Source organism: Delphinapterus leucas, chromosome 16 (genome assembly GCF_059928025.1).
Source record: "Delphinapterus leucas isolate spDelLeu-1000000601 "Yukka" chromosome 16, BTC_Dleu_Yukka2, whole genome shotgun sequence".
In the NCBI taxonomy this organism is placed as follows: Eukaryota; Metazoa; Chordata; class Mammalia; order Artiodactyla; family Monodontidae; genus Delphinapterus; species Delphinapterus leucas.
Window position 1 is genome coordinate 10,415,425 of NC_143144.1, and position 144,179 is coordinate 10,559,603.

At 42.0% G+C, this 144,179-nt stretch overlaps 1 protein-coding gene and 1 pseudogene across 2 annotated transcripts; both read left to right on the plus strand.

Moving 5' to 3' along the window:
- Positions 1-7,130: 7,130 nt before the first annotated feature.
- On the plus strand, positions 7,131-121,423 carry MTR (5-methyltetrahydrofolate-homocysteine methyltransferase). Of its 2 annotated transcripts, none has more exons than XM_022553110.3 (33): positions 7,131-7,624; positions 16,236-16,450; positions 22,410-22,499; positions 24,558-24,627; positions 26,388-26,480; positions 27,838-27,944; positions 36,885-36,944; positions 37,712-37,806; positions 40,924-41,024; positions 42,135-42,196; positions 43,295-43,362; positions 47,299-47,378; positions 50,404-50,516; positions 53,727-53,867; positions 55,022-55,207; positions 69,498-69,677; positions 72,207-72,323; positions 72,637-72,777; positions 78,682-78,771; positions 80,158-80,310; positions 83,531-83,638; positions 84,917-85,017; positions 93,289-93,356; positions 93,934-94,054; positions 101,866-101,947; positions 109,483-109,581; positions 110,887-110,962; positions 113,493-113,648; positions 115,159-115,355; positions 118,219-118,419; positions 119,106-119,298; positions 120,746-120,858; positions 121,312-121,423. In XM_022553110.3, exons 1-33 carry the CDS (start codon positions 7,591-7,593, stop codon positions 121,396-121,398), a joined length of 3,798 nt encoding a protein of 1,265 aa, XP_022408818.1. In that variant the 5' UTR covers positions 7,131-7,590; the 3' UTR covers positions 121,399-121,423. The 2 variants fall into 2 exon arrangements, with proteins under 2 accessions (XP_022408818.1, XP_022408819.1); XM_022553111.3 differs by having other exon boundaries at positions 16,239-16,450.
- A 3,766-nt stretch (positions 121,424-125,189) lies between these two features.
- Positions 125,190-125,558, plus strand: LOC111163920 (large ribosomal subunit protein eL34 pseudogene; annotated as a pseudogene).
- Positions 125,559-144,179: the final 18,621 nt, after the last annotated feature.

Consider the following 144,179-nt stretch of genomic DNA (forward strand, 5'->3'; position numbering starts at 1 on the left):
CATGCAAAAGAATAAATTTGGACTTTTATGTTACACCCTGCACAAAAATTAACTAAAAATGGATCAAAGACCTAAACTTAGTAGCTAAAACTCTAAAAATCTTAGAAGAAAACATGGGAAAATTTTCATCACACTGGATTTAGCAATGACTTAAATATGACACCAAAAGCACAAGTAATAAAAAAAATAGATAAACTGGACTTCAACAAAATTAAAAGCTTTTATGCATTAAAGGACACTATCAAGACAGTGAGAAGATAACCCACAGAATGGGAGAAAATATTCACAAATCATGTATCTGATAAGGGATTAATATCTAGAATACACAAATAATTTCCACAATACAACAACAAAAAATAAACAACCCAATTCAAAAGTGGGCAAAGAATTTAAGTAGATATTTTTCCAAAGAAGATATACAAATGGCCAATAAACACATGAAAAGTTGTTTAACGTCACTAATCATTAGGGAAATGCAAATCAAAACCACAATGAGATTCCATTTTACTCCTATTAGGATGGCTATTAACAATAAAATGAAAAATAACAAGTGTTGGCAAGGATACAGAGAAATTAGAACCCTTGTATATTGCTGGTAGAAACGTAAAATGCTGCAGCCACTATGGAAAACAGTCTGTTCCTCAAAAAGCTATACCAATACCACCAAAATCCACTTAATTATATGCCTTAAATAGGTGAACTGCATGATATGTGAATTATATTTCAATAAAGCTTTTAAAAACAAAAAGACAATGCAGCAATCAGCTTCGAGGGGAAAAGGTTGTGTATCAAGAATTTCATAGGCAGCCAGTTAGTTGTGCACGTAAATGAACAGTAGAAAGACATTTTACATATGGCAGAGTTTAGAACGTCTATTATCTATGTGCCCTTCAAAAAATTACTTGCAGCCAAGTAATAGCCTTTTCCTTCCTACCCATTTGTCTTAGTCCGTTTGGGCTGCTCTAACAAAATACCATGGGCTAGGTAGCTTATTAACAACAGATATTTCTCACAGTTCTGGAGGCTGAGAAGTTCAAGATCATGGTGTCAGCATGGTCAGGTGAGAACCCTGTTCTTGGTTGCAGACTTCCCTTTATATCCTCACACGGCAGAAGGGACAAGGGAGCCCTGCTGGGCCTCTCCTATAAGACCCCAAATTCCATTCCTGAGGGTTCCACCCTCATAACCTAGCCACTTCCCAAAGCCCCATCTCCTAATACCATCACATTGGGCATTAGGATTTCAACATATGAATTTGAACACAAACATTCAGCCCATAGCACCATTTTTTGTAGTCCAAACTCACCTCCTTCCATGAATCTTTCTCAGTTCTTCATATTTTGAATGAACTTTACTTCCTTTTCCCTAGTCAGTAGCTTTTCATTTGTATTTCCGTTATTCCATTTATTATGACCTGCTTTGTCTTATTCATTCATAATTTGTCTTGAAGTGTCTTTGGGGAAGGAATCTTATCTTGAACATCTTTATATTCCCCAACGCACCTGACCTGGTTCTTATCCACTTCAGGTATTTAATTGGCACTTGTTTTATTGAATTTTCTGAAGTTCTGCTGTCAATATTAATTATACATTTTGATAATCTGAACAAGGCTATAGGCTTCAGTTTCTTTGAAATTAATTTAATTCCTAATAACAAAAATTCCAAGATTGAACACACTGCAGAACTAATCCTGCAATATACCTTAATGATTGACAAATAGAATGAAAGAATAATTGGTGATTAAATATTTACTTGAAGAAAAATACATTATTTAATTTTAATGTTTTCAGGCTATAGTTCATTTCTGTGCAACATCCAAATTGATAATTTTATAATAACGTTTATATTAAGGTTCTTAATACCAACTGGCTAGCCAAGTGTAAAAGCTACCTCACATAGTTTTATAAGTACATGATACTTATACGTGGCTATTCTTTTTTTTTTTTTTTTTAACATGGCTATTCTTAATCATACACCAGGTATAGTATTTTTCCACTTTAAATGTGAAGAGCAATACCAACATGGTTGTCTGTCACCAGAGAAAGACTAGCTTTCTAAAAAGACCCAGGCAATAGTTGAATGGCTTTGAAGACTAGTGCTATCAAACCAGGACAACCTGAGGTATGCAATCTCCATTATAGATACCAGCTGCACTTTCATCTCAGGAACAGGGTTAAAGGTCCCAGCAACCAGGTGAACATTCCCAAGTTCCCTAGTCTATGCCTCCAATCCTAACCAGTACTCGGCCCCAAACCCCACATTTGCTGACAGACAGGTGTTTCTTCACCAGGATTAATACCTTTAACCAAATAACACTTGACCTGGGGATTATTTTGCTTTATTTAATGTTAACCTTAGTGAGATTTATCTTACCATTGGCTAATTAGGGAATCATATTTCCAATCTTAGAGAATGATTATAGCTTTCAAATTACATCCTGGTGAAGACAAAATAAAACAAAAAATCTCTCTTTCTGCCAGTAAAGCGTCTGCTATGAAAGCTGAGCTAGCGGTGTTCATCTAATAATGTCCAGAAAATGATGACTGCAATATTTCTCCAGTAATTTATTCTTGCAAACATTATTTCCTCACATGCCACCATGTGCCAGGTATTAAATGTTGCTGTAGCTATAGCTAGGACCAAGCCAGAAAAAGTCTGTACTAAAATAAGACTTTCTTAAACTGAATCAAAGACTTAAGTAAGCAAGGCAAAAGAGCAGGCAAGGCACCTGGCCTACCAGAGCTCAGGAAGGTCTTGTACTAACACTCTGGGGATGATGTTTGGTGACCTTTAAACATGAACCCTTTAAACATTAAAGTTTTATCTGTTCCCAAAAGCCAAGTAGGAATATCTGCCATTGAAAATGTAGTATATTTAAAATTCCATGGTTTCATGAATGAAGATAGCATTTGTTTAACTCTAACGACGTGGCAACATTTTATAAACTCGTGTTATTCTGTAAATTAAGGCCAGGGAATCAGTAACAATGGAAATTGCAAGCAATTCCATGTGTCCACTTTTCTGCAGAGAGGGCTCTTTCATCAGCTATTCAAGGGCAAGTACTGGCTTACAGATAAAGAGGAGGAATGCTGAAACCAGTTTTCCTGGGATTGAGGCCCAACTGTACCACCTCTTAGAAGTGTGACCTTGGGCAAGTTGTTTAACTTCTCTCTTCTTTGTTTTTCCTTTTTCTTCTTGATTAGTTAAGCGAAGCAGTGGGGGTGGGGAAGGAACAAAGAAATCTGTACCTGGCTGTGATCAATGAATTGTAAACTCTGTTACACTCTTGCACTCTGACCAGCCAACCTCTCTTTACTTTGGTTTTCTCATCAGTAAACAAGGATGATAACAGAAACTAGCTTATAAAGATCCTCCTCCGTGGCACTAATCTTGTTTTATAATGATATATTTGATTATCATTTGTCATACCCTCTAGGCTGCAGCACCTGGATCTGTTTTGTCTTATTATTTTAGCTTCAATGCCTGGCACATAGCATTGTCAATAAATATTTGTGAAATAAATAAATGCCCCAACAATTCATAGGATTTCAACAATTAGGTCTTTAAAAGCCAGTATAACAAGAACTCTTATCTTTTAATGAGTTTGATAATGTCCCCCAAACCACAGAATTTCTAGGTTTCAACTTGATTATCTTTTTTTTTTTTTTGCCACGCCACGCAACTTGCAGGACCTTAGTTCCCTGGTCAGGGACTGAACTCTGGCCAAGGCAGTAAAAGCACCAAGTCTTAATCACTGGACCGCCAGGGAATTCCCCAAAACTTGATTATCTTAATTGCACTTCACCTTCCAGTCTGAGCCAGAAAACAGTACTGGCTAGTTCACTTAATTCTTTTAAATCACCTGTATATTGAAATTTTAAAAGAAAACCAAAGCAAAATACTAACTGGTTTAGGTTGCTGAACTTTAGATTAGTTTAGATCGCATTGAACTTTAACCAGTTTTCTTTTTGGTTATGAGAAAATAATTCGTTCTTCATGTACTCTTTTCAATTTAAAAATTATTTCTGGGACTTCCCTGGTGGTGCAGTGGTTAAGAATCCGCCTGCCAATGCAGGGGACATGGGTTTGAGCCCTGGTCCGGGAAGATCCCACATGCTGTGGAGCAACTAAGCCCATGCACCACAACTACTGAGCCCACGCACCACAACTACTGAAGCCCGCACGCCTAGAGCCCGTGCTCCACAACAGAAGCCACCACAGTGAGAAGCCTGGGCACCGCAACGAAGAGTACCCCCGCTCACCACAGCTAGAGAGAGCCCATGCACAGGAACGAAGACCAAATGCAGCAAAAATAAATAAATATAAAAAAATAAAATAGCACCCATATTAAATGAAGTGTAGGTTAAAAAAATAAATAAATAAAAATTATTTCTGATTTCCCTCCATGTTTAGGACACAAATTTCCAGGATTCAAAGACAGAACTTTAAAAAGTGTTTGTCAGAGCACTTTTCCCCTCCTTATACCTCATTTATAAGTCAGATAGATTAGCAATTATCAATTTAGCTCTCAATTCAACATCTTAAGTACCAGATTCCTGTCTATTAAACAAAAATATTTGACTACTCTTAGGCAAAACCAAAAGAAAAAAAAATAGAAAAAAACCAAAACAAATTAAAAAGCCAACCCCCCCAGACAATAAGAACAACACCCCCCCCAGAAACCAAAAAATCCAAGTCAAAGAAGAAAAAAACAAAAAACAGAACACATTGCATTTTCTGAGAAAGTTTTAAAGTAATTCTTACAATTACCTACAGGGGAGAATCCTTCCTTGTCTCTTCCAGCTTCTGATGTTTGCTGGCAATCCTCAGCATTCCTTGGTTTTCTCGACGAAAAGTTAATTAGTCGATCTAAGAAAGAAACAGAAAATTTTATTTGAGCCAAATTTGAGGATTATAACCGGGGAAAAGCATCTCGGAAAGCTCTGAGAACTGTTCCGCCCGTTAGAAGTAAAGGCACTGTTACCTAAGTTTTTTGAGACAGAGGGCTGTACATCAAATGATCTATTATTGACAGTTTACATAATCCAGATCTGCAAGTACAAGGTGGTGGGTCATGTGACCCCTTACAAGCTCAAGAAGGAATGCTATCTTTTAGGGAGTTGTCTTGGTGCTGGGAGAATGTTGCTCTTTATGGTTGAGCAGCATCCTGCTGATGCAGAAGGTTTGGTCCATGCATAATGCAGACACAATGCACAGTGACGGGAGAGAGGAGGCCAAAGGGCAGAGAAGAATTTTTTATGTTTAAATTTTTCTTGTCTGGCCATAAACTATGAATTTTACTTCACAGTTTGTAGCTGCATCACACCAATATCTGCCTTCACTGTCACATGACTGTTTTCTTCTTGTGCATCTCTCTCCTTTTCCTATAAGGAGGCCACTCTGCTCCTGTATGATTTCATGTTAATTACATCAACCACCACCGCATATCCAAATTTATTCACATTCTAAAGTACCGGAGTTTAGGACTAACCTCAACATATCTTCCTGGGGGGACACATTTCAACCCACACGAGTATTCTTGGAACTTTTAAGTTGTGTGAATTTTTGTAGTAGGAATTCACTGCCGCTTTAGGCATCATGTATCCCTTAAATCTTGTTCCCTTTTTACAACTAAGAAAAGAGTGAATTTGGTCAGTTTTATCTGAGACAGTAAACTTCTGACGACTTGCTAACAACAGAGACTGATAATACAATACCTGGAATTTTTACTAGGATAGGGGATAGTAAATGACTAGGTGCTTTTAAGATTACTTTTCAAGAGAGACATCAACAAACTTGGAGAGAGAGGTGAAAATTTTTAAACTAGCCCTTACAATCTTAACAAGACCTTCAGCTATTCAGGGATATCCCCTCCCTCTCACACTCTTGTTTCATTCTCTCCCCACTCACTCCATTTTCCCCCCTCCAGGTATGACTGTCCTTAGTAAGGATGCTATACACATTACTATAATTTTGTAGATTTAAACAATTGAGGTACAATTACATACAGGAAAATGAGAAGGGCAAGCAAATTTGTGCTCTTTCTGAAAGTCAGTAGGCTTCATTATTTTGTCTCTATTTTATTTTATTTATTTATTTTTTGCGGTACGCGGGCCTCTCACTGTTGTGGCCTCTCCCGTTGCGGAGCACAGGCTCCGGACGCGCAGGCTCATGGGTCATGGCTCACGGACCCAGCCGCTCTGCGGCATGTGGGATCTTCCCTGACAGGGGCACGAACCCCTGTCCCCTGCATCGGCAGGCGGACTCTCAACCACTGCGCCACCAGGGAAGCCCTATTTTATTTTTTCTAGATTCATTTGCTTTTCCTCCTAGCATGCTTAGCCTTACACAGCTGTCTTTTATTTTCAAATTATCTCAAGTGCTATGTTCTACCTGGGAGTTTCTCCCAACTGGAATGGCCTTAGCTGGCACACACCTTTCCTTCAGAACTCAGCGTCTTCTTCGAAACCTTCCCTTGGGTTTCTGAGTTCCTTTGGCACAATGTATGTGATTCTTTTTATTTTTCCCTGTTCAATTACTAGTCTTAACCAGACTGAGTTCTTCCTCTTAAGACAAAGGTGGGGGGGTGTGATGTACCTTGTCTGTCTTTGCATTCCAAGTGTGTAGCCCAAAGCCTGACACATAGTGTGTGCTCAATAAAAGTTTATTGTCAGTAAGTGACAATTAACACGCATATATGTACTTCATAGTTTTCCCTGCGCGTTCACACGATCTTATTTGATCCCTACTACAACCTTATAAAATAGTAATTATCACCACCCTATCATTTCCTATTTTATAAAGTGTAGAGTGGAGATGAAGAAGTTAAGTATCTTGCCCCGCGCCAGTCAACAGTAAAGCGTGACTCGCACCTGGTTTTCCAAGACTCCCAAGTACCGGGCTCTTGGCATCATACAACATGTTGAGGTCAGCGCCAACTTCGCACCAGGATTTAAACTTGGGGAGACCCGCTGCGGCCGCACTTTCGGACGCAGGGATGAGATGCGCAAAGCCTCAGAGGGGCACCTGGGACCCTGGACTACATCTCCCAGAAACCCCTGGGGGCAAAGCCTCAGGTGAGTGGTTGAGATCTAGCAGCCCATAGAGCCGCGACGAGCTCCTACAGACCAATCACGGGCCTGAAGGGCGGGTCCTCCCACGCTGAGGGGGGATTGCGCGCAGAAACTAACAGTATTCTGAGTTTCCCCAAACCCTGAGGGGAGTCAGAGTCTCGGCCGGCGCCTCGGCCGCCACGTCGTCTTCCTCTTCGGGTCTATCCCGCGCCCTCCCGGCGACCCGGCCTCCGGTCGCGCGGGTCTAGCCGCCAGGCCCTTGCCGAGGACAGGCCAGGTGGCCGAGAAGAAAGCACGTGCTTGTGCAGTGGTCTGGGCCAGGGGTCCGCCTGTCGTCGCCGCGCCGCGCCGCGCCAGGGTCCTGAGGGGAGGCCCCTCCCTCATTGTCCCCCGGACTCCGGCCTTCTGTGAACCACTGGCCCCGCGCTGGCTGGCGTGGCTCTGGGCCGTCACGTGTGGAGGGAGGGTGCGTCTTCCCCGCCGCGTCCCCGGCCCGAGGAGGAGAGGACACCGCAGCATGTCCCCCGCGCTCCACGACCTGACGCCATCCGGTAACGCTGCGACCCGCTCTCCGCGCTTCGGTGGTTTATTGCCTCCTAATCCCTGGGGTGATTCAGTCACCACCCGGAGACACCTGGTTAGGTTTCCCCGTGGGCGGGCGGCGCCTTTGAACTTGCGGAGGAGCCCTGAGGTACCACGTTTTCTTGCTGCGTTCCTTCCCTCCACCCATTTCCCCCTTCCTCCCCAGGCAAACAAACCATCAAATCCGTAGAGCACACCCCCTACCCGCAATGCCCCCGAAACACATTCTGAACGTCAAGGTAACTACACTTTGCAGTTTGACGTAGCATATTCCTGCAGGGCCCTATGGAAGTTTTGCATGATTGAACGTTCTCATTCAGCATATGTTTACTGAGCACCTAAGCCAAAGAAGGTTCAGGCGCTGAGAGGTAAGGAAGCCCAGAGAACTATTTAAAACTGCGTTGAAGTTTTATTTTCCACTTCGGGGTTAGAGCAGTAGTTCTGCAAACTCCAGTGTGCATAGAATCACTATGTTAAAATAGATTAGCAGGTACACAGTAGGTCGGGATGTGGAGTAATAATCCTGAGTGATTTTGATGTTGGTGGCTCCGGCATCAACAATGAGGGGAAAAAAACGAACTAGTTTAGCACAAGAACAGAATATATTTTCAGCTTTAAAATGAGCTCTGGGCCTTTAATGCCATCCCTGATTATAATTTGTGGACAAATACACCCATAAAAACATGTGAGGTATGAAGTAGAAAATGAAGAAACAAGAGAATCAGTAATAAGGACGGAACAGTAGCAATGCTATGACAGATGATGCTGTTCAGCTCAGGGAGGAGCGTGAAGACTGAATTCATAACTCAGAAATTTTTCAGAGGTGAGCTAGTGACCCTTTAGATTGTAAGGTCCTGATAAATGGGACCGTTAGAATTGTTCATGAAACAAGTGGAACTATGACTGAGAAACATTTGATCACTGTTGCTATAAAGTAAGACCTGTATCTCTCACAGGGGTGTCATTTATTTATTTGAACAATATCTCTTACCGATGACTTCTGGCCTTCCCCTCCCTGTTTAATTAAAAAAGGAGGTATGTGATTTCCCTTATCCAGCAGCAGAATGCCTCTAAAGATTTAGAATAGTTTGAATACTGAGTGATCTTTGTACAGCAGATGAAAGGAAAATTGTTGAGTATTTGAATCTAGCTCAGCTCCCTGACCCCAAGGCTCACTTCTGCAGCTTCTCTCTGTGTGGGCAGCCTGTATGTTGGGGTGAGAATCAGGTTTTAACTTCCTAAAAACCCTTACTTAGTTACTTATTGGTGTCCAGTCTTAGTGAAGCTCTTTAATGAAGAACTGGGAATTCTTGAATCTCGAGGTCAGGCCTTAAGCCTAAATGTCCATGACCTCAGACCATGGTTGTACCCGCTTAGGAAAGAGGCTGGTGGGCTAGCAAATACTTCTTGTGAGAAAAGTTTAACTACAGCTTCTAAACATTTCTTCGTTTCATCCTTGCTATCTATGTTATCTGGAACTCAGTTGTTAAGTGATTAATGAAAGAATGACTAAATGAGCCAGTGAATTGATATCAGCCAGTTACCTGATTCTAATTCTTCCCTGTCTTATTAAAATCAAAGCGGAAATAGTATATTTCAGAAATGGAACATTGCACAAGCAGAGAGATGTCTACAAAGTGTAGCAAGTTGGTGCAACCTAGAAGTTAGAGATTCAAAAATGAAGTATCTTGCAAGGGACTTATAGGGCAGCAGTAAGATAGTCTTTAATATAGTAAAGTCAGGAAACTGCTGAGAATGTGTTGGGATCATTTGTTTACAATGCAGAAAATGAAAACTTCTTTTCCTTGCTCTGTGTGTTCCCCAGTTAGTGCAGTGGATATGGGAGTCCTAAATAAATCAGCTACATGGGATCATTCTATCCCCAGAGGAAATGTGTTCCTGACACTAATTTATTACCTAAAATCCTGTATATTAGGGGTTTATTTGTTTATGCCTTCATCTTGTCATTCTTCAGGATGGTTCTTAAAGGTGATAGTATCTGACTTACCTACCTCAACATCTAATTGGTGTTTTAACCAGTTAACCCATGTTTGTTTATTCTTTGGAAAACTTATTATGAATCACAGTATTATTACTGGGAAATAAAACGTTAGTGGTAGAAAAAAAATCACCCAAATAAACAAAATACATTGGCTAGGTCCTCTCAAACTGGGAAAAATACTGTGATCTCTTAGGCTCGCTAGACAAGGACTCTCTCTTCTGGACTGCATATCTATATAATACATATATATGTTAAACTTAAAAGTATTTCTGAGACACTGTTGTAACTAGTCAGTTAAATGAAGGACCTGCAAAACTTCTACTGTGAAAGATGTTAGGGAGAATCTGCTCTGTTTAGAACCTGACTAGTCAGGAGTAAAATGTACAGGATGTACAGAATGTTCTAGGGCTTCCCTGGTGGCGCACTGGTTGAGAGTCCGCCTGCCGATGCAGGGGACACGGGTTCGTGTCCCGGTCTGGGAAGATCCCACATGCCGTGGAGCGGCTGGGCCCATGAGCCATGGCTGCTGGACCTGTGCATCCGGAGCCTGTGCTCCACAACGGGAGAGGCCACAACAGTGAGAGGCCCGCATACCACAAAAAAAAAAAAAAATGTACAGAATGTTCTAGACCTAATGAACTGAATACAGATAAATACCAGAGGTTTGATTTGTTGTTTTTGTTGTTTATGGGAGAGCAGCATTTCAACAAATGCTCACCCTGCCAAGGGAAAGGAGAATTGTTAAGGTGACTTACTCTTATGAGAAGGTTCTGGAGGAGCAATGGCGATTAGAAGCCAGTGAAAGATAATCCCCTACTGGAAAGTCTTGCGGAACACATAAAGATTAGAACAGTGAACACTTATGCTAACAAATATGGGAGGAGGATCTTTTAGTTTCTCTTATGGTAAATCTTATGTTATCCCCCAAAGGATAAGTAAACATGTGGAAAATGTAGATGCATTGGATTTTTAAGGACCTCAGTTGCAGAGGAGTTTTGTGTTCAATCCTTACAATTTCCACTCATAATTTTTTTATTATGTGTTCCCTTTTGCCTCTATTTTCTGTTCACAATTCTCTTGCTCCTGTTTCACATATTTCCACGTATTTGTACATTTCCTTGTAGACTCTAGTCTGTATGTATTTTTAATTCATATAAATATAAACCTGGTAGTTAGTCATTTCTAACTTTCTCCCTCAATATTCTGTCCGTACAGTAGAGCAACACAGAGGTAGATCCGGCTACCACCCAGTAGTATTCTGCATGAGCATCCTGCACATTTGACTTTGCCATTTCCCAAGGTTGTCTGCAACTTGCCACTTCTATAAACATCCTCTGATTTGTTCTCTGTGGATCGATGGAGACTTTGTTTGGGAAATACCAGGAGTAAGATTGTTGGGTTTTCCTCATGCTTAATTTTACTGACTCCTGCTAGGCTGCTCTCCACAATGGCTGTATCTGTCTATGTTCCAAAAAGCAAGAGTTCAGATTTTCTTTGGCATTATCCAGTCTTCTAATTATTGCCCATCCATTGTGTATATATTGGTTTTGTCTTGTTTTAATTCCTGTCTCTTTGATAGTTAGTGAGTTGGAGCATCTTTCATATACTTGTTGATTATTCAATTTTTCCTTCTCTTGGTTTGCTTATTCACATCTTTTGCCCATTTTTGTATTTGATTTCTTATTGATTTGTAGGAGCTCCTGGTACATTATAGATGTTAGTCCCTTTCACTTACACCTTTTTTTTTTTTTTTTTTTTTTTCTTTTTTCTTTGGCTGTGCTGTGCTGCTTGTGGAATCTTAGTTCCCTGAGGCGGAATCTTAGTTCCTGCTTAGTTCCCTGAGCAGGAATCGAATCTGGGCCCCCAGCAGTGGAAGCGCGGAGTCCTAATCACTGGACTGCCAGGGAATTCCCAGTCCCTTTCAGTTATAGACATTGCAGAATCTTCCTCCAATTCATAATCTGTTTATTACTTTTGTCTGTGGTGACTTTCATTTAACAGAAATTCGTAGTTTTTATGTGATCAAATTCACCTTTTTTTTTTTTTAACATTATAGGTTGAGCTTTTTGAGTCTTTGGAAGTCTTTCCGTATGCTAAGTAATAAAGATATTCTATATTTTACTTTCCTTATTTTATGATATTGTTTTGTAGTATATCATAGTATTTGGTAGGCCAAATAATCTCTTCCTACTTTTTAAAAGTTAACTTAGCTCTTTCTGGACTTTTAGTCTTCCACATAAGTTACAGAGTAAGTTTATCAAGTTTCTCATAAAAATTCACATGTTTTGTCTAGAGTTTACAAAAAACCTTTGATCTCTTACATATGTGATGACTCTTAACAAGATATCACAATTTGTATGTGTGGGGATGGGGTTGTTTTATGGTAAATAGTGAACTATCTTTTTTTTTCTGGCTTTGCCATGCGGCATGCGGGATCTTAGTTCCCTGATCAGGGATCGAATCTGTGCCCCCTGCAGTGGAAGCCCAGAGTCCTAACCACTGGACGGCCAAGGAAGTCCCTATAGTGAACTGTCTTACAGATTGAAAACAATCTATATTTCTGATTTGAGAAGTGAATACAGTGGAGGCCTCATGAAAAAATGCTTAGACTTCTTATGAAAATGGGAGAAGTGAGGTGCACTCCATTGTCAGATTTGCAGTGAGTAGAGAAAAGCCAAACCAACACTGATGAGCTAGGCCAGGGTGGGAGGAGGTGGGGCATTTCTTATGTCGTTACGTTAATTTCTCCTTTCTTCTTCCTGTCTCCTTAAGCATCTGTGCAGGTGGTCAGTGGAGGAGATAGAAGGACAAAGACATGTAAATAATATGATACTGATTGACTATTTTGCTGATGCCAAAGGCATATTTCATTGTGGAAAAGACTGGGGTTTTTTTCCTAGAAGGTTTGAATACTTTTTAAATTTCAGATGCATCACTTACTCCCCCCCCCCCACCATGTCCACACCCTGTGCTCCCACAGTTGGGTGATTCAGTCACACTTAAGCTCACATGCTCTTATTTCAGGGTGGATTGCAGCTGCATTCTTTTAAGAAAAGAGGAACTCAGTTGAGCATATAGGTTAAAGTTTTTAATCTTCTCTCTTCTTATTCCCCATCTGAAAGGATCTCCATTTAAAAGTTTTCACCGAGTATTGTCTTCCCTCTGCCACATTCATGTTCATTTCCAAACCTGTAAACATGCCATCCCTGCTTCCTGCCCCAAGATGAACAGAGCTGATAGCTTCAGGCTTATGTGATGCTTTTTCATGGTCTGCTGGACACTGTAGTATATAAAGCAACCTTTAGAGTTTCAAGCCCAGCTCCACTTTTTATCAGCTGTGCAATAATAATGACATAGTAAGAGTCATTAACATTTACGGGCTGTTTATGTGAAGGATATATGCCTCATTTCATGACTTGTGTGATTTGAGAGTCCCAGCTGTTAACATCTGAAATTTGCTTTCAAGCACATTGTTTCATTCTCTTATCACACTTTCTGTGATAAAGGCGGGGCATATTTCTCCGTTTTTCAGAAACACAGTCTTATCCAAAACCCCATAGCTACTTATGAGAGTGAGGACTAAAACCCCAATCTCTTGGCTTTTTTTGTCGTTACCATTAACTTAATCATGTCAAATTCTGGGTGCTTATTAGCTGATAGGACAACCACATCATGGGGTGTCCAAATTAATGCCACACCTGAATTGCCTTTTTTGACTTTAGCTGGAAATGACTGGACCACTTCCGGATTGCCTACCAATCTTTCTATTATACATGTCTCATTAAGCCCTGCTTTTCTTCACATTCCCAGGAAGTGATGTTTTTCCTTTGGTACTTGAAGTACTACTGGTCAGATCATTGGATCTTAACTTTGTTCCTTTTTCAGGAAGAGTTTTCTTTCACCTGTCAGTTCAATAAACAGAATTAGCCAGTGAGTTGGTTTTGGAAAGGAATAGTAAACCCTGAAATAAGCATAATGTCCTTTGGGAAAGAAACCAGATATTGGCAAATTTGCCTTGCGAGTTGCTAGAGCAACCTTTCTGAAGCCTATTAGGAGTAACTCAGTCAAAATAGCTCTGTAGCCATCATTTAGCTCCTGTTTCTGTATTGAGTACCTAAGACTCTGGACAGTAAGACAGCGCTGGCTTGTAAATTTGCACCCAGTGCCAGCTTACAAATCTTCATACATTACTGGTTTGGGTTTTAGATGACCTTCTCTTCTTTCTCATCTTTCCTCACTTTTTTGCTGTCTCAATTAAGAAAAGAGTTACTGAACACTTAGGTGCCAGGTACTGTCCTTGGTATTGCTAGGGACAGCGATCAGTTGGTGTAGTCACAGTCTTTTCCTCCAAGAGGCTCAAATAGCTTAGAGCCAGCTGCATTTTATTCCAGCTTTGTTCCTCTTTTAGGGAGCACAGAAGGCCATGTTGACAGCAGAGGTGGGTGTCATTGTGATTTGTGGTGAATAACTTGTAACTTTGGTGGGCAGTAAGGGATTTTTTTTTGTGTGTGTGTGTGTGGTACGTGGGCCTCTCACTGTTGTGACCTCTCCGGTTGTGGAGCACAGGCTCCGGACGCGCAGGCTCAGTGACCATGGCTCACGGGCCCAGCTGCTCTGCGGCATGTGGGATCTTCCCGGACCAGGGCACGAACCCGTGTCCCCTGCATCGGCAGGTGGACTCTCAACCACTGTGCCACCAGGGAAGCCCGGCAGTAAGGGATTGGTGAAGGTTTTTGAGCAAGGGAAGCAGCTGGTTTAAACTTGTACTTTAGGAAGATGAATCTGGTCGTGGTGCATAGGATGGGTTGGAATGTAGGGTGACCAGGTACAGTCACCCCGGTGGTCGTAATCTCTTACCTTTGTAGGACACTTGATTTTTTACAAAGCATCTTCATATCTGATCCCATTTAACCCGTAAGACAACTCCATGAGGTAGGATGAGCAGGTATTGTTACTCTCAGTTTTCATGGATGCAAACTGAAGCTCAGAGAGGATCTGTGATGGCTGGGATGTGTAGTAAGGGCTTGAAGAAAGGGTGGCACTGGGGATGGAAGGTGGGCCCAATGTGAATGCTTTTTTGGTTTTTGGGGGTTCTTTTGGCCATGCCACTTGGCATGTGGAATCTTAGTTCCCTGACCAGGAATCAAACCCATGCCCCCTTTCTGTAGTGGAAGTGTGGAGTCTTAACCACTGGACCACCAGGGAAGTCCATGAATGGCATTTTGGATGCCAGATCTATAGGGCTTGAGATCTGAGTAGATGCTGGTCATCAGGGCGAGTGAGGAGTCAGTTGACACTGAGGTTGTCAGGTCAGGCTTCTGGGAAGGGTGGTGCCATTCACAGAAACAGGGAGATCAGACAGGAAATTTGGCAGGTTTGGATTTGGATAATAGATTGAGGGGCAGGTGGGTATTCTAGGGGGCCATCACAGGTGGACACCTTGAAATCTGGGTCTAAGATTGGAGCCAGTGTTTGAGAAATCGAAGGTCGTGGGTGCCTTTGGAGAGTAATTGTGGTAGAGAGGCAGAGGAGGAAGCCACAGTGAGAAGACAGGTTGAGCTAGAACTGCCTGGGGTTGGCGGGGGTGGGGGGGTGGGGGGCGGAGTTGGAAGGGAGGAGCAGTGGGAGGTGTGGGTGGAGCTGGTCAAGTGCTCTTCTTTAGGTGCAGAGGGAGCCGAGCTGCAAGAGGATTTTGAGGTGGAGGGGGGTGAATTTGAGGAGCTCCCCAAAGAAGACTCTTTTGTACAGGATTAGGTGAAATCACCTGTGAGTGAAAAGGATGAGAAGGATTTGGTGCCAAAAGCAAGCAGAGGTTTGGGACAGCAGGTGTGGGAAGTGTTGAGAGTGCCGAGAAAAGGTGAACCAAACAAGAGGCTCCATGTTAGGAATTTTCAGTGACTCCAAACAGCATGGTTTTGTGGCTTTCTAGTAGTTCTTGGAGACCATAAAGTAGGATTGGAAGGAGTAGGCCTTGGGGCTTTTGAGGACCGGGAATTAGGAGAAGTCAAGGGCACAGGGAGAGTTGAGAAGCTCCAGGGTGTTAAGCAGTCATCGGTCCAGAGGTGGAGCAGGGGTGAGGAAAACCCTGTGTGTAGGCTACGTGAGTTCTGGCAGTAGGTGGGAGAGACCGTCAAAGTTAACAGTCTAAATGGCAGTTTGGAATTATTGATGGCTTTCAATTATCAAGCTAAATCTCCTTATTGAGGGGACGCATGCACAGAACCAACAGAGAGCCCTAAAGATGTTCTCCAGCAGGTGGCCTGGCCTTGTTAACACTGGGCTCTTTGCTGCCTGTTTTGCTTATCTTTGAAACAGGAACAACTAGAGCCTACTTTAACCTTGGTGTGGTGCTTTACCAGTGATTCTGTGCTGTGTACAGTGTCCTATTTCATTAAGCATTGTTATTTAATGTAAACATTCTGGGGCAGCATTTTTCAAATGCCTCAAGGTTACAAGCACATGTTTTATGAGCCCTATTTACTCCCTGTTGTGAGTTAGTATAATTTAGTCTACACTCCCTCTCCACACACGTTTTCCCCCTTTCATTTTGTAAAGTCCGATTTTCACTTTCTTTAAAGCAGGAATGAAGAAGACCCTGCAGGATGAGATTGATGCCATCCTGCGGGAGAGGATTATGGTGCTTGATGGAGGGATGGGGACCATGATCCAGCGGCACAAGCTGAGTGAAGACGACTTCCGAGGACAAGAATTTAAAGATCACGCCAGGCCCCTGAAAGGCAACCATGACATTTTAAGTATAACTCAGCCTGATGTCATTTACCAAATCCATAAGGTAAAGCATCCCCAGGTTCTTATATTTTCATCCTGTCATTCCAAAAGGCCTTTGGTGTCCTGAGGGCAGACCACTGGGCCAAGTGCTCTGGGGGAGAGAGAAGAAAGGGGTGATTTGTTCAGACAGAGGTGCCTTATTCAGAAAGCAGGTTTTGGGCACCATATAAAAGTCGTATTGAGCATTCAAGATAAGGAAATGAGGAGGGCAGGTTTTCTGCCTTTGAGGCATTTCAATGACAGTGAAAAACCATAAAATCCTGGACAAATTAGGGTTTTTACCTACACTAAATTATTTAAGTCACCACAACAGCCCTGATGAAGTAAAACTGAAAGGTAGTTGTTATTCTCATTTTGTAGATTTGGAAAATGAGCACCTCAGAGTTTAAATAACTTGCCTGATGTTACAGAGGTTTACTGACTTGAAAACCCATGTTCTTTCATGCCATTTTCCTGTCTTTAAAAAAAATGACTAGCCTTTGTCAGGGAACTAAGATCCTGCAAGCTGTGTGGCATGACCAAAAAATAAATAAATTAATAAAAATGGCTAGCCAACATAAAGAAATCAGAAGCAAGTTACTGGGTATTGCTAGACTTTTAAAATTTAAAAATAAGTGTAGGACTAAATTGTTTCAAAGGTTATCATGGGAATTTCATAGGATTATGACTAGAAGAGATAATAAGGTGATTTAATCTGTTTTTCTGGTCTGCATTCAATTTGAAGGACAAACATATTTACCAGGGAAGTGAGAAAGTCTTATCTTTTGGAGAAGGGCATTGTTATAGGTGTTTCAGACTTTTTTTTAAAAAATTGAGGCATAATTGACAAAGAACATAACATTGGTTTCAGGTGTACAGTGTCATGATTTGAAATTTGTATATATTGTGAAACGGTCACCATAGTAAGTCTAGCTAACATCCGTTACCCTACACAGTTGCAATTTTTTTTCCTTGTGATGAGGATTTTTAAGATCTACTTTCTTAGCAACTTTCAAATATACAATACAGTAGTATTAAACATAGTCACCATGTTGTAGATTACATCCCCATGACTTATTTATTTTATAACTGGAAGTTTGTACCTTTTGACCCCTTCATCCATTTCCCCTCCCCTCCACCCTCCACCTCTGGCAACCACCTTCCTTCTTTTTTATAGCTCAGTTATATTCCACTGCATATACATATAACATTTCCTTTATTCAGCCATCAGTGGACACTTAGATTGTCTCCATATATTGGCAACTGTAAATAATGCTGCAGTGAACATGGGGGTGCATCTATCTTTTAGAGTTAGTGTTTTTGTTTTCTTTGGATATTACCCAGAAATAGAATTGCTGGATCATATAGTAGTTCTATTTTTAATTTTTTGAGGAACGTGCATTCTGTTTTCCATAGTGGCTGCACAGATTTACATTCCTGCCAACAGTGTGAGAGGATTCCCTTTTCTCCACATCCTTGCCAACACTTGTTATTTCTTATTTTTTTGATAATAGGCATTCTGATAGGTGAGAGGTGATATCTTGTGGTTTGTTTTTTTTTAAGATGTTGGGGGTAGGAGTTTTTATTAATTAATTAATTTATTTTTGCTGTGTTGGGTCTTCGTTTCTGTGCTAGGGCTTTCTCTAGTTGTAGCAAGCGGGGGCCACTCTTCATCACGGTGCGCGGGCCTCTCTCTATCGTGGCCTCTCTTGTTGCGGAGCACAGGCTCCAGATGTGCAGGCTCAGTGGTTGTGGCTCAAGGGCCTAGTTGCTCCGCGGCATGTGGGATCTTCCCGGACCGGGGCACGAACCCGTGTCCCCTGCATCAGCAGGCGGACTCTCAACCACTGCGCCCCCAGGGAAGCCCGATATCTTGTGGTTTTAATTTGCATTTTCCCTGATGATTATTGATGTTGAGCATCTTGTCATGTACCTGTTGGCCATCTGTATGTCTTCTTTGGAAAAATGTCTATTCAGATCTTCTGCCCATTTTTTTTTTTTGGCCATGCTGCGAGGCATGTAGAATCTTAGTTCCCTGAGCAGGGATCGAACCTGTACCCCCTGCAGTGGAAGTGTGGTGTCTTAACCACTGGACTGCCAGGAAAGTCCTGTCTTCTGCCCATTTTTGAATTGGATTGTTTGGATTTTTTTTGCTACTGTGTTGTATGAGTTCTTTGTGTATTTTGGATATCCTTATCAGACACATGATTTGCAAATATTTTCTCCCATTCAGTAGGTTGCCTTTTCATTTTGTTGATGGTTTCCTTTGCTATGCAGATGCTTTTTAGTTTGATATAGTCCCACTTATTTATTTTTTGCTTTTGTTGCCTTTCAGACTCTTCTTAAAAAAAACTCAAACGAATCAGTGATTAAATAATTCATTGAGGGTGGAAAGGATCCTTCTCTTGGGTGGTCAAGACTTTGTTCTAGATAAGATGCAGAATGGTTTTCATTTGAAGAAGAACTAGGAATGCCTTTCCTTTGGTCATAATGGAAATTGTAGTTACTGGAAGATTTTAAGTTGGTTCTTGCAGAGTTTTGGTTCTACGAGTTTTTCTGCGAGGCCTGAGACTATGTAGTCAAATTGCATTATAAAATTCCAGTATATTGTGGTTTGGGAATGCCATCATGGGTGTGAATTGCTTGGCGTGGTTACAAACATCAGTTCTTATTATGCAGTTGGTGAAATCACCACCCTCCCCCAACCCTGGACATCCAGCCCAGCCCATGACGTGTGGCTTTGTCCTTATTCAAGTGGATTATCACTAGAGTATGAGCTTCCTGAGGGCAGGAATTTGGGTCTGCTTTTCACTACTGAATCCCTACTGCCTAAAACAGTATCTTGCACATAGTAAGTCAGTAAATTTTTTTTTAAAATAAATTTTATTTATTTATTTTTGGCTGCATTGGGTCTTTGTTGCTGCACGCAGGCTTTCACTAGTTGCAGCAAGCAGGGGCTACTCTTCGTTGCGGTGAACGGGCTTCTCATTGTGGTGGCTTCTCTGGCTGTGGAGCACGGGCTCTAGGAGCGTGGGCTTCAGTAGTTGTTGGTCGGGCTCAGTAGTTGTGGCTCACAGGCTCTAGAGCGCAGGCTCCGTAGCTGTGGCACACGGACTTAGTTGCTCTGCGGATGTGGGATCTTCCCGGACCAGGGCTCAAACCTTTGTCCCCTGCATTGGCAGGCGGATTCTTAACCACTGCGCCACCAGGGAAGTCCCAGTAAATGTTTTTTGAGGGAACGAATTTTTGTCCTGTGAGTTAGATAGGCATGTAGATAGAACAGCAAGTTTCCCAAGATAGGGACATGAAGCAAAAATGACTGTAAATACCATAAGGTGTAACCTAGCTGTCCCATTCGTGGGGGAATATTGACTAGCTGGAGTTCTCTGGATGTAGAGACTGTGTCATGTTCATGGATGAGGAAGGGAAAAAGACTGGGTTATTTTCACACTTAGTTATTTCTAGTGGAGTTACTGACCATAGAGCTGATCCCCTGATACTTAATTTCAATGGAATGGCCAGGTCCTATTTGAAGTGTAAGTGTCTGACACTAAGCTTTTTTGATTGTAATGTAAGTGCCTGACATTAAGCTTTTGGTTGCAGAGGCATCGTTTCAGAGGCATCCATGTCAGTAAACACCCTGCTAGCTGTGTGACACATCTGCTAGCTAAACAGCCAGACCAGGAACCAGGCTTCCCCCAGCCATGAAATTCCCTTTTTAGAAAGCCCTGGGTAACCTCGATGAATTACCCTGCTTTTTCCTTCCTGAGCCCTAATTTCTGCTCTTAGGTTTTAAGTTCTCCAATAAAGAGTGAACCCACGAAACCCTAGGCACCCCTGCATTGACCCCAATAAAGGCAGAACCCCTGGTTTTCTCAGTCATTCCTGCCCAACCCCCACCTTCCCCCAGCTACCTCACTGTATGGCCCGGGCATGCCTGTGAGTAATAAACCTTGTTTTTTTCAAAAGTTCCCTGATGGTTGTTGCTGAGGTGAGTCTTGCAATCATAATAAGAACCAGTAGCTCCAGTGTAGCTGTGGCATTGGCTTGGTCCTGGCTCAGCACAGGCGGTAAGGGCCTATGTGAGTGCATCAGGCATTCCTAGCCCATCACTGTTGGTAGGCTGAGACCAACAGGAACCAATATTTAAAACACCTGTTGGTAGCCTGTGGCCTTGCTGTCTGTCATTAATGGCCCCCTTTAATCTTGACAGCTTTCTATTGATTCATGGGAAAACTGAGGAGAAATTAAGTAGCTTGCCCATATCACACGTGTTTTAAATTGGTGAGAATAGGCTTGGAATCTCAGGGGTGTCATATCCGGGGCTCATGAGTGGGATATTGTTCTGGGAAAGAAGGTGGAGAGAAAGGGTGAAGAGCTAGAAGAAACACCTTTTAAACTTTATATTATTTAAAAATATAAATCTACACACAATTGGAGAAAATTATAATTAGGAATTTAGAAATATTTTTTCCCTAATTATAAAGACAATATGTGTTCATTGTTACAAAAATAAAATGTCTAGCTAGATGCTATAGAAAGCATAAAGGAGAAAATTGAAACCACCTGTAATATTGATACCAAGACATAATTGCCATTCACATATTTTAATTTATATTTCAGTCTAGTTTTCTGTGTTTGGATTTTTAAAATTAAATTGGGAATATTATTGCTTCATACTATTTTATAATTTGCATTTTTTACTTAATACCATGAGCATTAAATATCCTGAGACGTGGTTTTAATAACTTCATAATAATCTATTCCACATATATATCATCATTTACTTAACCTTATTCTTAGGCATTAAGGTTGTTTTCAGTTTTTCTTGCTCTTTGTTGAAAAACTAAATTTTAATTTGTTCTTATAAAACAGAACCCATAGATAAGAATAAATTCCCTTTTAACCACTACTCCAAATTTCTATTTTTTCCCCAGAGATAACCACTTATACTAGTTGATGTATGTCTTTCCAGATCATTTGTTATGCATTTATGTATATGTATATATTACGTATGTACATGTATACTATAGATCTCTGTAGAAAACTCAGTACTATTTGTGTGTATGTATGTTTTAAACTTAATGGTGTCATGGTTCACATATCAGTCAATTTTGTTTTTCTACTCAATACTTTTGGAGATTTTCTGTGTTAGTGTATGTAGATATATGTGCACAGTTTTTTAGCTGCCACATAGCATGTAATAAAATGGATATATTATAGTTTATTTAGTCATTTCCCTAGTGATAGATAGTTGGGATGTTTGTGACTTATTATAAATGTGTGAATCTTGGTTTTCATTTCCCAGCTCTGCTGCAAACAGTGTCCATCTGCTTAGGTGGGGTTGGGCTTACTCACTATTGGAAAGTCAAGAGATTCCAGAATTTTCATCGGATTGAGGTTGAGGTGGTGTCCAAAGAGTGAAACAAGGCAGAAATGTTTCAAACAGGGAGAACCAGAGGGCACCGAGGTCCTCAGGGTTTTGTAAGGGTGCAGATGTGGCTCAGAGGGACCAGGAGCTGTGCACTGAAACAACTGTGGTCAGAATCAAGACTGCAGAGATAGTGCCCTTCTCAGCGGGGTTCTGACTTTGCTGAAGCAGAGAGCTGGCAAAGGAACAGAAGGAATGTTCCTTGGCCATCGTGTGCCAGAAGCTTGGTGTGTGATCTGGCCACCCAGTGAAGTAGGGTTATACTATTTTCAAATGAGGAAACTGAAACTCAGAGTTTAAGGAACTTGACTCAATTCATACCACAAGTGAACTTTGTCTGAATTCAAGTTCTGTGCTTATTTATTCATATCACAGGCCTTTCTATGAAATCCTTAGGTCTTTTTGCATCCCCAGCCTCTATCTATTACAGTGCCTTGCACTTAGTAAGTGGTCAAAAGATGTTTGGTGGCCTTGGTGAGGAAAAGACTAGTTTATTGTTGGGGGACAGGGATTCTAAAACTCATAGCATTGACATTACTTTCTCTCGTGGCAGGATTACTTGCTGGCTGGGGCAGATATCATTGAAACAAATACTTTTAGCAGCACTGCTATTGCCCAAGCTGACTATGGCCTCGAACACTTGGTAAGGATTTCATTTTTCCTTGTATCTAAGATATTCATGAGCGTTTGCTGCATTGGTAATTGCTAGTGAGAAACCAGTCAAAGCTGCAGAGTCAAGCTAATGCCTAGTTATCTATTATTTGTGGTCAGATGGGGAAAATGGTTAGAATCGCTTCTGCTTATACACACAACAGCCCATTCATTTTCCAGCTGGTTTCTTTATGGGCAAGTAATAATCAAATAAAAACGATACTCATTATGCAGTGACTTGAATAAAAGCATAATGATTGGCCATGTGCACAGCTCTGTGAAGCCTTTTTAAGTTGGGTGACAGATTTGGTTTCCTTTCTTAAAAAAATTGTGGAAAAATACATGTAACATAAAATTTACTATTTTAACCAATTTTAAGTGTACAGTTCAGTGTCATTAAGTACATTCACATTGTTGTGCTACCGTTACCACCATCTGTCCGTGGAACTCTTTTCACCTTGTAGAACTTAAACTCTGTACCCATTAAACAATAATTCCCAATTTTCCCTTCCACCTCAGCCCTTAGAAACCACCATTCTACTTTCTGTCTCTATGAATTTAACTCCCTTAGCTACCTTATCTGAGTGGATCATACAGTTTTTGTCCTTTTGTGACTTATCTTGTTTCACTTAGTTTAATGTCCCTAAGGTTCACTGATGTTGTAGCATGTATCAGAATATCGTACTCTTTCGAGGTTGAATAATATTCCACCGTATGGATATGCCACATTTTGTTTATTCATTCATCTGCTGAGGGACATGGGCTGATTCCACCTTTTGGCTCCTGTGAACAATGTTACTATGAGCACGGTGTACAGATAATCTGTTCTTCATCCCTGCTTTCATTTCCTTTGAGTATCTATACATAACCAGAAGTAGAGTTGCCGAATTATACACTAATTCAATGTTTAATTTTTTGCGAAACCACCATACTGTTTTCCACAGTGGCTGCATCATTTTGTATACCCACCAATAGTGTACAAGTTTCCAGTTTTTACACATCTTTGCCAGCATTTGTTTTGTTTTTGTTTTTTCCTGATAGTAGGCATCCTAGTGGGTGTGGGGTAAAGGATTTCATTTCTTTTTAGTCAACAGGATGCTTCCATATTCAAGTTTTGTAAATGGTTAATGATGAAAATATATGGTAGATGCTGAGGTCCCCATTTCTGGGTGGGAGGTCCCCATTTCTGGGTGAGATTTTTCCAGAACTTGCCTCTGTGTTCACGCATGTAGTCCTGAGTTCTCTGATACTGTTTTCCCTTATGGTGATGGGGCTTTGTGAAATCACTTGCCCTGTGGGTCGTCAAGGGAATTATTTGAGGGCAGGAGTTGGCAGACATTTCCCGTTAAGGGCCAGACAGTAAATATTTTAAGCTTTGTTGGCTAGTACTGTCTCTTTTGCAACTACTCAACGCTAGCATTATAGTGCAAAAGCAGCAACAGACAATACGTAAATGAATGGGCTTGAGTGTTTTTCGGTAAAACTTGCTGGCACTACTTGGTATGTTTCTGCATGCTTGCTTTATTTCCTAGTGAGAGGGTTCGTGGCCCTTCTCCAAATTCTCAAGAGTTTCATAATCTACAAAAACTTGAGACCCACTGATTCCCACCATTGTACGGTGTAGGAAGCCAGGACCTGGAGGAGTTCCTAAGGGAACCACCCGGGCAGGTAGTGACAGAGCTGGTTTTAGAACCCAGGTCTTCTGTCTCTGAAGCCCCTGCTTCTTCCATTACTATGCTTTTTTCTAACTCAGAATATTTCACTACATCAGCTTATTCTGACATGCCAGACGTCCAGAGATTGCCCTTTTTGCCAGCTGGCTCATGATTCTGTGGAAGACCGTAAAAGCAGTTCCCAAAGACTCTTGCCTTTCCTTTTGCCCTCAAGGCTGGGGCCGCTGGTAGGCCTTTTTGACTAAGATTTCATTCAGACCTCAAACTAATTCACTCCACCTTTCCTTACTGAATAAAACTGTGCTTTAGAAGGTCATGAATTCCTTATTTTATGGAGGGAAAGAAGGACAAACTAACATTTGCAGTTGATGTGTTAGGCCTACAGGATGAACAAGTGCTCTGCGGGAGTGGCCAGAAAAGCAGCTGAGGAGATAACTCTCCAGACAGGTAAGAAACAGTTTTTTTTTTTTTTACAAAGATGTTTCCTTTGACATCCTCAGCTATAATATATTGTCCTTACTGCCCCTTTTCCTTTCGCGACAGTTGGCCTACAGCAGCACTGCAGACACCATCACGTACTTGTTTGTAAGTTACTTCTCTGCAGTTTCATAGTCAAGCATTCAGTGTCCCTCTGAATTGACTCTGTTTCCTTGGGCCTTGGGCTCAGGGTTTACGCTGTGTTTACTCTGCTGGGTGTTTTATCCTAACTTTGTAGCTAGAACTGTGACTTCCTTGTACATTTACAGCTAAAATGATTTGTCTCCCTTTGGAAGTACGTCTTTTGGTTATTGAGGCACAGCTGTTTTGGTTACATTGGTGATCATTAAGATATTTGATCTTCTCGCTTGAAAGCTTCCCTCACCCCTGTGATTTTGCCTTATTTAGGTAAAGAGAGATTGTCTTTTGAGCGTCTTCTACTTTATACCACTAGTGTCTTTGAAGGCGCTGTGTAGCACACAAAGAGGGTGGCATGAGAATCAGTCTTACTGGGATTTGAAAAGTGCCTCCCTGAAATAACTAGCCTCCTGGCTGGCTCCATAAGAACACTTGGGCACCAGCTCAGGGGAGGCTTTGAGGGTGGGAAAGGAATGGAAGAAATACATGAAGCCCCTTAAGATTTGGAAACATGAAATTATTGCCGACAGGGAAGATGTAAAGCAAAATTGTTGGGAAGTTAGACACAGCATACTGATGAAGACTGAAGCAATTTATAGGAGCTCCATTTCTGAGAGATAATGTTGAAATCGGAAGGGCATAGACTGTTGCCCCAACAAAGTCGCAGGTCAGAGGCTATCAAACCAGCTAAAGCAGGGAAAGACAAGGACGTTTTTCTTACACCCACGTTATTGTTCAGCTTTGGGGAAGATAAAGAATATCGGGGCTTGTAAGCTGTTCAAAGGCTGGGCTATCAGCTAGTGGGTAGTTTGCTCCAGTTAGATGGTAAAGCATAACCACCTGGTTAAAACCACCAAAGGTGATGAGCACTACGGCCCTGCCCTGTGTTCCCATATGTAAGAAACACAATATCTCCTGCTCCTTTAGAAGCACCTAGACTCTAGCCTAGAGGAAAGCTTATTAAAACATTCATGAAAGAGTTTTAATGTGAGATTTGATCTGCTTCATACTTGAATTTCAGGCTTCATAATTGTTAATCGTGATTTATTATTTTCCCCCAGCAAAGGCCCTGCAGTACAGCAGTGGAGAGCATTTCAAGATCAATGCTACTGTGAAGAACTTTTGCAAAACCTATGTTCACGACCTTCAGGGTTTCTTAAGATTAGGGAGAGAGAGCATTTGTTCAAGCATAGCTATGGTGATAGAAAAGGATTGCTAACTGAAATTCTTTGAAGCCACATGTGTGAGAATTCAGAGTTTTTTGGGTTGGCTTGGCGGTAACATGTGCACATACTTTATATTTCATAATTTCCTCAGTGGGATCCAGGACAGCCTCATAATCAAACATCGGTTTGCAGTAAAATCTATGAATCTTCCACTAAGTGAGGTAAAGACTATAAATAGCCTCTTGTAGTTTAGGAGAGGTCAAGTTTTGTTGTCAAATGAATTAAGGAAAAAAGTGGGGCTTTTGCGCTTTTTGGATTTCAGAGTTACGGACAAAGGATTGTATACCTGTGTTCTAGGGGAAATCTGATAGCGTATTAACTTATGAGCTGTTTAGAGATTTCACACTTGTTTTTCTTTTCCTAAAGGAATTAAGAGGTATGTGGCAGGAGCTCTGGGTCCAACTAACAAGACACTCTCTGTGTCCCCATCTGTGGAAAGACCAGATTACAGGAACATCAGTGAGTATGAGATATAATCATTGACCTGGGGCAAGTACCTCTGTGTTTCAGTAATCTATAAATCTGTAAAATGGGGCCAATACCAGCATCTACTTACGGATTATTGTGACTTACGGGCTTACAGCAGTCCCTGGAATGTAGTAGACATTAAAATAAAAAGTGTGCTAGTATTAGTCATAGTATTAGTATTACTCATTCTGAGCCTGCTTTCAAAGGTGCATGTTGTTGTGTTTGGGCTTCTTTATGAGCTGCGGAAATGAAACCAATCAAAATAAAACTTTAAACTGAGAAGTTGAGCAAATATAGATACCAGGCCTTGGTCAGTTATAGAATAACCCACTAGACTCCCACTTTATTTATCAGAAAGCAGTCTAAGCTATATATGCATGCTAGCATTGTAAACGTTGTAAACCACCATCTGTAAGCATACTTGCATTGAGAGTGTATGAAAAGTCTAGAAATCTAGGTCAATTTCTTAAGCATCAGACTACAAAAAAACAAAAAGTATTAAATGATCAGAGCAGAATAGTAATGATGCTACGCGTGGTAATGAGTTCTGTGTAGAAGACAAGTTCAGGCAAGTGTGGATTGTAGGTTTTGGTGACAGATACCACACTTTCCACCGGGGGTTGCTCATTCTGGGCTGACGTGTGGCAGTGAGGAGCTAACGTTTCCTGTCTCTTGTGCTGAATAGGATGAAGTAGGCTTCTCTATTGAATATACGAGCATCTTTTCTTTCTTGGGTGAGACATCAAATGGGGAGAGGGGTGACCTCTCAGATGGAAGTAGACATTTCTAACAAAAATTTTATCTAGGAGTGATTAGACACTTTTGTGTTTGAGAGTGAAATTGTCCCCCAGGCAGGTTTCTTCTCTGACAGAGTTGGTGTCAGAGGGCAGGAGCAAAATCTACAGGACCACAGACTTTTACCCTAGAGTGTGTGAGAGAATGTGATGCAACCGGTGTTGTATCCAGATCAGTGTGACACATTTCTCCTGTTGTTCCTCACACTCATTCCTGAATTGATTAACACCATCCCCGGAAAGATCTATATTAAAGATCTTAAAAGTAAGAGGCAGGACTCAAGAAATCAAACACCTTTCCACCCAGCCACTCATTCTCGGCTCACACATGGGAAGTGAGCCCGTGTGCTAAGTGTTTAGGAGCATCTATGTTCAATTTGCTGGTTTAACTTGCATCACTGCCATGTTTCTTACAAAAGGTGGTGTTGCCCTTAAATTATGCATTATAAACCAGCAGTGGTCAGTTCACCTGGCACCAGGCCTGAACTCAGCGTGTCCTGGGCTTTCAGAGGATGTCCATGACTAATGTCCTGCGTGTGGTTTGTTTTTTGCAGCATTTGATGAACTCGTTGAAGCATACAAAGAGCAGGCCAAAGGGCTTCTGGATGGTGGGGTTGATATCTTACTCATTGAAACTATTTTTGATACTGCCAATGCCAAGGTGAGTTAAAGGAGAAAAAAGGGGCTGGGCTGGGCTGGGGGCTGGGGTGCATCCCCTAAAGTAGTGAGGAGACTATAATAGCCATTATTAAGGTTAAAGCAAATTCCTTGATTCCATTTTCTTTTTTTTTTTTTTTTTTTACATCTTATTGGAGTATAATTGCTTTACAATGGTGTGTTAGTTTCTGCTTTATAACAAAGTGAATCAGTTATACATATACATATGTTCCCATATCTCTTGCCTCTTGCGTCTCCCTCCCTCCCACCCACCCTCCCTTTCCCACCCCTCTAGGTGGTCACAGAGCACTGAGCTGATCTCCTTGTGCCATGCGGCTGCTTCCCACTAGCTATCTATTTTACGTTTGGTAGTGTATATATGTCCATGCCACTCTCTCACTTTGTCACAGCTTACCCTTCCCCCTCCCCATATCCTCAAGTCCATTCTCTAGTAGGTCTGTGTCTTTATTCCTGTCTTACCCCTAGGTTCTTCATGACATTTTTTTCCCTTAAATTCCATATATATGTGTTAGCATGCGGTATTTGTCTTTCTTTTTCTGACTTACTTCACTCTGTATGACAGACTCTAGGTCCATCCACCTCATTACAAATAGCTCAATTTCGTTTTGTTTTATGGCTGAGTAATATTCCATTGTATATATGTGCCACATCTTCTTTATCCATTCATCTGTTGATGGACACTTAGGTTGTTTCCATCTCCGGGCTATTGTAAATAGAGCTGCAATGAACATTTTGGTACATGACTCTTTTTTTTTTTTTTTTTTTTGCCGTACGCGGGCCTCTCACTGTTGTGGCCTCTCCCATTGCGGAGCACAGGCTCCGGACGCGCAGGCTCAGCGGCGATGGCTCACGGGCCCAGCCACTCCGCGGCATGTGGGATCTTCCCAGACCGGGGCACAAACCCGTGTCCCCTACATTGACAGGCGGACTCTCAACCACTGTGTCACCAGGGAAGCACATATGACTCTTTTTGAGTTATGGTTTTCTCAGGGTATATGCCCAGTAGTGGGATTGCTGGGTCATATGGTAGTTCTATTTGTAATTTTTAAGGAACCTCCATACTGTTCTCCATAGCAGCTGTACCAATTCACATTCCCACCAGCAGTGCAAGAGTGTTCCCTTTTCTCCACACTCTCTCCAACATTTATTGTTTCTAGATTTTTTGGTGATGGCCATTCTGACCAGTGTGAGATGATATCTCATTGCATTTCTCTAATGATTAATGATGTTGAGCATTCTTTCATGTGTTTGTTGGCAGTCTGTATATCTTCTTTGGAGAAATGTCTATTTAGGTCTTCTGCCCATTTTTGGATTGGGTTGTTTGTTTTTTTGTTACTGAGCTGCATGAGCTGCTTGTAAATTTTGGAGATTAATCCTTTGCCAGTTGCTTCATTTGAAAATATTTCCTCCCATTCTGAGGGTTGTCTTTTGGTCTTGTTTATGGTTTCCTTTGCTGTGCAAAAGCTTTGAAGTTTCATTAGGTCCCATTTGTTTATTTTTGTTTCTATTTCCATTTCTCTAGGAGGTGGGTCAAAAAGGATCTTGCTGTGATTTATGTCATAGAGTGTTCTGCCTATGTTTTCCTCTAAGAATTTGATAGTTTCTGGCCTTACATTTAGGTCTTTAATCCATTTTGAGCTTATTTTTGTGTACGGTGTTAGGGAGTGATCTAATCGCATACTTTTACATGTACCTGTCCAGTTTTCCCAGCACCACTTATTGAAGAGGCTGTCCTTTTTCCACTGTACATTCCTGCCTCCTTTATCAAAGATAAGGTGACCATATGTGCGTGGGTTTCTCTCTGGGCTTTCTATCCTGTTCCATTGATCTATATTTCTGCTTTTTGTGCCAGTACCATACTGTCTTGATTACTGTAGCTTTGTAGTATAGTCTGAAGTCAGGGAGCCTGATTCCTCCAGCTCCATTTTTTGTTCTCCAGATTGCTTTGGCTATTCGGGGTCTTTTGTGTTTCCATACAAATGGTGAAATTTTTTGTTCCAGTTCTGTGAAAAATGCCAGTGGTAGTTTGATAGGGATTGCATTGAATCTGTAGACTGCTTTGGGTAGTCGACTCATTTTCACAATGTTGATTCTTCTAATCCAAGAACATGGTATATCTCTCTATCTATTTGTATCATCTTTAATTTCTTTCATCAGTGTCTTATAATTTTCTGCATACAGGTCTCTTGTCTCCTTAGGTAGGTTTATTCCTAGATATTTTATTCTTTTTGTTGCAATGGTAAATGGGAGTGTTTTCTTGATTTCACTTTCAGATTTTTCACCATTAGTGTATAGGAATGCAAGAGATTTCTGTGCCTTAATTTTGTATCCTTTTACTTTACCAAATTCATTGATTAGCTCTAGTAGTTTTCTGGTAGCATCTTTAGGATTCTCCATGTATAGTATCATGTCATCTGCAAACAGTGACAGCTTTACTTCTCTTCCGATTTGGATTCCTTTTATTTCTTTTTCTTCTTTGATTGCTGTGGCTAAAACTTCCAAAACTATGTTGAATAAGAGTGGTGAGAGTGGGCAACCTTGTCTTGTTCCTGATCTTAGTGGAAATGCTTTCAGTTTTTCACCATTGAGGACAATGTTGGCTGTGGGTTTGTCATATATGCCCTGTATTATGTTGAGGAAAGTTCCCTCTATGCCTCCTTTCTGGAGGTTTTTTATCATAAATGGGTGTTGAAGTTTGTCGAAAGCTTTCTCTGCATCTGTTGGGATGACCATATGGTTTTTATCCTTCAATTTGTTAATATGGTGTATCACATTGATTGATTTGCGTATATTGAAGAATCCTTGCGTTCCTGTAATAAACCCCACTTGATCGTGGTGTATGATCTTTTTAATGTGCTGTTGGATTCTGTTTGCTAATACTTTGTTGAGGATTTTTACATGTATGTTCATCAGTGATATTGGCCTGTAGTTTTCTTTCCTTGTGCCATCCTTGTCTGGTTTTGGTATCAGGGTGATGGTGGCCTCGTAGAAAGAGTTTGGGAGTGTTCCTCCCTCTGCTATATTTTGGAAGAGTTTGAGAAGGATAGGTGTTAGCTCTTCTCTAAGTGTTTGATAGAATTCGCCTGTGAAGCCACCTGGTCCTGGGCTTTTGTTTGTTGGAAGATTTTTAATCACAGTTTCAATTTCAGTGCTTGTGATTGGTCTGTTCATATTTTCTATTTCTTCCTGATTCAGTCTTGGCAGGTTGTGCTTTTCTAAGAATTTGTCCATTTCTTCCAGGTTGTCCATTTTATTGGCATAGAGTTGCTTGTAGTAATCTCTCATGATCTTTTGTATTTCTGCAGTGTCATTTGTTACTTCTCCGTTTTCATTTCTAATTCTATTGATTTGAGTCTTCTCCCTTTTTTTCTTGATGAGTCTGGCTAATGGTTTATCAATTTTGTTTATCTTCTCAAAGAACGAGCTTTTAGTGTTATTGATCTTTGCTATCGTTTCCTTCATTTCTTTCTCATTTATTTCTGATCTGATCTTTATGATTTCTTTCCTTCTGCTAACTTTGGGGTTTTTTGTTGTTCTTTCTCTAATTGCTTTAGGTGCAAGGTTACGTTGTTTATTTGAGATGTTTCCTGTTTCTTAAGGTAGGATTGTATTGCTATAAACTCCCCTCTCAGAACTGCTCTTGCTGCATCCCATAGGTTTTGGGTCGTCGTGTCTCCATTGTCATTTGTTTCTAGGTATTTTTTTATTTCCTCTTTGATTTCTTCAGTGATCACTTCGTTATTAAGTAGTGTATTGTTTAGCCTCCATGTGTTTGTATTTTTTACAGATCTTTTCCTGTAATTTATATCTAGTCTCTTAGCGTTGTGGTTGGAAAAGATACTTGATACAATTTCAATTTTCTTAATTTTACCAAGGCTTGATTTGTGACCCAAGATATGACCTATCCTGGAGAATGTTCCATGAGCACTTGAGAAGAATGTGTATTCTGTTGGTTTTGGATGGAATGTCCTATAAATATCAATTAAGTCCATCTTGTTTAATGTATCATTTAAAGCTTGTGTTTCCATATTTATTTTCATTTTGGATGATCTGTCCATTGGTGAAAGTGGGGTGTTAAAGTCCCCTACTATGTTTTTTTTTTTTTTTTTTTTTTGCGTTACGCGGGCCTCTCACTGTTGTGGCCTCTCCCATCGCGGAGCACAGGCTCCGGACGCGCAGGCTTAGCGGCCATGGCTCGTGGGCCCAGCCGCTCCGCGGCATGTGGGATCTTCCCAGACCGGGGCATGAACCTGTGTCCCCTGCATCGGCAGGTGGACTTTCAACCACTGTGCCAGCAGGGAAGTCCCCAGTCTGTGTCTTTTGTTGGGAGCATTTAACCCATTTATATTTAAGGTAATTATCGATATGTATGTTCCTATTCCCATTTTGTTAATTGTTTTGGGTTTGTTATTGTAGGTCTTTTCCTTCTCTTGTGTTTCTTGCCTAGAGAAGATCCTTTAGCATTTGTTGTAAAGCTGGTTTGGTGGTGCTGAACTCTCTCAGCTTTTGCTTGTCTGTAAAGGTTTTAATTTCTCCATCAAATCTGAATGAGATCCTTGCTGGGCAGAGAATCTTGGTTGTAGGTTTTTCTCCTTCATCACTTTATATGTCCTGCCAGTCCCTTCTGGCTTGCAGAGTTTCTGCTGAAAGATCAGCTGTTAACCTTATGGGGATTCCCTTGTGTGTTATTTGTTGTTTTTCCCTTGCTGCTTTTAATATGTTTTCTTTGTATTTAATTTTTGACAGTTTGATTAATATGTGTCTTGGCGTGTTTCTCCTTGGATTTATCCTGTATGGGACTTTCTGTGCTTCCTGGAGTTGATTAACTATTTCCTTTCCCATATTAGGGAAGTTTTCAACTATAATCTCTTCAAATATTTTCTCAGCCCTTTCTTTTTCTCTTTTTCTTCTGGAACCCCTATAATTCGAATGTTGGTGCGTTTAATGTTGTCCCAGAGGTCTCTGAGGCTGTCCTCAGTTCTTTTCATTCTTTTTTCTTTATTCTGCTCTGCAGTAGTTATTTCCACTATTTTATCTTCCAGGTCACTTATCCGTTCTTCTGCCTCAATTATTCTGCTATTGATCCCATGTAGAGTATTTTTAATTTCATTTATTGTGTTGTTCATCATTGCTTGTTTCATCTTTAGTTCTTCTAGGTCCTTGTTAAATGTTTCTTGCATTTTCTCTATTCTATTTCCAAGATTTTGGATCATCTTTACTATCATTCTGAATTCTTTTTCAGGTAGACTGCCTATTTCTTCTGCATTTGTTAGGTCTGGTGGGTTTTTATCTTGCTCCTTCATCTGCTGTGTATTTTTCTGTCTTCTCATTTTGCTTATCTTACTGTGTTTGGGGTCTCCTTTTTGCAGGCTGCAGGTTCGTAGTTCCCATTGTTTTTGGTGTCTGTCCCTAGTGGCTAAAGTTGGTTCAGTGGGTTGTGTAGGCTTCCTGGTGGAGGGGACTAGTGCCTGTGTTCTGGTGGATGAGGCTGGATCTTGTCTTTCTGGTGGGCTGGTCCACGTCTAGTGGTGTGTTTTGGGGTGTCTGTGGCCTTATTATGATTTTAGGCAGCCTCTCTGCTAATGGGTGGGGTTGTGTTCCTGTCTTGCTAGTTGTTTGGCATAGGGTGTCCAGCAGTGTAGCTTGCTGATCGTTGAGTGAAGCTGGTTGTTGGTGTTGAGATGGAGATCTCTGGGAGATTTTCGCCGTTTGATATTACGTGGAGCTGTGAGGTCTCTTGTGGACCAGTGTCCTGAAGTTGGCTGTCCCACCTCAGAGGCACAGCGCTGACTCCTGGCTGCAGCACCAAGAGCCTTTCATCCACACGGCTCTGAATAAAAGGGAGAAAAAGTAGAAAGAAAGAAAGAAAGAGGATAAAAGAAAAGAAAATAAAGGTAAAATAAAATAAAGTTATTAAGATAAAAAATAATTATTAAGAAAATAATTTTTTTAAAAAGTAAAAGAAAGGGACGGATAGAACCCTAGGACAAGTGGTGAAAGCAAAGCTATACAAAATCTCACACAGACGCATACACATACACACTCTGAAAAAGAGGAAAAGGGGAAAAAATAATAAATCTTGCTCTCAAAGTCCACCTCCTCAATTTGGGATGATTCGTTGTCTATTCAGGTATTGCACAGATGCAGGGTACATCAAGTTGATGGTGGAGATTTAATCCTCTGCTCCTGAGGCTGCTGGGAGAGATTTCCCTTTCTCTTCTTTGTTCGCACAGCTCCCGGGTTTCAGCTTTGGATTTGGCCCCACCTCTGAGTGTAGGTCACCGGAGGGCGTCTGTTCTTTGCTCAGACAGGACGGGGTTAAAGGAGCCGCTGATTCGGGGGCTCGGGCTCACTCAGGCCTGGGGGAGGGGGGGCACAGATGCGGGGCGAGCCTGCGGCGGCAGAGGCTGGCGTGATGTTGCACCAGCCTGAGGCGCGGTGCGTTCTCCCGGGGAAGTTGTCCCTGGATCCTGGGACCCTGGCAGTGGTGGGCTGCATAGATTCCCCGGAAGGGAGGTGTGGAGAGTGACCTGTGCTCGCACACAGGCTTCTTGGTGGCGGCAGCAGTAGCCTTAGCATCTCATGCCTGTCTCTGGGGTCCGCACTTTTAGCCGCGGCTCATGCCCATCTCTGGAGCTCCTTTAAGCAGCGCTCTTAATCCCCTCTCCTCGCGCGCCAGGAAACAGAGAGGGAAGAAAATGTCTCTTGCCTCCTCGGCAGGTCCAGTCTTTTTCCCGGACTCCCTCCCGGCTAGCTGTGGTGCACTAGCCCCCTGCAGGCTGTGTTCACGCCGCCAACCCCAGTCCTCTCCCTGCGCTCTTATGGAAGCCCGAGCCTCAGCTCCCAGCACCGCCCGCCCCGGCGGGTGAGCAGACAAACCTCTCGGGCTGGTAAGTGCCGGTTGGCACCGATCCTTTGTGTGGAAATCTCTCTGCTTTGCCCTCCGCACCCCTGTAGCTGCACTCTCCTCCGTGGCTCCAAAGCTCCCCTCCTCCGCCACCCGCAGTCTCCGCCCGCGAAGGGGCTTCTGGTGTGTGGAAACCTTTTCTCCTTCACGGCTCCCTCCCAGTGGTGCAGGTCCCGTCCATATTTTTAATTTATTTTATTTATTTTTGCTGTGTTGGGTCTTTGTTTCTGTGCGAGGGCTTTCTCTAGTTGCGGCAGGTGGGGGCCACTCTTCATCGCAGTGCGCGGGCCTCTCACTGTCACGGCCTCTCTTGTTGCAGAGCACAGGCTCCAGACGCGCAGGCTCAGTAGTTGTGGCTCACGGGCCTAGTTGCTCCACGGCTTGTGGGATCCTCCCAGACCAGGGCTCGAACCCGTGTCCCCTGCATTAGCAGGCAGACTCTCAACCACTGCGCCACCAGGGAAACCCCCGTCCCTGTTCTTTTGTCTCTGTTTATTCTTTTTTCTTTTGCCTTACCCAGGTACGTGGGGAGTTTCTTGTCTTTTGGGAGGTCTGAGGTCTTCTGCCAGCGTTCAGTAGATGTTCTGTAGGAATTGTTCCACGTGTAGATGTATTTCTGGTGTATCTGTGGGGAGGAAGGTGATCTCCACGTCTTACTCTTCCGCCATCTTCTTCGCCAAGCCCATTTTATTCTTGAATATTTTTTAACTAAGTCCAGTAGAATGAAGGAAACTTCAAAAGGTTATGTTTATAACTTTTAAAAAATGTTTTCTTAATTATGAAAGTAAATATTTTCATATATAGCTACTATATATACATAGATGGATAGGTAATAAATATATACACATGGTTCTAAAATTCAAAAGACACAGAAATGGGAATTCCCTGGCGGTCCAGTGGTTAGGACTTGGTGCTTTCACTGCCAAGGGCCCGGGTCCCATCCCTGGTTTGGGAACTAAGATCCCGCAAGCCGTGCTGCTTGGCCAGAAAAGAAAAAAAAAGACACATAAATGTATGGAGTAAAAAGTAAATATCCTCCTGTTTCCTATTCCCTGGGTATTCGGCCGTCTTCCCCAGGGACCACTGCTCTCACTGGTGTGAGGGTCCTGACAGCGATTCCATGCAGATAAAAGTGTGCGTGACGCGTGTGCATATGTGTATGTGATTATATTCTTTGTATATGTACAAAGTTACATAAGTCTGTCGAATAAAAAGTAGATATCCTCATACATACGTTTTTGCACAGTATCTCTGAAGATAAATTTCTACAAGTGAAATTGCAAGGTTTAAAGGGTCTGGGCACGGTTAATTTTGATTTTTAGTGTCAAATTCCCTCTAAGATTGTACTCATTTATCCTCCAGTCAGCAAGCAGTGCACAGTAGTGCTGCTTTCACCACACCTCTCTGTTGAACTTTTTGATCTTTTCCAATCTGATAGCTGAAAAATACTACCTCACTATAGTTTTAATTTGTGCTGTCGGCCCTCCGTGTCGGTGAGTTCCGATGTGGAATAGCCTTGAGCATTGGAGGACCTTGGTGTCTGGTCCCGGAACTTAATAAAACATGGATGGTACAGATTGACATGGGATTTGTGCCTTTACAACCCATTCAAATTCATACTCTTTTTTGCAATGACATACACTGTTTGTTGGTTCATATACCTACCATGTATATATGAGGCTGTGGAAAGCAGAGGCTTCTTATTTATCTATTTTTAATTTTGACTGAGCAAAAGAAGAAAGAGTAGCTCTTCAGCCCTTCCTCAGAGGAAGTATTAGTTCAGGAGGGACTTTCAGTCAGCATTTGTTTTGTTGAAACATGTACAGTGTTACCCTTGGGAAAGGGGCCCTGGAGTTGTGTGTTATCAGGAGGATGTATTTCTCCTTCTCCTCCCCAGAGAACGTGATGTGTATCTTATCTGAAGAGGTCTGGGTAAGGGAGCATTCTGATCAGCTATTTAGGCTGACCTGTGTCACAGTCTCTCAGAAACAAAGGTGTCCTTTTTCTCCCTGACAGGCAGCCTTGTTTGCAGTCCACAAACTTTTTGAAGAGGAGTATGCTCCCCGGCCTATCCTTGTAAGTTCTCAAATATTTGCATGATGAATTTTGGTTTTTATTAATACTGTCATTTTGAGGGTGGGGTTTTTGTTTTCCTGCCATGGAACTATTGATAGTATCTTTTAGGAACCAGCTACTTGCTTGATTCACCTCCCTTCTTCTACCATCTCTAGATCAATAGCAGCCTTATCCGTGGCAATGTACAGAAAATGAATGTAGCGGTGGTTTGTGGAAGGCAGGCTATTCCAAAGAAGCCTGGCTGAACTGGTCCCCCGAAGCCAAAGGCTCACTCTCGTTAGGGCCCGAGGGCAGATGGACTGGTGTGCTGACCGTGAAGCATCCAACACCAGAGACAGCATGCTGCCAATTCATTAATGCAACAGGCAGGCCCCCATTGCTTGGTGAGAATAGAATAGAGTCAGACAGGGGTGTTAGATGAATCAGATGTTGAACAGCAGGAGACCAGGATAACCTGAGGTATCTGTGGGGAAGTCTTCTCCAGTGGGACTGGAGGTGTGAATCCTAAAGCTTTTTTGGACACTGCTTTTGTCTCCGTGACTTTCCCTTTTCTCTGTTTCTGTGGCTTTCCAACCCCTCCCCTGGGCACTTTGCCTTCATCTGTTCTGACCGTTAAAGAAAACAGTGCTGCCTTGGAGTTTGAGTGCCACAGTTCTCTTCCTTGTAAAAAAACAAAGAAAGTCAGCTTGCTCATTTTATTTTGTTTCTGTGACTGTATTCATAACTCAAGTCTATGCTGTTGACAGAGTTTACTTTGTTCAATTCAGATTTCAGGGACAATTGTTGATAAAAGTGGGCGGACTCTCTCTGGCCAGACCGGGGAGGCGTTTGTCATCAGCGTGTCTCATGCAGACCCACTCTGGTGAGTGATCATTCTTTTCTGACTCCATTCCTTTTGAGGGGATCTTCTGATGACTACAGACTGTGACCCAGGAGGGGATTGCTTCTCTATATTTCTGTGGTACCACTTGTATGAGATGTTGTCTTTCCTTGAAGTACATTCTGACTGCCCTGAGGACGTCAGAAGACACTGCCTAAATGGGTCGATTTGAGGGAGGGGGAGAGTTCTCATACGCCCTGGGCCCACCAGAAAGTTGCCTTTTTGTCTGTAAGTGTCCCCCTTATAGTTTAAGACTGGCTTGGCCTGCTAACAACACTTTAAATCTATTATCAGCACTTAAAAATTTTGCAAGGTGTTTTCACTCCCTGCTTGTGGAACAACCAGAAGTAGTGTAGTTTGAAATAAGGTGGGAATTCGAAAGCTCAGATATTTATCTTTAAAATTTACATGGCTTTTACGTTCTAGTTTGTAACATCTCTCTATTTTTCTGATCAAAATGGTTTAAATTCTGTACCATGAGTGAGATGGAAGCTCCAAGAGTCTATACAGTTTCCTCCTGTGCCTTTCCCGTGCACGTTCTACTCCTGCCTGGAGGCCATGCCTGCCCTGCAGGGTCACCCCGCCACGTGAGCCTTTCAGACCCATCTCTAGGGTCCTCTCTGGGGACCCTTCCCTCTCTTACCAGCCCAGGTCGATGTTCTTCTCAGAGCACTCTATTCACTGTTATTATAGCCTTGGCCATAAAAATAAGAGTCATAGATATTTATTGAGCGTTTGCTGTGTGCCAGGCTTGGTTCTAAGTGCTTTATGAGAGTTCTTTCTTTTAATTTTGGCAACAACACCTTGAGGTAGCTTCTCCTCTTCAGATCTTTTGCTTATTGTTTTAGTTGGGTGGTTTTCTTATTGTTGAGTTTGAAAAATTAAAGAAAATATTTTGGATTCTGTATATGTGTTTTGCAAATATTTGTTCCTAGTCCGTGGCTTGTCTTCTCATGCTCCTAACCATATCTTTTGCGGAGCAGAAGTTTGTAATTTTAGTGAAGTCCAGCTTATCATTTTTTTTTCTTTCTTTCTTTCATGGATCCTACTTCTGGTGTTGTATCTAAAAACTCATCTCCAAACCCATGGACACCTAGATTTTTCTCCTATGTAATCGTTATATATATATTTATATCTTTAATAGTTTTGCAACTTGCAATTAGATCTGTGATCCATTTTGCGTTAATTTTTATGAAAGATGTAAGATCTTTGTCTAGATTAATGTATTCAGATGTGAATGTCCAGTTGTTCCAGTACTGTTTGTTGAAAATACAATCCTTTCTCCATTGGATTGCCTTTGCTCGTTTGTCAAAGATTAGTTGACTGTATTTGTGTGATTCTGTTCCTGGACTCTATTCAGCACCATTGATCTGTTTGTCTGTGCTCTCTCATCAATACCAGAGATTCCTTTAGCTTCAGTGAGTGTTGAAGTCGAGTAGTACCAGTGCTTTGACTTTGTTCTTCTACAGTAGCTAATTGTATTAGCTATTCTGGGTTGTTTGCTTCATCATGTAAACTTTAGAATCAGTTTGTTGATATCCACAAAATAACTTGCTGGAATTTTTACTGGCATTTTGTAAATGTATATAAAATTGGGAAGAATTGACATCTTAACTATATTGTCTTCCTGTTGATGAACATCGGATAGATCTCCATTTATTTAGATCTGCCTTGATTTCTTTCATCAGAGTTTTGTAGTTATACACAAGTATTTCATTTATTTTGGTGCCATTGTAAATAATGTGTTTCGTATTTCAAATTTCAATTGCTCATTGCTGGTATATAGGTAAACAGTTGACTTTTGTATATGAAGCTTGTGCTTTACAACCTTGGTTCTAAGAATTTTTTAGATGATTCTTTAGAACAGATAGTCTTATCTGTGAACAAAGACAAATTTATTTCTTCCTTTCCAATCTGTATACCTTTTCTTTTCCATCTTCTCTTATTGCCTCACCTAGGACTCCCAGCATGATGTTTAGCAAGAGGTGAAAGCGGGCATCCTTGTCTTGTTCCCGATCTTGCGGGGAAAGCATCTAGTTCTGTATCATTAAGTATGATGTTAGTTATAGGTTTTTTATAGACCTTCTTTATCAAGCGGAGGAAGTTCCCCTCTATTCCTAGTTTACTAAGAGTTTTTATCAGGAATGGGAGTTGGGTATTTGTTTGTTAAATAAACTTTTTATTTTGGAATAATTTCAGATTTACAGAAAAGTTGCAAAGATAGTACAGAGAATTCCCATATGCTCTTCATCTAGTTTTTTCTAATGAGACATCTTGCATTAACTGTGGTACTTTTGTCAAAACTAAAAGTATATTACTATTAACTAACTCCTGACTTTATCCTGGTTTCAGGTTTTTCCACTAATGTCCTTTCTCTGTTCCAGGATCTAATCTAGTATATCACATTGCACTTAGAAATCATAGTAAAAGAAAAAAAGTAAAATGTGAAAAAATAAAAGATGACATAGTCCTGTCACTTCATAGTTAATTCTTGAATTCCTGAAGACTTCAGCAGCTCCCACTGAGTGTGATTTTGGAGGGGTTTTAGCAGCTCTGCTTTGATCTATTTAATTTTAGTCTGCAGTAAGTTTCATTTGCAAAACAGAGAGCCCCTTGGTTACAAATTAATTTATAAGAGGACAAATTCTAAGTGCAAGGTCACGTTGCAATTCAGTTGGAGCAAGGACTGAGTCTTGGTCTTCAAGACCCCCGAAGTGGCTTCCATGTGCCATTAATGTTCCTTCTACCTCCAAGATTTTCCTTTTTCTTTCTCTTAAGTATTGCTTTCCAGTGTTTATTAGCAGTGGTAGTTTGCAGACATTTCTGTTTCCTGGTATACCATTAACTAAACGGTGAACTTATTTAAGGAGTCACATCCGTAGGCAGCATCTAATGTTGGAGACATGGGCAGAAATATTTAGTGTTGCAGGGAACTTCAGTGAGGTGGCTTTGACTGGAGCTGAATAAACTTGCTTTGAATCAGGAGACTTACTATCTACTTGGTTTTAAATGTACTCCTTTCTTTATCATAACTTTTTATATGTATAAATATTTAGAATAGAAGAGGGTACTTCTAATACCTTCTTTTTCTTTTTCCAGCATTGGATTAAATTGTGCTCTGGGTGCAGCTGAAATGAGACCTTTTATTGAAACAATTGGAAAATGTACAACAGCCTATGTCCTCTGTTATCCCAACGCAGGTGTGTGTTTCAAGGGAGTCACACATAGGAAATGCAAATACACAAGACCTGGGTAGATAGGGTAACAGATCTGGATTAAAAGAGTTCGTTTTGCAGGTCTTAGTATATAGTTGACTTTCAATAGGAATTTTCTAAATGAAGAGTATTCGGGTCTAGACCACTGTTTCCCTCTAGACTTGAAGGAACAGTTTGGCTCAGCCTGAGAGGGTCAGAAGTGGACAGGACTTGGGGGCATGAAGCCTAGTCATAACTTATCTGGCCAGAGCTTTGGAATTGGTGCCAGTCCTTGCCATGTGGGCGTGGCCAAAGAGATGAGTGCAAAGAACGTGAGAGAGAGAGCCCTCTTCTTTGTTCCACTGTATCGACAAAAGAGCCTGTTACTTTTCTCCTTTTTAAAAGTTAGGACTTAATGGTATATAAAAATTCCTAAGATAAATGTAGACAGTTTTCAGACTATCCATTTAATATTGGTAATCCATTCTGGGTTAACCAGATTTCCTGGTGAATGTTTCTGAGCACCAGTTAACTACTTGGGGCTAAAAATCATTTTCCAGCCTTCTTTCTCCAAATATGTACATTTTAATGTGCAGTAAATTTTATTTTCCACCAGGAGTAAGATAACTGGAAGGGGATAATAAATAAAACAGGAAATTGGAAAATTAGATGCTAAAGTCTTACTTGGGAAAACTTACTTGAGAGGAGATGGGTTGTGTTTTGCTTGTTTTTAATTGCATGTCTGGTGCTCATTAGTTCAAAGCATGTGTGGTACTCTTCCAACCCCTAACCCTAGGCGTCTAGGAGACAAGAATGAATTTCCTTTACAGAAAAGGGAGGGATAGGGATAGGGAAATTCTGTCTCATGTAGTAGTGATGCTTTTCTTTCAAATAGAAAAGAAATAATGGATGTTTATTTTCCTCTGTGATTTTACTGTTGGTCTGGTATGGCGTCTCTGTACTTATTATGTTTAATGTTAAGAATTCTTACTTGTTTTTGCAAGTAATCACGATTTAATTATAAATATTTTTCTAACATTTTAACCTAAAGCCTTTACAAATACTATGTCATTTGTTAAAGTAGTTTCCAGTAATGGCTGAAATATACTTTCTTAGGTCTTCCCAATACCTTCGGTGAATATGATGAAACTCCGCACGTGATGGCCATGCACTTAAAGGTCAAGAATCCTCTTTCACTTCGTTTTTAAGAGATAGAGAAATGGAATTTTTGATTTAGAATATCTAGAAGTAGACTTTTCCCCTAAAGAAATCCCAGTGTATATATAAAAAATAAAAGCTTAAGGTGAATTAAAATGATGGAGGCAGAGGGAGGGGCTCACTGTCAGCATCCTTCTCCACAGTGGGTACTAGTGGCTATTGGGAAATTCTCAGAGAGGTCCAGCCCAAACTAACTGAAACTCGGCTCTCCTCTGCAGCCCTCCCAGGTGGTCCCCTCCACCCCGCAGACTGCTGGGTGGAGTCTATGTCTCCTAGCTCCCCACTGTCACCTCCCCCATTCTCCTTCTCTCACATACACCTCCCATCTTTGAATCCCAGGTCATGAAACCATACTACCCATGACCCCTCCTTATCACTAACCCCTGGGTCTCTTTTCCCTCATTCCTTGAATTTTTAGCTTCTGGCTTACCGACATTCTCTCCTAAACTATTTCTCACTTAATTCTTATGTTTTCAGTACCTTATGTAGATGCTCTTTTCAATACTCTGACTTCTCACTTCCTTGACTTCCTCTCTCTCGGTTATCTTGTGCTTCTTTCAAACCAGCTGTGGTTAAACTCCAGCTTTCAAACCAACTGTGGTTAAGCTCCAGACCTGCACTGTGTAATATGTGTAGCCACATGTGTAACCTCTACCACATGTGGTCATTGGAGCATTTGAAATGTGGCTGTTGTGACTGAGGAACTGAATTTTTAATTCTTTAAACATTTGAATTTAAATTTAAAAACTGAATACGTATTATTGGAAAATGCATTACTTAGCTCACATTCATTCTGCTCAGCATACGGGTAAAAAAAAAAACTTTGTTGTGATCAGATAGGCAAATATCTCATTGCATTTCATAGTATCTGAACTGGTCTCTGCTTTTAACCTTATGTCTAAGGCTTATCAAAGCTTGATATCTAGAGTTAAGTATGTTTAGCTCTCTTTTAAATGGAAAATTAGTTATTCAGGAAATGCAGAGTTTCTGTTGAATTGGTAGTGGTGAGCTTAGAATTCAGATGAACTCTCTGAAACTTTTTCTTTTCCTAAATGCAGGATTTTGCTATGGACGGCTTGGTCAATATAGTTGGTGGGTGCTGTGGTACGACACCAGATCATATCAGGTGATAATCCTTTCTAAGTATTTTACCTTTTGTTATGGGATGAATTGTGTCCCCAAAATTCATAGGTTGAAGCCCTAATCCCCAATTCCTCTGAATGTGCCTGTATTTAGAGGTAGGGCCTTTAAGGAGGTAATTAAGGTAAAATGAGGTCATATGAATGGATCCTGATCCAATGTGACTGGTGAGGACACAGGCACACACAGGAAGGGGCCATGTGAAGACCCAGGGAGAAGATAGCCAGTTACAAACCAAAGAGAGGTCTAAGAGGAAACCAGTCCTACTGACACCTTGACCTGAGACTTCTAGCCTCCAGAACTTGAAGAAATAAATTTTGCTGTTTAAACTACCTAGTCTGTGGTATTTCGTTATGGCAGCCCTAGCAAACTAAGATACTTTATATTATGAAAAATTCCAAAAATTAAAGTAGAAAAATAATAAAATGAACCCCCATGCACCTATTGCATAGTTTCCATAATTTTCAGCATTTTGCTATTCTTATTTTATTTATTCTCCAACTTTTTTTTCCCTTAGACTATTGTAAAGCAAATCCTACATATCTTTTTTTTTAATTAATTTTTGTTGGAGTATAGTTGCTTTACAATGTTGTGTTAGTTTCTGCTGTACAGCAAAGTAAATCAGCTATACGTATACATATATCCCCTCTTTTTTGGATTTCTTTCCCATTTAGGTCACCACTGAGCATTGAGTAGAGTTCCCTGTGCTATAATATGTTCACATCAGTTATCTGTTTTATACATAGTATCAATAGTGCATATATGTCAATCCCAATCTCCCAATTCATCCCACCTCCCCTTCCCCCTTGGTATCTGTACATTTGTTCTCTATGTTTGTGTCTCTATTTCTGCTTTGCAAATAAGATCATCTATACCATTTTTCTAAATTCCACATATATGCATTAATATACGATATTTGTTTTTCTCTTTCTGACTTACTTCACTCTGTATGACAGTCCCTCGGTCCATCCGTGTCTCTGCAAGTGACCCAATTTCGTTTCTTTTTATGGCTGAGTAATATTCCATTGTATATATGTACCACATCTTCTTTGTCCATTCTTCTGTTGGACATTTAGTTGCTTCCATGTCCTGACTATTGTAAATAGAGCTGCAATGAACATTGTGGTACATGACTCTTTTTGAATTATGGTTTTCTCAGGGTATATGCCTAGTAGTGGGATTGCTGGGTTTTGTGGTAACCCCATTTTTAGTTTTTTAAGGAGCTTCCATACTTTTTTCCATAGTGGCTGTATGAATTTACATTCCCACCAACAGAGTAAGAGAGTCCCCTTTTCTCCACACCCTCTCCAGCATTTGTTGTTTGTAGATTTTTTGATGATGGCCATTCTGACTGGTGTGAGGTGATACCTCATTGTAGTTTTGAAGCAAATCCTAGATATCTTAACACTCTACCTTTAAATTCCTGAATAATATTCCAGTGGTCAAAGAGGGACAGCCGATATTTCTTGTGGGCAAATACCTGCCTCCACTAGATTCTCTCATGAAAGGAAGAGACAATAAGCAACAGGCACCTTGAGGTCAACAGGAGTGTCTTCACCTCGCCTGACACAGTCACTGCTTAACCCACGTTGTAGAGTGAGGACATGAAGGAAGGGGGTGGGAGACAAGGGCATGGCGAAGGGTGTGTTTAAGTCCCTGCAGTTTCGTGGTTTATAAGAAGATTGGAAAGATTGGAATTGAGTGGAATAAAACACAGTTGAGGACTGTTTGTATTTGTTTTTTTTCCCTAGAGTGACTGATGATCATATTTTGAGCCAGTCTGCTTGCATGCCTATAATATGTTCACTGTACTGAACTGCCTAATGTTGCACTGAGTTTGTTGACTTCCATGATAGACTCTATGAAGAGTCTCTATAATTTTTTAAACATAACATCTTTTAAATAATATCTGAAAGTTATCAGTAGTTGAGGATAGCTTATCTTTGGATCTCTTTTTTTTTTTAAGATCATCTCCTCCTTTATAAAAAGAGTTGTGTTTTTTGTTTTTTAACATCTTTATTGGAATATAATTGCTTTACAATGGTATGTTAGTTTCTGCTTTATAACAAAGTGGATCAGTTATATATATATACATATGTTCCCATATCTCTTCCCTCTTGCATCTCCCTCCTTCCCACCTTCCCTATCCCACCCCTCTAGGTGGTCACAAACCACCGAACTGATCTCCCTGTGCTATGCGGCTGCTTCCTACTAACTATCTATTTTACATTTGGTAGTGTATATATGTCCATACCACTCTCTCACTTTGTCACAGCTTACCCATGCCACTCTCTCACTTTGTCACAGCTTACCCTTCCGCCTCCCCATATCCTCAAGTCCATTCTCTAGTAGGTCTGTGTCTTTATTCCCGTCTTACCCCTAGGTTCTTTTTTTTGCTGTACGCGGGCCTCTCACTGCTGTGGCCTCCCCTGTAGTGGAGCGCAGGCTCCGGACGCGCAGGCCCAGCGGCCATGGCTCACGGGCCCAGCCGCTCCACGGCATGTGGAATCCTCCCAGACCGGGGCACGAACCTGCATCCCCTGCATCGGCAGGTGGACACTCAACCACTGCGCCACCAGGGAAGCCCTCTTAGAGTCCATATATATGTGTTAAGCATACGGTATTTGTTTTTCTCTTTCTGACTTACTTCACTCTGTATGACAGACTCTAGGTCCATCCACCTCACTACAGATGATCAACATCATTAATCATTAGAGAAATGCAAATCAAAACTACAATGAGATATCATCTCACACTGGTCAGAATGGCCATCATCAAAAAATCTAGAAACAATAAATGCTGGAGAGGGTGTGGAGAAAAGGGAACACTCTTGCACTGTTGGTGGGAATGTAAATTGATACAGCCACTATGGAGAACAGTATGGAGGTTCCTTAAAAAACTACAAATAGAACTACCATACGACCCAGCAATCCCACTACTGGGCATATACCCTGAGAAAACCATAATTCAAAAAGAGTCATGTACCAAAGTGTTCATTGCAGCTCTATTTACAATAGCCAGGACATGGAAGCAACCTAAGTGTCCATCATCGGATGAATGGATAAAGAAGATGTGGCACATATATACAATGGAATATTACTCAGCCATAAAAAGAAATGAAATTGAGATATTTGTAAAAGAGTTGTTTAAAAAAAGAGTTGTTTAAAAAACAACTTTAAAAAAGTTGTTTTAAAAGAGTGTGTGTGGGTTTGTGTGTGTATGTCTATCTATCTCTGCATATATATTTGCTGCTTTTACTTTGCCATTCATATACTCATTTGGGGGGCAGTAGAGTGAGCAGTTCATTCTGGTCCTGATAAATTTAGTAGAGCAGCCAGATTTTTCCAGGCTGATCAGAAGACATATTTCATCGAAGCTGATAAGGTTCAAAAGAGTATGGATAATTAAAACAAATTTTTAGGAGTAATAATTTTGGAGTTTCAGTGATGTATTACTCTTTACCCTCCTTACCATATGTGTGCTTGAAAAAAACAGACCTAAAGGATTTAATTTCCTTCACTCCTGGCACCTCCTCTCCTATTTGCTTTCCTTCTCAACAATGAAGCCTGTTTTTCTTTTAAATTACCATGTGGATTTGATGGAGTTAAGGATATCTTCAGGTTTGGGAAGGGGTGGAGGAGATTTGCTATTAGCGTTTGTACAAACCATCACATCTGTAGGTTCACATCTGTGAGCACAGAAATTGGTACAATCAGTGCACAGCAACGGGGCAGATACAGAAATGTTAAAGATTATAGATTCATTTTCTGCATTACTGAGAAAACTGAAAAGCACAGTTGCTGCTTTACATTTGGAACTAGGTATATAATTATATTAAACAGACTTAATTTCATAGGTGGAAATTAGTTTAATTGAATTTTGTTTGGATTTAATGGATATCGTGTTTTCTCTTTTAACTCAGAGAAATTGCTGAAGCTGTGAAAAACTATAAGCCTAGAGTTCCACCTGCCACTGTTTTCGAAGGGCATATGCTACTGTCTGGTAAGTCATAAAGACATGATTTTTTATGATTTCAGAAATCGTTTGTAGATTGTTAGTATGTTTAGTCTACGTGGTAGTGATATTTCTGCCACAGAACTTGTTTATTAGGTCAAAGAAGTGTACATATTTTTCTTGGTACTTAAATGAATTCTAGTAAAGGACGCTTTGGTTTTTTTTAGGGGTGAGAGCGGGAAGATACTGACTTCAGGGAAATGTGAATGAAAGCACAGGTAGTGGCCTTGGTCAAACTTATTGTGCACTGCTTTGAAAACGTACATAGGCCACAGCCTAACACTTTTAATCATCAGATTTGCTGCTAGTTCCTAAAAAATCTAGCCCAGGCTTAAGGTTTTTTAATGATGGTAGCCTCTTCCTAGAAAATTTTGTTTGCTTCTATAACATTATTGTCATGCTCTTACGTTGGCTGTGTGTTTAGGCTTTACAAAGAGTTGTGATATTTATTATTCTGTTTTGTTCTCAACAGCCCTGTGGAGTAGGCAACTTCCGTTTTTCAGAATGAGCTCTGATATTCACAAAAGGAACATTAGTAAAATAGATTATCATGCCAACTATTAGAAAAATAACTTTAAATTTTATATTTTTCCCATAATACTTTAATGATGTATTCTTAGATAGTATCTTTAAGCAAAAAAAAAAAAAAAAAGTGTATACAGATTTTAGAGAACCTGCAAATAGCACACATATGGAATTATGCACCCTAATAATGGAGAATTTAATGTTTCTCTAAATTGATGTATTTTTGTTCCATATGTTCTCCTAAGAAAAATGAAATAAAATGACAGTGAAATAAAATAAAAGTGACAGCAAAAGTAATACCCACTTTTCTCACTCAGAACATATTGTATAGAATTACTCCCAGTGAGTGAAAATAAAGTTGTGTTAGAAATATGCCTCTTCAGGCTACCCTGTTTTTACTTTTATACTCTAGAAGGTGGGATGAGATTAGAAGAAGAGGGATTTGTGATTTATGACACACTCCCTACCCTGAAGAAGTGGCTTTTGTCAGAGAAAGGTGTGGTAGGATAGTTTCTTTCAACCTTAGATCTTAAAGCTATTAATTGACTTCAGCCAAGGACTAAGTTGAAATTGTTAGCCTTTGCCAAAATGGAAACATGAAAGAACCATTTAGTTATGATTTTTAAAGAGTTTATGTGTAAGAATGAAAGAATTCTTTCTTCTGATTTGAATTTCATGTGCTATTTCTAAATTGTTTTAAAAATCACCTTCAATCAGATTTTAAAAGAATGGCACCAAATATACTCCTTTTAATTGTTCTTTTATAAATTGCAGACTTGAGAACAATGTAAATTTTTTTTAACTTTTTAATTTATTTTTTAATTTTTGGCTGCACTGGGTCTTCGTTGCTGTACGCAGGCTTTCTCTAGTTGCAGGGAGCGAGGACTACTTTTCGTTGCAGTGCAGTGGCTTCTCTTGCTGTGGAGCACGGGCTCTAGGTGCTCGGGCTTCAGTAGTTGCAGCACGTGGACTCAGTAGTTGTGGCTCGCGGGCTCCAGAGCGCAGGCTCAGTAGTTGTGGCGCACGGGCTTAATTGCTCTGCAGCATGTGGGATCTTCCTGGACCAGGGCTTGAACCCGTGTCCCTGCATTGGCAGGCAGATTCTTAACCACTGCGCCACCAGGGAAGTCTGAGAACAATGCAGTTTTTGTGTCAGATACTTCACATTCATAATAGATCAGAAATGCTTTGTGTGAAATGCTTTTAGGGCAACACCACAGGTTCCCTTCGCCATTTAAATTCTGGCAGCCCTGCTTGTCTGCCCTGGGAACCCCAGGGTCTGACTAAGGGTCGACATGGAGGGGAGGGGCTGTGAGGATGTTACCAATGGGAAAGGAAATCACAGCCCAAACTGGAAAGTGATAGTCTTCCCAGTCGGGGAACAGAAGACCTGGAATAGTTTTGTAATTACCTATCTTCATTATTTTCCTCTCCCTCATGTCTGTTTCTTCCTCAACCAATGCTTTGGGAAAGGACTCAAAAGCCATTTCCTTTTATTAACAAGAACAGCTGGTGCTAATTTTATAAGCTTGATAACGCTTATCAGTGTTACCTAGTCTCATTTTTACAGTAACATTGTGAGGCAGATACTTCTGCTGTCTCTATTTTATAAGCTTAGAGGCTCTGCGAGAAGTGCCCCAGAGTGTTCACTGAGTCGGCTGTGCAGGGCTCAGACCCTAAGGCTGGCTTCCCGAGAGCCTGCTTGTAACCATCTAGGAAGACTTCTGCTCCTAATACTGTAGATACAATGAGTAGAACAAACCGGTTAAAGGCCTTTTCCTGTAGCGATACTGTATGCTGCATGTTGCTTTTTTACCTCAGTGTAATGTGTCCACATTAATTATCTGATATTTGCCCCTAAATCAGCCTGTAATAGTGGAGATGATATTGTCCCTTTGCAAATAAGGAAGGAGGAGCAGAAAGCCCAGGTGGCTTGCCCGGAGTCAGCCATCTCCCAGGGCTCAGCCCAGGTCCTTCCTCGTGACCCTGTTAGGCCTTGCTGGTTACTCGTTCTTGGCTTCTGGATCAAAGAGACGAGATAAAGCTCTAAACACACTGTTGGTGGGATTAAGAAGGCTTGCTCCATCAGGCTTCAAGCCGATGTCTGAATGGACAGCTGTAGGGCAGTCCTTAGATTCTAACTTCATGGTTTTTGCACCAGGCTCTTGGCTACATAAGAATATGATGGTAATTTTTCCTTGTTTCTCAGAGCTGATATGATTCAGCTCTTGAGAGAAATTTGCAATTTAAAACCCTGAAATATTTCTTCTTTTGAGAGTTCTGGTTATAAACATAGAGCCTTTTGTTGTGTTTAAATATCCCTAGGGGGGATGGCCATGACCCTTTTTCCACGTTGGGTCTCCTTAGCTAGTCAGACGGGCTGTGGCACAGAAAGTTCTTTTCTTTCTCATGAAAACATTTATTTTCTGTCTGTCTCATGTCGTTACATGCATATTCAGAAAATTTTCAAAATGCTTCTCCTTTCAAGGTCTAGAGCCCTTCAGGATCGGCCCGCACACCAACTTTGTTAATATTGGAGAGCGCTGTAACGTTGCAGGATCCAGGAAGTTTGCTAAACTCATCATGACAGGAAATTATGAAGTGAGTATCTAAATAAGACCCTCGAGGCATCTGCCAGGCTTTTGGCTAAGACAGCACGCAAGTGAAACAGCTCTGCCTTTGATAATCATTAGCAGAGCTGCTGGGAAGTGTGAGAAGAATGGTAGAGTGTGTTTGTAGCTGGCAGAGCTGGTGGGAGGATGAGGCTTCGAAAAGTCATAGCTGCCCTTGTCAATATTTTTCAAAAAAATTCATCCAGGGTATGAAGTGGGATGAGATGGGAGACACCCAGGTTCTAGCTATTTCTGTTAATTGTGAAATACATTTAAAAATTTGAGGATACTTTTCATTTTGGCTTCTCACAAATCTTTCCAAGAAAAGGGAAGGCCAAGACAATTCCTATTCATTTCCTCATGACCACATCAGACACTGACTAATGTGGTATTATTGATTCTGTTCACTGTAAAATAAGCTAAACAAACACAAAGCTTGCAAGGTAGTTTCACCATAGGATTCTTAAACTAGGTCACTGTAAGGATGAGCAAAATTTAATCCAAGTAGAGCCCGCTCTAAAAATCTGGACAAATTTTTTTTTCTTATGCAAATACAAAGTTAAAAATGGAGGAACTTGATCTGAGCTTTAATGATAGCCTTTGCAACCTTTAGGAAATAGATCTTCCAGCAACCAGTATCAAAGCAGACTTAGTTCTAATCACAAAGAAAGGGCTCATTTATCATCCTTTATGGACTTGTTAATGACTGCTCGGTGGCCTCCCTCAGAGATCTCCTCTGCAGGTAGGTCAGTAGGGCCTGGTTACCTGGTTCCTGACAGTTCCTGTCAGTCCTATTCTCTTCGTTCCCGCTGCTGCCTAGCCAGCACGTGCTGCTGCCATGGTCCTCCCCAGTTTAGAAGCTTTCACGGGGTGGCTTTTTTTGCACATGGTATAAAACCCAAACTCCTTTAGACCATCATCCACATAGACACCAAACTGCCTTCCATCCTGATCTGTCATCTGAACATTCCAGGAGGCTTGCTTCTGCCTCCAGGCCTTTGTTCCTGTTTGTTCCCTTCTGCAGTCCTGATGACCCTTCATGGTTGTTTAGGGTTCTTCAGTTGGCAGTATTTCTATTTCTGTTTTGATTCTTAAGACCATTCTGTGGTGTCCCTTTCAGCTCTCAGATTTGATACATTTGCTACTGAGAGCAGACGGCGTTTTAGGAAGAAGCAAACAAGTCGGAGTGATATCTGTCATCTTATAAGGTCTTACTATTGAATATATGCCAGTCACTGTGCTGAGCGCTATACAGCATTGCTCGTGTAATCTTTACAGACCTGTGAGTTAGGTGCTGCTATTATCCCCATTTTACAGGTGTGCGGCTGGAGGTTTGGGGGAGGTTAAACCACTCGCCTACTGTTTGACAGCAAGTGGATGAGAGACCCTAAGTCCTCCAAGCCCATACTCTTCACCGCTCTGCTGTCTTGGCTTGGAGGACATGGGAAGGAGGCCGGGAAGTAGGAGGGGGTTGGGGAGGAATGGCTCCTCACTGGATTCCAGTTCCCCATAGTTAGTGACCCCTCAAGGCTCTGTGGTTAAGGGAATGACCTGAGAGAAGGTCCAGTCCTGTCTTTGTGCCCAACTTGTACACCTTTAAACAAATCACTTCATCCCTTGGAGCCTATTTGGGAAGGTTGGACCGCTAAGCTGTGATTCTGTGGCTCTTCTGATGTAGAAAGGTCAGGCATTGGCATCTATGTTGTGTGTCTTTTGACCTCTGGTCTAACCAGGTCGCTTGCCATCCCCCCTGTGCTCCCTCCAGTTCATTTCCCAGGGGCAGCTGAAGCTGCTCCCTCTCAGGTAGCTTTCTCCACTTCAGTCCTCAGAGATCTTGCCCTTCCTGGTGTTTAGGCAGGACATTTGACTCGTACGTTGTATGGCAGTGCCCGTAGCTTTTCATGTGCTGCATCATATCCCCCCAACTAGATGAAAGCCCTTCAAGAACAGGGACTGTGACTTATACTTCTTTTTATTCTTTATGTTATTAATATTTAACATACTGCTGATACCGAAAACATTTTTTGCTGAATTTTATTGCGATCCTTTTTCTCTGTGTAACCTTGTGTCATTACGAGTGGTCTTTCCTTGCGGCCTATGCCAAAGTGTCTCATGCCTATTCTTTTACAGTGATTGCTAAAAATTTCTATTTGGTTTCTTCGGCTAAGAAAAAATTAGGACAACATCAGAATCTACAGTTGATTTTACCCCTGCTTATTTTATGACACTATGAAATGTGCTGTACCAGTCAGTTAGAAAGCCTTATTGAACATGTCTGTTTTGCCCAGTATTGTTCAAATGAGAGTGCGAGATACCTAAGACCTTTCTAGATTTCCAAACGCTTAAAATCTATTTCGGAGAATAAGCTAATACTCGTGAAATCGTGAGGAAATGATAATGTAATACACCATGTGATAATGTTTATAATAGTTACAGATGTTTAGAGGCAGCCGTTCATTGTGGAATAAGCAGTGTTTCCCAAAGTATGTTCTCTGGAACACTGATCCTACAAGATATTCCTTAAATGACCGTAAGTGGGAAATGCTGTGTATTGTATCTTGTCCTTGGAGATTTACGGTGTATAATAGTGTATCAAAGGATTTGAAAATCCTTTTAGCACAGAAGAAGTTTATTTATACGCATATTTCATGTAACTTCTATCAACAGCCTACAGTGACTGCTTTGCATGTTTCAGCAAACACTGAAGAGTTAGATAAGTTTCGGACTGTTTCTCTAAGGACTTTTTTTGGAGGAGATGGGACTTGAGCTGGATCTTAAACAGTACAGGAAGGAAGGGGATTGTGTTGGAAGCAGAGGGAACATCATGTGTGACACAGAGGTGGAAACAGATTTGGCTGGGTGGGGGGTGCCGGGAGTGGGCGATGGGCGAGAAGTTCAGTTGCATGAGAAGATGGGGCAGGTCCCAGAGGGCCCGGAACACGAGGCTGAGGGCTAGAGGCTCTTTACAGGAAGAGTCGAGCTTCGCTGGGTTCTGAGGAGCGACCCGCTGTGATGGAAGTGATGTGTAAGAAAGCTTCATCTGGGATGGTTGAGAGCAGGCTCAGGGTCGGGGGTGCTGGCCAGGCAGTCTAGTGGAATCTAAAAGGACTGCCTGCTGGGGGTGGTGAAGGACTACTTTTGTCAGCCTTCTCTTAGTCACCCTCTCCCAATGCTCATTCCCCTTGAATTCCGTCCTCAGGAAGCTCTGAGCGTTGCCAAAATGCAGGTGGAAATGGGAGCCCAGGTGTTGGATATCAACATGGATGATGGCATGCTGGATGGACCAAGTGCAATGACCAGATTCTGCAACTTCATTGCTTCCGAGCCTGACATTGCCAAGGTCGTACAAAACCTTGATTTTTCAAGGGAGTTTACATGTGCTGCTCTGTTGCTCATTTAACTTTGTCACTTGTCCCTTCGTCTGTCATGTCATACACTGGTTTTCTGTTGTCCTGTGTTGAAAGCCCAGTGGTTTCTGATTGTCAGTTTTCTCACTTAATGGCAGCCTTTCAATAGAAACCAGACTTTAGAGAGCAATGTGATTTCAGTGTGGCTGTTTCCAAGGCTTCCGGAGTTGGTCATAAGGATTGACTGAGTTTCCTCTGATGTCTGGCTAGGCTAAGAACCAACTTTTCATGTCTCTGAAGGATATACTTACTGTTCTTACCGAATCATTAGTTCTCTTCCTATCACAGACAAGGGAACTCAGTTAATCCTTCCTTATTGCAGGAAGAAGAGACCTTTTTAGGTTTATCAGAGTGAGACAGACTCATAAAACAAGATTAAATCAAGTTGTTGATGTCAGCTTTTACATTTGTTCTTTAAAAGATGAAAGTTAATTTTTGTGTCCATCTTTTCAAAAATTTTGGATCGATTCTAAAAACTTTGAAAAGTCTCACTTCACTTCTCTACCATTGAATTTGTGATGAGGAGTGATTTTTGAAGTTGGTTTTATTGTTGGTGGTGTTGTTTGAAAGACACCTCCTATAGTGCTTTAAGAGATAGGGCTGTCATTTTTTTGTTAAGCTTCATTCAGCAAATGTTTAAGTTAGAAGTCTTGTGGTAAGCAGTGAATTACATTAACCTGTCCTTCATTTGTCTTCAACTCCTCACTTAAAAGCCTCCACGGTCCTCTGGGAGTAAATATTTTGCGAATTTGAGGTGCAGAGAAGCTAAATGCTTGTTCAAAGTCTGAATCAGACGGGGAGCCCGTGAAATGACTTCAGTGCTTTCATTCTGATGTTTAGCTGTGATCTTTTGAGTTATCAGTTTCTGGCCCATGCATGGGGTCTCTTGTGAGACTGGAATTACTCCAAGTCTTTTGGGATTTAGGAACAAGGGCTTAAAATCAGATTAAAATCGTATCTCTGTCACACTACTGTTATTTGTTTCTTGTTTCCCTAAGGAAGAAAGAGGGAATATCTGGGGGTCCTTGGAAGGGGATTTGTGGTAACTTACAGTCTTTCTGTGATCACCTTACCCTTCTGACCTCAGGTGCCCTTGTGCATCGACTCTTCCAATTTTGCTGTGATTGAAGCTGGGTTAAAGTGCTGCCAGGGGAAGTGCATTGTTAACAGCATCAGCCTGAAGGAGGGAGAGGATGACTTCTTGGAGAAGGCCAGAAAGATTCAAAAGTTTGGAGCTGCTGTGGTGGTTATGGCTTTTGATGAAGAAGGACAGGTAAGGGATTTCTTTTGCTCTCGCTCCATTGTGTTACACAGGCTTAGAGCAGTGGAAGAGAACTGAGTCCAGAACAAATGTGTTTACCATATATATCATATGTGTGTGTACACACACACACAGAGGCATACCTCAGAGATACCACGGATTCCATTCCAGGCCACTCTAATAAAGCAGATATCACAATAAAGTGAGTCGCATGAATTTTTTGGTTTTCCAGTGCATGTAAAAATTATGTTTACACTATACTGTAGTCCATTAAGTGTGCAATAGCATTATGTCTAGGAAAACAATGTACATACCTTAATTAAAAATATTTTATTGCTAAAAAATGCTGACCATCATCTGAGCCTTCAGGGAATTGTAGTAGTAACATCAAAGATCACTGACCACAGATCACCATAACAAGTAGAACAATAATGAAAAAGCTTGAAATATTGCGAGAATTACTAAAACGTGACACAGAGACATGAAGTGAGCAATGCTGTTGGAAAAATGGTGTCGATAGATTGCTCGAGGCAGGGTTGCCTCAAAGCTTCAATTTGTAAAAATGCAGTATCTGTGAAGTGCAATAAAGGCCAGTAAAACGAGGTATGCCTGTAGATATACGTGTGTGTATGTGTGTATACACAAGTACATACACACATGTGCATACATACTTATATATATATATGTATATGTATATGTGTGTGTGTGTATATATATATATATATATGAAAATTACATAAGACACAATAAGGTTTTTACATCAGTTGAGAAGGGAATTATTCAGTAAACGCTATTGGAATAACTGACTCTGCATTTGGAAGAAAAAGAGCCCCATTTCCCACCATATCCCAATATAAAATATACATCAATTAAAGATCTAAATGTAAAAAAAATCTAAAGAATATATGAGAAAATATTCACTGAAACTTGGGAAGCCAGAAAGAAAACTGATAGACTTATTTAGCTAAAAATGTAAAACTTTGTATGACAAAAGATACGATATTATTTGCAGCATGAGTAATAGCAGTGGGTCAATATCCCTACTCTGCAAAGAGTTTCTATAAATCAGAAAGTAAAATGCCCTAATCAAGTCAGTAGAAGAATGAACAAAGGAAAAGAACAAGTGATTTTTAGAAAAAGAAACACAAATAGCCAATAAACCTATGAGAAGTTACTACTATACTTACTAATAATTATATTATATTTCTATAAATAAAAAATGAAGCAATAATGAGATATTAGTTTCCTTTATCAAACAGAGGAAAAAAGGGGAAAAATTGAGAAATGGTAACTCCAATGTTTTCTGTGCCACAGAATCAGGGAGGGGCGATGGGAGGCTTCAAACACAGTGATTGTTTAACCTGGGTGATGGGTGTGTGGTGATTACTGTATTGTTGTTTTATAATGTTATAAATACTTTCATATCTATTCCATATTTAATTTGATTAAATATTAATTTTAAAAAATCCATACCTTATAATTCAGCCTTCTTCTGAGAATCTTTATTAGGTTGAGTATGTGTTCATATTCATTGTAGCACTGTAGTAGCAAAAAATTGAGAAGGCTCTAAATGTCCATTAATAGGGGAATACTTAAATCTGCCTACATGTCATATAGAATACTGTGTAGCAGTTAGAAAGAATGAGGTGATGGAACCATGTCTAGAATATATGTATGTACATACACATATGTTTGTATATATGTGTGTGTCTCTCTCTCTCTCTATATATATATGTATATATATATATATTTTGGCCACGCCATGTGGCATGCAGGATCTTAGTTCACCAACCAGGGATCAAACCTGCGCTTCCTGCAGGGGAAGCACAGTGTCTTAACTACTGGACCACCAGGGAAGTCCCTAAAATATATTGGAAAGTAAAAAAACAAACAAACAAACAAGTGGCACGATCCTGGTTTTATTTAATAAAAAAGGATTTATATGAATATATGTGAGTCTGTAAACAGAGAAAAAAATTTGGTTGTTAACTGGAGGGTAGGGCTGAATTGACTTCTTATTTATATAATTGATAAGTGGTGGGGTTATATGTTATTTTTCTTTTCTTTGTTTTCTCGTGTTTTTGAAGTAAAACTGTTTTTAACAGAAGTGTCTTGTTTTTGTGCAAAAGATGTATTTTCTCCATGAAAAAAATTCACATAGTCCAGAAGAGGACAAAAGAGAGTTAATTTTGATAACAAACATGTATTGAACCTTTAGTTGCACCAAGCAAGCACACTCACATGTTAAATCAGTTTTTCTTCCCAACATATAAATGTTGGGTATATATTATTATTTTTGTATTTCATGTGAGTAAGCCAAAGCACAAAGACTTTACCTGACTGTTGTCACACAGGTAGCGAGCAGTCGTGCTCGAATTCAAACCCAGGAGATCTGGGTCTATGCTAAATGGTTGGGTGAAAGAATCCAGGGTGAGGCTGTCAGGGAAGAGTTGGCTATTTTAGAGAAGGTGGTCTTGAAAAGCCCCTCTGACGGGGAGATGTTTGAAAACCTGAATAAAATGAGAAAGCCACGTGGCCATTTAGGGGAAGAGAAGAGGTTCTAGAAAATTGAAGATTTTGTATGAACTGCTGTTCTTTAACTCTTGCCCTGACTCAACAAAATGTTGACGTCTTCCAGTCTTAGTAAATATGGATTATAACTCCATCTTTTATGGTTGTATTATATTCCAGTATGTATGTTTTACTTAGTCTATTATTGCATAAAATTGCAATTGTTTCTAAAATTTTAGTAGGATGAACAGTGGCCAGTGAATATAGTAATTCGTGCAGCCACTTTCCTCTCGTAGAGTGATTTTCTTAGTTCATAGAAGTGGTCAAAGGCTGGGTCAAAGGGTGTGCACATTTGACATTTTAACACACATCGTTAAATTGTCCTTCTGAAAAGTTGAATCTAGTCATCTTCCGCTACTAGCTCAGTGTGGTAAGACCATTTGACATAATTTTTATTTTTACCAAAGGTGTGTATGCAGATAGTGAAAGAGACAAATAGTTATTTCCATGAAAAACAGAAGCCTTAAGCCTCCAGGTCCCCAGAGGCAGCCACTTACAACTTAGCTGATTCTTGTATCATTTACCTCCTTAACTTCAAATTACAGTTTTAGTTATTATTTGTTGTCTTTCTATACTGGCTAAGGATTTGACTTTTTCTCCATCTTCTACTCCCCACTCCACACATCTTTACTTTTAATCCCCCCATCCTTCCAATATAGTTAATTTCAGTTGTAACTATTTTTGGCACTTACATTAAGCTGTGTAAAAGCTGAGCCATGTAGTATACCATGATTCCTTTTCCTTGCCTGCACCCTCTTTCTTTTCTATGAAGTTAATACCTATCTTTGCATTTGCTTTGCTTCTTATGTATTTTCAGACTGTTCCTTAATTGTGTAAATGTCCAATATCCAGTGTATCCAAAGACACTAAGTAGACTGTTGTTTTAATTTCTTGAAGAATTATCTCTCCAAGTCTTCTGACATAATCTGGAAAGGTTGCTCAGTGGGCCAACTGCACAGCTGTCACTGCAAGATATCCCTCCCCATCATGTGGACAGTTCTTCTCACCTCTCTCTTAGGTGTTTAGATCTCATAATTTCCTCATTCTTGGTTTAATCTCTCATTTAGTGAACTGTATCCTCTGGTTAGCTTCTTATGAAAGAAGACATGGCAGTAAATATTTTTGAAACCTTTCATGTCTGAAAACGGCTTTATTCTACTTTTATACTTAATTAACAATTGTGTGGGTATAGGAGTACAAGCTTTAAATTATTTTCTGTATGATTTGAACTCATTGATCCATTGTCTTCTAGTTTCCATTGGTATTGGTAAGAAGTCCAGTGCTATTCTAACCCTTGATTCTTTTTGTGAAATCTATTTATTGTCTCATTTTCTGGATGCTTCTTTGATCTTCTGTGTCCATGGTATTCTGAAATCTAGTGATTATGAGCCATTCCTTGTGCTGGGCACTCAGTAGGCCTTGTCAGTCAGGAAACTTAGAGCTGTAGTTGCAGGAAGTTTCCTTGAATTGTTTATCCGCTCTTGGCCTGTGTATTATTCAGAAACTGGATGTTTTAGAAAGATCGCCTAATTTTCTTATCTTTTCCCTCCTGTTTTTCAGTGCTGACATTTTGTTCTACTCTGTGTGAGATTTCTGCATCTGTGTTTATGTCTTCTTTTTCCAGGAGCTCTTTTTTGTTACCTAAATGTTCTTTTTCAAATTTATATAGCAACCTGTTATTGTTTAATGGAGGCAGATGTCTTCTCAAATTCCTTCAAATATATCTTGAGCACCTAGTATGTGCCAGGCCCTGAGGAGATAGCAGGGAACAAACCTAGTCCCTGCCCTTGTGCAGTTTATGTTCTTAGGGGGCAAAGGGAATAAGAAATGAAAAAACATAAAGACACACACACACACACACACACACACACACACACACACACACACACACACACACACACACACACACCCCTGGATGGTACTGAATACACTGAAGGGATATGGAAGGGCTAAGGGTGATAGGAGTACCAGGATGAGGGTGGGGGATGCTCTTTTATATAGGATGGTTTGGGATGGAACAGAGGGGAGAAGAGGAGATTGAGAAGTTCTGAGGTTAAAAAGGCAGCTGCGGGCTTCCCTGGTGGCGCAGTGGTTAAGAATCTGCCTGCCAATGCAGGGGACACAGGTTCAATCCCTGGTCCGGGAAGATCCCACATGCCGCAGAGCAACTTAGCCCGTGCGCCGCAACTACTGAGCCTGTGCTCTAGAGCCCGCGAGCCACAACTGCTGAGCCCACATGCCACAACTACTGAAGCCCATGCGCCTAGAGCCTGTGTTCTGCAACAAGAGAAGCCACCGCAGTGAGAAGCCTGCGCACCGCAACGAAGAGTAGTCCTCGCTCACTGTAACTAGAGAAAGCCCGCGCAGCAACAAAGACCCAACGCAGCCAAAAAAAAAACCAAAAAACAAAAGGCAGCCACCAAATCGTGAAGGGCCTTGGAGACCACTGTTAACACTTTGGCTCTTCCTGTGAGTGAGCTGGGAAGCCACTGAAGGGTTTTGAGCAGAGGAGCGAACATGGTCCGATTTATGTTTCAAAACCACTCTGGTTCTTCAGGGAGAATGGTCTGCGGGGACCAAGCAGAGCCACTGGAGGTTGTTGCTGTAGCGCAGATGAGGGATGATGGTGGCCGGGACCAAGGCGGGAGCAACAGAAGACGTGAGGAGTCATCCATTTCTAGATGTGTCTTTAAGGTAGAGCCAGTAGGATTTGCCTTCGCGTTGGTTGTGAGCCGTGAAAGGAGGAGGAGTCACAGATAATATTCAGCTTTTCGGCCTGGGCGTCGAGGTAGGAGGGCAGTGAGCAGCCGATCTGGGACGGGCTGAGGAGAAGTTCCGGTTGGGACAGGCTGAGGAGAAGTTCCGCTTTGGCTGTGTGTTTCCAGTGGTGTGCTCAGGATGTGGTTGTGGAGATGAGTGTGGGCTTCATGGGCAAAGTCTGGCTTGAAGATAGGATTGCCTTACTTGGAAATTATTTCTTCCTAGATGATATTTAAAGCAGTGAGACTGACTTCACCAAAGGAATGACAGTAGAGAAGAGGCCCTAGGACTAAGTGAGTCTTGGAGCCACAGTGCTTCGTGGTCAGGGAGAAGAGGAGACGCCATCAGAAGAACTTGGGAAGGAGCGGCCTGTTTGGTAGGAGAGGAACCAGAGGGGAGAGTTCACCTGGAAGCCATGTGAAAAGAAAACTTCTGGAAGGGCATGACGAGCTATTTTAAAGAGCTGTGGGTAGATCAGGGAGGAGGAGATCAAGAATTTGCCTTTGGATTTAGAAATGGGGTAGTTTATGATCTTGCTGTGCTGTTTCCAAGGAGATGAAAGCTTAATCGCAGTGGGTTCAAGAGAGAAGAGGAGAATTGGGGGCAGCAGGTATAAACCATTTTGGGGGAGTTTTGCCAGAAAGGGGAACAGAAATAGGGTGGAAACCAGAGATGGATATGAGGTTAAGAAAGGGTGTGTGTGTGTGTGTGTGTGTGTGTGTGTGTGTGTGTGTGTGTGTGTGTGTGTGTGTGTGTGAAGACAGATGATGTGACAGTATGTGTTTGTAAGCTGGTGGGAGTGACCTGGTAGAGAGAAGGGGAGGAATTGGTGCGCAGGAGAAAGGGGGCACTTGCTCAGTCCATGACCTTGTGGGTCGAGGGGCTGGCAGCCAGTGTGCAGGGGGCGGGGCAGCGCAGCAGGCAGGGCTGGGAGTGCTGGGGGTGGGGGGTGGTTTGACTGCTTCTATTTTCTCAGCGAAGCAGGAGGCAAGGTCAGCCCTGAGAATGAGAATGGCATGTTGTTTGCTTCGTGTACTGGTGCTTTACCATAAGTGTGAAGCAGAAGCACTCCCATGGGGAAGGGTGGTCACTGCCTGTGCTGTTAAAACACATACACACCCCTGGGCTCCACCCCTGAGTTTCTGACTCATGTGGTCTGGGGTGAGACCTGGCTTCGGTAATTTTAAAGCCTTAGACGTGATTCTCCTGTATACTCTGGCTGAAAACCACCAGCGGAGTTTATCTCATTTAGTCCTCGTAGTAACCATGTGGGGTAGCTGTCGCCCCATTTTACAGTGAGCCAAGGTCAAATGGCTAGGACGTAATGGAGCCCTGGTCTGCCTAGTTTGAAGACTGATGCATGCTTCCAAATCCTGTGTTATCTCCCCTGCAGAGTGCTTGATCTTGGCTGAGAACAAGCTTTCCCAATTCAGATTTGAATGAGTCCACAAATAAAAAGCAAATGTAGGGGACATTTTTTAACTTGCTAGTTATGAGAGAAACACACATTAGAGCAATATTAAAGTGACATTTTGTCCTTATTAAGTTAGCAAAAGTAAACTTTAAAATGATCAAGATCTGTGCTGGTACAGCAGTGGTAAACAGAAGGCCTCATTCATTGTAAAGTATAGTAAAAACTGAGACAGTCCTTTTGAAAGACCCCATAATGCCTGTCGAGAGACATGAAAATGTTCATACCCTTTGAGGTAATGATCTCATTTCTGGGAAAGTATCCCAATAAAAACATTCAGCAGCATAAGAATCCTATATATGCCAAGGTTTTTCACCAGCTTTTTATTGAAGATAAAACAACCTAAATGCCCAACTGGAGAGAAAGTGATAACTTAGGTTATCATTCTGTTGTAATATTATCCAGAGTATTTCAATATTAATTATGAAGATTATGGAGCAGCATGACAGTGCTTACAAGATACAAATAAAAAAAATTAAAAACCAGTAGTTATGTAGACACTGTATATGCAACTACATAAAAACCACATTTGATAAAGATTGGAGGAGAATGCTATTAAGGAGAATAGCTGTTAGAGTAAAGGTGGTGGGATTAAAGGTCCCTTTTCAAAAACTGCTTTTCCTGATTAAAAGTAATTTTTCTATATAATTATAGACCTACATATGCTCGTTGAAGGATTGTAGTATTGTAAATTATAAAGAACAAAGTAAAAAACTCATATACTTGAATATTTCAGAAATCAGCAATACAGATATTTTGATGCAAAGGCATTTCTTCTATTAATTGAGTTCGTAACACCTTTGAGTGTAACGATCAGGTAAGAACCAAGATTTGCTTTGCTTGGATGACACCACTGGTTATAAGGAGAAAACAGCTCTCTTAAATGGAAGACCACTGTTGCAACTAAGCAAAGCAGAGGAACATACAACGTGCTTATGTTCCAGTACATGGCGACTGTCTTTGCTTTATGTTTGTGATCCATAGTGCAATGAAAACTGCAAGGTCAAGGCCAGATATGACAGGGAGGACTGGCCCCGAGCCTTCTGGATTAGAAGGCATATAAGGAAGCACTTCTGTGTTTTTTGTTGATGTTAGTAGTTTTGATCAGCTGTTACTTTTAACTCTAAATAACAACAACAAAAAATATATATATAATATATATAATAATATATAAAATACGAAGAACACTTTCATTATTGAAATTTCTATGGGAAAAATTATTACTGCTCACCTCTAGATTTAATTCTCCTTTTCTAATTGAAGTGATTATTTTTATGGCAATTTTTGCTAATGTAAGTTTTCTTAGAAATACAGTTATCACATAGTAGAATAGACTATTTTTGTTTGCACGTGTGTAAACTATGTAAAAGAATAATCAGTATCATCCTATAAAAGATCCATTATATTCAGCACAGTTTCCTATGTTAAAGTGATTTGAACATAATATTCTAATTTATGGAGAAATAAAACTCCATTAGGATATTGATTAAAATGTAATAAATCCTAACCTAGAAAATAATGAGGAATTGGTGTCTGGGAGACATTCAGGAACATGATATATCTTTCTGGTTACTATTCAATCAAGTTTTATAGTTTTTCTTAAATAGGAAACCTCAAGAACATTCCTAGGTATTTGTGTTGTTTTGTTGTTGTGATTTTGGCTTTTTTTTCCTTGGTAGTAATTTTTTAGAGTTTTATTACATAACATCTTCTTTTTAAAATTTAGATAAATTGACACTGTTTTCGAGTTGAATATCTTATATTTTCCAGTACGTTATGCACCATAGTATGATAAACACATAGTTGTGGGAAACCAAAATCAATAGTTTGCCCTTTATTTTTTTCCTTGGTGAAGGTAGTTGACCCACGCCTAGGAGTTGATTCTCAGAGTTTCTGCTCTAACGCTCTCCCAGCTTTGTTAAAATCTGACATATATTTCTGCATTTCAGGGGCCTCCTTTTTAGTGGCTAGAGAGAGGTCACCCCTCTCTGGTTAAGATGCCATGATTGAGTATTTATCTCCTTGGACCTTTCTTTATAAGGTAGTTATATTTTAAATTCTCTCTTTGTAAAAAGGAGACTTGTCCAGATTGCCTTCAGAGGTAGGAGTTTGTGGTAGGGATATGAGGAACATAGGCCTCTGAGCCACGCCTGGTCTTAAGACGTCCATGCCTGAGGTGTTCAGTTGTCCTACAGGAATAACAGCACAGCATACAGTAGGCATACCTCCTACGCTGAGGGTCCCTGCTCCCTAGCATGTGCCTGGCACCCCTCGCTGTGAGAGAGAAGATTTGAGTGGGTTCATTTGCCCCTGCTGGGATGTGGCGTTGCTTCGTCCAGGCCTTAGTATTTGGCTTTGCAGAGTAGGATTTTCCAGCAAACAGCCCCTCTCTGCAGGTTGTAGAGAAAAGCCATGAGCACCTGCTGGCTCATGATAATGACCTTGCAGATGAGTCTGGTTTCTGGTCTCCTCACCTGCTGTATCCCCTGTGGTTCCTCTAAACCAGTAGTTCTCAAGTTGGGGCGGGGGTGATTTTGCCACCCCAGGGGACATTTGGCGATGTCTAGACAGATTTTTTTATCGTCATGACTGGGTGGTTGGGAGGGGATGTGCTCCGTCATCTAGTGGGAGCGGGCAGCGATGCTGCTGAAAGCTCTCCAATGCATAGGGCGGCCCCCGCAGCAAAGAATGCTCTGGTCTAGATTGTCAACAGTATCAAGGTTGAGTAACCCAATTCTTAACCCAGGGCAGCTTCTTTTCTGCTACCCGTTTTTCTCTCTGATGTTGTCTGGCTGATGGGGAAAGGACAAATGTGGTTTTCGTATTTTAATCCTCTGTGCCAAGCCTTGGGCTCTGGGCACTGAGGATAAATAATGGTTAGCAGAAGGCCCAGCTCCTTGCAAGATTCAGTGCCTTTCAGAGGTTTTGGTGAAAGTGGAAGAAAGACCTGATGAAGCAGGGAAAATCTAGCATGGTGGGATTCCAGAAAGATCTGAAGGGCAGGGAAAGAGTTCATAGTTAAAGCTCGATTGTTAAAAGGAAGGCAAAACTAGATAGGTTATGGGTCTTTTCTAAATATTTTTGGGTATTGGTTTTAAATACATCTCTGGATAGTAGGTCAGTCTTTTTCTTTGCTCTTCCTATGAGCTGTCTCTTTCTACTGTACCCCCTTCCTAGCTCTCCTTTGAATGTACTAAAGCCGACCAATCCTCCACTCTATCCAGGGATCGATAAACATATTAAGAATTTCCTTCTCTTTCCTCCCTTTCACCCCGCACAGAATTTGCGTCCTTTCCTAGAAGATGACATTTAAAACAACTTGACTTCTTTAAAGAGTTCAGAAGTTTTCAGTGTGGTGGCACCTGCAGTTTCTAGATTGCAACTGACACCTCTTTTTCCTCACCAGATCGCCTCTCGGTGTCGATTCCATTTCTGAAATCCTATCCATTTCCTCTATAACCCTGAGTTCCTGGCATCCACATTCTGCCTTAAATGTGAGTTCTGCCAGGGGCACAGCCTCCGTTCTTTCAGGAGAAGGGTGAGCCAGGAGGCGTTCCAAGGTGACGTTGCGTCTCCTGCAACCCCAGCTCAGTGCTCTGCCCTGTCCTTCATCCCATGCCTCACTTCTCTCCACAGGCCTGCGGCTTCTGCCGGCCTCTGGGTGTCCTAACCTTCAGCTGCTTATGCCCACACATTTACCCCAGTAGGGAAGTCACTCCAAGGATTTCTGAACCAGTCCCTTGCCCTGAGTGATTTTAAGCCAACGGGTCTCTTGTCCTGTATTTTCCCTTGGAAACTTCCCTTCTTCAGCTTTTTTCTTTCTGACTTGTCGGTGCCTTTCTGATGGTGGCACACACGTCCCTTTCCGTCACTTCTGTTTTGAACTCTGCTGTGTTCTGTGGCCCACTTTAAGCTGGTTCAGTCAAGTTTGAAGCCTTTAACTTGCCTCTGAAGTTGGTCCCGTTCCTTCTCTGTTCTTGTCAGGGTGCATTTTCACAGAACCTAGGTGTCTTTGATCCTTTTTCTTTCTTTCTCATAGTATCAGCCTCGATAACTAAATCAAAAATTGTTTTATGCTTATCTCATTTTTCCCTAAGTGTCTGATAATCTAGCAAAACCTGAGCAGTGGATTTCTTAACTGAAGCCTCCTACCTACTGATGGCTGTCTAGCTTTACTACAGCTTAAGAATTAACCTGATAAATCATAAAATCATAAAAGATATTTATTCCTCCTTCTTGGCCCTTGGATTTGCAATATTTTCACTGAGGTTTCTTCTACCTCAGCCTGAGAAGGTGCATCTCACTCTTTAGTGGTTCTCACCTGGGCTGTATGTTAGTATCGCTAAGGGGCTCTTTAAAAATACTGTTGCTTAGGTCTCATCTCAGGATTCTGATTGAACTGGTCTTGAGTGAGGTTCAGGTATTAGTATTAGAAAACGAAAATCCCTCCGGGTTATTAAAACATGCCACCAGAGTTGAGAGCTTCTGCATCTTTGAAATCCTCAAGGCTTGAAGCTTATTAGTATGTTTATCTCACAGCCCTGGCTGAGGAACAGGACAAAGAGAACCTTGGAGAATCTAACACGACATGCTCCTGGCAAAGGCCTGTCTGTTGAAACTCTGTGCATTCTGAGATTTGCTTGTTTACTCAACAGACAGTAGCTGCTTGTCTATTAATGTGGCAGGTAGTGTACTAGGTGCTGGGAGAACAATTTGACAGGGGCCTCATCCTTGCAGAGCTGATAGTTGATGATTCACTTCTGACCCAGAAATGAATTCCTGTCCTGTGAGATGTCATTCATGGCTCAGAGAAAGAAAGGACCAGGACCTACCAACCAAACTAGGTGATGAAGAAATGCTAACAGCACTGGTAGCCCCAAACCCCCGTGCCTTTTCTCTTAGTGAGCTTAGCTGGGCCATGAACCTAGAACCTAGAACTCTGGCTCTCTGTGAAGGGGGAAATAAAGTCCAAGACTAAAGGTGACCCTGGGTGACCTGCTCTTGACCACTTTCTTCTGGGCCCACATCTTGATCTTAACCTTATCACTAACTGAAGGAAGAAGTAAGAAGTTTGTTGAAGACATTCAGTTAAGGAAGATGAGAGCCTGCCACCTTCCCTGAAGCCTGGAGCAGTGGGGCTGCAGAGCCTGCTCCTTGTGGTCCTTTCCCTGGGCCCCTTGGTCTGCTAAGTCGTGGGAGCACATCCCCAGCAGGAGGTAAACTCTAACCCCAGCAGCTACAGGAAGCAGGGATAGATTAGACATCACGGAGGACAGTTGAAAAAGAACACCAAAGTAGGTGAGCAATCAGAAGCCTAGATCTGAGTGAGTTCTTTTTATAATTCCCCTGCCAAGCCTTTCTCTGGAGGCTGGGGCCTCACTGAATGTCCTTGAACTACAGCAGTATCTGCACCCCTCATCCCTGCGGTTGCCTGAGAGCTCCCTCTAGAGGTCAGGATGTGTGTGATCAGCAGCTTATTTACCATACTTCATGTTCACATCTGGTCAAGGGTATCCTCCCTCCCAAGTAGTCAGCCTGGAAGATTCAACACTTAATTCAGTGGGGTTGGACAATTTTCAAGAACATTTTGCACATTTATTCAGAACTGTATGTGACTTATTTTTTTGGAACCACTGTAGTGATAGCAAGTATTCATTTTTTCTTCAGAGCAGATTTGTTTTTTTTCTACAAACAGAAATTATTCGGCGTGAAATTTGTTGAATAAGCCTCGCATTGAGGTTGTAAATTTGACCTGAAGACAGTTTCCATGACCAAGTTCAGAAATGCCTTGAGTCAGGGCTTCCCTGGGGGCGCAGTGGATAAGAATCCACCTGCTGATGCAGGGGACACGGGTTGGATCCCTGGTCCGGGAAGATCCCACATGCTGCGGAGCAACTAAGCCTGTGTGCCACAACTACTGAGCCTGTGCTCTAGAGCCCACGAGCCACAACTACTGAGCCCACGAACCACAACTGCTGAGCCCGCATGCCACAACTACTGAAGCCTGCATGCCACAACTACTGAAGCCTGCACACCTAGAGCCTGTGCTCTGCAACAAGAGAAGCCACCACAATAAGAAGCCGGTGCACTGCAAGGAAGAGTAGCCCCTGCTTGTCACAACTAGATAAAGCCCGTGCACAGCAACGAAGACCCAATGCAGCCAAAAATAAATAAATAAATAAATAAATAATAATAAAAAGAAATGCCCTGAGATAAAGTCTCATTCATTCATTCATTCAACAGTAATATTGAGCACATCCTCTGGCAGGCACTGCCCTAGGCTTTGGGGATACAGCAAGACTGATTCTAGCTCACAATGACAAATTAATAATAAATAATAAAACAAAAAATAATAAAGAAGTTGCCAAATAAAAATATTTTCTAGAAGGAGTGATACCGTGAAAAAGAGTGGAGGATGCAAGAGGGGTGGCAGGGGCCTGGTTTAGAGATGGTGATTAAGGAAGGCTTCTCTGAAAAGGGGACATTTGGGTGGAGACCTGAGTGATGCAAAGCACAAAGCCATGTCACAGTGTGTCCCGGGCAGTGGCTGCAATGAATAGAAAGGTTCTGAGGGAGGACAAGCTTGGTGGGTTTCAGGAACATCAAGGGAGCAGTGTGGGGAGAGTGGAGTAGATGAGGGGGCAGTGATAGGAAACAGAATTGGAGGCATGGGACCTGATTCTAAGGATATTGGGAAGCAACAGGAGGACTGGGATTTGCTGGAGTCAGTGCTTGGCTTTCTAGGGTCACTGTTTTGAAAAGTAATATTAATTTATATTTATGACTTGAGGCACAAGTTAGTTAGCTAATGTTATGGTGGGTGGGGTTGGAGGTGGGGAATAAATAAACATCTTTGAATCTGTGTAGACTGTTACTGCAGGAAGGTCCAAGAAAGCCTGGGTGATGGGTTAGGACACTGCAGGCAGGTCCAGGAGAGAAAGGGCACGTATTTTTAAATTTATTCTTTAGTAGTATTTGAATTTTTATCATATGTGTGGGTTTTTTTTTTTTTTGCGGTATATGGGCCTCTCACTGTTGTGGCCTCTCCCGTTGCGGAGCACAGGCTCCGGACGCGCAGGCTCAGCAGCCATGGCTCATGGGCCTAGCCGCTCCGTGGCATGTGGGATCTTCCCGGACAGGGGCACGAACCCGTGTCCCCTGCATCGGCAGGCAGACCCTCAACCACTGTGCCACCAGGGAAGCCCCCCATATGTGTGTATTTTTAAGAAGCCTGTTTATTAGCATACCATACGTGTATGTAAGATTTGATCTTTACAGAAGTAGTGTAGCTGTTGTGTTGACGAAAACACAAAGGGACTTTAAACCAATTCCTCCTTGGAGATAATTTGATAAACATTGAGAGGCTGCTTGGTATTTGGATTTCTATGAAATCCAAGCATTTGATACTTAAGCGCTTTCAACAAGTGAATTGTCCTTCTGTTTTCATAGATAACACCTCATTTTTCTATTTCAAATTACATCTTTTACTCCTTTCCCCAGGCAACAGAAACAGACACCAAAATCAGAGTGTGCACCCGGGCCTACCATCTCCTTTTGAAAAAACTGGCCTTCAATCCAAATGACATCATCTTTGACCCTAATATCCTCACCATTGGTACTGGGATGGAAGAACACAACTTGTATGCTGTTAATTTTATTAATGCAACAAAAGTCATTAAAGTGAGTATAAGTATTTTTCTCCTTTCTACCCAAGACATTGCTTAGATTTATCACATGGCTCCAGTGAATAGTTTGAGCTAACATATATTTATTGGCAAGGAATATTGACATTCTTATTCTTAGGTAGTAAATTGGTTTTCTGAAATTTAGGGGCTTTTATTGTTTTTCTTTTATATGTTATTTTATACTGTGAAGTAAAACACACATACCGGGAAATATAGAAAAAATAATAGAGTATGATAAATAATTAATTATGAAGCATATAATAGCTTTCACTTTCACTTGCGTCCTGAAATGGAGCATGGGTAGTGCCCCCATGGCTCTCCCTTTCTCATTACACCCTCATTCTGAATTTTATGCGTGTTTCAACAGGCTGAGTTTTATGATTCTACTTTGTTGCTTTTCTTTAAAATTTTATCACTTCTGTATACACAGTCAATCTGAATTATCCATGGATTTTGTATCTGCAAATTCACCTACTTACTAAAATTTATTTGTGACCCCCAAATCAATGCTGACGGCGCTTCTGCATCATTCACAGGCATGTGCATGTGCAGAGTGGTGAGAGAGCTGAGTGCCTGACCTACGTGTTCAGATGAGTCAACAGGGTTGAACCTCTTGGTTCAGCCCTCATTCCGTAAACAAGTGCCCTTTTCATGGTCCGTTTAGTGCCATGTTTTTCACATTTTTGAGCTTTTTCTTGGTGATTGATTTCTGTATTTAAATGGCTCCCATGCATTGTGCTGAAGTGTTATTTAGTGTTCCTATGTGCAAGAAGGCTGTTATGTGCCTTATGGAGAAAATATGTGTTAGATGAATTTTGTTTAGACACGAGTTGTGGTGCTGTTGGCTGTGAGCTCAGTGGTAGGCAATCAACAATATATACTAAACAAGATGTCTTTAAATGGAAACACATATAAAGGGTTATATGTTGATCAGTGATGATATTTTTGGGACCAGAGGCTCACGAACCTAACCCTGCATTTCCCATTGGAGCAGTGGTTTTTTTCCCCAATTTGCAGTGTTTGCAGTGACTTCATAGAACATAGCTATCACAAATAATGAGAATTAACTGTATAAACAGTATAGTTTTGCCTGTTTTTGAGCTTTAAGATTCTAATGCCTTTTTTCCTCACCCAGTCTCATTTTAACGATTCACCTGTGTTGTTGTAGCTGTACCTTGTCATTTTAATTAATGTATAATATTCCATCATATACCTGTTTCATAATTAACTGTTCTGCTGTTGATAGACATTTGGTTTTCTTTTTTTTTTTTAATGTTTTATTTTTGGCTGCGTTGGGTCTTCGTTGCTGCCTGCGGGTTTTTCTCTAGTTGCGGAGAGCAGGGGCTACTCTTTCTTGCAAGTGTGCGGGCTTCTCATTGTGGTGGCTTCTCTTGTTGCAGAGCATGGGCTCTAGGCACGCAGGCTTCAGTAGTTGCAGCGCATGGGCTCGTAGTTGTGGCTCACAGGCTCTAGAGTGCAGGCTCAGTAGTTGTGGCGCATGGGCTTAGTTGCTCCGTGGCACGTGGGATCTTCCTGGACCAGGGCTCGAACCCATGGCCCCTGCATTGGCATGTGGGTTCTTAACCACTTCCCCATCAGGGAAGTCCCTAGATGTTTGGTTTGTTTCCAATTTGGGTATGTTATGAGCAAGGCTGCTATGAGCGTTCTTGTATATATCTCTTGTATATATCTCTTGCATGAGCTCCCCTATAAAATATACCCAGAAGTGGAAGGGTTGGGTCACAGTAGCAGACAGTGACCAGCTCTCTCCCAAAATGCTTGAGCAAGTTTGTACTTTAACCAACAGTAAGTAAGAGTTCCTGTTGTTCCACACACATACTAATGCTTGATATGTCATAAGGTGTGGTGGGAACCTCAATTTCCTTTTGCCCTTTTAAACTTGGTCAAGTTTATAGTGAACCTGGGAGTTTGTTCATTTAGGCAGTGGAAGCCTTCTAGTAGCTTGTGCCTTCTGTGAATGACCAACTACTCTCTGTTTGTTCTCTCTGTCTGTCTGTCTCTCTGTTATCTGTCTCTGTTTCTTTCTTTTTCTGTTATTTATCCAGCAAAGTTTTTTTCTTTTTAGCTGTGCGGTGCGGCGCGGCATGCAGGATCTTAGTTCCCCAACCAGGGATCGAACCCATGCCCCCTGCAGTGGAAGCGCAGAGTCTTAACCACTGGACTGCCAGGGAAGTCCCTCTCCAGCAAATATTTTATGACATACTCACCATGTATTGTGGCCCTATCATGGTCCCTGTAGAAGTATACAGAGATAAAGCAGAATTTTTTATTTTCCCTTAGGGAGATTAGAGTCTAGTAGGAAAAACTATGAAGCACTGCCTTTGTGATGTCCTGATATGCAAGGTGTGGTCTACGTCTAGCTAAAAGAAGCTCTGAATTACTTTGAACTCTATATGTTTGGTTTTTTTTTAAACTTTCCACTGTTATAAATAAAGCTTAAGGGATGTGATGGCTGCTTTTGGCAAAGTAGGGAAATCTTTTCATATTTAAAAATTTTTTCCAGGAAACGTTACCTGGAGCCAAAGTAAGTGGAGGTCTTTCCAACTTGTCCTTTTCATTCCGAGGAATGGAAGCCATTCGAGAAGCAATGCATGGGGTTTTCCTTTACCATGCAATCAAGGTATAGTGGAACACCTGTTTACCTTTTGACACCAACTTGTACTTAGGGCAGGGGTTTACAGACTTCGGCCCACAAACTAACTCTGCTCTGCTTTATTCACAGAGTTCTGTGAATACAGTTTTATTAGAACAAAGTCACACACTCTCACTCGTATCCTGTCTATGGATGCTTTTTTGCTACAGCAGCAGAGCTGAGTGGTTGCGACAGAAGCTATGGCCTACAGTATTTTCTATCTGGTTCTTCACAGAAAGAGTCGCTGACTCCGATTTAGAGTATCCCTAGAAATCCTCATTTTTCTTTTTATTGCCCTTAGTTTGGTATGGACATGGGGATAGTGAATGCTGGAAACCTTCCTGTGTATGATGACATCCACAAGGAACTTCTACAGCTCTGTGAGGACCTCATCTGGAACAGAGACCCTGAGGCCACCGAGAAGCTCTTACACTATGCCCAGGTAGGGAGAGGTGTTCCGATGGATGGCTTTTCCTATCTTTGAATCTTTCATTCACTTAGTGTTATTAGACCTTCATTGTAGAATAGAAGCAAGGATCCAGCCATGTCTTTGAATCACTGAAGGTTTCTACAGAGAGTTCTAGAGAAGGTGTTTTCATTAGGGCAAGGAAGGAGAAGCAGGCCTTACCTATCTGCTTCAGTATTCTTAATTTATATTTCTTTAAGTTTATTTTAAAATGTAAAATTAATTTTTCTCATACCAAAGTAATACATATTAACTCTAGAAAATGTACAAAATACTGGTAAGCAAAAGAAGAAAATAAAAATTACTCATAATCCTACTACCCATTTTTAACCACTGTTGAGATTTTGTTACAACCTTCTAGTCATGGTTTTGGTTTTTTTCAATACGAATATGTGCTAATAGGTGTGTCCACACACACACACACATGTACACACACACTCACACACATTTTTTATAAAAATGTTAACTATATTCTCAGTGCTTTTTTGATAACCTGTTTGTTTAGCAGTATACTGGGAACATCTTTCCATTTTATTGGGTATTTTTCTACCTCATAATGTAAATTGGCTACTTTGGACATTTCCTTGTGTGGCTGTGTGATTACCTGGTTCCCATTGTTATAGCTTTATATTTGTATTTATACCTGTTTATATTAGGATCTAGTCCAATTGTGGCACAGTTCTACAGTTCAGGGCTTGAGGTCTGTACACATTTGATCTATAGACATGAGAATAATTTTAGTTAATCCAAAAATCCGTTCCTTGTTTCCGTTTATTATGTGTTCGGCAGTCCTAGGTGTATTAAGTATCTATTATGGGTGCTGCTTCCTAGAACTCAGTTTAAGGAAAGATGAGATCTTTACCTCAAGAAAACTTACTTTTTAATTTATTTCAGAAAGTGATAGCAAGGGAAGACATTTTTCTCACAAAGCACGTTGGGAAAGTGGTAGAATGCTTTTGTGTGTGTTGCCACCTGTGTTAATGTTTTCCATGTTAAAATCTGAATTCATCTCTGGCAGAACTGCTAACTTTTCCTCTTCCTTCGAAGAGTACTGAAATGTTCTGGAAGAAGGATAGGACAATTTAGGATTAACTGCATCCTTGATTTATCAGCCTCACGGGAGACAAGATTTAGATTTATGAAACCGCTCATGTTAGCCTTAGGTTCATTCAGCAAAGCTGAGTGGAGTTCAGACTCAGTGCCAGTGAGCACATGACCCTCCTCTCAGTTCCTTGGGACGTTTCTGATTTCTCATGTGGACCCAGGACAGAATGTCTTGACGGTTGCAAATATAATCAAGTTCTGCTTCACAGCTCATTACATAAGAAACAGTGCCTAGCTTTCCTTCACTATTTCCATGATTGTTTCTACTCAGGTAGACAAAGTGCTTAGCCCAAGACGTGAGTGTGAAACACTATTCAGTTTTTGTCTTAGTCTGCCTTCAACTTAGTGGGGGATCCTTCATGAATCACTGACTAAAACAGGGTTCTGCTGAAGGCCAGAAGGGCATCATAGCTTCTATATCAGGAAGTTATATTAGAGCGTTCTTAATTAACCCATAAAGTGATGTGCTATTTCATCTTCTCCACTGTTCAGATAAGACAGCTCTCGCTTAGGAAAGGTAGGGCTCCATAAGCCTATTCTTATATACGGTTTTGCTGGTTTTGTATTTTACATCAGTCATTCTTTTCAGTCTTTGTTCACTTTCAGTATTTGCTTACAAGTTTTTGTTTCTGTATATCTTGCTGAGGGGTTTTGCCCCTGGGGCACAGCTGAAGGTTAACGGAGAAATCTTCATCACAATTGCAAGGGTTCAGGCTTCCCTGGTGGTGCAGTGGTTAAGAATCCACCTGCCAAGGCAGGGGACACGGGTTCGAGCCCTGGTCGGGGAAGATCCCACATGCCGGGGAGCACCTAAGCCTGTGCGCTACAACTACTGATCCCGCGTGCTGCAACTACTGGAGCCCGCATGCCTCAGCTACTGAAGCCCGCGCACCTAGATCCCATGCTCCGCAACAAGAGAAGCCACTCCAATGAGAAGCCCATGCACCGCAACGAAGAGAGCCCCCGCTTGCCACAACTAGAGAAAGCCCGCGCGCAGCAACGAAGACCCAATGCAGCCAAAAATAAATTAAGAAAAAGAAAATTGCAAGGGTTCAACAATCCATCTTATAAACAAGTGCCTCCCTCTTCATGTAAGCATGAGGACTTATCACAAGCCATTGACCCCTCTGTCAAGTAGGCTGTCTACATTCAAGGTGACTTCTGTTACCAGTAAGGAATTAATAACCAAAACAGGTATGCTTTCATCACTGCCAGGAGTCGTCAGCTCTGTAGCCATTCCTCAGGATACACCGAGTGCAAAGGGAGCGTGAAAAGCAGGAATATTATGAGACAAATAAGGGTTGAGGAATTATTTTCTATATAAGAGAATGATTATTTCTTTTTGTTATGAAATGATGAACTCTGCACCCAAGTTTCATCTGATAGATTATTCAATATTATTATTTAAAAGGGTGGAAAGAGTCCTGTCTCTGATCTTCCTAAGCTCTGTAATGGACTTTATTGAAAAATAATTCCCCTGATTTGGTGCAGGCTGACCTGTGGCGAGTAAGTTCCAGGTGTCATGAGACCATGCAATTCCCGTGGAGTTTGTTTATTAGGCAGTACTCTTTGGGCATGAACGGGAAGGATCTCTGCTCTGGGTGGGATGGCTCTTGAATGGCCTCAGATTGTGAGAATACAGAGGTCCCCAACTTACGATGGTGCGAAAGCAGTAAGCACTCAGTAGAAACTGTACTTTGAATTTTTGAATTTTGGTCTTTTCCCAGGCGAGCGATATTCAGTACCATCCTCTCTCCTGATGCTGGGCAGCGGCGATGAATCACAGCTCCCCGTCAGCCCGCCATCACGAGGGGAACAACCACTACACTTACAACCACTCTGGACCCACACAGCCGTTCTGTTTTTCACTTCTAGGACAGTATTTTTTTTTAGATTCCAAATATAAGTGAGATCATACAGTATTTGTCTTTCTCTGTCTGACTTATTTCACTTAGCATGATGCCCTCAAGGTCCATCCATGCTGTTTCAAATGGCGGGATTTCCTCTTTTTTATGTCCGAATAATATTCCATTGTATATTTATACACCACACTTTCTATAGCCATTCATTCACTGATGAACACTTAGGTTGTTTTCACATCTTGGCTATTGTAAATAATGCTGATATATATATATATATATATATATATATATATATATATATATATTTTTTTTTTTTTTTTTTTAATTGCCATCTTCTTTAAGGTTTTTCAGCATGCAAGAGAGACATTGGTCTCTTGACATGTGACAAAGCCCTGCGTCATTCAGTTACCCCAGACCTCAACCCTGGAGCTCCCCCCAGGCCCTTCCTTCTTTCCTACCACACTGTCCATTACTTGATGCCTTTATGTTTGTGCTTTCCTCCTCTTCCTGTTCCTACCGCTGTAGTTCAGGCCTTCAGCATGGACCGTTAAAATATTCTCCCCCTTCTAGGGTTCTCTTAAAGATACTACTTTGATGGGAATTCCCTGGCGGTCAAGTTGTTAGGACTCGGTGCTTTCACTGCCAAGGGCCTGGGTTCAATCCCTGGGTGGGGAACTTGGATCCCACAAACCATGTGGCCAAAAGAAAAAAAATTACTACTTTGAATGTTACTCTGCAGCTTCAGAACTTTGTATTGTGTCATTCCCCCACCTCCACCCCTACCACCACTGCCTGGAAGGTTAAGTCCAAACTCCAGAGCATGGATTTCTGGCACTCCGTGACTTGGCCTCTACTATCCTGCCCAAACATTGCTCTGGAAAATCTGTTCTTGTTCAGGATTAAATCATTCAGCTAATATTTACTCATTTTTGTTTTGTGCTTTCTGTACTTAGAGGATCTAAGTAGTAAGAGAGACATACCCCTACAGAGCCTGCAGCTTAGTGAGACATGCAAAAGTGTGTAGAGGCAGTTGTCATTGAGTGTGGTGGGTAGGTGCTGTGACAGGGCATGTATAGGATGCTCTAGACTGCTTAGGAAGGGCACTGAACCCAAAGGTAGAGGTGGTCAGGGAAGGCCTCCCAGAAATGCTGGGTCAGGTGAGACCTGAAAGCTCAATAGGAGTTAGGCAGGCTAATGTTTGGGGTTGGATTGTACTGGTATTCCCTGCCAGAGGAGGAGGATTTGCATCCAGCTGGGGCCTGGCATCTGGTAGGTGCTGAATAAATGTCAGGTGAACGGAAGTGAAGTCCCGGGGGTGAAAGAGCTGATGGAGAGTGTAAGGAATTGAAACGTTCACGACGGCTGAGCTCCTCAGGAGTGGCAGAAGATGAAGCTGGGAGGAAGTCAGGTCAGGGCATTGTATGGCGTGGAGAGGAGTCGGTACTGTATCTGGAAAGAAATAGGGAACTTACAGTGAATTTTTTCCCATGGGCACAGTTTGATCAGGTTTGCATTTTGGAAAGGCCCCTCTGGCTACAGGGTGGAAGATGCATTGGAGACCAGGGTGATCCTGGGCTGTGGAGACCAGTTAGCTGCTTGCACTAGGAAAGTGGAAGCGGGGTAGAGAGAAAAATTGAGACGATGTAATCATTAGGACTAGGCGATTGAATGAATGTGAGGAATGGATGGAGAGTCAAGAGTGATACTGAGGTTTATGGTTTGGGCAACTAGTGCCATCAGTCGAGATGGAGGAAACAGATGATGCCATTCACCTTCCATACCATGATCATTGTGCTTTTGTCCCTTTGCTGAATCTGTCAGCTTCTTCGAAGTCTCTCTTCACCACTCCAGTTTGCGATGATATGCAAAATTCCTAGCCTCGTCTGTGTCATCTCCTCATTCAGCCCTTGGCACGTGCTTTCTCTTTAGCTTACCTTTCTTTGTGTATTTCCACCTCCCTTATGATACGGCAAAGTCCCCGAGAGCACAGTCTTGCACCTCGCAGTGTGCCCACCTCCGGGATGATTTCTGACTTAGCTTCATTACAGCCTCTCTGTACATACCTGTGGGTAGTGATGGTCCTTGTTGAGAACTTTAAAAGCTCATCAGATATGAGGTTTAGCTAGCTTTTCTTACTGTCCTGGAAATCTTTGGTCCTAAGATGCTATCTTTTAGGAAAAAAGGAAAGAAAAAAAATGGAGCCTCACTGTCTCTCTACTAAGCATTCAAATCGTAGTGGTGATCATTTTGTGATTATAGAAATATTGAAGCACTATGCTGTGCACCAGGAGCTAACATAGTGTTGTAGGTCGATTATGCTTTAAAAACAAACAAACTCGTAGAAAAAGAGATCAGATTTGTGAATACTAGAGGCAGGGATGGTGGGAGGGAAAATAGGGTGAAAGCAGTCAAAAGGTACAGACTTCCTTGTAAGATAAGTAAGTACTAGGGGTGTAATGTACAACATGATAAATATAATTAATGTTACTGTATATTATATATGAAAGTTGTTAAGAGAATAACTCCTGAGAGTTCTCATCACAAGAAAAATTGTCTTTTATTTTGTATCTATATGAGATGATGGATGTTCACTAAACTTATTGTGGTAAGCATTTCATGATGTATGTAAGTCAACTCATTATGCTGTATACCTTAAACTTACACAGTGCTGTATGTTAATTCTATTTTAATAAAACTGGAAGGAAAAAAATTTTTTAAAAATAAAAGTTCAAATCCTAAAAGACTTCTCTCTTTCCGTCTCTCCTTACCTCAAACATTTACCAAGATCTTAATTCATGCTGGGCACTCTACTAGGGCCTTGAAATGTAAAAGAAGAGTAAGGCATAGTTTGTTTCTGCCCATTAGCTGAGTAAGTGACCTGTTGTATTATCTTTCTGTCCAAATTTCAATCCAGACTCAGGGCAAGGGAGGGAAGAAAGTCATCCAGACTGATGAGTGGAGGAATGGCCCCATCGAAGAACGCCTTGCATATGCTCTTGTGAAGGTGAGTGTGGGCTGGAGGCTGGGGCTTGTCCTGAGGGCTGATGATGTGGCTGGAGGGGAGGTGCTGACAGCAGCTGACAAAGGAGGTTCCCTGGACCACCCTGGTGATTTTGCCCTCCACGCCCCCCGCCTCCAGCACTTTTGGTAGTATCTAGACATACTTTTGGTTGTCCCACCTGGGGGTGGAAGCTTTTACTGGCATCCAGTGGCCAGGGGTGCTGCTGAACTGACCATCCTACATGCACAGGATAAGCCTGCACCACAGAGAATTATTCAGTCCAAACTGTCAGTTATGCCGAGGTTGAGAAATGCTGTCCGAGACCAAGTTGCTGTTATTTGGTCAACAAGCGAATCCTGGCTCTTCTGCTATAATTGGAATTTTAGGCCAAATAAATAATCTCTTGGCTTCAATTTCCTCATTTGTGAGTCTGGAAAATTTCAGAGTTTTTTTTTTTTTTTTTAAATTAATTAATTTATTTTGGCTGTGTTGGGTCTTTTGTTGCTGCACATGGGTTTTCTCTAGTTGTGGTGAGCGGGGCCTACTCTTGGTTCGGTGCGCGGGCTTCTCATTGCAGTGGCTTCTCATTGCGGAGCACGGGCTCTAGGCACGCAGGCTTCAATAGTTGTGGCCCACGGGCTTAGTTGCTCTGCGGCATGTGGGATCTTCCCAGACCAGGGCTCGAACCCGTGTCCCCTGCATCGGCAGGTGGATTCTTAACCACTGTGCCACCAGGGAAGCCCCAGAGTTCTTTTTTTGCCTCTAGAATTTAATTTTTAATTTCTTGGACTTTTGAGATTCACCTACTTCAGGTTGTGGAACTAGTCAGCCACCTCTAAGGATCCTTGAACTGGGGATGCTGGAGGATTAGGGCCTGACCAGTGAAGGCAGAACAGGTCAGTAGAAGCTTCATGGACTGAACTTCGTCTAAGTGTCCTGCCCATTGTTATTCCTCCCCCCACCCAGCCCTGTAACATTACAGTGAGAAAACATACTGTTTTCACAGGAGATATTTGTTAATATATAACCTGTTAAACCACTAGGAAAAAAAAGTGTATTTTATTATGAATTTGAACTTATTAGTACTCCTTCTGTCACTAATTTTTCACTTTTACTCAATATTTACTTTATATCGATAAAGCCAGCTAAGCACTTTACATGGATTATCTCATTTAATCCTCAGAATAACCACATGAGGTTGGTACAGTGTGATATATTAATCGAGGAAACTGAGGTTTAATGAATTGTCCAAATTAATGATAGGAGCCAGGGTTTGAACGGTCTGATTCCAAAACTCATAATCTTAAGTATTTCCATGATTTATTCTTTGTTGGCTATTTGAACTTAAGCCAATTTTTTCTGTGATATTTTTTTTGTGTGTGTGTGTAGGGCATTGAAAAGTACATTATTGAGGATACTGAGGAAGCCAGATTAAACCAGGAGAAATATCCCCGACCTCTGAATATCATTGAAGGGCCACTGATGAATGGCATGAAAATTGTTGGTGATCTTTTTGGAGCTGGAAAAATGTTTCTACCTCAGGTTGGCAAATGATGGGGGGAAATTTTCACAATTGAAAGAAAAAGCCTTTATCTTTTAAGTTTGGGTAAGTTTGGGTATATTTTTCAGGTTTTAATTTTGACAAGAGCTCAGGGGCATTGAGATGTGATTCTGGTCATTCTTTCTCTAAATTCATTTTTAGGAGTAGTCTGGAAAAGTCCATCTAGGCTGGTGTGGAGGTTAGAGGTCATCTGGATATTCCCAGCATTCTAGTCTTCATGTTCTGGGCTTCTGTATCACTTCTTACCCTAACACATGTCTCTCCTCCACCCCCAAATTGAAATAAAACCCAAGTTATACAGAGTGCATTAAGTCAGATAGAGAAAAACAAATACCGTATATTAACGCATATATGTGGAACCTAGAAAAATGGCACAGATGAACCGGTTTGCAAGGCCGAAATAGAGACACAGATGTAGAGAACAAACGTATGGACACCAAGGGGGGAAAGTGGTGGGGGGGTGGTGGTGGTGGTGGTATGAATTGGGAGATTGGGATTGACATGTATACACTAATATGTATAAAATGGATAACTAATGAGAACGTGCTGTATAAAAATAAATTAAATTAAAAAAAATAAAACCCAAGATTAATGTAAAATTATCATATTAAGATTTGATTTGACCAGCCAGTGCTCATCCTTAAGGATGAATATTTTGAAAAGGTCATTACCATTTGAAATAGTGATATACATTAAATGATATATTTCAAGTAAAACCAGTACTCTTACTCTTATTTTGACTTACAGCAGCTACTGACCACATCAGTTGATAAATCATGTTTAGCCTTCTGGTCTGTGAGGCATACAAAAAATAAGTCCCTGTTCTTTTTTTTTTTCTTATTTAACTTTTTTTTAAAAATTATAGTTGATTTTTAAAAAACTCATTCTACATTTAATTATTCATTGCCCATTTCCCCCGTTTCCTTCATAGCATTCATCTTTTCTTATAGCTTTATTGTTTTATAATTAATATACAATAAACTGCACGTATTTAAAGGATGCAGTTTGATAAGCTGTAACATGTCTGCACCTGTGAAACCATAATCACACTCAAAATAAGGGGCGTTCAGTTGTCCTGTCTTAGTCTCCCCCCGTCTGGGGCAGTTCCTCAGTCTTTATTTTTCATGATGTTGACTTATTATTTTAACTTTTTATTTTTGAGTTAACTTTAGACTTACAGACAAGTTACAGATGTAGTTTAAAGTGTCCATGTATCCCTCACTCAACTTCTTCCCCTAATGTTAACATTTTCACTTGATCATAGTACAGTTATCAGAACCAGGAAGTTAGCATTGGTATAATACTGTTAACGAAAGACCTTATTCAGATTTCACCGGTGTTTTCGCTGCTGTTCTCTTTGTGTTCCACAACCCCACATTGCTTTTATCCTGCCTTTTCTAACAGTTCCTGAGTCTTTCCTTGTGACCTTGACTTTTGAAGAGTATAGTACAGTTTGATAACGGTAGCCTGTCCCTCAGTTTGAATTTGTCTGATGTTTTTTCATTTTTGGCAAGAATAACACAGTATAATGCTGTGCCCTTCTCAGTGGATCATATCAGGAGGCCCATCATGTTGCTGTGTCTCATTACTGGTGAGGTTAACTTTGATCATTTGGTTAATGGTGCCTGCTATGTTTCTCCACTGTAAATTTACTTGTGGGGAGAAACTTTGAGACTATGCAAATATCCTGTTTCTCATGCTACTTCTACTCATGAATTTTAGCATACACTGATGAATTTTATAAAAGGCCCGGTTCTTTTTTGTCTATTTAGTAAATTTGACATGTTATGTTTTGTAAATTTAAAGTGCACAGTGATACATTTACATATTGTAATATGATTGCCATTGAAGCAATTTTTATCACACTGTATCATTATAGTACAATATTATTGTCTATATTCATTATACTGTGTGTTAGATCTCTATGGCTTATTTACTTGTTACACGTTTGTACCCTTAAATACCATCAGTCTTATCTTCCCATCCCCTATCCTTTGGTAACCACCATTTTACTCTCTGTTTTATTTTGTTTTTTCTTTCCTGTTTGCCTTTTTCAAGTTCCGCATGTAAGTGATATCATACAGTACTTATCTATCTCTATCTGATTTATCTTGCTTAGTATAATGTACTCAAAGTCCATCTGTGTTTTTTGCACTTGGCAGGATATTCTCTTTTATCGTGGCTGAATAATATTCCATTGTATATATATGTACCACATCTTTTTTATCCATTCATCTGTTGATGGGCATTTGGGTTGTTTCCATATCTTGGCTACTATAAATAACGCTGTGATAAACATGGATGTGCAAATATCTTATCAAAATCCTGTTTTCATATCCTTTGGGTTTATACCCAGAAGTGGAATTGCTGGATTGTGTGGTAGACCTATTTTTAATTTTTTAAAGAACCTCCATATCGTTTTCCATATAGTTGGACTAATTTACATTCCCACCAGCAGTGCATAAGAGTTCTCTCTTCACCACATCCTCACCAGCACCTGTTGTTTCTTATCTTGATGATGGCCATTCTAACAGGTGTGAGGTGATAGCTCAGTGTGGTTTTGATTAGCATTTACCTGATGATTAGTGGTGTTGAGCATCTTTTCATATGCCTACTGGCCATTTTGATATCCTCTTTGGAAAAATGTCTTTTTAGTTCTTCTTCCCACTTTTTAATCGGAATATTTGGTTTTTTGTTATGAAGTTGTGTTAGTTCTTTATATATTTTGGAAATTAATTGCTTATCCAATATATGTTTGCAAAATTCTTCTCCAATTCTGTAAGCTTTAAAAGGTCCTTTTTTGCATAAGCCTTAATTGTAAGTGAATTGTAACAGTGGGGATTGAGAAGAAAAGGCTGACAAGGGGCTCTTGGAGGAGAAGCTTGACACCTGAAGGATGTATAGAACTTGGAGATGTGATGGAGGGCCTTCTAGGCAGAGAAAAAATAACGTGCAGAAGTTCAGAGGACAGAAACTGCAACATTTGGCTTCTAGCCTTGTTTTCCTTCTGCTCTACCTCATTCATTGACTTTCCTCACGGGGGTCTCCTTCCTTACCCCAGCCACTGTCATAAGTGGACTCCAGGGTGGCTGACCTGAGGACAAAGCATGCATAATAATTTGTGCTAAAATTTCACAAGTGGCCGGTAGCAATCATCCAGGTGTTCTGGTAAAGATGCCTGACTCTGTGTATTTACCCCAGGTTATAAAGTCAGCTCGGGTCATGAAGAAAGCCGTGGGTCACCTTATTCCCTTCATGGAAAAAGAGAGAGAAGAAACCAAAGTGCTTCCTGGCACGATAGAAGACAAGGTGAGTCATTTTGTCCGAGCCTGTGGGCCCTGTGGGGATCGGCTCTGCACACTCTTACTGGGGTGTGGGTAGGGACCTAAGCCATCAGGCTTGGCTGTGTTTGTCATTGAAGATGAAAGGGAGGAATGATCCAGCTCTTTTACCAAATATCAGAATACCCTGGGATTTTTCCCATAAATGTGGCTTCATGAAATTTTTAATAGGAACATAATTTTTCAAACAAAGCCCATGATTTCAAGACAAAAGCAGTTTGTTCATTCATCTACTGACTATTTACAAAGCTCCTACTACGTGCCAGGTACTATGCTCGACACTGTAGCTAAAAAAGATTGGTCCCTACCCTTGAGATGCTGTTTAGTTTTGGATAACCTCTTAACCTCTTAACTGAATATTTCCTGTGTGCTGGTCATGTTCTTGTCACCACTTCTGGATTCAGATCCATTCTTGTTGGCTGTACCACCACAGTGAATCATTAAGCTTTTGACCTTGTTTAGCCCCCTGTGAAGCTCAGGCAGCTTTGGCCCCTAGGATTCTGAATTCTAAAATTGATCTGAGTTTGTGAATGGCTCTTGCATAGTGTTTATAAAAATCCCATTTGCCTTGCGTGCCTTTTTCTTTTCTTTTTCTCTTTTCTCCCTCCCTCCCTCCCTCCCTCCCTCCCTCCCTTCTTCCGAGGGAGGGAGTGCTGACAGTCTGGAGCAACAGTGTTGAAGCCCCCCTGCACTAGTCTGTTGTGGTCCTTCCCATTCTGACAGGACATGTGCGATTCACCGGCTCCTCCCTCTCCCTTTATTGCTAACAGTGAATGTTTATCAGACAGGTTTTGGGGGTTAAAGATATGATCTTCAGCGATGGGACTGTTTTGTATTTGAACTTAAACTGTCCTTTGAGGTGATGGAATGCATGATCTTGGTTGAAGCCCCCTGAGCTAACCAGCTGGGTGGGCTTCCTTCGAGCTGCTGGGGCTTACAGCCGCCTTCTCACAGAGCATGGGACCTGGCTCCTGGGTCCATCTTCTTTTTTTTTTTTTTTTTTTGGCCATGCCACGCAGCATGTGGGATCCTAGTTCCCCAACCAGAGATCAAACCCACACCCCCTGCATTGGAAGCCTGGAGTCCTAACCACTGGACCACCAGGGAAGTCCCCCGGGTCCATCTTTGAGGTTGCCTTGGTTGTATTGAATTGCTTTCTGTGCTGATACCTGTCTGGCTTTGGAGAACTGGGTGATCTGCTCTGAAGTGACCACAGCGATGCTTAGCTGCTTGGCTTCCTCTCCAGGACCCTTACCAAGGTACCATTGTGCTGGCTACCGTTAAAGGCGATGTGCATGACATTGGCAAGAACATAGTTGGAGTTGTCCTTGGCTGCAATAATTTCAGGTGAGTTAAGACCTGTCGTTTTCACCCCCTTTCTTATTTAAAGTGAAAGCATTAACAGGGTAATTCTTTACTGGGTGCGAAGGGCAGGGTAGGGCAGTAGATGTTAGAGGTTATTTTTAATTTCTTTTTCTTCACTGTGTTTTCAAATTTTCTACATTGAACATACCTTTTCAAATGAAGGAAGTTAGTAATTATTTAATGTTGTATGCTCAGTAAGGACAAAAAGAATAGAAAAAACTATTCAAGCAGTGTCAAAACAACAAGAGGCCTCTGGGGATTTGACCTCCGGCCAGAGGCTAGAACATTGGGTCCCACCCCATGGCCCATGACACTGAGCATATTTCCGTTTTCCTCTCGATGAACTGCCAGATATTTAGAGCCAAGATCTTATTAAGACCTTGGCTAAATAGAGTTTTATAAGAAGGCTTTGACTGTACAGTTCTTTTTGCTTTGCTTAGAACAGAACCAGGCATGCGTCCTGGTGTTGATGAAGCTAGTTTTTGAATGTTGTATACAAGTAAAATCCCTTTCTTATATCTTTCATTATAGTTGAATGATTATTCAGCGCAAATTTATTTCTATGTGAGAGCTCATGACCCACAGTAAGAGCATGTTTTGCTCAGATTTCAACATATTCTTTGTAATGAAAAGCCTACTATAACTAATGTCTTCTCTGGCCCATGTCCAACCAACAGTCTCTGAGTCATGGACTTCTTTCCAATGTGCGTTTTTCTCTGTAGAGAAGAGAGACTTGACTGCAGCTACAGCCGGGCCCCCTTGGAGTTGTCTTTGCCCACTCTCTGATAATAATTACCCTCTAAGCCCCCCGCCTACTCTCAAAATATTTATCCATGTCTGCGTTCAAGGCTAATTAAATGCAGCTAAGAACCACTCAGAAAGGCTGGAGATGGAGGAACAGTGTGAGGGCCGGCACCTTCTTCCCTCTGACTGTCTTCACAGGCACTTCCGTTTGGCTGCCTGTTCACTGTCAAAGACTTAGCATTCTCTCCTGGTCCTGGAAATGAGGAATATTGTTCTTGGAATGTATTAATTTTTTTTAAGATAAAAATACTGGAGATACAGTGGAGGTTGTTATAATGAGATTTTACCTATAGGATAAGTATTTGGACGAGAAATAAGTATTTGGATGGGGTATTTGCTTCCTAAAATCTCTGACATTTCTTCTGTTGTCTCACCTTTTCAAACCCTATGTTGTTGGTTTCTATTTGCATTCATCATAATTAGTTCAAGTTCAGTTACGCTGATAAATGTTTATAGATCATCTACTACATACCATGCATTGTATCAGAGACACCAAAGTGATTGAGTTGACTTTTCTCCATTCAAGAACTTTACTGTTTATCAGGCTAAAAAGCAGGAACATGTTCAGTGGTGATAGTGGGACAATTTTTAATTATGAAAAATGGACAAGTAGTTGAGAGAATCATACCAGGAATGTATTTTCCTCCAGTTAAAACATTTTAAGGGACTTCCCTGGTGGCGCAGTGGTTAAGAATCCGCCTGCCAATGCAGGGGACATGGGTTTGATCCCTGGTCCAGGAAGATCCCACATGCCGCGGAGCAGCTAAGCCCGTGCGCCACAACTACTGAACCTGTGCTCTAGAGCCAGCGAGCCACAACTGCTGAAACCTACGCGCCTAGAGCCCGTGCTCCGCAACGAGAGAAGCCACCGCAATGAGAACCCTGCTCACCGCAACGAAGAGTAGTCCCCGCTCGCCGCATCTAGAGAAAGCCCGCGTGCAGCAACGAAGACCCAAAGCAGTCAAAAAAAAAAAAAAGGCCAGGGAAAACTGTGACCAGCATACCCAGTTCCTCTGGCTTGTGCACTAGGGGCCACTTATCTGGAGTAACTGGAGAAACATCTTCTGATGAAATTCTATTCTTTTTGCAAAAAAAAAAAAAAAAAAAAGTTAATGTGCAAACTTTTTCTATCAAGTCAAACACTCCTTTGGGTCTTATGTCTTATAACACATAGACTCTTGGTACTGGTGGGTTTAATGTTATGACATCAGCTAGTAGACAGGTGCCCCTGATAGCTGCTTTATATAGTTAAATGTATGCCTGGATATCCATGTTCCAGCTGATGCCTGGGTGAATCACCCAGCTAGTGAGTGAGTCTAGCAAACCATCCAGTACCAGATATTAATGCAACTTTATCATTCCTGGTTCTTTGTCGTTGATGCAGTAAATCTCATGAAGAGACATGTTCTTTGTGGGGGAAAAAAGAAGTAAAGAGGACTGAAAGTGATAGTTCTGTCTAGACAGAAAACACATTTTTTTTATGGGGATGATGCAATAGAATTTGCAGATTTGAGAATTTAAATGGATCTGGGGATGTGTCCACCAAGAGTTTATTAATACCTAACATTTGTTTTCTGCTTCACAATTTATATAGTGCTTTTATATAACTGATTTTTCTTTTTCTTTGTTTTTTGGTATTCTTTTCCTGATTCCTTCCTCCCTCCCTCCCTCCCTCTCTTTCTTTCTTTCTTTCTTTTTGTTCATTCTTTCTTTTTATGGTTTTGATCCTGCTTTGCCTGCCTCAATTATTGTATTTCTCATTTTACACAGCTAGGAAGTGGCAGGCTGTACTCAGGGCTTCTGAATCCAAAAGTTGGGATTCTATGTTATGTCAGTTTAGCTTCCAGTATTTATTCCAGTTATAAACAACTTTAACTGTAATGTATAATATTAATATGCTAGTTAAATTCCTCTGAAGAAATAATTTAGAATACTTAAAAACATTTTTGATCAGATATTTGATTACATGAAAGTTGATTTTAGATATACTCTTTAATAATAATTACATAAAGAGACAAATGTGGACTTTTCCCATTTAACAGATAATGCACACTGTTTAACTGGGTAAGAAAAAGTAGGATATATTAACAGAAATGTTAAAATTAGATATACATCTAGTACTTTAAAAAATATGGATCTGATGAAACAGATAATGAGGCATATTTTCATTTTAACCAGTGGTTCTTAATATAATTGTCTAGTATGGGTAAATAATACGCAATATATGGCTAAGAAGGGGACACTTTGAAACTGTATAATGTTAGAGCTTTCAGCTGAGTGAGGAAAACGACTGTATCTAAGTCAAGGGCACACTAGAGACTTCTAGCACCTCAGCATGCTCTCTTTATAATTATTCGGAGGCTTTCAACTGTGTGTGTGTGTGTGTCTGTCTGTGTCTGTCTGTCATTTTCTAGCTTAATTGAGATATAATTGACATATAACATTGTTTAAGGTGTAAAACGTTGACTTGATACACATATATTGCAGTATGATCACCACCATAGTGTTAGCTAGCACCTCCATCACATCACATAATTACCATTTCTTGTTTGTGGTGAGCACATTAAGATCTACTTTCTTAACACTCTCAAGTATATCATACAGTATTGTTAACTCCATTGACAGTGCTGTGTGTTATATCCCTAGAACTTATTCATCTTCCAACTGGAAGTTTGTACCCTTGACCAGCATCTCCCCATTTCCCCACCCCTCAGCCCCTGGTAACACCTGTCCTACTCTCTGTTTCTGTGAGTTCAGCTTTTTTAGATTCCCCGTGTAAGCATATCCTACAGTATTTGTCTCTCTCTGTCTGACTTATTTCACTTGCATAATGCCCTCATAGTCCATCCATGTCATAATGGCAGGATTTCCTTCTTTCTTATGGCTTCTTATGGTTCCATCGTATGCATGTATCACTCCTGCTTTATCCATTTATCTGTTCTTAACCACAGCTTGGAAACCTTAGTTGGGGCTGCAGACTGGTACGGTACTCCCATCTAGTGGTGGTACCTGTGAATTGCAGGATCAGAAGAAGCTGCCACCTTTAACTTCATTTCACATGACAGCAAATATGAGGTACCCTAAGTGGATGCAGATGCAAAGCTAGCTTTATATTCCATTTTAATTCCTTCTGGAGAGTAAAAGGGGCTTTATATATTACAATATTTATTTTCTAAATTGTATGAATTCTTAAATAGTATTGGATGCCTTTGCTAAGGCATTTAGTGCAGCTTACATTTTTTTCTGCATTAGAAACCCAAATTAAATGCCTGCATTTACAGCTCTGTTATAAGCACTTTAGAAAGATGATTATAAAATACAAAATTTTCCATAACATCATTTTTATTTTCTTTAATCTCTTATGTGGCAAAATATAAGAATGTGTATAAGAGGCCTACAGACACTGGGTATAGCTCAGAGTGCAGAAGGGAAACCAAGGGAAAGCCAAGGGAGGTGGAGAGCTATATGGGGGACGCAGGGAGTTGTAGTAAAGGGGAGAGAAAATGGGAAGAGATGGTGCAAAGAATGGTGGCCGCCATGGAAGGCAGGGATGGGATTGACCCAGGCTTCAGATCCTTTCCTTCAGCCAGGGTTCCCCAGGGCCAGTTGTTTGTGATTCTGGACCTTCATAGTACTAGTTTCTGCCTGGGTGGCCCTCTGTTTTCCTTCATCCAGCTAATACCTACGTATTTTTTCAAAATGCAGCTGGAGTCACCCTCCTGGGGTGCTTCTAGTTGTTACCGAGATTAGATGGTTTCCCACAGCACACTGTAAATGCCTCCTCTGTGGCACTTGTCACACCATATTCTAATTCAGAATATGAATTAGAATTCATATTCTAATGAACTCACATGTGCTCAGAAACTGATTTCTCAACTCACACATGCTCAGAAATTCATCCCCTTCTTCTGGGGTGGGGCTGGGGACAACCCCAGGCCTAGATTGGTTGTCCCTGGTGGTGAGCAGCCTCCTTCCTGTATCCCAGTGCCATAAATACTACTTCTCTGTGTGGAAAACGTTGGGAAGTGCTCCTCTAAACAGTGATATATTTGACTGTCTCCCAGCAAGACCTCTTAAGGCAGCCTAATACGTTGGAAGTTGAACTTGTACCCCAGATCCCTGGCTCACTGTTTCCAGACCTCTTCTTACCTGCCTGACTGCCAGTTGTCACTCTCTTGCTGATTTCTCCTTCTCTGTGTGACCCCTGAACAGGGGAGTGCTCCGAGGCTCAGCCCTGGGACCTCTTCTCTGTCTGTCCTCACTACCTAGGTTAGTGCTTCTCGGACTGTAATGTACCTTCTGACCACCTGGGATCTTGATAAAGGTCAGATCAGGTTAAAGTAGGTCTGGTCAGATAGTCTTAGATCATCTCATTCAGTCTGATGAGTTTTTTTTCTTGCTCCTCTCCCCTTTCATCTCCCCTCCCCTTCCCCTCCTCTCTCCCCATCTTCCCTCCCCTCTTTCTCCCCACCCTCCACCCGCTTTTGGCAATTTATTTTTCTACATCTTTTACACACGGTCTGAGGACTTTTTAACACCATCTAATATGCTGTCAAGTCCCAGGTTTTATCCCCAGCATGGATCTGTCACCTGGACTCCAGGCTTACCTATCCAGACGACTACCTAAGGGCTCCATTTGGATAGCTAAAGAAACAATATTTTGAAAATCGAACTAATCGCTGCCATTAAGATGCCCTCTACGGGGCTTCCCTGGTGGTGCAGTGGTTAAGAATCCGTCTGCCAGTGCAGGGGACACAGGTTCGAGCCCTGGTCCAGGAAGGCCCCATATGCTGCGGAGCAACTAAGCCTGTGCGCCACAACTACTGAGCCTGTGCTCTAGAGCCTGCGAACCAGAACTACTGAGCCCACTTGCCACAACTACTGAAGCCCGTGCGCCTAGAGCCCGTGCTCCGCAACAAGAGAAGCCATTGCAATGTGAAGCCCACACACTGCAACGAAGAGTAGCCCCCGCTCGCCGCACATAGAGAAAGCCCGCACGCAGCAGCGAAGACCCAACGTGGCCAAAAATAATAAATAAATAATAAAAATTAAAAAAAGAAAAAAAGATGCCCTCTTCTCCCCCTCTGACCTTACTCCCTACAGCTTTCTCCTTCCTCCATTTCTGTCCAGCCACAAGGTCTCCTTACTTTTCCTCAAACAAAAGCAAGCATCATACGATGTTCCTGAATGATACAGTGCCTAAAACAAGAAAAAGAATTGAGAGCAAGATGATTCTTGCCATCATACTGATGATTTTTAATTGAATTTTAAAAATATATGCAATGCTAAAAGCAGTCAGCTTTGAAATACATGCCTCTTTGTCTTGATAGAAAAGCAATATGCCATTTTGCTTAGTTTTATAGGCTGTATTTAGTCACAGTTTAACAAATCTGTTGCCAGACTGAGTGCAATGTGCTTAAAAAAAAAAAAAAAAGGGTTCCACCTCGCCCCTGTTACAACCTGCAGGCCCCATCATCAACACTTACAGCATTTGTTCTCTACCAGCTTAGTGCTAACAGACCTGAATAGCGTTAGCATTGATTTGAAATTGTGTACTTACTGAGGATTCCATATATGCTACTTTATTTTTTTTTAATTTAAGTAATATGGCAACAAGCTAAGAAATCTAACAGTATGAGAAGCTATATAGTGAGAAGCAAGGCTCCTTCCTGCGCCTGGTGTCCAACTACACCCACCTGTTAGCAGCTGACGTGATGTCAGGTAGTAGTTCTTAAGCATTGATTTTTTTTTAATTTAAAATTATTTTGCCTATTTAGTTTTAAGAATTGTTGACATTAGGAAGCAAGTGAAAATGCATACTGTAATTTTTAAAACATCTTTATAACAAATACTTATCAAATTAAATTGTCAAAATGACTGACATTCCATGTACTCTCTAAATCTAGAAGAGTAGTTTATAGAACATTTTCAAGGGCAGAAGTCCCATTTTCTCCGAGTTCCAGAAAGCTGTCTCCTCCCTGAGTTACAGTTCCTTGGTGTTACTCTGTCCTCTGAGCGTAACAGGCTCCAGGCTTCCTCTTCCCAATTGCGTCCCCCTTCTCATGTGCCCGCCCAGGGTCAGCTCTTCCTTTGAGTCTCACTCCATCTCTCGTGGTTACCTGCTCTCTGATTCAGTCTCCCTCTCCCTCAACTTAAGTCACCACATTCCTTCTCGTCAGCTTTTCATGTGCAGGAACTGACCTCTTCTTGCTTATCCTCCTAGTTGGCTTCCATGTGGGGTATACTGTTCAGGTGATATTTATTGAGTGAACTTACCCAGCATCTTTATTGGCCTACATGGCTAAGAAGATGGATTTTGGTGTCAGATCCTGGTTCAAACCTCAGCTCTGCTACTGATTAGTTGTTTGACTGGACAAGATGCTTAACTTCTGGGCCCACACTTCTCTGGGCCCTTCCTCATTAAAATGTAAAAATCATGTTTTCAAGAATTTTAAAAATAGACAGAGAGTATTAATTGGTAAAACCTGCCTCAAAATCGAGTTTAAAATATGAATCAAGCATCGTAAAAATATTTATATTCTTTAACGCAATAATGCCATTTGTATTAATCCATCCAGTGTATATATTTGGATAAATGCATGAAGTAAAATATGAAAACAAACCACAGAAAATGGGCCCCATGGTAGTGCTTCCATGTAGAGTTCCTGTGAGGGTTAAACAAGATTGTTTATGCAGAAGGCTTAGCATAATGGAAACAACCCAGGTGTCCATTGACAGATGGATGAATAAACACCATGTGGCACATTCATACAATGGAATATTATTCAGCCTTAAAAAGGAATGAAGTTCTGACACAGGCTACAACGTGGAGCAACCCTGAAGTCATTATGCTAAGTGATATAAGCCAGACACAAAAGGACAAATAATGTATGATTCCACTTGTATAAATATCCAGACTAGGCAAATTCATAGAGACAGAAAGTAGAGTAGAGGTTACCAGGGGCTGGGACGGGCCGATCAGGGATTGTTGCTGAGGGATTACAGAGTTTCTTTTGGGGCGATGAAAGAGTTTTGAAAATAAATGCTGGTGATGGTTGCACAACATTGCGACTGACTGATTAGTGATGCTGAATTGTACTTAGGTTAAAATGGCAAATGATGTGTTACATATATTTTACCAGAGCTTAGGAAATAATAGTGTCCTCTACCAAATATTATTGAATTGTCTCCTTTAAATATAGGTGGATTAGATGCTCTGTGGATTAAGTCGGCAAAGGTGTTTAAAAAAGCTCAGCATAGTCCCTGACCCATGGTCAGTTCCTAATAAATGGCAGTCGTCGATGAGTTGGTGGTTGATATTTAGTGAGCTTTTCAGTGTGATTCCAGTTTACGTTAGAGCAGTATTTAATGGCTAAATAAAAATGTTCGTCTAGCTTTTTCCCAATGGGTTCTCATTAATTTTTCTCACATCTCATTTCTGTGCCCCAGAGTTATTGACTTAGGAGTCATGACTCCATGTGACAAGATACTGAAAGCTGCTCTCGACCACAAAGCAGGTACTGTGCAGCTGTGCTCCTGGGCATTTCAGTAAATACCATTTCCTCCCATTGTCTGTCTATCAGTGAATAGCCATGCCCCAGCCCATGTGGGATGGTGGGACATTCAGACATTCAAGTGCTAGCTCTGCCTGGGGGTGCTGTCATTGCCGTTTATAATGGAGGTAGAAGGGGTGAGCAGGTAACCATGAAACTCCTCTCTAGCTATGAGGAAGGGGAATGGGGACAGGCTTCTTAAATAGAGAACAGTTTTATTGGATTTTTTTCCTCTGTGTGTAGTTGCTTTTATGTTTCTTCTGACACTGTGACACGTTGAGTCTGGGAAATCATGAACTAACAATTGCGTGGCTTCCCGAAACTGTGGCAAGCATATTCAACTTGAAGTTGCAAATCATATTTACTCCTGAAAGCAAACAATAAATTGAAAACCCCAGTCAGAAAAGAAGCCTCAGAATTAGAAATTGGGAACTTATCTTCTGTCTTGTGGTCTTTATTACAAAGTTTTGAAAATGAGTCTTCATACTTTTCCTCTCATCCTCCTTCTTACTGTCCTTTTTTCTCTTTTTTTAAATAATAGATATAATTGGCCTGTCAGGACTAATCACTCCTTCCCTGGATGAAATGATTTTCGTTGCTAAGGAAATGGAGAGATTAGCTATAAAGATTCCGTTGTTGATTGGAGGAGCTACCACTTCGAGGTAAGTCATGCTAATGAGCTTTGTGCTTCCCTTAAATTCTCTTAAATGCCAGTGTTTAAAAACAGTGATAAAACCCGACTTTTTTTCTTATGCATAGTGCATTGGCTCCTTATTATATAAATACACGAACTTTCCAGCCTTCACACCACGAGAGCCAGAATCATTTGGGGGCCTGCTGCAGGAAACTCCTCTGTCATCTACCCCCTCTCCCTGTTTTTGGATTCCTTTGGCCTGCAGTCCTCTTTTCCTTCATCTTCTCACCTCCCATTCAGTTCCTGAGACTTCTAACGAACACTTATCCTCTTGAAATCAAACTGAGTGGAGAAGCTGTGTTTTTTGGTACAAAAACACTGCTTGAACTTTAGCCCACTCTCTGTCTTGAAGCAGGTATCTGACTGAATAATTACAAGTTCTCTTGAAGAAACTCCGACCTTGTAATAGTTGAGATAGAAAGCTGACCTAGAGAGAATGAATCAGAGGATCACTTTGGGAAGTTGTTTCTGAAAGAGAGACCTTTGGGGAACCTTTGGGTCAAATAATTTAAAGAGAAAGTTCAAATTCGGTCACATTATTATTCAGTTTGTCGGATTTCTCCTGGGGTCACGATCATAATGATATTTGGTGAGAGGTATGTTAATTATGGGTATTAGACTTTTAAAAAATTTTTATTTTATATTGGAGTGTAGTTGATTAACAATGCTGTGTTAGTTTCAGGGGCACAGCAGAGTGATTCATTTGTACATACACGTAGATCCATTCTTTTTCAAATTCTTTTCCCATTTAGGTTGTTACGTAATGTTGAGCAGAGTTCCATGGATATTAGATTTCTCATGACACATTCCTTATGCCCCATGTAGTTCACTTTGGCAGGGAGCAGTGCCCAGGAGGAGCATTGACCTTGATGGTCACACAAGCATGCAGTTTACTTTTCTGATACAATATACAGTAGATGTGGGACTAAAGCTATTCCAGAGTTCCTTTCACTCTGGAAACAACTGTATGTTAAGCCATTTGTATTAGGGATCTCCACAGAAACAGGATCAGTAAGGGGTGTGTGCGTGTGTGTGTGTATCTATATAGGGGGTGTGGGGGAAGGGAGGGAGAGTGATGGATTTTAAGGAACTGGCTTATGCGATATGGAGGCAGGTATGTCTGAAATCTACAGGGAACGTGGGCAGACTGGAGGCCAGGCAAGAGTTGCTGTTGTATCTTGAGTCCACAGGCAGTCTGGAGGCAGAAGGCCTTCTTCCTCAGCGACTGCAGCCTTTTCTCTTAAGGTCTTTAATTGATTGGATGAGGCCCACCCACACGGAGGACAATCTGCTTTACTCAGAGCCTACTGATTTAAATGTTAATCATATCTAAAAAATACCTTCACAGAAACATCTAGATTGTTGTTTGACCAAAAACTGGGTACCATGGCCTACCCAAATGGGCACATAAAATTGACCATCCTTCCATTTATAACCTGAATGGACCATGTTCATGAGTAGTCAGGGTTCTATGTCATGTATCCACTAATTACTTTTCATACTTGAAGGACTCAGTAGTGTGGCTATTGTTGCTCACATTAGAAAACTAGGTTTGTTTTTCCACGAAGGACTTACCCACTAGGAAACTGGCAGATCGTTCTCCAGGGATATGACCAACCATCGATAACTGAGGTTTCAGTGAGCATGGTTGTGGGTAATTGATGATTATAGTGTGAATATTCATTAGCTTAGCAAAGAGAATGGTAAGGGAATCTACAGATTATTGTCAAAATGAAAGACCTTTTAAAATCATCGTTGTAAAAGAGGATAAATAAATACTTAAATGAGCAGATGTAATGAAATGCATTATGAGTTATGTAAATGTGATGCTGGTTTCCAAATGAGAACCACTTTATGTGGACACTGCACTTGGGAATTCAATACCAGGAAACCACATATTGCTACTTGTGCAAGTTGGAATGTTACCAATAGTTAATTCTACTATATCTCTTACCAAGTAAGAGCCACCAGATTAAAGAGGTTTCTTAAAAAATAACCGGAAGTAACATGACTAACCTCTCAGGATACATCATTGGCAAACTTAGCCATAAAGGACTCTTATGGCTATGACTCTATACCAGTTATAATCTGGTATATCAAGTTAAAATTAATCAGATCAGAAATCACCCACAGTCTTAGTGCTATTGTAGAATATCTGTTCTCATCTGGGAAACTAAATGTGTTCCTCCAAGGAGAGAGAAATCTGGATCCCATGACCTCCCAAGGTCTCTTTAACTCTCTGATGTTTTGTTTCTCAATGAGCTTTTCTGGTTCTATTCTCTTCCATGCCTGTTGCAGTTTCTGAAAAATTATTTAGAAAATAAAAGCCAGTAGTGGTGCTTCCAGGTAACCATCCCCTTCTCCATTGTGGTGCAAGAGCAGCCTTTGAAAAACAGATTCTCGTGCAGCCTCCAGGAATGTCAGTGTAAAATTCCCCCTTCTGCCTTCATTTTAAAGTGGTGACAGTGGGTGAGATCTCAGACGTGGAGGCTTGCTTCGTCAAGCCCTCTTATTTAAGTAAGCACTTTTGCTAAGTATAGCACTCATGTAGAAAAGTACACAAGTCACAGGTAAACAACTTGATGAATTTTTTAAAAAATGAAACCACCCATGTAATAACCCCCAGATCAAGAAATAGAACATTAATGACACTCTGGGAACTTCACTGGATCCCCCGACCTAGTCATGCTATCTTCTATCACCACAGTTTGGTTTCGTCTGCATTTCAACTTTGTGTAAGTGGAATCCTACTGTACGTATTCATTCTTCTGTGTCTCGCTCAACATTATGTCTTTAAGGCCTAAGCTCATTATTACAGTAGTGTTTTTGTTTTTGCTTTTTTTCCCATTGTGGTATAATATTGCATTGTATTATGCCCTCTGGCTTATTTATCCATGCTAGTGTTGGTGGACATTTGGGTTTTTCCAGTTTGGGGCTATTACACGGAATGCTGTTATGTATGTGTTTCTGCCCTGAAGCAGACTTGCTGGGTCACAGAATATGCATATGGTCATCGGCATTAGGTATTTTTTCTAAAGTGATTGTATTAATTTATACTCCCACTGGCAATTATGAGATTTCCAATTATTCCACACCCTTTTCCGTTTTATCCATTTTAGTGTGTATGTAACAATATCTTGCTAAGGTCTTCATTTGTATTTCTCTACTGACTAATGATGTTGAGTACCTTTTCATGTGTATATTGACCACTTGGATATGCTTTTTAAATCTTTTTTTTTAAAATTAGGTATTCTGCCTTTTTTTTTCTTTTACTGATTTGTATGCATTCTTTATATTGGAAACAAGACTCTTTATCAGAAATATATATTGCAAATAGAGTTTTCCAATATGGCTTACCTTTTGCTGTCTTAGTGGTATTTTGGGTAACAAAAGTTCTTCATTTTCATGAAGTCTGATTTATCGATCTCTTTATGGTTAGTGCTTTTCGCATCTGTGTAAGAAGGCTTCTACCCTAGGAGAGTCAGCTTTGCTAGAAAGCATTCGGGAGTTTGAATGTCTCAGAAGTCATCTGAGAACGCTTATCGTCACCTCCTACAGACCTATGGAGGGCTCAGCAGAGGCCCAGTTCTTTCCTTTGCTGTTTTTGAGCAAATGGAGGCTCAGGAGTTCCAAATTCTCATGAAAGCAGATCTGTGAGGGGAATAGCAGCATGGCTTTTCCAAACCTCAGGGGCCTGAGGTAGGTAGCATGAGAGAATTAGAACTGTACCCCCAAGACACGAAATGAGGCTTGAGGATGGATCCTTGGAGAGGCTGAAAGGTTTATACAGATTTGGGGTCATATGTGGGTAGAAATCTGCTTGGAATGGCCCCTTTTAACCTGTAGCTATAAGAGACTAGAAAACTGAATATTCTTCTGTCTGTAATACAGATGGTTTTGTATCACAAACTAGAAATGACTTTAATGGAAATCTGGCCCTTTTAGCTACAGAACTTCTCAAGGGCACAAGTCTGGCAGTTAGCTCTCAATTTTTAACTGGTTTAAAGCCAATAACTGCAAAGTGTCTTTTTCAATTATCTTTTGTGTAGTTTAAACTTGGAGAATTCAACAGGAAGTCACATTGCTCAAAGCTGGAGGTAATTTTCTGAGTTTTCTGTTTTGTTTTTTTTTTTTTAACTGCTATGAGGTAAGGTGCTGAATTACATAACTGATAATATTTTCCTCTGTATAGGATTTCAAGGAATGAATTTTACATGCTAATCTCACTCCTGATTCCATCTTTTTTTAAAAATAAATTTATTTATTGAATTTATTATTTTTGGCTGTGTTGGGTCTTTGTTGCTGCGTGTGGGCTTTTACTAGTTGCAGCGAGCGGGGCCTACTCTTCGTTGCGGTACGTGGGCTTCTCATTGCAGTGGCTTCTCTTGTTGCGGAGCACAGGTTCTAGAGTGCAAGTGCAAGGTGCAAGGACTTCAGTAGTTGTGGCTCACGGGCTCTAGAGCGCAGGCTCAGTAGTTGTGGCGCAAGGGCTTAGTTCTGTGGCATGTGGGATCTTCCTGGACCAGGGCTCGAACCCGTGTCCCCTGCATTGGCAGGCGGATTCTTAACCACAGCGCCACCAGGGAAGCCCTCCTGATTCCATCTTAATTTTCCCATCCTTATTTCCCATTTTCTCTCATTTTTTCTCATCAAATTTTAAGTTTTGGTTATGCTGCATTTATGTAAAACACTAGTTCTGAGATAAGGTATGACATGAAATAAGTGCTTGGAGTGCTTGTTCTTTTTTTTTTTTTTTTTTTTTTTTTTTTTATTGCGGTACCGCGGGCCTCTCACTGTTGTGGCCTCTCCTGTTGCAGAGCACAGGCTCCGGACGCGCAGGCTCAGCGGCCATGGCTCACAGGCCCAGCCGCTCCGTGGCATGTGGGATCTTCCCAGACCGGGGCACGAACCCGCTTCCCCTGCATCGGCAGGCAGACTCTCAACCACTGCACTACCAGGGAAGCCCTGGTGTGGTAATTTTTTTTTTTTTTCGGTACACGGGCCTCTCACTGTTGTGGCCTCTCTCGTTGCGGAGCACAGGCTCCGGACGCGCAGGCTCAGCAGCCATGGCTCACGGGCCCAGCCGCTCCGCGGCATGTGGGATCTTTCCAGACCGGGGCACGAACCCGTGTCCCCTGCACCGGCAGGCGGACTCTCAACCACTGCGCCACCAGGGAAGCCCTGATGTGGTATTTTGTTTGTTTATTTTGGCTGCACTGCGCGGCATGGGGGATATTAGTTCCCCGACCAGGGATGGAACCCTCACCCTCTGCAGTGGAAGCGCAGAGTCTTAACCACTGGACTGCCAGGGAAGTCCCCGGAAGCACTCTGATAGCTGGGCAAGCTCAAATTTCATACCTGTGCTCATCCAGCTTGGGCAGTGTTTGCGTTGGAAAGGAGCACTTTGATTTGTTTTGTTTTGTCTTTTTAAATCATGAAATCCATCCATTTCTTCTCAGTTCCCTTTCCCAGGAGATCATCAAAGAGAGAATGGCCAGAATTACACTGAGAACCCTTGGATACTTACTAAATATCAATTATATTGATTTAAACATTGTAAATTTTACTGGCTGTCTTTAAAAGAAATGTCACAAGTTACGTCAGGCTTAAAACATTGTTTCCTGGGGGAACTTCATGCAGAAGAAAGACTGAGGTATATTTGTGTGTCTCAAGTTACTAAGGAAGCATCTGAGGAAGAGGACGCATACAGAGTCTAACTTGTGTTTTGAAACTGGAAGCAACACCTTCTTTATAACTTTTCCTACTGTTTGAAAATTTTCACCCCCTCATAGACTACCCAAGATATTTTCAGAATCTTCGGTCCCCAAACACACAATAGGCACAAAACGGGTCCTGAGGAGGCAGTGGTGTTCGTTAGGCTGCTCCAGAGCCGAGATGCAGCTCCCCCTGCTGGTGGGCCTCCCAGTCCAGAAGGCATCTCCTGCGCTAACTGGCCTAGGCCTCAACTTCCATCTCACAGCCCAGTTCTGGTGGATTATGGCTTTAGTCCTTTGCTTCCTGTTTATGCACAGAAATATGCTTAGAAAGGGGACAGGTGAAATGTTAGAGGTCTTGTCTGTCTCATTATGAATAAGTCTTTAGAGCCTTCCCTTAGAAGCCTCTTAAAAACACACTTACACAAATAATGCACCTTTAATATTCTCTTGGTTTTTAAAAATTACCTCAATAATCCACACTTACTAGAACATGTCAAACAATTCAGAGGAATGGAAAGTAAAATTTAGTCTCTCCCTTCCCACTTTCAGCCCCAGTTCTAACCTCCGTATAACCAGTGCTGACTCTTTGATGTCTGTTTCTCTGTGTTTTCTAAATATACAGACACTTATATACAAGTTGGTTGGTTGGGGCAGGTTGAGGGTGGTAGTGTTTTGTTTATTTTTGGCTGCATTGGGTCTTCGTTGCTGTGTGCAGGATTTCTCTACTTGTGGCGAGCGGGGGCTACTCTTCGTTGTGGTGCACAGGCTTCTCACTGCGGTGGCTTCTCTTGTTGCGGAGCATGGGCTCTTGGCGTGCAGGCTTCAGTATTTGTGGCACGTGGGCTCAGTAGTTGTGGCGCACGGGCTTAGTTGCTCCGCAACATGTGGGATCTTCCTGGACTGGTGCTCGAATCCGTGTCCCCTGCATTGGCAGGCAGATTCTTAACCACTGTGCCACCAGGGAAGCCCTGTTTTGTTTCTTTTTTAAATAAAATTGTATTAAACATACTGTTTTGCTACTTTAGTTTTTCCTCATAAAGTAGCATATTCTGGACATCTTTCCAAATGAAAATACATTTTAGTTGAGGAGAAAGAATATGAAAGTATCTGACTTGGGGAAAGCTGCTGCTACTTTAAGGGGGAAGGAAGGAGGAGAAAAGACTGGGAACACTGTCCATCTTGTGGAAACTACTGTTGTCACCCTTTTATGTGGAATTGTGGCAAAGTCCACACTTCTGTCCCAGCTTCAGGGTCCTGGTTTAACTACAGTAGCGGAGGGTGTATACATTTTCAGTTCTCACTTTAATGTTATGTTCCGTAATGAAATAGCAGATGTGTAGCCTATGCTATTGCTATAAACATTCAGCAATCAGAGGGCAATTTTGCGGTAAAATTAGGTAATTTTAAGGATTAAAGGGTGTTTCTTCCTCAGAACTGACATTTTCAAGTTTGGCAAAAGGGATTTGGGGCTGAGCTAATGTTAGGATAAGATATTGTTGCTTTGGCCTCTCTGTGTTACTTTGTGTTGAATTTATTTACGGTCCAAGGCTCCTTCCTACAAGTACAAGGTGGGCTTGGGGTGGAGAGGTGTTGGTGTCTCCCGGGGGCAGGGAGCAGCAGCTGGGGAGTGGTGACCCGTGGCTCCTGCCAGTGTCTGCTTCTCCAGGGCTCCTGGCTGGAGGCCCAGCTCATCTGCAGGAAGAAACTCCACTTGACCTTTATGACAGCAAAGTGCTGTGCCCGGGCCGGTTGGTTCCCTTACTTCAGACAGGCTGCTAGTACAGAGAGCTGAGGACACCATCCTTCTCATTTTCTCCTAGGCTTCTTTGTAGTCTGGGCCAAAAATCCATGCCTTTTCCCCCTTGGCTTCCCCCTCTTAGGGTGGGGAGAAAGTCATTCTCATTTTCCAAGGCAAATTTGGAGTTCAATATTTATAAGTACCTTGAAATCTTTCTCTGGAAAGCACTGTAGAATCACATTATCTCTAATGGTTCTGAACAAGACTTGTGTAGGAACTGTCAGCCCTGACGGATATGTTTTTCTCCCTAACGCCTCTTTTCAGAACCCACACAGCAGTTAAAATAGCCCCAAGATACAGCGCGCCTGTGATCCACGTCCTGGACGCATCTAAGAGCGTGGTGGTGGTAAGTGTGGGCCTCGCGTTGTTTCAGAGCTCCTGTGAAGGGAAAACAGAGAGCGCTGAGAGGTAGAGCTCCTCTGAAGGGGCAACAGAAAACGCTGAGATTTAGTCAGAGCTGCTCTGAAGGGCAACAGAGCTCGCTGAGAGTTAGAGCTGCGTTGAAGGGGCAACAAAGAGCACTGAGAGAGCTTCTCTAAGGGGGCAACACAGAGCGCTCAGATGTAGTCAGAACTGCACTGAACAGGCAACAGCGAGCGCTGAGCGTTAGAGCTGCTGTGCAGGGGCAACTGAGAGCGCTTAGAATTAGAGCTGCTCTGAAGGAGCAAACAGAGCGCTGAGAGATAGTCAGAGCTCCTGTGAAGGGGCAACAGAGAGCGCTGAGTTAGAGCTGCTCTGAAGGGGCAACCGGGAATGCTGAGAGTTAGTCAGAGCTGCTCTGAAGAGTCACAGAGCACTCTGAGAGTTAGAGCTGCTGTGAAGGGGCAACACAGAGCGCTGGAAGTTAGAGCTGCTGAGAACGGGCAAGTGAGAGCACTTAGAGTTACAGCTACTCTGAAGGGGCAACACCGAGCGCTTGAGAGTCAGTCAGTGCTCCTGTGAAGGGGCACCAGAGATCGCTGAGAATTAGAGCTGCGTTGAAGGGGCAGCACATAGCGCTGAGCGTTAGAGCTGCATTGAAGGGACAAGAGAGAGCGATGAGGTTTATAGCTTCTGTGAACAGGCTACTGAAATCTCTTAGAATTAGAGCTGCTCTGAAGAAGCAAACAGAGCTCTGAGAGTTAGAGCTGCTGTGAAGGGTAAACAGAGAGCGCTGAGATTTATTCAGAGCTGCACTGAAGGGGCGACAGCGAGCGCGGAGAGTTAGAGCTGCGTTGAAGGGGCAGCAGAAAGCCCTGAGATTTAGTCAGAGCTGTATTGAACGGACAACAGAGAGGGCTGAGAGTGTGTCAGAGCTGCTGCGAAGGAGCAACAGAGTGCTGAGTTATAGCTGCTATGAATGGGCAACAGTGAGCTCTGAGAGTTAGAGCTGCGTTGATGGGGCAACGCAGAGCATTGAGAGTCAGGGCTGCTGTGAAGTGGAAACAGAGTGGTGAGAGAGCTGCTGGGAAGGGGCAACACAGAGCGCTGGCATTTATTCAGAGCTGCTCTGAAGGGCAACAGAGCGCTGAGAGTTAGAGCTGCGTTGAAGGGGCAAGAGAGAGCGATGAGGTTTATAGCTGCTGTGAACGGGCTACTGAAATCGCTTAGAATTAGAGCTGCTCTGAAGAAGCAAACAGAGCGGTGAGAGTTAGAGCTGCTGTGAAGGGGCAACAGAGAGCGCTGAGTTACAGCTGTTGTGAAGGGGCAACACACAGCGCTGAGATTTAGTCAGAGCTACACTGAAGGGGCGACAGCGAGCGCTGAGAGTTAGAGCTGCGTTGAAGGGGCAACAGAGGGCTGTGAGTTGAGGGTATTGCCCAAAACCTTCTATTGGTTTTTGTTTTTAACATTTTTATTGGAGTATAATTGCTTTACAATGGTGTGTTAGTTTCTGATTTACAACAAAATCAATCAGTTATATATATACATATGTTTCCATATCTCTTCCCTCTTGTGTCTCCCTCCCTCCTACCCTCCCTATCCCACCCCTCCAGGTGGTCACAAAGCACAGAGCTGATCTTCTGTTGAATTGTACTAGAGAAATGTGAAAAAATATCCTTGGGCTCGTGTCGTGGTCACTGCGGGTGTGTGCATTGCCGGAAGGAGGACGGGTGTGTGTGTCCTGTGTTTTCCGGCACCACCCCCAAGCCAGCTGCAGCAGTGCTGGCCTGAGTAATAGGAAGGGTGCCAGGACACTTGGACCTTGACACCAACCCAGAGAGAGATTTCAGCCATTGACAAATATTTACAAACATGAATGGGCACTTCTTAACTCTGTGCCAGAGATGAAAGGAATGCAAAAATTTTTAATCAATTTTATTTGAAGTATAGTTTTTTTACAACGTTGTGTTAGTTTCTGCTGTATAGCAAAGTAATTCAGTTATGCATATATATGCATTCTTTTTAATAATGTTTTGCATTATTTAATATATTTTTAACATGTTTATTGGAGTATAATTGCTTTACAATGGTGTGTTAGTTTCTGCTTTACAACAAAATGAATCAGTTATACATATACATATGTTCCCATATCTCTTCCCTCTTGCGTCTCCCTCCCTCCCTCCCTATCCCACCCCTCTAGGTGGTCACAAACCACTGAGCTGATCTCCCTGTGCTATGTGGCTGCTTCTCACTAGCTATGTATTTTACATTTGATAGTGTATATATGTCTGTGCCACTCTCTCACTTTGTCACAGCTTACCCTTCCCCCTCCCCTTATCCTCAAGTCCATTCTCTAGTAGGTCTGTGTCTTTATTCTTGTCTTGCCCCTAGGTTCTTCATGACCTTTTTTTTTTTCTTAGATTCCACATATATGTGTTAGCATATGGTATTTGTTTTTCTCTTTCGACTTACTTCACTCTGTATGACAGACTCTAGGTACCTCCACCTCACTACAAATAACTCAATTTCGTTTCTTTTTATGAGTAATATTCCATTGTATATATGTGCCACATTTTCTTTATCCATTCATCTCTTTTTTTGTTTCGTTATGTTTTTTGCGGTACGTGGGCCTCTCACTGTTGTGGCCTCTCCCGTTGCGGAGCACAGGCTCCGGATGCGCAGGCTCAGCAGCCATGGCTCATGGGCCCAGCCGCTCCGCGGCATGTGGGATCTTCCCGGACCGGGGCACGAACCCGTGTCCCCTGCATCGGCAGGCGGACTCTCAACCACTGCGCCACCAGGGAAGCCCCCTCATTGTAGTTTTGATTTGCATTTCTCTAATGATTAATGATGCTGAGCATTCTTTCATGTGTTTGTTGGCAATCTGTATATCTTCTTTGGAGAAATGTCTATTTAGGTCTTCTGCCCATTTTTGGATTGAGTTGTTTGTTTTTTTTGATATTGAGCTGCATGAGCTGCTTGTAAATTTTGAAGATTAATCCTTTGTCAGTTGCTTCATTTGCAAATATTTTCTCGCATTCTGAGGGTTGTCTTTTTGTCTTATTTATGGTTTCCTTTGCTATGCAAAAGCTTTGAAGTTTCATTAGGTCTCATTTGTTTATTTTTGTTTTTATTTCCATTTCTCTAGGAAGTGGGTCAAAAAGGATCTTGCTGAGATTTATGTCAGAGTGTTCTGCCTATGTTTTCCTCTAAGAGTTTGATAGTGTCTGGCCTTATATTTAGGTCTTTAATCCATTTTGAGTTTATTTTTTGTATGGTGTTAGGGAGTGTTCTAATTTCATACTTTTACATGTACCTGTCCAGTTTTCCCAGCACCACTTATTGAAGAGGCTGTCTTTCCTCCACTGTACATTCCTGCCTCCTTTATCAAAGATAAGGTGACCATATGTGCGTGGATTTATCTCTGGGCTTTCTATCCTGTTCCATTGATCTATATTTCTGTTTTTGTGCCAGTACCATACTGTCTTGATTACTGTAGCTTTGTAGTATAGTCTGAAGCCAGGGAGCCTGATTCTCTTTTGCATTATTGAATATAGGACATTGAATACAGTTCTCTGTGCTATACAGTAGGACTCTGTTGTCTATCTATTCTCTGTATAAAAGCTTACATCTTCTAACCCCCTCCCCCTTGGCAAACACCAGTCTGTTCTGTATGTCCATGATTCTGTTTTTGTTTCATAGATAAGTTCATTTGTGTCCTATTTTAGATTCCACATATAGGTGATATCATATGGAATTTGTCTTTCTCTTTCTGATTTACTTCACTCAGTATGAAAATCTCTTGGTCCATCCATATTTCTGCAAATGGCATTATTTTGTTCTTTTTTATGGCTGAGTAGTAAGGAATGTAGAATTTTTTTTAATGACCCATTTCCAGGTAGAAAAACGTTTAATCTGGAATGGGCCAGTTGACCCTACCCAAGGGCAGAAAAGCATTCACAGATATATGTTGAAAACACAGAATTTGGTAAATATAATAAAGAACTTACCTAAGTGGTTTTTCCTGCTTTTCTCCATCAGTGAAGCCTAACATCGTCTCTTGTTATGTGTTTCATTATTTTCACTGAATAATGGGATATAATAGGTTGTGGGAATCTGAGTGACCATGTGGTCCAGTGGTTTCCAAGTTTGTTTTAGCCACAGAAACCTTGTTTGCAAGTGATGTCTCCCCTGAAAACTCAGTAGAATACAAAGAAGAGCAGCCCCTTCCACCCCTCATCCCATTCCTGGTTCTCATTGAAAGAGCGCAATTTAAGCACCATTAATCTAGTCCAACCTTCACATTTGCAGGCGAGGGGCCTGGTGACTTGTGACACTACCAGGCACTGTCACGCAGCCTGGACCAGGGCGACACATTTCCTGAGCCATCTTCCAAAGGAATTCTTTCAGATCTTTGAATTTACTTATATGAAAATTATACAATAATCGCTAACATTATTAAATATTTATAGTGTACCCAGCACTGTGCTAAGTTCTTCACATGGATTTTTTATTTTATCCTCATGAGGTAGATACTTTCATTATCCCCATTTTAGAGGTGAGGAAACAGGAACTAAGAGATTAGTCACTCTTGAGGCCACACATCCCTGAAGCAACAGGTGTGGATTTGAATGCAGGTGCTCTTACTCTGTGAGGCGTTAGTTAAACTTGTTTCCATTAATATTTAATGTCTCCTTTATTAAGAAGGATAAAATTAAATCGGGCTGGAGCCATAAAATTGCAGTTATTTAAATTGCCATTGAGATAGACTAACGTGCAAATAAACTACATTTCTACAACTCAATTTAAAAACAATTTTTTGGATCTTATATTTGGATAGTGTTTCGTAAAGAGGTTATGTCAGGTCCATGGTTGAGTAACCAGTGAGCCTCTCTTTAAGGCTTATTCCTGTTTTCAAATGCTAATGAATGACTGTGAACATTTCCTGTTTAGAGACCAGGCGTTGGTCCCGTTTGCATGCACAGTGGTAACATTGACCCCACAGGTTGGGGAAGACTTCAGCTGGGAATGACTTGGTCCCTTGATTCTCTTCCGAGGCCACTCCTCCACCGTCTGGAAGAGCTAAAGCCCCGTGGACCCAGCTGGAAGCCAGCAGAGGATGAGGCGTGGGTGTCTGTGCCTTTTACCGTTTGGTCCAGCCAAGCAGTCGACAGTAGTTGGCTCTTCTCATATACAAAGAAACAGCCACCTTTTGAAATTACTCAGACATAAGTCTGATGGCAAATCATTTGGGTAATTGCCAGTGACACATTTCGGGAGTCAGTGGTACAGTTTGTTTAGGTTGATTTGTTTAGATTGATTGATGGTTCAGAGTCTTTTGATCTCACTGCAGTGATCATGACGCAGGTTCACACTCTAGCTACTGTCTCATGTATTTATTTGAAAGGTTCCAAAATGTGGCAATTACATACATAATAGTTGGAGATTTAGACCAGATGATGGATGCCCCCTTACTTTCTTTCCTTTTTTTAAAAAATAAAAAACAAGATGTGAATATTCAGTCCTCTTTAAATTAGAAAATAAATTTTCAGCATATTCCCACCGTAAATTGTGCTGCAATTTGCCGTGAGAAAGAAAAAAGAAAAAAAGGAAAAGTTCTACTATGTCTGATGGTTGGCAAGAAAACACAGGATGGACTCTGGTTTTGTGATGGAAGGACCACATAGATTAGCCCATATAATTGGCCATGAGCTTGTTTCCATTGAGCAAGTCAGCCTGGGCAGGGAGGGGCCTGTCACCGCAGCTCTGGCAGCAGGAGCTCCACGGGGGGTGTGGAAGGGACCAGCCAACAGCAGCAACCCCTTCCATTTACCCAGTAGTTCCTGTGTTGGATGCTGTCAAGTTCTGGAAATCGGGGGGTTACTTTCTCAGAGTTTAAATTCTAGCAGAACGCAACAGTGTTTTAAAACAGTGATTGCATGTACTTTGGGGGAGCTCAGGAGCAGACATCCTTTCTTGTTTTCATGAGCTCTGCTGGATTTCCTAAATGGGGACTCCATTGAGGTGAGGTTCACATAAGACTGGGAATTACTCTAGTATGCATACCATTTGGGAGCCTGTTTTTAGGCTTATCACAAGGGCCTTTACTGATTATATTTCTTAATAAAGTGATTTGGTTTTATACTAACTCACAGCTGATTGGATTTTTATTAGAGATACTTAGACAATTCACACAGAATTATAGACATTTAAAGCTGATGGGCACTTTAGCCATCATCCAGCCGAACTTCCTCCATTTCAGATAATGGTATTGAACTTCCCTGCCTTTTTGTGTGTGACAAAATCCTGCTGGAGGATGCAGGGTTGGGACAGTACTGTGATTTTGGAACTGATGTGAACAGCAGCAGCCATTTCCTCTTCCTTTGTGATTTTATTTTGAGCTTTGGTGGCAGCTATTCTACCTATTTGGTAATCATAGTCATAAATACTATTTAGCTGATTCTAGTTTTACAGTTTACTGAGTAGCCTCACTTTTCTCAGATGATCAGTTTCCTTTCTTATTTTAGCACAAGCTCATGGTTGACTATGAAGATCAGCCTCATTCCATCAGCAAACATTTGTGAGGATGCACCTTCTACGTGCCGGGCCCCACGTTAGAAGCCAGGGGCACGAAGGTGGTTAAGGTGCAATCCTACCCTCACAGGGCCTGTCCTCTAGTCAGGGAGGTAGATGCCTAGGCAGATGCTGGAAGCCTGTGGTAAATGCAGTGATGGAGAGATGAACAGAGTATCTTTGAAACCCTGAAGAGGGGGTAGTGTGTTTTGGGGCCCCAAGACCACCCCCAGTTTCAGTGATTTGCTAGGACTCACAGAACTCAGAAACACTTTTATACTCACAATCACGGTTTATAACCATGAAAGGATACAGATTAAAATTGAGTGGAATCTAGAAAAGGCCAGGCACCAGCATCCGGGTGTCTCTCCCCTCAGAGTCATACGGACAGAGCTTAATTCTTCCACTAATGATGTGTGACAGCATGTATGGAGTGTTGCCAACCAGGGACGCTCGCCTGAGCCCTAGTGTCTTGGGCTTTTATTGCAAGCCAGTCACATAGGCAGGGCTCCCCTGTCTGACCTGTCTGAGTACCTTAGGGGGTTCTCAGGCTTCAACCCCTCCAGAGGTTAGATAGCACGTAAGCCAAGTTCCCCCATAATTCACCTTGTTAGCATAAACTTTCTGGGATGGCCTGAGGCCCCAGGTAGACAAAGACATTCTTTATCAGGCAGGATATTCTGAGGGCTTAGAGTTTATCTCCCAGGAGCGGTCAAAGTCCAGTCTCTTCTTTGTAACGTGCAACATTGGAGCATCCCAGGCCTGCTGAGTTAACCCTTTACTGTAAAGCCAGGCAGGCATTAGCACAACTGGTGAAGGGAGAGGAAATGATGTTAGTATGGGAAGGCTTCCTGAAGGAGATGACCCTAGGACTGACCAGTATTACTCATGTTTTATCTTCTTTCGCTGCTCTATGGTTATTGAACTTGGATCTTGCATTTTCAGTGTTCTCAACTGTTAGATGAGAATCTAAAAGATGAGTACTTTGAGGAGATCATGGAAGAATATGAAGATATTAGACAAGACCATTATGAGTCTCTCAAGGTAAGTGACAAAAACAGGTCCCCGTTTGTTTGGGTAATAAAATGATCCTACAGTTTTTTGTTTTTTGGTTTTTTTGGCCGCATCAGGTCTTAGTTGTGGCACGCAGGATCTTCGTTGCGGCATGCGGGCTTCTCTAGTTGTGGCCCGTGGCTCCAGGGTGCACGGGCTCGGTAGTCGCAGTGCGCGGGCTCTCTAGTTGTGGTGCACGGGCTTAGTTGCCCCACAGCATGTGGGATCTTAGTTTCCTGACCAGGGATTTAACCTGCATCCCTTGCATTGGAAGGCGGATTCTTAACCACTGGACCACCAGGGAAGTCCGATCCTACAGTTTTTAATGTGAATTTGCTGTTTGGAGGAGGGGAAGGTTTGGGATCATTTTTGGGAAGTCCTACTTTCTAGTTCACATCAGCGTTCTTCAGTGTTCCCAGTAATTTTGGGTTATATTAAGGTTAATTTTATTTATTCCTCCAAACATGTACTGAGTAAGAAGTAGGTGTTGGGTGCTGTGCTGGCTGCCACTTATGAGAATGAATAAAACATGAGCTCATAGGCAGCAGGGAGATGGGGACTGAGTGTACTGAGGTGGCTCCCACAGATCCTTATGCTTGAGGAAATAATGGAAGAGAATGGAGACATTAGACAGGACCATTGTAAGTCTCTCTGCCTGATCGCCCGAAGCTCTCTGTGCAGAATGTTTCAAGAACTGTCCCTCTGTAGACTAGCTTCAGGAGATGCATGGAGACTAGGCATGATTACTCCTTAGAGGTCGTTGGGATACTTCTTCCTGGTTATCTGCTTGCTGGGCCTTGCGTATGGGGAGGCGGGGGGTGTATTTCAGGGGTGGCCAGGTAAGTGAAATGGGATAACAGACAGCGAGACGGGAACAAGTTTCTGAGGTGTCAGCTGGACCAGGGCACTGTGGTTGGCCTTCCCCTTCCTTAGTTTGCCTACGTTTGGCTGTTTCTTCGTTCTGCCTCCTGGGCCTCAGGGCGGTCAGTGGCCACCACTTAATCCCAGCCTCAGGTGAAGTACAGGCAGGAGGCCTCACCGTAAAGGCTGCAGGTCCGCCTTGCATTTACGTATCCATATGTAACGGGTGCTCATTGCATCTTTACTCTCTATTGTTCTGGTGCTGATGTGAAGCCATATTAGATGGAAAAGGAAGAGCTTTCTAGGATCTGAATTTTCGTGAATAAAAGCATATGTTTTCTTGCAAAACTTATTTACTAGCTTCCTTGGGCATGCTTTCATAGTAGCAGCTGAAACGCTGAGTCTCTGACTGAATAACTTTTCCTTTTTTCATAGGAAAGAAGATACTTAACCTTAAGGCAAGCTAGAGAAAGTGGTTTCCATATTGACTGGCTGTCAGAGCCTCCCCCAGGTCTGTATGGCTATTGGTTAGAGAAAAGTGCATGTGATAACTGTGCATTTACTGAGCAGCAGAATCAAACAGGCAGCTAAAAACTCTTAATTATGTTCAGTAGTGATGACGAAGGACAGTGATGATCAAAAATAAAAGTCTACAGGTGCCATTTATGGAGAACTAAACACTGTCCTGAGATTGACCTGCAGCGGCTCTGAGTCCTTGACACAGGAAGTGCTATTATCCCCACTTTTACTTGAAGAAACTGAGTTTCGGGTAATAACTTGGGAGGTTACTAGCATTCTATCTCTGATCTGTCTTCTAAACCCATACTCTTGCCTCTGTGCTTTGTTTGAGTGGGCCTCCTTCAGGTTGAAGCCAATTCTAGAGACCTGCCTAGGTGGTGCTGTCACTACCTTGGCCTAGGTCCCAGGCGGGCCCAAGTGCAGACGTGGAATGTCTAAAATTGCAAATGCCTGCGCGTTGAACAGACCTTAAAACATTGCAGTGAAGCAGGCTCTCCTATTTTTGTTCACTCTCATTCTCTCTTGGATGCTTCCCTCTTTTGATTTCTTTCATTTGGTTTCTTGCCCTTCTGATTTCTAGCCACTTTTCTTGCCTTGCATAGGTGTTCATGAAGGAATAAAATGTGTAAGACGTTTTGACAGGTTCAAAGAGGCATGTGATAGGAATGCAAAATCGAGACAGGGTGAACAGGGGTTATATTAATTGAATCTGTATTTCCAAGGTAACATCTCAAATCCACTTTCATTGCTCACGACCCCTGTGTTCTGCACACACTCAGCAGAGTGGATTAAATTGGAAACGTAGGTGAGCTGGGTTCTAGATTCAGTCCTGCTGAGTTCAGTGCGGTTTAGTGAGAAGAAGGCAGATGGGGAGCTGGGAGGCTTGGGTTCTGATCCCAAGTGACCTTGAGCATATTGCTTCCATGTTTGACAGTTTCTAATATGTAAAAAAGGAGTTACTTTATGGAAATGTGAGGATAAAATAAGACATATAAACCTTAGAAAAAATATGAATCACTATATAGTCCAAACTCTTATTTTCTCTTTTCCTTTCAGTATGAAATTGGAAAAATATCACAAGGGGGAGCCCATTTTAGCCAAGCCAAGCGTCCAAAATACATGTCAGTGGCAGTAGTCCACTGAAGGCCTGCAGCACCAGGTGGCAGTGGTGACACTTTTCAAGTGGCTGTTTAACCCCCATGTAGGGCCCCTAAGGACAACCCAGCCTTAGCGTAGTTGCAAGAAGTCAATAAAGAGAGAAGGAAAGGTTCTTCTCTCTAGGCCTTTGGTGGTAAAACCTCAAACACATCTCCAACTCTGGCCGACAAGCTCATTCAAGAATAACACCCTTGAGTGACCCGGAAGCAGAGCGTTTCCCTGACTTTCCAGGCAGGGTGACACTTCAGTCAGGAGAATAGCTGTAATTTCTTTTTCATTACCAAACAAACCAGCATAATAGAATATTTACAAAGCAAGGATTGTCCTGTATAATAAAAAGATGACCAGGAACACATGGGGAAAAGCTACCATGAACTATGTCAAAAGGTAGAGATTTCCAGGCAAAATTAAGAAGCTGCACATACTTTTCTTTTCCTGTACTTTCACCTCTCACTGTTACTGTCTAACGAGGGAAAAACACTCTTGAGACTTCCGTGTTATCCCTGAGCACCTGAGCGTGGTGCTTTAGTTTAAGTTCTCTGATCCTTATTTGCAGATCAGGAAACTGAGGGCATGAGGGCTGGGAAGCGGGCAGCGGAGTGGTCACCTTGGACCCCAGCCTAACCAACCGGGACTTGGTGGTGCGGGGTGGTACTGGTGCCCCAGGAAGCCCAGTGGCACCGTCTGTCTCTGAAGTCTTCACCAGTATTTCACTTAGGATCTTTTTTAGATTCACAAGGAGGTGTAAAGAAGACTGTATTGAACATTCGTGTACCTCCACCAGGCACTTAAGGAATAAGCTACTGCCCACTTAAAAAAGACAAAACCATACATGTGGGAATTACTGTGAGCCCCTCCCTCCCCTGCAGGATCTTGAATTTGATGCCTCATTTCCGTGCATTTCCGCAGACTTCGATTATGTGCATATGTTCAGTAGGCAATACATTGATCGATTATTGATTCATGTTTTTAAACTTTATGGAAGTGACCTGTTACATGTGTCTTTCTCCAGTGCTCTTTCTTTTAGTATTGTCTTCATTTGTACAAGTGAGATCAACCCCAGTCTGTCTTGTTTCTTGGGCGGGGGTGTTGGTGGGGAGGGTTGAGGGAAGAGTTTCCAAGGGCGGTGCAGTCAGTCAGCTGCAGGGGAAGAAGAGGTTTTTTTAAGATGTGCTGGCGAATTACTCCTTCTCCTCAGTAATTTCAAGTTCCCCTCTTTGTAAAACAACTCCTCCGGGTGACAGGAGGGAGGCGGAGCGTGGGAGCCAACAGAGCGGGAAGGCCTCTGGCAGGCGGCGCCAGGCATGAGTGGCACTGAGCTCCAGGCCGGCGCCAGGGTTCACGCCTCTCACTCTGTCCTGTAGTGAAGCCCACATTCCTTGGGACTCGGGTCTTTGAAGACTACGACCTGCAGAAGCTGGTGGACTACATTGACTGGAAGCCTTTCTTCGATGTCTGGCAGCTCCGGGGCAAATACCCAAACCGAGGCTTTCCCAAGATATTTGACGACAAAGCTGTAGGTTAGTTCAGTAAGTCCTTCCATCCTGCCCTGGTATCCGAGACATGGTCTTGGGACTTTGAAGACAAGAATAGGTGGTGAGCAGCGGGGTGGATTATGCAGGAGAGAGTTTACTGTTATGACATGATGTAGGGTACTGTTCCATCCGCTCGGCTCTTTGACAGTTTGTAATCTGCTGGGTTGGTCCTTATTTACTGACTACATTTCGCATTTCATTTATCCATTCTTTACTAAATGTTTATTGACATCAGTTACATGCTGGGCACTGGGGATAAACAAAAGAAAAATGTATCAAAAAGAAGATGTATCATCGCTGCCGTCTGGTACCTGGCTGGCTGGTGCAGCATTGGAGGGTGATTCCCGTACAGCAGGACGAGCTCCTGCTGCGGGACCAAGGCCCAGCTTCTGTGGACACAGGGAAATGAGACAGACCTCAGAGTGGGACATCAGGAGAGGCTTCCTGGAGGAGGTGGTGTTTGAACTGCTTTTTGAAGATTAGTGGGAGCTACTGGGCCTGGGACTGGGCATGTGAGGTAGTGATGAAGAAAAGGACACTCCAGGCCGAGGAGACCGAGTGGGAAGGCACAGACACGTGGGCTGACTTGGGGACTGGCAAGGAGGCTATTGTGCCTGCTGGGGAGGGGCTGGGGGTGACAAGCTAGTTGATAGATAAACTGCTAGCTCTGCGTCTCGCTGTCAGCCCTGCCCCCAGAGACATGGGACCGAAACACTAAGCCCTTCAAAGGGTTCTGTAACAGCCAGCTCAGAGCGAAGTGGGGGGTGGACTGGTGGGTGTGTGGGGTTAGGGCTGAGGGGAGCCTGGGAGAGTGGCCCTTGCCCACTTCCTGGGGGGGCCCTGGGGTGCGTGTTAGGTGCTGTGACTCAGCGGCTCTCAGGCTAGCCGAGGTGCAGCAGTGGGCAAGGGCCTCTCATTCTGATCTGCTCCTGGGTGATCACAGATGAGCAGTTGAGTGGCTGAAGCAGGGCTGGCCAGGCCCGGAAAGCCTAACCCTAACCCTGCTGGCTCCCGCCGGAGCCAGGTGAGGGCCTGACGGGCCCTGGGCTGGGCCACCCAGGAGCAGCACTGAAGCCACACTCCACTCCTCAGGCTGTTCTGCACCCCCAGGGGTCACGGCGAGGTCAGGGGAGCTGTCTGTGCACGAGGAACGTGGTGGTGGAAGGGTCTGGCCTGCCTTGTCTCGCTCTCTGTCTGACACATTGCTGCGGGGAGCCAAGAGCTGGCTCTCTGCCTTTTGTTAAATGGAAAAATAAGTGGCTTGAGCTGGCGAAGCAGACTGTGTCCGGGAGCTGCACTTAGCAGAACTGCTGAACCCTTAGCTCATGCACCTGGGGTTGCTGATGGCAAACACTGATTTTTAAAGTATTTGAGGGGAAAAGAGAGGGGTGAAGAGAGAAGATGACTGAGGAGAGGTAGTAGTTTTAAAAAGAAGCATTCTTTGCTGGTAATTATTGGCATCTCTAAGTGAATTCTTACGATATTTTCCTAACAGGTGAAGAAGCCAAAAAAGTCTATGATGATGCCCAAAATATGCTGCAGGCACTGATTAGTCAGAAGCAGCTCCACGCCAGGGGCGTGGTTGGGTTCTGGCCAGCGCAGAGCAGCCAGGACGACATCCACCTGTATGCGGAGGGCGCGGCACCCCAGGCCATGGAGCCCATCGCCACCTTCTACGGACTCAGGCAGCAGGTGCGGAGGCCGTGCGGCCAGCGGACACATTGCCCTACTCTTTGTTTTAAGCACTCACAAAACATAAATAAGAATGGTGTAAGTTTGAACTTCGTGTAAGCATAGCTCTGCCCCACCTCACCCCAAATGACCAGTCACAGCCCCGAGCCCAAGGCATTTGTGATATAGAGAAGGGGCCAGTGTGGGTTTAGAAGCTGGGCCTCTCGGGCACCAGCAGGAGGGAGGTGTTTCCTGTCGGGGTTGGATGGGTGAGGAGAAACACTGCTGCTGCCTCGGGGGGTCATGCACAGGTGGACATTCACTTGCTCAAGAACATTGGTTTGCATCCGGGCCTGTCATTAAAATAGTGGCGGCTCCTTACTCAAGGCGGGGGCGGGGGGGGGGAGCAGACATTCGCTGGATGTCTGCCAGGGGCCAGCTGCTTAGCAGGGCACTTAATGGACCATCTTGTTTCATTTCCACACAACCTGTTGTCGGGCAGTTTATATGTTTCCATTTTGCAGAGGTGAAAACGAAAGCTGATGGAGAGTGCGCTGAGCTGCGCAGCTCGGAGGGGAGAGCCCAGCCTGTCCACACCCCGATGGCTGTTCTCTCATGCCACTGGCTTCTCCCGGGTCATAGAATAGGCTCTCCTCCACATGGCTCCCTCTCCTATGACCCCACCTTTAAACATGCAAATCTGTAAGCATGTCCCTTTAGCTGCTATAAAAAATGAGCTGGGGCTTCCCTGGTGGCACAGTGGTTGAGAGTCCACCTGCCGATGCATGGGACACGGGTTTGTGCCCCGATCCGGGAAGATCCCACATGCCGCGGAGCGGCTGGGCCCGTGGGTCATGGCCGCTGAGCGTGCGCGTCCAGAGCCTGTGCTCCGCAACGGGAGAGGCCACAACAGTGAGAGGCCTGCGTACCGCAAAAAAACCCACAAAACTGCCCTGATCAAGAATCGGAGCCAGAATTCACCAGTCATTAACAAAGGACAGTAGCAAGTGATTCTCGCATGGTCTTATTACCATTTTCAGTCATTCAGGAGTGATAGTATTGCTTTTAATCATAATCACAATGTAATTCATAATGTCAGATGTTTTAACTATAACCACGTCTGAGGGAATCCTTAAACTTGGGACATTAAACAGTACCATAACAAGTTAAACGGGGACAGCTACACCATTACTGTGTGCACCCAGGCCCGGTACATCCTCAGTCTCTGCACCCAGGCCTGGTGCATCCTCACTCCGTGCACTCAGGGTCAGACACCTCAGAGCACAAGAGGATTCTAATGTTAAGTTCTAGCCCCTCCTCACTAGGGAACTGGTGACTTTTCTTTTAAAGAAGTAATTAAGGTCAGAAACCTCCACCCTGGCCTGAATTTCCATCCTTCAAGTCCTGTGTCTTCTGACCTCTTTTTACATCCAACACCATTCATGTCCAGGCAGTCTGTGAGGGACTGTATTAGGGCATTTAATATAATGACTTTTCAAAGTACGTGTATTACCTACCCAGATAGCTATTTCTAAGGATGTGCTTTTTTCCAGTACGCTGGAAAATTCTGGCTGCAGCGACTTACTGCTCCGGGAGTCTTCTGTTCTGAGTGGCTCTGATCGCTGTCTATTTTAAAGAGCTGTGTGGCTCTGTGACCTGTCTCTCCTTGTGGTGCTGGGAAACTTTGTATCTCCTGGCTTTTGTTAGCAAAGAACAGTTGTTGGGCAGAGTACAAGTGGAAGGCAGCTCCTCCCTGCATAGCTGGCCCTGGCTCTGTGACATTTCCACTTGCCTTTATCAAATACCTTCTTGTCTGCAGCCACTTAACTGTTTTTTGCCCAGTGTCGATTAGACTGTACTTGTTTCCAGAGCTGGCAAGCAAATAGCTGTGAAGCTTCTGGGTTGACTGCTCATTAATTGATCTTTCCTAAGCAGTGTTGTAATAGTGGTCAAGAGCATTGGTTGTGGATCAGACCCATGGGCCTGCCACTGTCTGACCTTGAACTAGTTCTTCAAGCTCTCGCTGCCTTGGATTTCTTGTATAAAATGGAGCTGGTGGTGTCACTTACTTCACAAGGTTGTTGAGAGGATTGGATTAGTTAATTCGTATAAAGCACCAAGACCAGTGCCTGACACAGTCAGCACTCAGTAAATATTAGTCATTTGTTATTTACCTTCTCAGCAAACGTGTTGATTGTGAAGTATGTGTAAGACCCTATTTGTCAGCTCAGTTGCAGGGATAAGTCAGTCATCAGCTGAAGATGGAAAGCAGGCGAGGATGGCCACCTGGCCTGAGGAGAGAACCCCAGAAGCAGATCCTGCTCAATTTTTTGATTGGTTTCAGGCCAGCCCAGCAGTGTCCTTAGCCATCCCCTGACCCACCGCCTGTGGTGGACAGCACGTGGCCCTGTGTTGCTGACCTTAGCCGTTTGTTGAACTGCTTCTGTCGATGTAAAGTAGAGGCTTACACACTTAGTGGACCCCTTTTGAACATAACTTTAGGATTTAATGTGGGTCTTGAATTGAAAACACTTTTGGAGGAAAAGAAAACCTTTTTATATGAATATTTAGGGTTCCACTTCCTGTAGGCATTCAGTAAATGTTTGCTCAGTGTGTGAATGAGCGAGTTAACTGGTTTCTCGACTGTGTATGTCATTTCATGTCATATCTTTCTAAAAATCTCGTTCCATTTATTTATTCAACACATGTTTATTGAACACTCACTACATATCAGGCGCTCTTCTAAGTGCTGGGGATGTAACAGTGAACAAAAAGACAGCCCCATTTGAAGCTGTATTCTTTGGAAGGTGATCGATTGCTCTTCTCTGTGTGTTGGTGCCAATTCCATGCTAATGGCCACTCTGCCCACTCCTTGTGTTTCAAGGCCGAGAAGGACTCTGCCAGCGCAGACCCCTACCTCTGCCTCTCGGACTTCATCGCCCCTCTGCACTCGGGCGTCCCTGACTACCTGGGTCTGTTTGCCGTCGCCTGCTTCGGGGTGGAGGAGCTGAGCAAGGCCTACGAGGAAGAGTGTGACGACTACAGCAGCATCATGGTCAAGGCGCTGGGGGACCGGCTGGCCGAGGTAGAGCCGCGGTGCCCTGAGGCCAGAGTGCGCGCGCACGTGTGCATGTGCGTGTGTGTGTGTTTGGCTCTAACAGCACACATACTCTTAAATCCTGTATTTTCGAGTTACTCTCACGCCTCATCTCTGGGCACAGAGTAGCCTTCAGCGATGCTGTAGTTGGAGTGGCCCGTGGAGCCTTGACTTCATTGTCTTGGTTCTGGTGTCACCCTGTGCTTGTGATTTGATGTTTTCCAGAGGACCCTGCAAAAAGCCAAACAGGTTCTGTTTCAGAGCTTCTCGTTCTGATGTTGGGCTCGCCTGTAGATCCCTCATCTTCCTCTGTCGGGTGGGGCAGCCTAAGCTGTGGGAGCTGCTCCCCTTTTCCCGAGGCTCACAGCAGAGTCACTGGCTGCTGTCATGGTCCCCGCTCCTCCTTCTGGCCACCATAAGCTGTAGCCTGAGCGTCAGAGAAAGGTCTGAAGGGCCTCGGGTCCTCGGATCATTGAATACGATCCTTGAGAGCCCGGGCTGAGGCCAGAACCGAGCCGCAGAGCAGCTGATGACAGCACAGATGAGCTGAGCCTCCGGCCCATCCCTCTCGCCGGTTCCCCCACCTGCTGTCGGGCCAGGGAGGTGTGTTTGCGGGCGGGACGGAGGGCAGGAGAAGGGCTCCCGCCTCCATCCGATGGCGTGTTCCGCCCCAGGCCTTCGCCGAGGAGCTGCATGCGCGGGTCCGCAGGGAGCTGTGGGGCTACTGTGGCGGCGAGGAGCTGGACGTGGCCGACCTGCGGAGGCTGCGCTACGAGGGCATCCGGCCGGCGCCCGGCTACCCCAGCCAGCCCGACCACACCGAGAAGCTGACCATGTGGAGGCTGGCGGATGTGGAGCGGCACACAGGTCAGCACCGGGCAGGCGCGCATCCTGCCTCATGTTACACACACGGTAGCTGAGGGAAGGCGTGCGGATGGAGCAGGTGGGAGACACGGAGAGGCTTACAGTGAGATCCCTGATCCCATCGTTTCTCACTTCCAGCAGTGTGTTCTAGTCCTTCACCTCCATATTATTATTATTATTTTTTTTTTTTGCGGTACGTGGGCCTCTCACTGCCGTGGCCTCTCCCACTGCGGAGCGCAGGCTCCGGACGTGCAGGCTCAGCAGCCATGGCTCACGGGCCCAGCCGCTCCGCGGTGTGTGGGATCCTCCCGGACCGGGGCACGAACCCGTGTCCCCCACATCAGCAGGCGGACTTTCAACCACTGCGCCACCAGGGAAGCCCATATATTATTATTATTTTAACAGGAGGAAAAGAAACTCATTTCAATTCGTGCACATGGAGGCCCTGTAGAATTATTGTTGAGTAGTGGTCTTTTATCACCATTTTCAGGTTTATCAGTTTTCATTATTTTCTTTTCACCTACAATAGATGGGAGCTTAGCTGACTCACACCAGCCCGTACATCCCCTGCCCCATTTTCCTATTACACGTGTGTTACTGTTTTCAGTCTCTCCACTGTTGAGTGACCTTTGTAACCTTTAATAATGTATTTCACGTCACTCTCTCCTTCCACCACTTCTAGGAGTGTCTCTGGACCCTCGTCTCACAGAATTCCCACCCTTCCCTTCCGCTCCCTCTCTCTTTACTTCTACACCACTGTGAACACAGTGTACTGTTTTCAGTGGAGTTCATCAAAAGCGTGCCATCCACGCCGAAGACGTTAAAGGAATGTAGATGGACATGAAGAGCTATGAGGCTCATTGAATCTGGGCTGGCAGGGATGGCACCGGCTCCAGGAGACAGGAGACGGGGACTTGGGGACCCGTTTCTGCCGTAAGCCAGCTGGGCGATCTTTGGCAAAGCACCGAACCTTTACGTCGCTCCATTGCCTTGTCCAGAAAGTGAATGGCATAGACTAGATAGCCTTGGTGTGGGCTCATCCTCAATGGGGCCTGGCTGGCTGTCATTCCCCTAGTGGCCTTGGCCTCACAGGTGCGCTTGGAGGTCCAGGTGGTGTCCCCATCTGCAGGGTTGGAGTCCTTGTCTAGAAGGCCCAGGCGTAACCTCCATGGCTGATCTTGGAGGGCAGGTATAAGAATGTAGAGAGTCTTTTCCAGGCCTCTCCCCCCAGGTTAGAGGAGATCTGCACATCCTGAATTTGTTCATCCCTTCGGCGGGAATTTGCTAGACGAACCTGCTCACATCTTTCATGCTGTGTTACGTGTCCACCTGGAAGGCACAAGCTCACTCTCATTCACTTGTAAACAAGAATATACTGGGAGCCTACCACTCGGCAGGCCTGTCTCAGCACTGAATAAACTAACGTTTCTCCCCATGCTGCTCTCCCCAGGCATTAGGTTGACAGAATCGCTGGCCATGGCACCTGCTTCAGCAGTATCCGGCCTTTACTTCTCCAATTTGAGGTCCAGATATTTTGCCGTGGGGAAAATTTCCAAGGATCAGGTAGGTTAGCTGTTTCATTGTGTGTGGCATCCCTAGATGCCTGTCTTGTTTTGAATGGAACTGTTAAACCTGTTTTATTTTACATGTGAGTGAGAATAAAATGAAAGGGTAAGGATGAAGAAATGTACTCCAGTTTATGTCTTGATTTGATTTCAGCCCACTGCCCCATTTCTCGCCCTGCCGTTTACACAGAGACCAACCCTCCTACACCCCTGCCACACACACACCCCAGCCAGGCTCTCAGCCTGAGGTAGATACGACATGTTGTTTTTCTGCCTGGAAAATAAGGCACCTCGATGAATAGATAGATATCTGTCTCTGTTTAACTCAGTGGATTACTATTAAGGCAAAAGACATAAAACGTACTTAATGTATCTTGGCGAATGCTGTGTAAACTTGAGTTCACAAAGTCTTATCATTTTGGTTTAATAAACTACTTTTAATCTTTTGCAGATTGAGGATTATGCTTTGAGGAAGAGCATGTCTGTGGCCGAGGTTGAGAAATGGCTGGGACCCATTCTGGGATATGATACAGAATAACTTCTTTTTTTTTTTTAACCTTGTCTATACTTGTTTCCTCAAAGAAACACAGTCAAAAGTGCCTTAATAATAACAGCACAGCGGCCGCGAGCCTATCTGCATCTGGTTGACCTTTGTGCCACTCCAGGTTGTGGACGTTTGGTGGGACCTTGTGGAAGAACAGAGTGTTCCTACAGTTCTTGGAAAACAAGCAGCTGTTTCCCAGGGGACTTTGAATGAAGAGCAGTGAGCAAGATCCGGGGGGGTCCCCGGTCCCTCGGGACTAGGACAAGCCGGAGATGGAGGTCTTTTGCATTTCAAAGCAAGTCAACTTGCTTTTTTCATTTTTACCCCAGACCTAGGAGACCATTTCTTCCTTTCTTTCTTTTTTCTTTTTTTCTTTCTTTCTTCTTTCTCAGAGAAAAGGCTGAAAGTCAGTTGAATAGGGGTATGTGACCCTGTGGCAGAGTGATGCTGTGAGCAACGGGGCATTTTGTCCTGAGTGGTTAGAGCGGTTACTCTGACAGGGGAGAAGCATCACTGTGCTCTCTCTCCCGAGACCTCCTTTTCTGAAGCCTCAATTAGACGCCTGCAGAAATCCCTGTGGCCAGAGGCATGCTCTTCCCACTGGCCTATCAGAGGTACTCAGGCTGCTGCTGGCCCTGGCAGGTCAGATACAGTCACGTTCTCCAAGCATTTTGTCCTCTCGTGATCTCATATTCCCTCACCCTGAGGGGGGAAAAAGGAGGTGGGCAGAGAGAGTGGCCGCTAAGGGTAGTGAACAGCCTTGGGTTGTTTTCCAGAACTGAGTAGGCTCTCGGCTCAGCTGCGTGTCCGTGCAGCGTGGATAGGTGAGCAGCATCACTCCACTCAGTTCTTCCTTTTCGGCGCTGCCCCAGCTCCAGACTCGCACGATATGGGAACAGCATGTGGACTTGTTTGTGGTCATCGCAGGGAGATGGTTAAGAACCAGGGCTTTGAAGTCAGACACACCCAGATTCGCGTTTCAGGTTTGCCGCGTTCTTGCTGTGCAACTGAAGTATCAGCACGATTTTCTCATCTGTGAAATGGAGACAAGAGAGACTAGCTCCTCTCTCACAGGCAGGAGGTGTGGATTAAAGGAGATGATGCACGTAGGCAGGTAACATGGGCTGCGGTGCACAGTGAGAGCTTGATAGACGGCAGCTTCTGTAGAGATCTCTAGGGGGTCCCCGAGCTCAGCACAGGGTAGGTGCTCATGGAAAGGGAATAAGAGATTAATGGAGGTGAAAAGATACTGGGGAAGTGCATATGGGAACGACCGTGTTGAATATACTAGGTACCCCTTCTGGGATTAGAGCCCCATTGAACACAGTGACTGGAGAGAGAAGCTACTGTCTATGTCATAGGCACCATCAGCCTTCATTGTCTGTGAGACAGTGCCCCCTCCCCTCATGATGTAAGCTGGCCTTGCCCCAAAGCAGTTATCAAATATACACTCAGGTACATTGGAGGTGAAAGGGGAAAAAAAACTTAGCAAATGATAATCCTGCATAACTGTAGCATAAACATGTTTACCTGCAGAGTAACATGCCTTCTTAGGCATCGCTTGCCCTTAAAGTGAAGAGAGTTATATGCTTTCTTTAGGTCCATTTAATCTGTGCTAGATTGAGACGGGGACTCATTTTCCCCGAGATGCTCAGGTGGAGGACTTATTTTCTCTTCCATAGCAGGTATGTTATTCTAGGTGGTGGCACATCCTTTTTTAAGAAAGAATAACCCCCTCCAAATATTTTAATGTATTTTATCCGAATTACAGTTGCTAAGAGTCTCCCAGTTTCATTAAGTATGTACCATATCTTTTCTCAACTAGTTATGTGTTGGAATGGCTTCCTTAAATGTATTGTTGATCTAACCCCATGATGGATGCCTTTTATCTAAAGACAAAAACAATTTGTGCAAGTTCGAGTGCCTATATGTTCATTAAAGAATATAGAATATAGCTTGAAAACCCCTTAGTTTATGTCAGGTGGCCTCAAAGGCAGGAAGGTGACCATTCTGCAGCCGGGGTCTTTTCTGTGTCTCTGCAGGTACGTCCAGAACCTCTCCTTGTCATCACCGTCCGTGGCTCACACACCCACTCACTCACTCTCGTCGTTTCCATTAGGGATCCCATTTTTATTTTTCCCTCTAAAGAAGCACTTGTTCGGAACCTTCCTTACTCTGCTGCTCACCCTGCTGTCTGTAACGTGGAGGCTGATGTGTAGGATGGTGGTTGAGGTCAGGTCCTACAGCGCCCTGTTTCTCATCTGAGATATTCTGCTGTCAGCCTCCCTCTATTCACAGCTGAGCTCATTTAGAGAAGAGTCTGCCCTCTTTCCGTTTCTCTCAGGCTTGTCCTCGACAAATATCCGAGTGTCTACTCTGTGCCAACCACCTTCTCCTCCCATACTGTCTTTAACTCAGTGAAGTTAGGTTTTTTTGTTGTTGTTGTTTGTTTTTTTTACCCATCTCTTCTGTCATTAGTGCCCTCTTAATTGTTAGATCCCGTGGCCTTTCCAGTGATCTTTCTTCTCTGGCTTTGGGCAATATTAACCACTTCTTCAAAAATCTCCTTTCCCTGGTTCCCCCTTGACTTCACTCTTCTGATTTACCGTCCATGTTTCTTGTAATTTCTTAGCTACTTTCATAGTTTTCTCTTCCTCTGCCCGTTTAAAGCCTGGTCCTCATGAGCCTGTCACTAGTTAACTTCTTAGTCATACAGTTTCAGTGGGCAATCTCTCCAGACTCCTCTGTGCTGAATCACACCAAAGACTCGGTGTGTCTCAAACCAGTGTCATCTTACTCTCCTCGAATTCTCAGTGTACTCAGCGACAAACCTCACACACACCCCATCTTTTTCTTGGACTCTTGCAGCTATCTAAAAAATTTGCACATGAAAGACACGCTTGTCCTCCTTTTAGTTGAGAAGGTAAAGTACATGTTTGAGGCAGGCAGTGTTTAGGTTAAGGCTTGACTGAGGATTTGAAGGATAAAGATGAAGAAGCAAGGTAGAGACAAATGAAGAACTACAGTATCTTTGTTCATGAAGGTAGTAAGGGTATCAAACCTCCCAAAAATGATCTACAGATTCAATGCCATTTCCAGCAGAAATTCCAACAGGTTTTGTTGGATGTGACAGGCAGATATCTGAACATCTGTGGAATAGCAAAGGACGAAGATGGCTGGCTGCTTCTGACTATAATGAGGAGGTTGAGGGGACCTTTTACAAGACAGTAAGTTTTATTACAGAGTTTGTGTTGTATGTGGTGCAGAAGTAGGCGCTCTGAGCAGTGCAGCGAGCTAAGGAGCCTGAGAAATAGCCCAGGTGTATATGCTGCCCTTTGAGATGTGATGAGGTGGCATGGCAGGTCAGTGGGGGCAGGAAGCCTGGCTCCATAAGTAGTGCTAGAATAACGGTTATCCTTATGGAAAACAATGAAATGGATTTCTGCCTCATACCTTACCTAGCAATCAATTCCAAATACATTAAGGTTTTGATTACGAAAAGCAAATACTTAAATGTTTGCATGGAAAAAAACCTTAGGGCCGGAAAGAATCTCTTGAGACATGCTAATCATAAAAGAAAAGATGATTAAATCAAATATATTAAAACTAGCACTTAAGTTAAGCTAACAATTTAGTGTAGTGGAAAGACAAACCAAGACTTGACATTTACGATACAGTTAACCGAGAAAGGAGTAGTAAGCAGAATATATAGAGAATTCCTAATTTTTAAAAAAAAACAGAAAACAGCCTTCCTCTTCCGGGGACGGTATCTAGAGGCATTCAGGATGGTCCAGCGTTTGACATACAATTGTAGGCTGTCCTACAATACAGTCTCTAACAAAACCAGCCTGTCCCGAACCCCTGGTAATAGAATTGTTTACCTTTATACCAAGAAGATTAGGAAAACACCAAAATCCGCCTGTGGCGTGTGCTCAGGCCGACTTCAAGGAGTTCGCACTGTGAGACTTTAAGTTCTTGTGAGATTGTCTAAAACAAAAAAACATGTCAGCCGGGCCTATGGTGGTTCCATGTGTGCTAAATGTGTCCGTGACAGGATCGAGCACACTTTCCTTATTGAGGAGCAGAAAATGGTTGTGAAAGTGCTGAAAGTACAAGCACAGAGTCAGAAAGCTTTATTTAGCTTTTGTATTTAAAAGTGAACCCTTTTTGAGTAATAAAAAATATTAGAAAGTACAAAAAAAAAGAAAAACAGAAGAAACTTGAAAAGACATTTCACAAGAAGAGGAAATACATAGGGCTTATAAATGAGTAGAAACTAGAAACCTTGGAGATACGAATTAAGACCACAATGAGCTTGCAGTTTATATCCATAAGATTTGTAAAATTAAGGAGTCTGACAGCACCAGGTGCTGAATGTGAGCTCATCATTGTGTGGATGTGTAGACAGGCACCTCGGCTTTAGAAAACAACTACACCTCACAGAGTTGAACATTTGCATACTTCAGGATCTAGCTTATGACTCCACCTCCCAGTTGTGTATCCAGTAAACTCTTACATTTGTGTACAAGCAGGTGTGTACAAAAATGGTTATAGTAACATCTTCATAATAGTTAATAACGGGAAAAACTGAAATGCCATTCTGTCTACAAGAGAATGTTTAAGTAAATTAGATATATTCACACTACGGGATATTATTCTGTAGTGACAAGAGGTGAACTACAGCTATACCTGACAATAAGAATGAATCTCAGAAAATATTAAGAAAAAAAAAGCAAGTCCCAGGGTATGGTTGAGACTATTTTTATTGAGCTCAAAACCAAGCAAAACCAAAGAGTACATTGTCTAAGCATACATAAATGGCAAAACTATACTGTAAGAAACAAAACAATGCTAAACCAAAATTTAACCTACTGCTTACCTCTGAGAGGGAAACAGAGGGAGCAGATAACGGACACATGGGTAGTTGCTGGTTATTAGTAATGTTCTCGTTCTTAGGTTGTATGGTAGGTTTATGGTTTATTATGCTTTATAACTCATGTATATCGTAGAATTCTGTATGTATTAAATATGTTGTATGTAATGCATTAAACATAAAAATAATAAAGGAAAAAGGGAATAATAAGCCAAAATCTGGGATGGTGATTTTGTAGATAATGTTTTGTGTGTGTCAAATGTATTTTTTAAAGAAAGGAAGGACAGAGTGCACAGCAATGCAAAGGTGGGGACAGAGAGTGGAGCATCTGTGCCCTGTCCAGCCAGAGCTAAGCGTGGCTCCAGATACCGGGCTTTGGAGGATGATCGCTGGTGGCACCGTTGACACAGGCAGAGAATATAGGCGGGGAGGAGAAAGGAGCTCTGGACAAGTTTCCTGTGGCTGAGTACTGGCAGTTGGACACCTGACTTTGGGATTTTGGAAGAATGGCGTTAGAACTGGTAGACTTCCACGTGGAGGTGGAGGTGCAGACGGGATCGCATCTGAAAAGAAGATGGAACTTGATGCTAGGACCAGGGACCGGGGAGGTGGGGAAGCCAATGGAGGAGCCGCCGTGTGGGGTAAAGGAGACCGGGAGAGGGGGCCACGTCAGGCAAAGCAAAGGAAGAGAGAGTTGAAGGCCTGGCCACGGAGCCTGGTGCTGCCGAGAGCTCTGGGAACGGGACCCCTCTCACAGGTGACCCTCGCTAGAGCAGTTTCAGGGGCGTTGTGGGGACTAGCTGTGCTGGGTTGAAGATAGGGGGAGGAGAGGCAGGTTACTTGGTTATCTTAAGAGGGTGGGATGGGAAGGTAGAATTGAGTGGTTATTTATTTAGCTTTTATGTTTATTTATTTTTGGCTGCGTTGGGTCTTCGTTGCTTGGAGTGGGCTTTCCCTAGTTGCGGCAAACGGGCTACACATTGTGGTGGCTTCTCTTGTTGTGGAGCATGGGCAATAGGCACGCGGGCTTCAGTAGTTGTGGTTCACGGGCTCTAGAGCACAGGCTCAGTAGTTGTGGCGCACGGGCTTCGTTGCTCCGTGTCACGTGGGATCTTCCTGGACCAGGGTTCGAACCCATGTCCCCTGCATTGGCTAGCAGATTCTTAACCACTGCGCCACCAGGGAAGTCCCTTTTTAAATATTTATTTATTTATTTATATTTTATTTTTGGCTGTGTTGGGTCTTCGTTGCTGCACACAGGCTTTTGCTAGTTGCAGCGAGTGTGGGCTACTCTTGGTTGCGGTGCGTGGGCTTCTCATTGCGGTGGCTTCTCTTGTGGAGCACGGGCTCTAGGTGCGTGGGCTTCAGTACTTGTGGTACACGGGCTCAGTAGTTGTGGCTCATGGGCTCTAGAGCGCAGGCTCAGTAGTTGTGGCGCACGGGCTTTGTTGCTCTGCAGCATGTGGGATCTTCCTGGACCAGGGCTCGAACCCGTGTCCCCTGCATTGGCAGGTGGATTCTTAACCACAGTGCCACCAGGGAAGTCCCAGAAACCTGCCCATTGTTTTCAAACTTCACATCCAATTTGTTCTCACACCCAGATAGTTTTACCCACTAAATACCCTTGCCTGGCTTAGGGTCTCATCATTTCTCCTCTGGACCCCTCTGCCACAGTCTCTGGGTTAGTTTCCCAGCCTTCTACAGCTGTAAGAGTGAGCTCTGTGATTCTTTAAGCCCACCCCAATCCTTCTGCCTAAACAAGCCCCCCTTCCTCCCATTGCCTTGGATATACCCGAAGTCCTCAGACGTGTGCAAAGCTCTCCACATTCTGACCCCGCTCCACACGCTCCAGCAGCCCTAAAATGCTGCCGTTTCCCCACATGTCCTGACAGAGGTGTCTGCTTGCCTTGTCCCCTCCACCTGAAATTACCTCACCCCAACTCCACCCTGGGGCTTCAGGAAAGCTTCCCAACCCTACCCTCCCCTCCCCCCCCCCAGGGCTAAATGAAGTCACACCTCATCCTACCTCCTTAATAGCACCATGCGTATTTCACAGTGCTCTTTTGGTAACAGTAATCTATCTCTCCCTTAGACTGTGATCCTGAAGGGTATGTTTGGAACCTTGTTCATCTTTGTCGTGTCTAAAATAGCACTTGGTTCATGATAGGTACTCAGTAAAGGTTGGCTTGAAAGAGTTGATGAGCAGATGCTTTCCTGGGAACAGTGGTTTGTAAGGAGAGCAGACCGAGAGCTCCACGAGGGCAAGGGCCGTGCTTCTCTGACTGGGCTCAGAGTCCCCAGAGCCTGACTCAGCCCCTGCCATGTAGTTCGGTACATGGGTTTTTAAGTGAGCAGAGGGGAAGCCATGATGATTTTTTCTTGCTCAGAAAGAGGCTCTGGGGCATCAAAGCCCTAGCACCCTCCACACCAATCTTCACAATTTTTTTTTTACTGCCCATGAAGGCAACACACTGGCAGCCCTGCAGAAAAACCACCTCACTACAATAGCTTATCAATGGCTTACTTGCTGTTGATCAGCTCTATGTATTATCAGATTACAGAACAGAGAGTATGTTATGATTCTGTGTGTGTGTGTGTGTTAAGGAAATACATGCAGTGAAAATGTCTACAAAGATACACAAAATATCTTTTTTAAAAATTTTATTTTATTTATTTTTGGCTGCTTTGTGTCTTCGTTGCTGTGTGCTGGCTTTCTCTAGTTGCAGCAAGCGGGGGCTACTCTTCGTTGCGGTGTGCAGGTTTCTCATTGTGGTGGCTTCTCGTTGCGGAGCATGGGCTCTAGACTTCAGTAGTTGTGGCACGTGGGCTCAGTAGCTGTGGCTCATGGGCTCTAGAGCACAGGCTCAGTAGTTGTGGTACATGGGCTTAGTTGCTCCTTGGCATGTGGGATCTTTCCAGACCAGGGATCGAACCCATGTACCCTGCATTGGCAGGCGGATTCTTAACCACTGCACTGCCAGGGAAGCCCCACAAAATATCTTAAGTGGTTCCCTCTGGGCAATAGGACTGGGGAACCAGTGGTGAGGGCCTCATGGTTTGGATATTTCTCACTCTTTCTGCACTGTTTTGAATTTTTACAACAAAGATATAAATATTACTGTACTTTAAAAAAGGTTAGCTCGGCAACAAATCCAACTTGAAATAGATGCTATTTTGAATAATCTGAGTGAAAAGTTAGCACTTAAGTGAACTAACCCCTAAACTTGGTCACATCTCTCAACACTTGGAGTAGCTAATTCCATTTACATTCTCCCTTCTTCAAATGTAATTTTCAAAGATATCTTTTGCCTCCTCCCTTGCTTTTAAGTATTATTATAGCCTTTTGGAGACTCATAAAACAAGCAATCTCTGGAATTGTTGTCTAGGAAAGGATCTTGGATTAAATGATTTTTGAGAACCTTGAGAGCAGATATGCCATGAAATGGAAGAAACAAAAACCAGACAGACTCATGAATGATGTTTTTCACAGTCTTTGCCTTCCGTAACGCAAATACATATGGCAACCTACAGAGTATGAAGCTTGCAGCAGCTGAGAAAAGAACTTTGAACTTTTTACAGTTCTGTTTGTTCTTTCACCCAGAGAGAAACCAGAATAGAGAAAAGTGACATTTCATTCCAGATTATCTGAAAGAAATTCAGTGGTTACCTGTCTTTAATCATGAGACATAATCCTCTTCGAGGAAAGAAGAGGCATTTATTTTGTGCGTGTTTTCAGTGCAAATATGTGAAATCCAGTTGTCTTGGCGAATAGTGTTAAATATCATTAATTAAAAATACTTTAGGTCTCGGGAGATACAGGGACCAAGTGGCAGCGACAAAGACATGTGAACTGCCCCTGCCGAAAATGAGCGCACGAGACAGATAATAAGTGTTCCCAAGGCTTCTGGCTACGTTTGCATCTTCTTATCTCAGTTTATGCAGAATTTATGGTTGATGGTGTTTGAGATGAAAGACTGAGGAAAATTCAGAAGAGACTGATGTTAACAGAGGTGAACTCTCCTCGGAGATTAAATATAAAACACCTCAACCTAGAGGAGAAATATGTTTTACACAAACATTTGTTGGTGGAAGATTGACTGGGTGGATCTTAGCAAAAGCAAAGGAAGATGATACAGATGCGGAGATTTCTATATATGACAGCCTCTCCTGGAGTATGATGAAAGGATTTCTTCCTCCCCCTAGTGTAAAGCTAGCCTCCTCAGTTGTTATAACTAAGATCAGCTTCTTCTCAAGGAAGATGGCAAACAGAAGAATTGAAAGAAATCTAAGTACCTGGCAACAGAGGACCAGTATTGAAATCTAGACCAAAGCACTGTCTGCTGTATTTGCAAAACTCTTTATTTTCACTGATAAACCTTTAATAGCTCAGTAAGATACTTTTTCTGAAATTTGTATTTCATGTAATTTGGCTTATTAATATAGGTTATATTTGAATAATGAGTATAAAATCCAGATTTTCAGTTTCACTTACTTGAATGCAGAATGCATGAATACACATAAACACCCTGAGGTTCTGAGTGAAAAGCACATTAATTTAAAAATCTTATAATACATACTGTAATATATAAAATGCAGCCACCATAAAATATATAGTACACACTAAAGTCATCATCTTTAGCTGTTTCTTAGAATTACTTGCTATTGAGATACTAAACTCAATATATTTAGAATGAAATCATAGATATTGCTGTTAAACCAGTAATAAGATTCAAAAGCAGCAAATTTATTTTAAAAGGAAATGCATATGTAGATCAGTGTCTTTCAAGCCTGGACCCCTTTAAAAGAGTACATGTTCTCACAGACAATCCCCCCTCCCCTGCAGCGTGACTTAAAATAGTTTTATTATGACATTGCTTGCATGTGTACTGTCATAAAATCAGGGATAAATTCCTCAAGCTTATTTTACCTATACTGATATAAAACCAGAATAGAGTTATACAAATACAATTACAAAACCAATAAAATTTAAATTCAGTGATCAGTGATACTCATAACGATGAGCCGAAAGTATTCCAGTATTCCCACAAGAGCCTTCATCATCCAAGACTCATGAAAATTCAGTAGAGCTTCAGTATTAGGTACATTTTACCATGCGAATTACTGTATTTGAAGGCTGGCCACCCAAGGATGATAAGGGTGATTCCTTTCCTTTAACCAGAAAATAGATGAAGAGAAATTCTTCCCCCGTTGTCAGATAACAGAATATCTTCTGCTCTCATCTGTGGCAAAAGAGCCAAGGCTGACATGGTTTAAACTAGAGAGAGAGAGAGAGAGAGAGTCATGACGGGGTGTCAGCACAGACCCTGGAAGCTGAAGGGGCTGGTGCCTGGCAGGGCTGAGTCACTTAGCACCCTTGACATGGAGGGGGAAGGAAAACGCTAATTTTAGATGGTTTGTATCAGATTAGTAGGAGGATCTGACTTCAGAAAGCACAGTAATTATTGGGTTTTATTAAGTGAAAAGTGAGGTTTGGCTTTGGATGCCACTGTTGAATTTTGACTCACAAAGTGTGTGGTGGGGAGGTTGAGATTTCTGGACGGTGGAGAGCAAAAATGAATTTTACAAAGGGTTTGGCAGTATAAGTAGCCAACATCTGTGGGCACATTTGAGGGTGGGGAGCCAGGGGAAATATAGGAAAGAATAACGGAGTCATGACTGCCTTAAAAATGGGGAGAGAGTGGAAAGGATTCTAGTGGGACCAAGCCTTCCTTCTGTAGGGAAAAGACGTGGGTGCCTACTCTAGTGGGATGGGTGTGTTGCCAATCGCTTTGATTTTACGAATACAGGCCACTTTGCTGACTCCTGAAAGGTAAAAATCTGAAAAACTGATTATTTTGTACTGCTAAAATTTGCTATAATAGGGGAAAAACCATTTACATCTACCTTTTAAACTTTTTTTCCCATGAGCTCAAACAATGCTGATGATATTAGAGAGAGAAAATGCTGATTGCACAAATTACCTCTCCTTTTGCTTTGGCTGAGATCCCCAAGAGGGGAAGAAATGTCATATGGCATTTGTGCCTTCATTCGTATTCATTCAATCCATTCATTTATATGTTCATTTATCAAACATTTATTGGGCCAGGTCCTGTTCTAAGGGCTGAGTATACAATGAGTCACATTCCCGGGCCTCATGGAGAGTAGTAGTGAACTGACTCCCTCCAGTACTTTGTATCATTCACGTCTTGAACATCCTTCACTGCAGATTCAAAAGCAGAGGAGGTGGGGCTTCCCTGGTGCCACAGTGGTTGGGAATCCGCCTGCCAATGCAGGGGACACAGGTTGGATCCCTGGTCCTGGAAGATCCCACATGCCGCGGAGCAGGTAAGCCCGTGCGCCACAACTACTGAGCCTGCACTCTAGAGCCGTCCAGTGCAGAGGGTGCGGGTTCGATCCCTAGTCCAGGAGCTAAGATCCCACATGCCTCAGGGCCAAAAAACCAAAACATAACAACAACAAAAAGAAACAGAAGCAGTATTGTAATATTGTAACAAATTCAATAAAGACTTTTAAAAAATAAATAAAATAAACTTAAAAAATAAAAGGGCAAGAGCCATCTCTTCTGCTTTCTTTGCATGTTTTGAAACTTTGAAGAGATTGAGGAGAGCAGATGTTAGGTGTTTGTTAATGAACCGTCTGGCCTGAGGTGAATGGTTTTGTCTTTCAGTGGACAAGTGTGTGATTAGCTGTAGTGTAAGTTCTGTACTCTTCACCAATGCCTTCCCCCCACACCTCCAACAATTACTAGCTGGGTGACATTGGGCAACCTACATGGCCTCTATAAGCTGCGGCTTCTTCCTCTCTAAGATGACAGTGATGCTGGCACTCACCTGGCAGGATAGAGCAGGAGCTGGGATGAAGTCCTCCACAGAAGGCATCCAGCATGTGCCTGGCTTAACATAAAAAATCTTCATTAACCGAAGAATGATAATGAAGACCCTTGGGAGAAGTTTGATTTTCTCCATGCTTTACGGAAAAATGAATGCAACACCACATCAGACATACCTCATTTATAGACAATGTGTGTGACTCTAATTATGAACACCAGAGGCACAAGGGGAGTTCAGGGGCAAACAATGTAATAGTGGTGACATGAGGAATTTTCCAGAGGGAGCTATAAATATCACGGATGAGCCAACTGGGTGCAAATCAAGGCCATTGCTAATTAAGAGAAGGTGATTTGGGTTTTGTCAAGTATCTTATCAAATGTAGCATCACATTTCTGTACATTGACCTTCTCTTTATAGAAATTTTATTTTAATTTTGATGGGATTGAGTCCTGAATAGACATAAGTGGGAAACTTATTTTGGTTCTACAATTCTAGACAATATTCCTGTTACAGGTTTGACGTTTTACAAATGGATTATTCCAGTCATGAGGAGAATTATCAGACGTGATGGGTGGTTTAGTGAAATCCACAGCACACCTGGAAAAGCACCCCAAATACACTACGTTATATTTGCATTATTTTAAAAGTTCATATGAAAATAGGTAGCATTTTTCATTATAAAACTTGTTCATTGCAAAAAGCTTGTAAACTATATAAAAGTATGCAGAGGAGAACAACTCATGATTCTATAATCCCCGTTTAGCTAGCATTAATGTTTTATTATATTTCTTTCCATAGTCTTTTCTTGTTTCTTTCCTTCTGTCCATCCATGTGTGGGTAAGCTGAGTAGTGGCCCCCAAAGATATCCACGTCCTAGTCCCCAGAACCTGTGAATATTACTTTATATGACAAAAGATGTGATTAAGAATCTTGAAATGGGGAGATTATTCTGGCTAATCCAGTGAGGCCTAAGTGCAGTCACACCTGTCCTTAGAAGAGGGAAGCAGGGGGAGATTTGACACAGAAGAGGAAGGCGAAGTCACCACTGAAGCAAGACACTGTGCCACTGGCTTTGGAGATGGAGGAGAGGGCCATGAACCAAGGAAAGGAGGCAGCTCCCAGAAGCTGCAAAAGCAAGGAAATGGATTCTCTCCAGAGCCTCTGGAAAGAGGGCAGTCCTGCTGACACCTTGATCCTGGCCCAGTGATACTGATTTCTGACCCACAGAACTGTAAGAGAATAAATGTACGTTGTGTAAGCCACTAAGTTCATGGTTATTTGTTATAGCAGTGACAGGAAATGAATATATGATGAATGTATCAATTTTTGTACCTATCAGTCTACTTACCACATACCTTTTATAATATGACTTATATGTTACTGTATATATAAAACTACACATACATATTATATACACTACACATACATATTATATATATAATATACATACACATATTGTATATATCCATGTACCAGTGTTATTTTTTATTTGGTTAAAATATACATAACATAAAATTTACCATCTAAATCATTTTAAGTGATTAAGTGCCACAGATCTGTGGCATTAAGTACCTTAACATTGTTATGCAACCATCACCACCATCCATCTTCAGAACTTTTTCAACTACTGCAACTAACACTGTATACACATTAAACAGTCACTCCCCATTTCCTCTCCCCCTACTCCCAACCCTTGGCAATCACCATTCTACTCTCTGTTTCTATGAATCTGCCCCTCTAGGTACCTCATATATTTGGAATCATACAGTATTTGTCCTTTTGTGACCATCTTGTTTCACTTAAGAATAATGTCTAAAAGGTTCATCCATGTTGTAGCATGTGTCAGAATTTCCTTCCCTGTTAAGGCTGAATTATATTCCATTGTATTAATACACCACATTTTGTATGCCCATTCATTAATTGATAGAGACTTGGGTTGCTTCCACCTTTTGGCTATTTTGGATAACGCTACTATGAACATTGGTGTACAAATATCTGATTGTGCCCCTGCTCTCATTTCCTTTGGGTATATAGCCAGAAGTGGAATTGCTGAATCATTTGGTAATTCTATGTTTAATTTTTTGAGGAATTGCCGTACTGTTTTCCACAGCAGCTATACCATTTTACATTATCACCTATAGTGCACAAGGGCTCCAGTTTCTCGCCAACATTTGTTATTTTATTTTATTTTATTTTTGATAATAGCCATCCTAATGGGTGTAAAGTGATGTCTCATTATGGTTTATACATATCTATTTTTATATTACTTTTTTCCCACCTTGTCTTAAATCAAATTCTTCAAAGATTTTTTTAAGCCTATGTAACAATCTATTCTAAATACATGCTATAACTTATATAACCATTCCTCCTTGTGGAACGTTTGGCTCTTTCTAACTTTTTACCATTGTAGGTTACAAAAGTGTGAGCATAAATGAACACTACACCTTTGTCCACATCTCTGAGAACGTCCTAAGAATGAATTACTCAAAGGAGCATTACATTGAAAACTGTTGGTGTGTTTAACGAAATTGCTCTCCAAAAGGCTGTTTCAATCTGCAGACTGTGAGAGTGCTGAGTAGCACATTTTTACACGTATTTTTTTTTTTCAGGTGCAGGGTATCTTTACAGATGAGAATACCTGTGAACTTGAACATCCATAGAAGCAGAATCCACTTGCTTATTTGGGTACAAAAGTCTAATTTTTTTGTCAATGTTGGGTTGGATTGTTGGTTTTAAAGACAGTTAGACTTGATTTATCTTTAGATTCTCAAGAGACAAAACTTCCACATAAAAAAAAAGGCAGGTTTGTTTTACAATTTTTCAATTTTATTTTATTTTTTTTATACAGCAGGTCCTTATTAGTCATCAGTTTTATACACATCAGTGTATACATGTCAATCCCAATTGCCCAATTCATCACACCACCAACACTACCCCCCTGCCACTTACCCCCTTGGTGTCCATACATTTGTTTTCTACATCTGTGTCTCAACTTCTACCCTGCAAACCGGTTCATCTGTACCATTTTTCTAGGTTCCACATATATGCATTAATATATAATATTTGTTTTTCTCTTTCTGACTTACTTCACTCTGTATGACAGTCTCTAGATCCATCCACGTCTCTACAAATGACCCAATTTCGTTTCTTTTTATGGCCGAATATTCCATTGTATGTATGTCCCACATCTTCTTTATCCATTCGTCTGTCGATGGGCATTTAGGTTGCTTCCATGACCTGACTATTGTAAATAGTGCTGCAATGAACATTGGGGTGCATGTGTCTCTTTGAATTATGGTTTTCTCTGGGTATATGCCCAGTAGTGGGATTGCTGGATCATATGGTAATTCTATTTTTAGTTTTTTAAGGAACCTCCATACTGTTCTCCATAGTGGCTGTATCAATTTACATTCCCACCAATAGTGCAAGAGTGTTCCCTTTTCTCCACACCCTCTCAGCATTTGTTGTTTGTAGATTTTCTGATGATGCCCATTGTAACTGGTGTGAGGTGATACCTCATTGTAGTCTTGATTTGCATTTCTCTAATAATGATGTTGAGCAGCTTTTCATGTCCTTCTTGACCATCTGTATGTCTTCTTTGGAGAAATGTCTATTTAGGTTTTCTAACCATTTTTGGATTGGGTTTTTTGTTTTTTTTCTATTGAGCTGCATGAACTGTTTATATATTTTGGAGATTAATCCTTTGTCAGTTGCTTCATTTGCAAATATTTTCTCCCATTCTGAGGGTTGTGTTTTTGTCTTGTTTATGGTTTCCTTTGCTGTGCAAAAGCTTTGAAGTTTCATTAGGTCCCACTTGTTTATTTTTGTTTTTATTTCCATTACTCTAGGAGGTGGATCAAAAAAGATCTTGCTGTGATTTATGTCAAAGAGTGTTCTTCCTGTGTTTTCCTCTAAGAGTTTTATAGTGCCTGGTCTTACATTTAGGTCTCTAATCCATTTTGAGTTTATTTTTGTTATGGTGTTAGGGAGTGTTCTAACTTCATTTTTTTCCATGTAGCTGTCCACTTTTCCCAGCACCACTTATTGAAGAGGCTGTTTTTTCTCCATTGTATATCCTTGCCTCCTTTGTCATAGATTAGTTGACCATAGGTGTGTGGGTTTATCTCTGGGCTTTCTATCTTGTTCCATTGATCTATGTTTTCTGTTTTTGTGCCAGTACCATATTGTCTTGATTACTGTAGCTTTGTAGTATAGTCTGAAGTCAGGGAGTCTGATTGCTCCAGTTCCGTTTTTTTCCCTCACGACTGCTTTGGCTATTTGGGGTCTTTTGTGTTTCCGTTCAACTTGTAAGATTTTTTGTTCTAGTTCTGTAAAAAATGCCATTGGTAGTTTGATAGGGATTGCATTGAATCTGTAGATTGCTTTGAGTAGTATAGTCATTTTCACAATATTGGTTCTTCCAATCCAAGAACATGGTATATCTCTCCATCTGTTGGTATCATCTTTAATTTCTTTCATCAGTGTCTTATAGTTTTCTGCATACAGGTCTTTTGTCTCCCTAGGTAGGTTTATTCCTAGGTATTTTATCCTTTTTGTTGCAATGGTAAATGGGAGTGTTTCCTTAATTTCTCTTTCAGATTTTTCATCATTAGTGTATAGGAATGCAAGAGATTTCTGTGCCTTAATTTTGTATCCTGCTACTTTACCAAATTCATTGATTAGCTCTAGTAGTTTTCTGGTGGCATCTTTAGGATTCTCTATGTATAGTATCATGTCATCTGAAAACAGTGACAGTTTTACTTCTTCTTTTCCAATTTGTATTCCTTTTATTTCTTTTTCTTCTCTGATTGCTGTGGCTAGGACTTCCAAAACTACGTTGAATAATAGTGGTGAGAGTGGACATCCTTGTCTTGTTCCTGATCTTAGTGGAAATGCTTCCAGTTTTTCACCATTGAGAATCATGTTTGCTGTGGGTTTGTCGTATATGGCCTTTATTATGTTGAGGTAGGTTCCCTCTATGCCCACTTTCTGGAGAGTTTTTATCATAAATGGGTGTTGAATTTTGTCAAAAACTTTTTCTGCATGTATTGAGATGATCATATGGTTTTTATTCTTCAATTTGTTAATATGGTTTATCACATTGATCAATTTGCATATATTGAAGAATCCTTGCATCCCTGGGATAAATCCCACTTGATAATGATGTATGATCCTTTTAATGTGTTGTTGGATTCTGTTTGCTAGTATTTTGAGGATTTTTGCATCTATATTCATCAGTGATATTGGTCTGTAATTTTCTTTTTTTGTAGTATCTTTGTCTGATTTTGATATCAGGGCGATGATGGCCTCATAGAATGAGTTTGGGAGTGTTTCTTGCTCCGCACTTTTTTGGAAGAGTTTGAGAAGGATGGGTGTTAGCTCTTCTCTAAATGTTTGATAGAATTCACTTGTGAAGCCTTCTGGTCCTGGACTTCCGTTTGTTGGAAGATTTTTTTTTTTTTTCAGTACGTGGGCCTCTCACTGTTGTGGCCCCTCGCGTTGTGGAGCACAGGCTCCGGACGCCGAGGCTCAGTGGCCATGTCTCACGGGCCCAGCCACTCTGCACCATGTAGGATCTTCCCAGACCAGGGCACGAACCCGTGTCCCCTGCATCAGCAGGTGGACTCTCAACCACTGCGCCACCAGGGGAGCCCTGTTGGAAGATTTTTAATCACAGTTTCACTTTCATTACTTGTGATTGTTCTGTTCATATTTTTTGTTTCCTCCTGGTTCAGTCTTGGAAGGTTATACATCTCTAAGAATTTGTCCATTTCTTCCAAGTTGTCCATTTTATTGGCATAGAGTTGCTTGTAGTAGTCTCTTTGGATGACTTGTATTTCTGCGGTGTTTGTTGTAACGTCTCCTTTTTTATTTCTAATTTTATTGATTTGAGTCCTCTCCCTCTTTTTCTTGATGAGTCTGGCCAGTGGTTTATCAATTTTGTTTATCTGCTCAAAGAACCAGCTTTTAGTTTTATTGATCTTTGCTATTGTTTTCTTTGTTTCTATTTCATTTATTTCTGCTCTGATCCTTATGATTTCTTTCCTTCTCATAACTTTGGGTTTTGTTTTTTCTTCTTTCTCTAGTTCTTTTAGGTGGAACGTTAGATTGTTTATTTGAGATTTTTCTTGTTTCTTGAGGTGGGCTTGTATAGCTGTAAACTTCCCTCTTAGAACTGCTTTTTCTGCATCCCATAAGTTTTGGATAGTCATGTTTTCATTGTCATTTGTCTCTAGATATTTTTTGATTTCCTCTTTGATTTATTCAGTGATCTCTTGATTATTTAGTAACGTATTGTTTAGCCTCCATGTGTTTGTGTTTTTTACGTTTTTTTTCTCTGTAATTCATTTCTAATCTCATAGGGTTTTGGTCAGAAAAGATGCTTGATATGATTTCAGTTTTCTTAAATTTACTGAGGCTTGATTTGTGACTCAAGATGTGATCTATCCTGGAGAATGTTCCGTGCGCACTTGAGAAGAAAGTGTAATCTGCTGGTTTTGGATGGAATGCCCTATAAATATCAATTAAATCTATCTGGTCTATTGTGTCATTTAAGGCTTCCATTTCCTTATTTATTTTCATTTTGGATGATCTGTACATTGGTGTAGGTGAGGTGTTAAAGTCCCCCACTATTATTACTGTCAGTTTCCTCTTTTATAGCTGTTAGCAGTTGCCTTATGTATTGAGGTGCTCCTATGTTGAGTGCATATATATTTATAATTGTTATATCTTCTTCTTGGATTGATCCCTTGATCATTGTGTAGTGTCCTTCCTTGTCTCTTATAACATTCTTTATTTTAAAGTCTATTTAAAGTCTATTTTATCTGATATGAGTATTGCTACTCCAGCTTTCTTTTGATTTCCATTTGTATGGAATGTCTTTTTCCATCCCCTCACTTTCAGTCTGTATGTGTCCCTAGGTCTGAAGTGGGTCTCTTATAGACAGCATCTAGATGGGTCTTGTTTTTGTATCCATTCAGCAAGCCTGTGTCTTTTGGTGGGAGCATTTAATCCAGATACGTTTAAGGTAATTATCGATATGCATGTTCTTATGGCCATTTTCTTAATTGTTTTGGGGTTTTTTTTTGTAGGTCCTTTTCTTCTCTTGTGTTTCCTGCGTAGAGAAGATCCTTTAGCATTTGTTGTAGAGCTGGTTTGGTGGTGCTGAATTCTCTTAGCTTTTGCTATAACAAAATTGGTATAGAGGACACATATCTCAATGTAAGAAAAGCCGTTTATGACAAAGCCGCAGCCAATATCATACTCAATGGTAAAAAACTGAAAGCTTTTCCTCTAAAACCAGGAACAAGCCAAGGATGACCACTCTTGCCATTTCTATTTAACATAGTAATGGAAGTCCTAGCCATAACAATCAAACAAGAAAAAGAAAGAAAATGCATCCAAATAGGAAGAGAAGTAAAACTATCACTATTTGCAGATACTATATACAGAAAACCCTGAAGTTTCTACTAAAAAAACTATTAGAACTAATGAATTCAGTAAAGTTGCAGGATACAAGATCAGTGTACAGAAATCTGCTGCTTTTCTGTACACTAATAATGAACTTATCAGAAAGAGAAAACAATCCCATTTATAATTGCATCAAAAATAATAAAATACCTAGGAATAAAGTTAACCAAGGAAGTGAAAGACCAATATTCTGAAAACTATAAGAGGCTGATGAAGAAAATTGAAGACAGTACAAATAAATGGAAAGATATCCCATGTTCATGGATTAGAGGAATTAATATTATTAAAATTTCCATACTTCCCAAAGCAATCTACAGATTTAATGCAATTCGTATCAAGGTGCCCATGACATTTTTCACAGAACTTGAACAAATAATCCTAAAATTTGTACAGACCACAGAAGACTTGAAATAGCCAAAGCAATCTTGAGAAAAAGGAAGGAAGCTGGAAGTATCATAATTCCTGATTTCAAACTATACTGCAAAGCTACAGTTATCAAAACAGTATGGTACTGGCACAAAAACAAATAAAAAACAAACACATAGATTAATGGACCCAAATTAATTAAAGAGCACCCAGAAATAACTTCATGTACATATGGTCAATTAATCTACAACAAAGGAGACAAAAATATACAATGGGGAAATGACAGTTTTTTCATTAAGTGGTGTTGGGAAAACTGGACAGCCACATGTAAAAGAATGAAATTTGAACATTTTCTCACATTATATACAACAATAAATTCAAAATGGACTAAATACCAAATTGTAAACCAGAAAGCCTAAAACTCCTAGAAGTAGACATAGCCAGTACAGTCTTTTACATAAGTTTTAGCAATATTTTTTTTGGCTCTGTCTCCTCAGGCAGGGGAAATGGAACCTGAAACTTAAAAGCTTTTGCACAGTGTAGGAAACCATCAATAAAATGAAAGCCAACATACTAAATGGGAGAAGATATTTGCAAATGATATGTCTGATAAGGGATTAATAATATCCAAAATATATAAACAGCTCAAACAACTCAATATCAAAAACCAAATAAACCAATTAAAAAATGGGCAGAAGACCTGAATAGACATTTTCCAAAGACATACAGATGGACAATAGGCACATAAAAAGGTGCTTAACATCATGAATCATCAGGGAAATGCAAATCAAAACCACAATGAGATATCACTTCATACCTGTCAGAATGGCTATCATCAAAAAGACAATAAATGTTGGCAAGGATGTGGTGAAAAGGGAACCCTAATAAACTATTGGAGGGAATGTAAATTGGTACAGCCACTGTGGAAAACAGTATGGAGATTCCTCAAAAAGTTAAAAATAGATCTAATATGTGATCCAACAATCTCATTTCTGGGTATTTAGCCAAAGGAAATAAAATCATTATCTTGAAGAAATATCTGTACCTCCAAGTCCTTATATTCAATGTAGCATTATTTGCAATAGCTAAGGTATGGAAACAACATAAGTGTCTGTTGACAGAAGAATGAATAAAGAAAGTTTGAGATACACACACACACACACACACACACACACACACAAACACACAGGAATTTTATTGAGTCATAAAAAAGGAAATCCTGCCATTTGCAGCAACATAGACAAAACTTGAGGGCTAAGTTAAATAAGCCAGACAGAAATAGACAAATACTGCATGGTATCACTTATTAGTGGAATCTTTAAAAAAAAGATCAAACTTATAGAAACAGAGATTGGAATGGTGGTTGCCAAGGGCTCAGAAGTGGGTAAATTGGGGATAAAGGGTACAAACTTTCAGTTATAAGATGAATAATGTGTGAGGATCTAATGTATAAAATGGTGACTGTTGTTATAATACTATAGTGTACAACTGAAATTTGCTAAGAGAGTAGAACTTAAGTGTTCTCACACACACACAAAAAGGTAACTGTATGAGGTGATGGATGTGTTAATTAACTTGATTGTGGGTATCGTTTCACAATGTATTGGCTTGGCCAAAAAGTTCGTTCGGATTTTTCAGCACAAACTTTTTGGCCAACCCAATATATGTACATAAAATTGTCACATGTACACTTTTTATATATTACAATTTTATATGTCAATTATACTGCAATAAAGCTGAAACAAACACTACTTTTGTTAGTAAAACATATGTTTTTCACTGTTGGAGAAAACAGTTACAGGTATGGAAAGGAGGCATGACTATTACCAAAGCTGGCACTCTCTGGTGACTCTTTTTAATCTGAATTTTTTTAAATATCCAGGAATTTAGAAACATTTTGAATAAATAGGAATTTATTGTAAAATAAATCAGAATTTTGATAGTGGCATCTTTTTTTACTTTTTTTTTTTTCTTTTTCTTTTGTGGTACGCAGGCCTCTCACTGCTGTGGCCTCTCCCGTTGCGGAGCACAGGCTCCGGATGCGCAGGCTCAGCGGCCATGGCTCACGGGCCCAGCCGCTCTGTGGCATGTGGGATCCTCCTGGACTGGGGCACGAACCCACATCCCCTGCATCAGCAGGCAGACTCTCAACCACCACGCCATCAGGGAAGCCCTGATAGTGACATCTTTTGACATATGTTGACTCTTGCTTAGGATTATTCTAAGACCATATCCTAGGTATTTAATAGATTTTGCTTTGCTTTGGAGTTTTCAAAGAAAATACACCTTAAAAATTCTTTCTTACAGAAAGGAAAAGTGATTTTCAAAATATATGCATGGAACAAGAGGAATTTTCTGTCAGAACTAAGTAGGCATAGTCCTCGGTGAAGGCTGAATTGTCTGGTGTTTCCACTTTAAGCCTCTTAGCTACATTTCTGTTTCTATAGAACAAGAGAAGATCCCAGAGAAGTAATTTTTCTTCCTTTGTAGAAACTTCCTTATCTGGCAGAAAATGGTAACTCATCAAACCTGCAGCAGAAGGCAACTTTTCAACTCAGTCAATATGATCAACATTAAGCATCCATCAAATGAAGGATTGGGAGTGATAACCTTAAAAATCCTGCTAGGCACCTAGTTATTGATTCTCTGTTCAGCCTGATGCATGAAGGTGCAAAGGCAACAAGTGATGGGAGAAAACACAAACCTGCCTGCCTGCCTGCCTGCATCGGGCTGAGTCAGGCAGGACTTCCGGCCAGAAAGCATCATCTTTGGTTTTACTCAAAACATAGTTCTTTCATCCCAATCCATCAGAATCTGATTCTAGCAGGAGGTCTGCTCTTCCTTGCCTTTCCTTGGGATTCTCGGAAAAGCCCAAAGGACAATTTACAATAAAACTTAATTACTTTTAGCCTGGCTGTTCATATGCTTGGGACTATTTGGAGGATGAAGCTTGTGACTTATACCAAGAAAAAAAAATTGGCGTGTTTAATAGTATGAAGGAGCTTGTAGAAAGGGCTTAAATTATTTTGGAGATTAAATTCTTTTCAGGGGCTTTAGAAGCACTGCTTCATATTAAAATAATAAATGTGCTAATTACATTTTAATCGTTTCACCTCATTAAGCCAATACCACAAAACCTCTCATTAGCCACACCACCACCTTCACAGGTGAGAATGATTATAGCTCTTGTGCAGAGACTCCTGGAGTCCATCAGC

What these genes read in the sequence shown, in the direction of transcription:
- MTR (XM_022553110.3), top strand. Translation starts at nt 7,591, where the DNA reads ATGTCCCCCGCGCTCCACGACCTGACGCCATCCG. An exon ending in GGATGTGGAGCGGCACACAG is followed by an intron (nt 119,299 to 120,745) that starts GTCAGCACCGGG and finishes TGCTCTCCCCAG; the next exon opens with GCATTAGGTTGACAGAATCG. An exon ending in GGAAAATTTCCAAGGATCAG is followed by an intron (nt 120,859 to 121,311) that starts GTAGGTTAGCTG and finishes AATCTTTTGCAG; the next exon opens with ATTGAGGATTATGCTTTGAG.